The 144,179-nt window shown below is 40.0% G+C and overlaps 1 protein-coding gene across 2 annotated transcripts; it reads left to right on the top strand.

The window, feature by feature from the left end:
* The first annotated feature begins 35,200 nt into the window (after positions 1 to 35,200).
* On the top strand, positions 35,201 to 133,744 carry PREP (prolyl endopeptidase). 2 transcript variants are annotated; one of them, XM_049818075.1, is made up of 15 exons: positions 35,201 to 35,446; positions 36,803 to 36,877; positions 44,734 to 44,867; positions 47,873 to 48,003; positions 50,794 to 51,003; positions 52,226 to 52,347; positions 64,663 to 64,768; positions 81,586 to 81,777; positions 91,746 to 91,943; positions 95,581 to 95,684; positions 116,443 to 116,579; positions 122,465 to 122,559; positions 125,449 to 125,580; positions 130,339 to 130,495; positions 132,835 to 133,743. In XM_049818075.1, exons 1-15 carry the CDS (start codon positions 35,210 to 35,212, stop codon positions 133,127 to 133,129), a joined length of 2,325 nt encoding a protein of 774 aa, XP_049674032.1. In that variant the 5' UTR covers positions 35,201 to 35,209; the 3' UTR covers positions 133,130 to 133,743. The 2 variants fall into 2 exon arrangements, with proteins under 2 accessions (XP_049674032.1, XP_049674033.1); XM_049818076.1 differs by lacking the exon at positions 35,201 to 35,446 and adding an exon at positions 35,697 to 35,976 and having other exon boundaries at positions 132,835 to 133,744.
* The last annotated feature ends 10,435 nt before the right edge of the window (positions 133,745 to 144,179 follow it).

Here is a 144,179-nt window from a genome sequence, read left to right as displayed (position 1 = left end):
CTCGTGGAGGATGCAGGAGGCAGGAAGGGGGAACCGCTTCCTAAGAATGTTTGGTGGGACCTGGGGGAAAAGAAGGAGTGCAAAGGTCCCGTGCTGTCTGGCAAGGAGTGACGGTGTCAGGCCAGGCTGCTCTGGCATGTGTTTGTGACGAATGGTTGACCCCCAGGAGCCAGAGAGTCAGGCTGGAGCGCGCGTGTGTGGCCACACATTGTCTCATGCCCCTCCATACATTCTTGCTGCCGCTCTGGGGGTGAGCTGGAGGGAAGGCAACCAGCAAGTCAGGACACCACATGTCCTGAAATCCATGCCTCATGGGGAATATTTTGCATCCAAAGAAAGACCACACCTATTCATGCTTTTTGTTTGCTGCCTGCCTGCTGGCGCACGGTGGCTGTACACAGTGTTTTTGCCCATTCAGAACACCAGGCTGATGGGACCAGCTTCTGCTGGCATGGGAGCAGGGGATGGAGGAGGGTGCCTGAGCAGCCCGTGCTGGTGGAGCCGCACCAACGCACGGGCACCCTGCGAGGAGTCACCCTCATGTCCATCCTCATGTGGCCGGTCGCTCGTCAAACACGGGGAGCCTGGCACCAGTGCAAAAGGGCAGCAGGGTGTCTTTGCAACCACGGTCCAGAAGGGAGGTGGGCTCTGTAGCTGTGCAGGTCCCACTGAATGGCAGTGGGGGTGAGGAGAGCCCTGCCCCTGAACACAGATTGCCTTTGGGATGTGACTCGGGATGCAAGAAGTAACGGGGGCTGTCAGGGCGACAGTGGTTTCTGGGGTGCTGACAGGGATCCTGTAACAGGACAACATGGACAAGGTCTGTACGGATGAAAATAGCCAATGGCAGGCATGAGCTCAATAGCGTCTTGGCCTTGAATTCACAACAAATAAATCTCCTTTCACTCAAGGGAGAAGCTCTTTTGTTTTCAGCCAGAGGCTGAAAATCTATCTATAGCTAAAGCCAAGTAAATATGCATTGACTTTCTGCTTTTTAAAAAGATATTTCAAAAAATTGTGTTTGAAAGTACCCAAGAATTTGTGCCAAGAAATTTCCATGGGGAAAAAAATTACTTCACTTATTCTTTTAAATTCTAGTAAGAAATGTGCCATAAATTTAATTTATGAATACAACCGATGAATGTAAACATCAAACGATGTGAACTTTGGCATATATCTGTTGGAGAGCTGGAATTTAGTTCCTTGTGCTAGGGATGAGTGGATGGGTAAAACATTTAGGAATATCCCTTCTTCTTACTTCACACCATTACAGAACTTCTGCCTGGATTACCAGTTAATAGAATACTGTAATTGCTCTGATGACTAGCATTTGAGTAAGGATTTGCCCGTTGGGGAAGAGAGCGGAGGCTGACAACTGACTCATCTCACGAGGTCCCTTTTCTAGGCAAGTATTTATCTCGTTCTCCAGTGACTAATTGCCCACTAAGATCGGATTCTGGAAATAGTAGATCCAAGCGTGACAGCGCTGTTTCATTTTCATGTGGATATACTGAGGCCAGGAGAAAGCAGGGCTGAAGTCATGAAATAATTGCCCGATAACGCTTCTTGTTGACCTTACCCTGACTGGAGTCCTTATGAGGCCTTCTGAACAGGTGCCCAAGCGTTTTGGTGGCAGCAGGGCCTTCCCGTGAGAGCCCTGAGCGAACCGCGCTGGGAGGCCGCGGCGGCTGCGTGCCCCCCGTGCAGCCACTGCAGGCGCAGCACCAGCGAGGCCAAGCAGGCCGCGTGCGCGTTTCCACCGCCGGTCCCGGAGTGCCTTACGGCACTACCGAACAGCCCTGCTTGGGCAAGCCAGCCGGTGCACGCTCCTTGCTGAAAAGGCCCACGTCGTAGGCAGCCAGATCCTCCGGGGAGGGCAGGGCAGCAGGATGCTGAGCTGCCCTGAGAACGACGTGGGTGCGTGACACCCACACCTCGGCATCCCAGGGCCAGACGTACAGCCTTTAATCATCCCCTGACCTGCGTCTCACCTTACCCAAAGAAACTTCGGTTTGATCTGCTAGGCCATACTGTACCTGGCTAAACAAGGGGCGTCAGAATAAATGCAACCTCTTCTGAAGGATGTGGGGAAATCAGGGGTGAAATTTGTTGCCAACCTGTCAAACAAAGAGTAAACACTAGCTTATTTGTATGTAGCTGGGTCAACGATTCATTAGTTTAGCCCCTGGGGCTATGTTGCTAACTGTTCTTTCAATGCAGGGCGAACGAATGTCTGAAGGCTAGAAATTGCCCATATGGATCCAAACCGGGAGGTTATGGGCAGTCTGAAGAACAACAGTATGGAGAGTTACACCATCTTAAATGGCATGAAACTGTACCCTTTGACTTACATATCCATATTTTTTGTGATCCTTGGGACGTTTACTTGCTACACGGATGAAAAGTTGTTCAAAACCAGCAAGACTTAAAAGCTCTGATACGAAAAAGTTGCGTACATCCAGAGACATACATAAAGCGGCCTTATGGGGGAGAATCAATGAAGGGAAAAAACATCTCCTATACAGAAGAGGAAATAGTTTCTGAGAAGTAGCCTTTGGTGAAGATGTAGATGTTGCATCTAGTCCTTAAGAGTCCTTCTTGCTATGCATTGCCAGTCTGAAAAGCCTGGGGTGTTTAATAATGTTATCCCTCTTCAGCAGGACAATAATCTGTCATTTCCATTGAAAGGCTGAACTTGTGAGAGTTTTGAAAAGTCCTTCTGCAGATGAATGAAATGAATCACAGATGGAGGCAGGCTGCTAATTTGGGTTCAATTACTTTTATGTGCATGTACCCTGGCGGTGGTAATCCAGGAAGCCAAAGAAGACAGGAGAGACTGTAGAATAATACACCTCATTCAAACGTATTTGAGTAACCTTCTTTGACTATATTGTCTATATATTTGTAATGAGAGAGATTTGTTAAGCAGACTTTAACACTGACAGAGAAAAAAACCCCAACTTTGAAATATGCTGGGTATTAGGATTATCTGGTCACCAGCGAGCATGAAGGATTCAACACAAAAGCTCTGCTTTCCATGTAAAGGGAGATAGGAGGTGCCTTTACAACATGAAGATTTATCTAAAAATGAAATACACACCAAAAGCTGTATGGCTGCTGCTGGCACCTTCTAAACCTACCTGTTTGTTCATTTCTATGCAACTGAGATCTGCTAAAGGTATTTCTTCAAAATAGAATACACCCCTCTTTCAGCAGATTTAGTCCTTAAAGATGCACCGGGTTAACTTGTCTGAACCATTGACCAAAACTGCTGCAGATCAAATGCATTTACTTAACAGGGTGTTTCACAGACGAGTTGTGCTAAGTACCAGATCAGACATGTGGAACTATGCTGTGTGAACAGGTTCTTTAAATGTTTTTCTTTCAAACTCAGTGAGAAGTGTCTGATGCACCACAGTCAGTTTATTCATTTGGAAGATTTAAGTCTCATGCTGGATGGCTGCTGAAAGCCTGCAACAGTTTTCTAATCTAAGGCTGGACTGGCTATTTTCATGCAAATTATCTGGTTAAGTAAGACATATTGGACACTGACATTTCATTGGAGCTCCAAGCAGGGAGAAGACCTCAGTGTCTAGGACCTCTTCATCACTAGGAAGATATTTTGCTTTTGCTATTTAGGAGGTATTGAACACTGTTGGCCTGTTCAATACCATGTCACTGCATGCTGGTTTAGTCTGTCCCCTTTTAGCATATAAACATAAGGCAAACAGGTGTAAATCAAGCTTATGCCAGTGAATTTGGGGAACTGTTCTTCTGGCCCCTGAAGGTCTCTGGAGCTATATTTGCAGCCCCAGGGTGACGATTGCTGAGCTGGTGATACATGAAGCCTCTCCAGGAGCAGAGACCTGTGCTCGGGGCATATCAGCTGGGCTCATCCAGTGCCACTGAGAAGCACAACTGGCACTGTACTGCCCTGCCATCCGCAGAGGTACCGGTTTGCTTGCAGATAGCTTGAGGGTCTGTAGCTCGACACAGGATTGTAGCGTATAGTTTCACCATCTGAAAGGAACCACCAAACCAGCCCCTAACCACTATTAACCTAGTTACTCCTGTACAGACTCAGCTGTCTCCACTCAGCCCAAGGGCAGCAGCACTGAAATAAAGTTAAGGATTTATTTAGCACAAAGGCAGTATAAAAAAGGAAACCCCCAAACTTATCTCAAAATAAGACAACTATCCACAAGCTTACTGGCTGTCTAGTCACCTTCCTCATGAGCATTTTCGTGGATTGTGCCTTCCCACCCAGATCAGTAAATCTTGTCTCGTGGTCCCTTCTCTAAATTGAAAATCCATCTCCCTCTTCAGCTTCACAGACAGTGTCTTTTAAAGGCCACTTAGCCCACTTAATCTCCCTCATTGTTTTTCAAGTTTGTTTGGAGATACTCTTATCTGGGACAGCCATTGCATTACTTTCCTGGTTGCTTTCCCAGCAGCCCTCAATAAATTAGTACAGGAGAGGCATACAGCAAATACTAGACAACATAAATGATTTGATCTGTCTCCAAAACAGGATTTTGCAGTCATGTCCTTGAAAGTACTAGGCTTTACTATCCACAGGCACATATCTCCACTTCATACTGTGGCCATGGCTCCATGTGGCACTCATTTCATTAACACGCTATAGCACCTCACTTTTACTTAAACCAGTGCAGCTTCCGTGTGTTATCAGGCCCAAGCTGCAGCCATTTATGAAGGTGGTTGGAAATCACCCCACCTAAGTTTACACACATGCATATATGTACACCTGCACCTCTGGCCTATTTTAGACACGTACCTCCGAATGAGATGAATTGAACCCCAGATGTGGCCGTTTCTCTTCATTGCTTCTAAAATGAGCTTTGAGAACTATCTCAGACATAGATGCCTACATGGTAGACATCTGATTTTGGACCAGAAGTCCCACCAAGTATAGCAATGCAGCAGATTCCTACATGGCTCTATTCTGAGCTAGCCAGACATACACCCGGTCCACTCTGAAAGTCATGTAGCTGCGCTATCATGGCAGCAAGCCCAGGCTAATAAACCATATTGCTGGAGGAGTATGTGGCAATAATAAAGTGGTTACCTGACTTCTGGAAGGGAGTGAGCTAGGTAGGGTACGGCTTGCTCTAATTATAAACGGGCTGAAAAGGCAGCTGTCTGCACTTGTTTGTATACCTTTTCTGCATTGTTTAGTCTTTATAAAAACTTGCGATTGGCACTGGATCTGTTCTAGATTCAGGATTTTGATTTTAGCATTTGAATCAAGCGCCTTCTCCAGTGTACTCAGTAGATAAATTTTACTGTATCACATTAGTGCAGAGCAAGTCAAGAAGCTTACCCCTTGCCAACTAAAATGTTATCCAGTCTACAACTTAATAACTCTTAAAAGTCTTGCCAGCTTCGCTATGAAGTGTGAAAAATTCACCTGAAGCACATAGTCATGCCAAAAGAACTCTAATGTAGATATAATTATATCAGCAAAAATATCCTTCAGCTAGTGTAGTTTATTTATGTCAATAAAAATTATAGTTGCTTATAGCTATATTTAATATGCATCGTTGTGTACGCAGACACTCTTTTATATATTGTACTTATATCAGCTGTGGTATAAGTAGACATACAGCAGACTATCATTAGTGAATACAATGAGTCTGCTGGAGGAAGATTTCTGAGTATGCTTTTTGTGATGTTTGAAATGTGCATTGTGTCTATGGAAAGATGGCACACTTCTTATTCTTTCTTAACAGGATATAGGTATAGTGTTCCCAGGGTAGGTTTTTAACTTGTTGGGGGCTTTTTATACAAACTAGTTTAGTTAAATTTTCCTAAATGAAGAGATGTAAGCTATTCATAGCTTTTCTAGTAAACTTAGAATGAAAACAAAGTATGGTTTGTGACTCAACATACAACAATTTAAGTATTGAGTTTATTGGTTTGCCAAAGGCTAAATAGAGCCTGATCCAAAGCCCATTTGAAGACAGTGGGAGTCTTTCCACTGGCTTTAGTAGATTTTGGATCAGGCTTGGAGGGCTTCAGAACTTAAAAAAAAAAAAAAAAAAAAAAAAAAGAGAAGAGCATGTTGTCATGTTGTCACAATTCAGCCAAATAAATGAAAGCATCTGTCACTTATCGTGATTTGAAACTAATTGCATGGAAAATCAGATTTATGCCCCTAGAGAGCTGATGGAATCTGGATTCAAGCACTTTCTTTCTCTTGCAGTTTCAAGTATTTCATTTTCACTTTGTTAGCTCATTTTCAAGAAATAATCTCCGCCCCTTCCTGTAAAAAGAATAGCTTCATCCTATACGAGCCAAACCCAAAACTGATATTCATGGTTTTCCAGAAAAGAAATTCAATTCCAGCTTTGTTATTGTGATACTTGCAAGCTTGTTTTTGTGTGTGAAAAGAGAGAGGGCGAGAGCTGAGTAAACAATAAACGCAGATTGGCTTTTGCTGCTTTTGCGTGCAGCGGCAAAGCACTGGCCCTTCTGGCCGCCTGTCCCTGAACCCCGCGTGCCCTCCCTGCTGTGCCCTGGGCAGGGACCCCCCCCGGCCCCGGGACCCACTGCTGCTCCCCAACGCCTGGGAGCCCCCACATCGAGCGTCTCCGCTGCTGCCTACAGCCCCGCCACTCGGGGGGCACAGGGGAAAGTGCCTCCTCCTTATGTCTCAGACCCCAGCGCCCTGGCTCTGCTCTTACTTACGCTGTTTAAATGACTTGCTAAGTAAATAAAATAGATTTTTGACCCTGCTTGGAAGCAATTTTTGATGAAAGTGAAGGGATTGCACGTGCCTGCCTTAGGCAGCCTTAAGAAATGGTTTATAAAAAGCAAGAAAATGAAAACTAGGGACTCCTTTTGGTCTTGTTTTCTTCTCAGGCAAACAAAGCTCTATTCGGTTGTTTGGGACAGGTTTTCAACTTGGGCCAAGCAGATTTGCTGACTAGTCTATTCACTACCCTAAAAAATTACTCCACTTAAGCAATCAACAAGACTCATCCTGCCATTTCCATGTGCTCACTATCAAAGAAGGTGAGCTGGAAAGCCCTATATATGAGACGCATGTGGGGGATCCAGGGTATCCTTCTAATAAACTGTGTTACAACAGGCTTTTTGGTACACGGCCACATTCCAGCATTTCCCTTATGAAAGGGAGACATGCAGCAGCACATCCTCCTGCACACTTAACCCAGGAGCTGCAGCAAGCTGTTTGTCAGGGCCCTAAACAAGGGATGGGTGAAATTGTTTTGTCTAATTTCCAACCCACTTGAATGTCATGGGTTTTAAAGTTCATCAGCCATGAATGGTTATTCGGTTTGCATTCCTCCAAGGTGAGGCTGCAAGGGTGGGGTGAAGCAGAGAGAGGTCCTGGATGAAAAATGGGGCAGAGGAGACAAACAAAAACAGAGAGACAATGAAAACAGGAGCAGAGAGGAGGAAGGAAAACAGTTTAAAAACCAAAGCGTGGCCTATAGGTATCCTCTGTTGGGCATCTTACTGTATGGGGCTGACATGCTTCAAAGCCAAATGCAATTGTATTTATGTTTATAAGGCTCAGGGCCTTAGGGCCATTTAGAGGGTGGGAGAGGGAAAGAAAAGAGAGGAAAGAGTTAGACTTCGTAGAAAAGTGGGATAATGGGCTTTCCCCACCTCAACAGATTTTTTTTAGTGTACGTAAACAAACTAGAGATGGGGTAGGGGAAAATTAAAACATTAAAAGCAGGGAGAGTAGTGATGAATTGAGATGGGAGTTTGGTTCTCGGGATGGGATTTAATTAGGAGATTAGTTACACGGAAAGACAAGGCAGGGAGAGGAATCACAGGAGAGACTCCAATGGCAAAGGAAAGAAGGGGAGGGAAGAAAGAGGAGAGGTAAAAATAGTGAGGGTACTGGCCGGAAGAAGCTGCAGTGAGTTGCCTGCCAGTCATTACAGTGTCCCCATTTCTCCTGCAAACTCTGCTCTCGTGTAAAAGTATCATCAGCTTGGGGGCATCATGAGAACTCTTCCACGGAAGCTTTTTTCCTCTAAATCCCCATCTTCCTCAGGAAGAACAAAAGTTTGCGCTTAACCAGATGAACAAGCAAGGTCCATCTGTGCTCGCAGAAATGTGTTTTGAAATTCTAGAAAAGGAAAGCTCTAACGCAGTCTCTTGAACAAGCTGCAAAAACTAGCTCCCAGCGGCTCTTGTTCCCCCTCCACTGTAACCTGGATTCTCCAGGGAGCACCCCTTGGAGAGCAGCGAAACGGCTTTCTCCTGTTCCCGGGGGACCTCCAGGAGCCCCCACCGGAGGAGGGCAGAGATGAGGAGAGAGCAGAGCCGTCCTTCTGTCGTCTTACCCCTTCGACTTTCCCACTAGGGAAGCCCAGTGTGGTGGGAGAGAAGGGACGTAGGTACAGACCCTGCCGGCTCACCCTCCGCCTGCTCCGGCAGCCCGGGACCTGCAGGAGATTCTCCCTCTCTCCTGCCTGCCTTCCCCGAGCTGCCGCAGGGCCAGTGTAGCTCTGCACCGCTCTCGTTGCCAGCCGGTATTTAGAGAGTACATTGAGTTCCTAGCTATTAAAGAAGGGCCTGGAGGTGTTGTATGTGCTGTGGGACACGTGCATCGTCCTAGATCACTTTTCAATAGGAGTGCCATTAGCAGCCAAACGGGTGGTGTGAGGTAATGAAACACGGAAAGAGCGTACACTTTTTTGGCAGGCTCTGAGCAGAGCTCTTGCATCACCGACAGCATTTGGCTTTGCTGAGAAGGGCGGATAGCGCACCTTGCTGCTCTCTGTATCCTCACCTGCAGCTTGCGCTTTTCCTCGGCGTATGACTGCCCTGACCGACGTCGAGCCGTCAGCGCCTGCCTTCGCACTGCAGGAGTGGCAGGCTGCAACTTCTGTGCCATAGTCACCAGCTAGTCTGTAGCTTTCTGGTAGGATGCTAATGAGAAATGACAGCAAAGTGGGTGCAGTAACAGAACAAATGTTAATGGGATAATATCCTGTTTTCATTATCTCCACCTGCCTTCTATATTCACTTACCTTCAGAGACAATCCCTAGAATTTAATTTAATGAGCTTTTGTGTAGGCTTTCTAGCAGAATGCTTTCAATTGTATTTTTAAAGCAGAAAAGCACGCTTATCGGGCAGGATTTTTCAGTCTCTTCCAGCTGCAATTAAAATGTTTGCAGAAAAAAAAGAACAACAATGTGGTACGTTTCTGATGACATGCTTGTGGTCCGCATTGTTTTCTGGATTCAAAAAACCCACCGCTCTCACCTCACATGATAAAACCTGACAGACAAGAGGATCTACACACAATGCCTTCCACAAATTCTCCAGAGCAGAGGTTTGAAAGCACTTCATTGTTTTTTATTTAGCTTTTTGAATGAAAGCTTTTAATTTACCTTCACTTACTAGAAACTTTTGGGGAGGGCGGAAAAAATGACACTGCAGAGAAACTCTCCCTTTTCTTTGTCCTGCTTGATTAATGGATATTTGCCTAATGTATCTGTTGGGCTCTCAGCACTTCAATTTCTGACATTTCTGTGCCTTCAACAAAGGAAGAACAACTGGGTTTTTTTTAGTCACTAACCTTTAATTAGGAACCAGAGAGCCTGGCTCATGTCTGTCATTGAAAATGAAACAATGATTATTGTACAGGTCTATAGTTTGATAGATAAATTCATTAACTAGCAGTAAGGCAGGTGGACTTAGGAGTGTCTCCTTGTTATTGTTACAGTAGCCTGAAACCTGGCATCGCTGTTGCATGCACTGTACCTACACCCAGCGTGAGACAGGGCCTGCCACAAACCCCGTGCTGCTGAAATGTATCATTCAAAGGACGAGGACAGAGGAGGCAATGCTAGTCACAGGTGGGAAGCTGAGACATCCAAGGATGCAGCGTAAGTCTGTGTCAGCACAAAAACCAGGACAAGTCCTCTGAGTTCCCCGTCAGACAAGTCCTCTGAGTTCCCCGTCAGTGCATTTGGCTTAAGGTTGCGTCTCTTTTTTTCCCCACCAATTAATATCGCTTTAATGATTGGGGGGTATGGCAGCAGGAGTACTACCAAACACTTTGACATGCTAAAAGCAGGCCGGAGAAATCACGAAGGTTATCTGATTATGCTTTCTGCAGCCCATGATACCTCCTGGAGTTGTTTTTTGACTGAAGGCGTTGCCTCAGACAACCCAGGGAGACAAAAGTACTCGCTGCTCAGCTCCTCAAAGGAGCAGACGTCACTTACTGCTGCCCTCTCTGCCCGCTTCCCATTTCTCGCAGCCATCACCGAGGAACACTCCTAACCTATCAGGATGTGTCTGTGGCGTCGTTCCAGGCAAGTAAACAAACTGGACAGTTTGGGAATACCAGACCAGGAAGGGTTTAGAAGCACCATCGTGGGCTGTCTCCTTCATTGTGTTAGCGACTGAACCACCCAGTGCTTGTTTCCTCCAAATAGCAGCCCTGTAATTGTTTCCTCTTGTCTAGTTCATTTTTAGAACTGTTTTAGTTTTGCCTATTGTTGACCCTGTTAGTTTAGTCTATTAAGCTTTACATACACATGGAAAAAAATAACAGCACCTAACTTCCTGCCTTCCGTGAGCCTCAGGAGTAACTCTCAGGGCAACACACATAAGGAACCAGGAAAGATGTATTTTAAGCTGTGATACTACCACTGTGGCAATTTAGAAGGTTAAGCTGGGCAGGATTTAAGTTACGAAAGGGCAGCTCATCCCACATGTTGTTCACTCGTGTCGCGCACTCTGTGGGGCAATGAGTCGGCTCACTAGCTGCAGTCTGAGGTGCTGCCAAAGGACTGGCTTGTTGCAGCAGTATATTACAGATGTATTAGTTTGCTCTGGTTTTATTTCACACTTCCTTTTTCCCTCAGACAAAAAATACAGGCTCTTGGTGAAATCCATGGGAGATGCTGCCTATTTCAAGATATAATACTTAATATTTGGTCTAAGTTCTCTGGTAATTTCCTTTAATATGTGTTCTTATCTCTGTGTTTAGTGTAGTGTCTCCACCCCAAGCCATTTCAAAAGAATTTAATCTGATTTCCCAACAATCTTCATGTTAGTCTGTTATAAAGTTTTAACAGTGTACTGGCTTAATGTTGCTTTCTAATAGCTGGCCTGTGCTGGAAAGAAGAGCTCTTTTTTTTTTTCACAGAGCTAATTGGAGTAGCTCCTTCACGTGGAAAGACAGCTATTTCTGTTTTGACTTCTATAGGCTTTGGGTTGGGTCCTGGTTACTGAAGATCTGAGAGTCTCTTGCTAGAGCTCTGTGGCCTTCTGCATCCATACCTGGACTCATCCATACCCAAATGCCCTCCTAGGTGACCTCCTGGCGACTTTCAGCACTTGATGGCATGCGTTGTCCATGGTAGAACAAGAATGTACTGAAGCAGCTGGCTCATACCAATGCAAAGTGGCTATTACTCAAGCAGAACAGTGTTAAGGCCAAGGTGCCAGAAGGCATTTCAGCCTTGCAATAACCCACACCACAGGCTGGAGCACCTGGCTGCGGAGGGGGACTTCACGATGCTGGGTGAGGTACCTAGGAGGCTGAATGGAGAGAGGTGAGCACCCAAGAATGAATTCCCAGCTGAGTGCTCTACTCAGGATGACAGAACTTCCAAATCAAACTATAGTAAGCACTGAAAAAAGAGCGGTCAGGGATATTTTTCTCTTGTTTGGATTTGCCACCCTTGTGAAACTGGGCTTGAGAGCCTCACATGCTTTTCTGTGCTCAGGGAAGCAATATTATGCCCTGTATTTCCTTAAGCTCGGATGAAGAAGAAAGTACCCGTGCTCACCTTGTGCATGATGCCATAGTCCCCTCATCCAGAAAGCAGGAAATCTGGCTTGTACCCTCAGCCTCAGAGGGCTTGACTCCAGAATTCCCACATCCCAGAAGAGCCCTGTAACCACCAGATCGGTTCTTCTGGGAGAGATAAACCTCCACCCTTCCTGCTGGAGATGAGTCAGGATGAGCTATGACAGGTCAAGCCAAAGGAGAGTAAATAAGAAAACACCTGATGCTGTGCTCTCCTGAGGTGAGGAGGACACGCAGCAGGGAAGATGGGGTACTGCCATCTGCCAAAGAACCTTGGGTACAGGCTCCAATAGCAGAGAGCCCCAGCAGCAGCGGTTCACTGAGAACCTTCTTTCTCTCTTCACACAACTGACTTGAAAGCTGAAGCATTTTTGTTGCAAAGACTGTAGTGGGTTTTGTTTTCTTTTTCCAAGTAAAATCTGTTTTCAGTTAACTTTACATAAGAATCCTGGAAGAAGCTGTAAGTTTTAGGGACTTATTATACTTAAATGAGAAAGCATATAATATATAGACAGAAAGAGTGGGAGATGATATATGATACATTTATATACTCAGCCCTTTTGTTGACAAAGCAATTTTATCATCAAGAAGAACTGTCATGACGCCTAACCTTAATGACTTTCCCTTGTATACAGTAGGGTGACAAGAAATACACACAAATCCCTGTCTTTGGTTTCCTATATATATTTATATTTTTATCTTTTCACAACTTGTTGTTTTCCCAAACCCAGAAAGTCTCCAGTTCTTTTCAACCACACTGTCCTGATTCCAATTTGATTTCTATTTTTGTATTTTTTAAAAAAAAAACAACACAAAAAAGGGCCATGAATGTATAAAAATAATCAAGGTCAAATTGAGGTGCTGTCTGTGAGCAAAGGCACGGGTGGAAAAGAGGGACCCCTGTCTCTTCCATCTGGTGCACCTACTGCTGGAAGTGTGGTTCAGTCGCAGTGAAAGGGAGGCTTAGCACCGTTAGCAGGCAATGGGAACAGAGATGAGATTGTGTCATTGCTTTGATTAGGAAATGCAGCAAGTTTCATGCATGGCTATATCGGCTACCTAGCACTCTTTGGTTTGCTGCAGCTACTAGCTGTACAGTATTTTCAAAACACAGTTCCAAATATATCCCCATAGAAGACAAAAGGACACTTCTTTCATGTGTGCCAGTGGTATTGTTGCCAAGCTCTGATTCAAGAGTAATGCCTGCACATTTCTGAGAACTGGACACTTATTTATTTCTATTTCAGTGTGCTGCATTAATTTATCATAAAGTATGAATCCTATGACACCAACATTTACTTGAAGTACAAGACAAAATCTAATACTTCCCAAATGCATAGAGCTATCTTCTCCTCCTCTTTTTTTCCCGTTTGTCTCACAAATTTCTTCTAAATACTACTGTATGCTTCTTCCAGTATTTATACTTGAATGAAACATATTACTCAATATAGCAATGAATTCTAAGTCTGAACTAGATTTTGCTGCTATCAAACGATATGCTAAGCAACAATAGCAGAGCGTCCCAACAATGAAATAAAAATCTGGAAGCTTTCAAGTATTTTGAAACCAAATTCATGAGGCCTCATATTAAAATAGGGACATATGGTTTCTCTGTTCACCAGGCATGCTTCTACCTTCACTGTAACTACAAAGCTCTTAAGAAAACAAGGCCTCTTGTGTTCTTCATAAAGACAATTGATAATAGGTAGGTATTTCAGCTGTTTGAAAAATTGCAAGCATTATCTGAACTGCAACTCTTTAAGCACTCCTGAAACACCAGTGCTTTATCTATTATCCTGAACAATGTGAGTGATGTGTCGTTTAGAGCAGAGTGACACTGTTTGCTAACATTCCCATTTGTAGAAAGCAAGAGGAAACCTAATCCTAAAAGGATCCTGACAATGGTGGTTGCCAGACTGCTTAATTTTCAAGGAAGGGAGAGCTACTGGGTGTTAAATTGCATATGCCTGCATGTTGCTGCTTAGAGAGTAATGCATGAGAGAAAATCCATTTATCAAGACTCTGGTTGCCTGTTAGTGTGCCCTGAATGTAAATACGTGACAGCTTCTCCCTGGTCTCTGTGCCAGTTGGTATGACTACAATATTGTTTACCCATCTGCACGTGGCTCAGCATGGTATATAGCCTATGCCATTATATCATAGCTAGTGCTGTGTCACTTGAATGCCTTTCAGTGCATTAAATGACACAATGAAGTGAAGCAGAAAGGCTGATGTGACATTTCTCAATAGGAAGTGTTTATCTCTGTTCCATCAGTGTTTAATTGACTTGCAAACCACTCAGGACTCTACAAACATTAAGTGAAGAGATCTTTAGCAGACAGTAACACTTTACACTAAGTGTCTTTAAGTACACTTGTTCATAGTGTAAATGTTCAATAAATAACACATTTTAGCTAGACACACTGTGAATATTAACAATGGCATTTACCTTTGAGTTCCCCTTTCTACATAATTGAAGGAAATTTGTGCTTAGCATGCTAAAATTATTTATGGTGTTACACAGTGGAATCTCTACTTGCCCATATTACTTTGCCTCACTTTATTCCAGTCTGTGCTTAGAATCTTACAGCTCAATCATCAGAAGTTTGCAAGTGATTGTCATTAATGCATTAAGTATCACAGTTAGTATCTATCATATGCTGTTTGTTTTCTCATCCTCTCCCCAAGAGGACAGGCGTGCAGTGAATTGTTTGGTTTTGGTACAGAGTTCTGGACTTTTTTTGCCTTGTATTTGTTTTTTTTAATACACACATTACTATGTGGAAGCTAAGACTATCTCACAGACTGGGATACAGAGAACAGGCCTAAAAGGATGCTGAGCACATGTATTCCACATGTCTCCATCTACCACAAGCCATGTATTTCCCAGCATAGCACAGAAAAAAGATTTGTGAAGATTCTTGTGGGATGTCCTGGTTTTGGCTTGGATAGAGTTAATTTTCTTCCTAGTAGCTGGTAGAGTGTGTTTTGGATTTAGTGTGAGAATAATTGATAACACACTGATGTTTTAGTTGTTGCTAAGTAGCACTTATCCTAAGTTAAGGATTTTCCAGTTTCCCATACTCTGCCAGCAAGCAGGTGCACAAGAAGCTGGGAGGAAGAATGGCCGGGACAGCTGACCTGAACTAGCCAAAGGGATATTCCATACCATAGAACATCATGCTCAGTATATACACGGGGAGAGTTGGCCGAGAGTGGCAGATCGCTGCTGGGGCATTGGTCAGCAGGTGGTGAGCAATTGCATTGTGCATCACTTGCCTTGGGTCTAATTTCTCTCTTATCATTATATTCCTTTTCATTACAATTATTATTGTTGTTATTATTGCTATTGTTACTATTATATTTTAGTTTAGTTTAGTTATTAAACTGTTCTTATCTCAAGCCATGAGCTTTACTTTTTTTTCTGATTCTTCTCCCCAACCCACTGGGAGGGGGGGAGTGAGCGAGCAGCTGTGTGATGCTGAGTTGCCAGCTGGGGTTAAACCACTGCATGGGACTAGGTAGTGCCACAAAAAGGGAGCAAGAGAAATCAAGATCACTGACAATGTCCTGTTTATGTTTGCTGTTTGGCTTGCTCACAGGGTCGCAGGAAATGACTTATTTGCCCCTCTGTAAAGAAGCCCCCACTGCCTCCCAAACACCCATGGGCCTCACCAGTTTGGCATGAGGGAAAAATATATTCCTGATCCCGAATCTGGTGATTACTTTATGCGCCCAAGACAGCAGGTTGGACCCCCTGCGTGATGTCCTTGGTCTTACTGTAGATGATGTTTATTGCTGCAGAAGGAAGCAAGAAGAAAGTATTTTAAAAACAAAACAAATTGGGAGCCAAGTTTAATATCAAAGAAGAGAGAAAAAAATCTTTGGTCTCTGCAGGTGGCCAGGAGAAACATAAAGCCTTATGTTAATGTGACACAGCTCATCTCATGAATAGCAGACATCACATCTACTTTCAGTGCTGATCAGAAGGTCCAAGTATGAAACAGCCAAAGGCTGATGGCTCCAACATTAATCTGTATGCTGGGTTCATCGTATCTTGCCATATAATCCCGCCCATGAATTTATCTTACAAGTAATTTTGGATTCTTTCTCCCACAATTCTGTTAGGAAGAACCCACTGTTTCAATGGTTGAAAAATGTTTTCTAATTTCTAAATGTAAGTGATTACTGTAGGGCAGGCAAGGTCCAAGAAATGGGAGCCCATGTGCCAGGCCCTTGGAAGGGAAGTTGGTGGAATTTATGGTATTCTTCAGACCCCACAGGACTTCATTCACAAGTCTGGCTATTTGTTTTCTGCAAAGATCGTCATCCTTCTCAAACTCAGTTTCGCTACAGCAGAGGAAAGTTTTTGCTGACCATGGTCTTCACCCAAGAGCATGAGGAGCTCTTGGTTTGTGCACATCATGGTTTGCAGAAGCTGGAAAAGAAAAGGTTTTCAATAGCTTCAGATAACCTCTGTGATGTAGTGTCCTGTGACTGTTGAAGTTTCTTCAGCAACGAAAGCCTATGTATGCCCCATTGCTGTACCCCATCAAAAGGATATAAATAAGAAAAGCCAGGTTATCATCTACTGAGATTAGATGGAAACTCTTCACTGGCCAGAGATGACAGAAAAATGGCTGGGTTGTCATTTAAGATGAGCAGGACTTCAACAGTATTTCTAGATCGCAGTCCAAATCAACCTGTTAAAGCCAAGAAAATTGTTCACTATGGCTACAAAGTCATCAAATTACTTTCCACCATCCGCTCACACAATTTCTGTCATGGCTTTATTTCAGATCAATCACTCTTTACTCATAATTTGACCTGTCCAATAAATGAGCTATTCTGGAAGTAATAGTGTAAAAAGAAGGTGTAAGAAATGTAAAGATTAGGACTTCCTCCAGTGAGATATCAATTTAATTCATTGACCTGAAATCCTACCGCTTCTTTCAGCAGAGACAACAATGTCTTGGTCATCATTTTTAAATGCAAAACACAGTCTGGGGGACAGAAATGCATGCATATCCCTATAAGCACACCTATTTACTGGAATTATGGAATAATCCATAATTGTATCAAATTACCATTTGGAAAAGTAGGTTTTTCTGGATCTAAAATATTACTTCCAAGTAGATGAGTTTGTAAACGGCATATAACTCCTCCAGATTTACAAGTGGCGTGTTTATCTAATGGTATTTGACTATGGTATAGTCAGATGTCTATGCGTTTATTAAGGGCAAGGAATACTTGTTCTCTGAGTGAAATATTGGCAATTTCAGTTCAGAGGTCCCCCAGTGAAACTTTCTTTCACAAGTCAGGAAGGACAAACCATGTCTGGAAGTCTTGAGCTGAGATTTGCCGTGGGTGTTAGGAGCTTCAAAAGTAAATTAAAGAACAAGCAGTGCAAATGAACTGCTGATTAATAGGTACCATGCTGTTTGAGAAGGCAGCTTGTATATGTACAGTATTTATTACAAAGGTGCTAATATATGTTCAGAGCACTCCTTAAATGCTCAGTCCTGAAGTAGGCTGCAGGTACTCAGGGTTGAGGAAGACACTTGGATAAGATTTGGTATCTTCAGTAGAGTGGCTATAAGGATGCTCCTAAATTGTAATGCAGCTTCAGCATAGATTTTTGAGAGTTTATTGTGTTTCATCTGTCTGTACAAGCTTACATGTCTTTTTGGATCCATGAACAGCATTGTGACAAATTGCATGGAAGTTTTTAGAAATAATCTGTCAGTCCCAGAAACTTTTTCCAGCTATGTTACTACAAATACCTTCCTTTTAAATAGGCTCTACTGTCTTCTTTATTTAAACGAATCATAACTGAATTTCCTTTGAGACCCTGGTCAAATATTTCAGCAGGCACTAGGGAACAGTTAATGACAAAGTCTGTAAAATTCAGCTCATTGCTTGTCATATTTCTATTACGTTAATAATCTTCATCTGGTTTGCTTGCTTGCTTTTTTTCAAATGTGAAATATTCTTTGGGTAGGCACATGATTTGGATGCTGCCGATTTTCCCCCACGTTTTTGCTGTCTTGCAGCAAAACAATTTAGCAAAGCAAGGGAGAGAAGAGGTTGTTATTACACCTCAACAACGTCAGTGAGGTGGTGTGACAGTGCACATGGCACTCTCGCTGCTACAAGCGCGGTGGAGACAAGGAACTCGGGTTCTTGCCCCAAAGCACGTATACCTCTGTAGACAGCCGTTTAATTTGCACAGGACTGGTGTCTGTGAACAGCAAAGCCTGTCTCCCCCTCACCTGCCAGTTACCAGGCTGGAGTCCCACCTAAGTAGGTGTCTGGGAGGCCCTGCTAGTGGCAAACACTCCCAGCAGCGAAAACCCTATTGCTGGCACAGCTGTGTGAAAAACCGTGGGGAAAAGGAGCTGCGTATGGCCCCGCAGCCCCAGGCAGAGCTTGCAGCCAGGGCAGTTTCCACATTTTGGAAGGGAATTCGAGCAGGACTTTATGTCCTAAAAGCACATAGCAAATTGCTTTTCTACCCTAAGTTCCAGTTTGAGGTTAGTGAAGTTTTGTAGTACAGTACATATTTTTTAGCACCTGATATACCACATAATAGCATGTTATAGCAGCAACGTGAGCTCTCATTCTATCAGCTACGCAGGTCTTTCTGAAATAATTTGCACTGCAAACATAAACAGCTACTTTTTTATTACTTAAAACACCCCTTTCAACTTTCATTGCCACCAAGACAAAATGGCTTCAAACAAAAAAATCCCTCTAAAACAAACAAACAAATGAAGGGTCACAAATCCTCAAAAAATAACAATGCCACAGGTCTATTTTGGTAATTCTCTTGGCAGAGTAATATGGAAGCTTCTCTCAAATGAACTGCTTCCAAGTTTTAAGGGAACAGGTCATAAATAGATTGTTCAGGAAATCCACAAAGTTTGGGTACGATAATGAGAAAGTAGCTGATTAAAGGCAAATTTTGAAATTACCTATTTGACTAAGTTACAGCAGCAGTGGACTTGTCCCCCAGACAGGGCACCAGCATGTTTCTTTTTCTTAACCCTTTATGGTGGGGTTTTTTTTCTAAATTAAATCTCCATCCTTTTCTTAGCGGAGACTTTATCTCCGGAGCCAGAGATAGCCTTTGAGCCAGGCAAGGAGGGGACACAGTACAATAAAGGACATAGAGGTCTTTGTGATGACAACAGGAAAAGCTCAAGGAAGAAAAGAGAGTGGCGCTGAAGGATGTGTGCCAGAGAAGGACTGGGGAGGGAGGGGATGCCGGGGCCAGAGAGGGAAGAAGGTGAAGGAGTCCTGGAAGTCACTGTTATTTCAAGAGATGGCACAGATAGGTAGGGAGCAGACTACAGAGCGCGGCCGCTGACCTTTCATGAGCTTCATGTTACAGCAGCCATCAGCGACAGGGCTGGTCCGTCTTCAGCGGTATTCCGAGACACCCCCTCGCCGCCACTCCTCTCTCACTTATGGACAATACTCGCTTTCCACAGCTTCCTATTTTAAACCCCTGTGAACCTCCCAATTATTCAAGAAGGCTGCGTTCGCTCAGCCTAGAGTTGGCAAAAATTTGACACCACAGGATAGCAGGAGGAAAGGACATTCTGATTTCTTCACCCAAAGACACCAGTTTATCTTTAATCATTGTGAAAGAAATCAAATGGAAGTCTGAAGCATTTCCAACTTTCCTTTTCTTATCAAAGAGAAAATACCATCACCGGGAAATAATTTAAAAGGGGCAGAAATTATGTGGGAAGACTTTCTCTTCCCTTTCAAAACCTTTTTTTCTACTGAAGAAAATAAGTCTACAGATTTTATACTCTTTTTTGTAAAAATATGGAAAAATAGGCATTTATCAGTTATTTTTCTGTTTTAAATTTTATCTGAGTAAGAAAGATTAACTTTCTTCTGGCCATCTCTCCCTATATATGTATATTAAAGTGGAAAAAGACAAAAAATTATTGGCGTTGTAAAGATATTTACATTAGTCACAAAAAGAAAACAGCGTGTTGAAACTTGCCATGTTATTATAGCAAAAATTTTATAGCAACCAGGATGCTTTCTCCCAAAGGATCCTAAAGCATTTTAGAAAAAAAACTCTAAAGGGTAGAGTGAGGTATTATTGACAGTCAGTCATTCTTCTGTTGACACTCAGCACCTTGTTGGCGGCAATACTACCCAGTTATTTAAGACAGGAAGTAAAATGTATTTCATTTAATTGCAGGAATGATGTATGTGGCTAGAGCAATACTTTGATATGGCATTTGGTCACGTCACACATTTAATAGCTGTGTTATTGTGACAAGTGCTATGCAATTCTTCACAGCTCAAGTGGTCAACATCATTTCATCTGAATGATGGCATCTTCAACAGTATAGCACTACCCTAAACATCAGTTGGGACACTGATTCAGTGCTGACTCAGAGGGGACATGCTTACATGCTAAATTACAAACATCATTCTTTACACAATGTGTTACCTGGACATTCTGTCCTCAAAGCAAAATCCTTGTTAAACTTACTAGTTTTGAGAACTGAAGAAGAGCTAGTATGTAGAGTGTGAAAGCCTCCTTCAGAGAACTGGAGTTACTGTTCATTCTTAGCTTGCTCTTCTGATCTAGGTAGGATTCAAAAAAAACAACAACAAAACCCAAAATAGAAAAACAGTGCAAGTTCTATGAGATCTCAGCACACATTTTATTGTAGTCTGGATATATCCTCAAAACAACTTTTACTGTTTTCTAGAAAATTTTTACAGAGCTTGCTTTCTTTAAAAGTGGGATAAATAGCAAGTTAAATCTTGCAGCTAGACCTGTTCAAACTTGTATGCAACTGATCATCTCCAGTCAATACACACACAGGCATCGCAGAAGGTATCGCATCAAGAAAGTGCAGCACAGCTTCTTGTGATCTCAATAAAAAGCCTGTTGTGCTTGTTATATGGAAGCTTTTTGTATATTTTGGCCTCCCCTTGTCCCGGAACTGTTTTCTGAGGTATGTGAAGAAGTATGGCCTCTTAGTTAGCTCTCCCAGCCTGTTTTGTGAGAGTAAGACAAGTTAATTGTGCTTGACAATATGGATGACCCTTTCAAGTCACGTAAAATGATACTTCTCTGCTTATCACAGGTAGATAACCATTAATATTACTTGTACTGTCTATGGGAAGAGAAAGGGTCTTGTTTGTTTTGCATGTTTTCAAAGGTAGGAAACAAAGGGTCCTGTGGGGACACCAGCACACAGCAGACAGTGCAGCCATACAAATAAAAGAGAGGAACCTGCAATGAAAATAGGTGAAAGGCAAAAACCTGGTTGTTTCTTTACAATAAGGCTAAGCCATTTCACTGAGGTGTACAGCAGTACAGAAGTAGAATAATGTCACATTTACCTCAAGCAGAGCTCCTGACTGGAGCTCCCTCTTGGTCAGTCACTATTTTTACTGAATGAATTCCTCAGTTCTTACTCATTTTTAACTGGGTTCATGTGTGTTCATAACATCTCTTAAAATAACGGGCATCTTTCAGAATCTGGGCCAGAAATATTTTGTCCAGATAAGACCCAAAGAAAAGGGGTTCTAGAGCCTGAAACCTTTTCATTACTGTAATGTTAATCATGACAGCTTAGGAGCACAGATCATAGTCCTTTAAACCTAACTATAAAGAACACATCTCAGTACAAGCATCTGTCTTTGCAACCATGGGCACCACTCAGCTTATATTCAATAGAGGGACAAGGCAGGATGAGGAAGAAATTAGTCAGCTGGGTAAGTGATGGGAGGATTTATGAGCTTAATTTTACCTTGGTGAAATATTTAATACCCACAGAACAGAATTTTCAGCTTGATTCAGCCTTCTGAGACCAGTGGACTTTGGAGTTAGCCTTTAAACTGCTTGTTTAAAAAAAAACAAACCACACCACAACTCCCTAAAAAGCCTGAAAGTAAAATGCACCTATTTCTCTGTAACATGCATCATGTATTGCAGTCTGAGGAAACACATTTTTAAGTCAGTGGAAAATGTCTCATTAGCTTGAGCTGGCTTTGGATCAAGCTTCTGAAGATTTTGAAAAGACATTGCCGGTGTCTGAGGGCTTCAGCCAGCCCCATTTTTTGGAAGGGGAATATAATAGTTTCTAGAGCTATTTTAAAATTGTATAATGTGCACTGTGTCATTTGTAGTAAAACAACATGATAACAAATATCAAGTTTATGTTTCATTTGACAGATTTTGCGTTATCTGTAAAACAAGAATGTAAAGTATAGAATTGCTGGGCAGGCAAAGAGCTGATTGAGGAAAGGGATCTCTCAACAGAGCTCAGTGGAAACACCGTGTTTCAGAGATAATGAAGATCCCAGATTCCCAGTGCCTCAGTCGTTTGGAATAATTAGGGGTTCACTTACTAAGGGTCAGATCATCTCGTTGACCTTTAAACTTTCTGATCTTTATGAACCTCCTCAAAACAGGCAAAAATCAAACAAGAAGGTATTATCTGCTTTTTTTTAAGTGACTTTTCAGGAAATCAAAAAGATATGACTTCTCTGAAGTTAATTAAAACATTCTAAAGGTTTCATTTTTGAAGCCTTTCAAAAAGGCAACTGTTGCCTCAGTTGAGTGAAAACGTAACATATTTCTTACATCTTACAGGGAAGAAATGCATTTTAAAAATTACTTTAAAGGAAAATTACTGTTGCTAGTTATAAAATAACACTTTTTTAGGGCAAATATTTTTCCATTTTGACATTTGGCTTTCATTGTGGAAAAGCTGCCAATTTGAAATTTCTTGGAAAAACAAATTTGGGGGGAAGCAATCAGAGTCATGGCATTGATTTATTTTGAAAATACTGCTGAAATGTCACAGTATTAGTTATTAGATAGATTTGAAACAGTAGGCACATATAAATATAAAATGTATAGTTAATAAAATATGCCATGTAATGAAAATTAATTAGGATGGTGAAGTGAGAACAAATGGCTGAGTCAAAAGATTCAGTACAACGTTTGTCTTGCAAATACAATCATTGAAGTGCTTTGAATCCTTTTGATTTCAACAAAAGACCTATCATTCTTTTTTACCAATAATAGAAGATCTCAATATCATGGTGTTTGAAACACTTTCATAACATGTCTGTGAACAAAGACATAAAAAATGAAGTTGAAAATTACTGTTTCATTAGTGCTACAAACGCAGGAATAAAAGCATACACTTGTTAATGAATAGTATGTGTTCATTTGATTTACATAAGGTTGCAAAAAACTATCACAAAGGATTTACAGGGCAATAGAATTCAATATTGATACTGCTGTGTTGCATTTGAGCAATAACTTATTATAATGGCTATGTGATTTTAGTTCACTTGTAACATGAGACACTAAGGATTTCAACTTGAAAGAAAATTATACCATTGTATGCTTGTATTTTTTCTTGTGTTTCAGAACAAATGGATCTTCTGACTTTCATTGGGCACTCCTGATACTGCCATGAAACATCTCTTTAAAATGTTTCATGAAAGATTCCTTCTTTTAAAAAAAACTTAACATTGTAAGAATTGCTATAACAATGTGCTTAACGCCTTCTTCTAATAAAATAGAATATTAAACTAGCAACTTCAGAGAAATTAACAATTTCTGTGCTACTCTGAGAAAGTGTCTCTCAAAAAGGAGAATGATCGTGATCACGAAATCCCCTTGACCTTGCTGCTGCTCTTGATTTTACGTAGAGGGCACTAAGATTTCAAAGATGCTCTTGTACCCTGTCTCTGAAATCATGTTACTTTTTAGGTACTTAAATGCCTTGAAGTATTTAAGCTTTACATTGCAGTGATAGGCTGCAATGTGCAATTCTTAGGCAAATAGCAGTGGTCTTCCAAATTCATTTTGCAATGGTAGTAGGAATACTTGATCACTTTTGTATTTTGAAGTAAAACTCTTTAAAGCAGTTTTCATGTAAGGTTTCATTTATCTTCATGAAAATCCTCAGATATTTTTCAGAATCCTTTAGGAAAAGCTCTATTGACCTACATGGAAAATAATTTGCAAGAAAACACTGTGAGCATAAATTTTAGAGCTCTCATAAAACATTACGCATGGGACAAGTGAGGCCATATTACATAGAAAAACGGACTCTGTCCATAGGGTTATCAGTTAGGTTAGTGGTTAATATATAATCTTCAATCTACAAGCCCTGAAAAATCAACTCTCTGCACTCCATATCACCTCAAAAAATGTGTGGGTATAGTCACTTTCCATGATCTCATAACTTTATCACTGATTTTGTTAACTTCACACTATTAAGCTGAACAAAAATTCTCCTTCCATCTATTTTTCTGCCACACAGAAACTTTTTATGCTAAAAAGCTACCTTAATATTTCTCCTGCTACATACAGTTTTATTATAGCACTTTTATCTAGATAGAGCATTGAAACTATTTTATGTTTTCCTAAATTATATGATCCAAAATTGTAACACAGAATTATATGAACATCTAGAAGATGTATTTTACTTAGCTTATTCAAGGATCTAATACACCATCTTATATAAGATCCTTGCCATTTTAACAAAATTGATCAAGCAAGGTGCCACTAACTTTAAAATTTGGTATTGTTTTTTTGTTAATATCTTTTTTTAAAAGCTAAGCTGTATTATACCAGCCAAGCCTCTGTGGCAAGCCTGATTTAAATGCTGAGATTTTTTTACTGCATACTCTTCTCCTCACAAATCACGGGATAGACACATGTAGTGCAGAGTTATTCAGATACCTTTATAATTACTTTATTTGTTGCTACTGCACACTAGAACTAGAAGTACCACAGAAATATTATTTCTGCCAGGCAAGAATGAATTTGGCTATGCTATTTTCCTTTAGTATCATCCATACCCAGAGGAAACTGTTACTCAAACAGAAATGAGACACATACTCCAAGCTTCAGAGGGACACTGTGTTCCCTAAAAACCCTAAATAAAGATCTTTTCCCTAAATTAGGACCCTATTCCCTAAATAAAGACCCAACAAATCCTGCCTAAGAAACTACGGAAGTGACTGAACTTTTATTGAACCTCAAAGTTTTGGCTTATCTCTTGGGCAATGGCTGGGCTGGTTCTTATTTATATCCCTATTTAAAACAAGCAGATTAATTCCTGGGTTTGCTTTCAAATTTAGTCACACATGGAATGTCTTAATTGTTTGTTAAAGGAACAGCAGGTTGTGGTCAGGGTCAAATGCCCTCGTGCTCAACAGATTTTAACTTTGCATAGTACTAACTCTAGAGACTATGATAAGCAAGCAAAGCAAACCTAGAGGAAGATCTTCATGCTGTATGTGAGGGAAGCGCTGAGTGTGCAGGTATGCAAGGGCAGGGGAAAGGGAGGAGGGGACCTGAGTTCAAGGGACTGGGCATTTTTTACCATACTGGACAGCAGAGTATGTACTGGTAAATGGGCTTTCAGTGCGTGCATGTCAGGTGGTAGGGGATCCTGCAAGATTACTAGTAAAACAATGAAGGATGTCTCCATTGCAGAGTTAACTTGGATGTTGGCAGAAGGGTTTAGGTATATGGGCTGCAAACTCGGTTCTGTGTTCACTCCTGCTAGCTACTCATCACCTGCTTTGTAGGTGCAGGCTGGACCACAGACCTGCTGACGGTCCTCCAGTGATGCCATTCCAGAATTCCCTGTTTTCCTGGACCAGGTGGGGTTCTCCCTGAGTCACCGGAGAAGGATCTTCAAGTAGTTTACTCTAACACAGCATAAGGTGTCATGAGACTTCTGCTCACATATGGTGAAGATGTCCTTCAGATGTGCGTGAGGAAAGGTGAAGGCCTGGTGGAGTGACAGAACCTTGAGGTACCTCAGGAGACCTGCCTGACTAGTGCAGTCTGAGAGCCATGGGCTGGTTGGGTGGTTTCTAAGACAGACTCCCAGGGAGCTGGGGGATAAAGGCTCTCCTCATCATTTCCTCACTGTCCTTCCAAACCTGATCTTGCCCATTCAGGGACAGATTATAAGGAGGATTGGAGTGGTTGGATGGCAATGGGGAAGACATGGATAACTCTCTTTTTATGTGACCTGTGTCAGGCTCAGGTGTAGTGCTCCCTGTGATCACTGAGTCCCTCTCCCCGCTGGGGAGCAAATCCTTCTGAAAAGGAGAAGTTAGCAGGAGTAAATAATGGGTGCTCAACCTCCCCCAGCTGTGGTGGGCTGGAGGAAGTGGATGGCTCAGCAGGCAAAACACCTGTTCCAGCCTGGTGGTGGGCACGGTGTCTTCCTTGCATATCAGGCACCCTCCAGGGAAGAAAAAAGGGTTATTTTAACTCCGTCAACCACGGTTTCAGCTCTGTGCTCTTCTGCAAGGAGAAGAGGGAGGGCTCTCCTCTGTTTGGGACCAAGGGACTAGTTCTGTTTGGTTTCCATTGGAGAAGACTGATTGCCAACTTTTCCACTGGAACGAGAGGGGCTGGCTTCATTTATTTTCAGCACCCTCCAGGAAATGAGGCTGTTAGATTTATTATCCTGAAGCTAGAAGGCCAGTTGAGTTTTTTTAGTAGGTGTAGGAGCACGGTTACTAAATTTACTGTGCTTTTTCCAAAGGGTTGAGCCTTGGAGCAAGTCTGTTATTCCCACTAATTACCTGATGCCCTGATGTGTCTTTGGCTGAAACCTACCAGCTTCAAATCGTGGCCTGCCAGCATGAGCAAAGACCTTATGTAGGCAGCAAACTTCAGTTAGCTCTGGTAAAAGAGAAATCCTAAGAGCTGTGTAGAAATGTGTCTATTTCCATGTGCCTGCAGTTGTGTCTGTACGATAGCGAGCGCAGTGCTGGTATCAGTTAAGGGCAGTGGGTCCACAAGTGATTAAGAAGGCTGGTTTACAGCAACATGCCAGTCTCCTACAAGACAAAAAGAAAATCCAGGTAGCGTTACACAAGAGAAAGGTACATTTCTTTCTCTGATCTCTTTAGTGCTTACAAGATTTAGATAACATGCTTATCATGAAGCAAATGGAGATATTTTGCAAGTTTTACTTGGTGTGGTAACAACTATTACCCTTTATACCTTTGTAAATACCCTGAAGTTCGCAAGAGTAAGGGCATAAATAAAGTGAACAAACACAGCCTAACTCCAAATACCTCTTGGCTTTTCACATACATCTCTAATTAAATGATGAGGATGAATTTTTGTGAGGTTGTAATAAAATACAATTATTTAAATAAATATCTGAACAAAATAGTCATACAGCCAGAATAAATTACCATCGTATTTTTAATTACTGAAGTAAGTTTTGGTAGAAGGGAATGAATAATATTAAAAGATTTAATTAGTGAATTCAGAGAGGGGTTATTTACAGCACTAACATCAACAACGTAACATCTAACATAATTAGGGATCCAAAAAAGCCTACTACAACACTAACATCTAACATAATTAGAGATCAAAGAAAGTCTACCAGGCAAGCAAGACCCTTCTTGCAGAAGAAGATGTGGTCTCCCAGTCTTTAATTCCTGCTTTTCTCTCCTTCTTTTATTTCCTCTAGAATAGTTAACCATAGATAATTAAATAATACATACATATGAGAGGAACGGGGCAAGGGGAAGCAAGACATGTTGCTGTTATTTAGCACAAAAGCTGATTTAATTTTTTTTCCCAAGATGTATAAAGGGTCCTTCTGACCTGGGTAATTTTAGCAGTGCTTTGGAATAGTAGGTCTATAAAGTTACAGGGCAGACAGCTTGTTCTACCTTGGCCTTGTCCTGTGCCTTTTGATGACTCTCAGGCATGCACAGGACTTAGAATAGGACTCCTGCCAAGAGGCAAAAATTAATTAGATTAATTAGATTCAATGAATTAGAGGAAAGTTCATGAGGATATTTTTGTGGAGTTTTCTTCCACCCAAATGTGTCATACTTGTTTCTGCAATTTCTCTGAATTGCTCCGTGTTTCCTGGCCATGATCAGGAACCTGTTCCAGTCAGTGAAAAGGATGCCTCCTCCACCTAGACTGAAGGCAAAGGCAGAACATCTAATACAACTGTTCAGAAGAGGAATTTATATTCATGAATTCTGTCTCAATTTCTCCTTCCCCTCATTTTCTGTCAGCATTCAAAACCCTATGGATAGAATTATTTAAAAAAAAAATAAATTCCAAAAATTTCATTAAAATTTCCAAGTGAAGAAAAATGTTAAACTTGTTCTAATATGTATTGGATCTTTGAAATTTCTGTTCCTTTGAAATTCCTGTACACTCCTTCGGGAGAAGGAAATAACAAAATACATAAAAGGCATTCATTTTCAGTAAAATCTTTGTAACTTGAAAAACTTAAAATTCATCTCCAAAAGTGACTATTTACTCAGTAAGCCACATAGGACTTCTGTACCAGCTCCACGCCACACTGGAATCCGTGTCTAAAAGTTTTGGTAGTAGGATTTAAAAGTAGCTATTAAAAGCTTTTATTAACAACAAATCCCATGCTGGAACAGGAGAATAACATGCCCTCATTTTTCTCTAGCTTTCTGTGGGCTCCAAAGGGCTCTGCCCTTGGTCGCCTTCCCTCCTCCCTCCGGAGCGGGCACCTCCTCTCCGGAGAAGCTCATCTGTAAACGCAAGCCCAACTGCTTGCGCTGGTGACTCAAATCCACCCGTATGCTCCCTCTGGTCCAAGCCCAAAGCTCAGCTGCTTCTCTCTGAATGTCTCGCCATCGGCTCAAGCTCAGTGTGTCTCACCAGAGCTCTTAATCTGTCTTCTAAGCTCTCTTTGCTGCTGCTTTTTCCAGTCACTGTGGCTATCATCACTGGCCCGTCTGCTGCTTGGGCCCTGAAATTGTCAGCACCTTCAGACTGGGACTTTCTCTGCCTCAGCTTCTCATATCAGGGCTCTGTGTAAACCTTGATACATAAAACTTCAGAGCTCTGACCTTCCTCATACTTCCATACTAAAATTACCGGTCCGGCTTTCATCCTTTCGCCACAAGACGCTTCCCCTGGTTTTGGCAGAGCGCAGTTCCTGCTCTTCCCTCTGTGCCCACAGCTGTAAGTGGGTTTTCTCTCTCCTCCCACCCTCCCACCAGCTCCCCCGTCATCCATCACAACATCATCCTCCTTCGTGCATATTGGAGCCCCGCTGGCATCTCTGACTACCCGTGGCACCAGCTCTCAATGCACGTTTGTAAACCTTTCACACCAGTAACGTCCTCTTCTTACGCTGCCCCGCCAGCCTGGGAGGAGCTCTCTGTAAAAATATACAGCACCCTGCCATTATGCACCTTCAAAATTTCCCCAGGAGCTTTCCTTTTTCACACTGTATACAAAAAACAGGTTGCTGGCACACTGCAAGTGTTATATGCACAATTACCGGTAATGTTGTATTGTTTTCCTCCACATCCACCAAATGTAGCGACCAGTTGTTTTGCATTTTTTACTTTGATCGTAAACATTAGGTCATAAATGCATCGAGCATCTCTACCACTTGGGCGTGTGTGGAAAAGGGCACAGCGAAGCCCAGGTCCACATCTGAATTTGCACAGATGCTGCAGTACTAGAAATATAGAGATTTCACATTCAGCTACACAAATGTTGGGAATGCGTTATTCAGCTACAGGACTAGGTTTAACTCATACTCCTTTAGAGGAGAGGCTAAAGTTAGCCCTGAAGGTTAAAAAGAAAATTGGATTATTTACAAATATAATTATTTAGTGTCTACCAAAATTCGTCACCTTTCTTAAAGGCATTTCTGGAATTCAAATTTTTTCTTTCTTCTTATTTTTTGTCTCCATTGTGGAATTGTAGTGACAATATTTTAAATGAATTGTTATATAGGGTAGCTAGAGCACTGCTGTGTGTGAAAACCTGGCATGTTGTCCAATGTAGTTTGAATTTCAGATTCGGTGGTCACTGAATTGCATATAGTTTTCTTTCTTTCTTTTTCCCATGTATAAAGAGGTTTTCCTAAAAGGCATGTGCAAGTCTTGCTTGGAATCACATTTCTGGTGCTCTGACTCTAAAGTTTATTTTTTCTGCAGGGATCTATAGTTTCTGTAGTGTTATAACCCAAACCAAATGTTTTCTGAGGCACAACAGAAAGCTCTATTTCTAAGCCACTGGAACACATGTATTCGCAATGTATTAAACATGGGTAGATGATGACTACAGAAGAAGATATTTCTAGATGTGGAGTCTTTTAAAAGGAGTTAAAACTGGTTTCCTTTCCAAGAAAAATATATCAGTTTCCCTACATTCAGTGTATTTCAAATTCTGTCAACAAGTCATAAGCTGTTAACAGGAAGCTGCCTTCTGTTTTGCTCGCTGCCAAGATTAGGGGTGACATTCCTACCCTCTTGAAATCAGTGACAAAACTTCCTTTGACTTCAATAGGGAGAAGATTTCATCCAAAGCAAGAAAATGATTATCCTTACATTTTCAGAGCTGAAAAGAATAAAAAGCCTCCCTCCAGTTCATACTTATCTCCATTTTCAGATACTGCCATGTAAGAATTATTTACACTGTCATCCTTTTCAATATAAAGGTTATCTTAGTTGGTTTTGGTGCCTGAAGAGAGGAATTAGATTATAAAGTATTTTTGCAGTGTACAACAACAACAAAAAGAATAGTTCAGAAAGGCAAAAGCAAACACATAAAAATTAGCACCTCTCTTTCCATTTTATTAATAGAGATTTGCTATCTTTCCACACAAAAGAATGAATATCATTTCATTAGACAGAAAATGATGCGTATAAAGATAGTTCTTTTTCCAGAATGATGTTTGGTGGGAGGAGATGGAGGAAGGGTTGATTCAAAGATCAGTGAAATAGGAGGGGAAAAAAGTAGATAGAAAAACTTCCAATGACTGTGTTGGGCTTTATGTCACACCCTTCTCCCGTGTTAAATACCGTGTAGCAAAGAAAGTTCAAACCCTTTTAACTTTTCTGCAAGAGACTTCTTAAGAAGAACAGCAAAATACACAAGCCATGGAGTCCCAGCTGAACTGTATGAGATTAAGATACATTTTCAGAAATGCTGAAGGAAGTGTAATCTAGGTCAGGAATACACAGTGATCTGGTGCATAAGTAGACAGTACCTAACCTTGCAAACACTGGAGGTCTCCCTGATAACTTATTAAAAGACCAAAACATACCAAATTCAGTGAAAGGTGAGTATTGACTATCTACCCAGGCACACAAGGGCCCAGATTTTCTTATGTGATCTCTGGTATTTGGCAAATCCTTCTTTTAATGGCCAATTGCTATCAGTTAAAAATTGAAGAATAAAAACAAAGTGTAAATTAAACAAATTTGGTCATCAGCCTCTTCTAGGATTAGAATTTTGTTCATTCTTCACAAAGGAGGTCAGTGCAGAAGGAAAAGGTGAGCCTAAACCACCTTAACTTTCATCTGTCTGAAAAAAATCCTTCAAATAAAAGTTATTTTTAATTGAGTGTAGTTACACTATGATCTGCATGTTGATACTCATGTGTCAGTTTAGATACATTGATCATACCATAATCATGGTTTAGATTGCCTACCTGATGAAATAGTTTGAAATACTACTTTGTAATTGCTGTTCCATACTAACTCCCCATGTGGACATTCTTACATCGCTTAATTGACTTCACAGTACCAGGAGTGTAAGCACACCAATGCACAACCCCAGGGCAAGCTAGAGTATGATTCTGCAGCATGCCACTGACTTCAACACACCCATCCTGTCCCACAGTGCACAGAGCAGTTTATCACGATGAAACATTGCTTTCCTTGATTGTACTTTCAAATATCGACCAGACCTACATCATGTAGAAGTTTCTGTAACTAATAAAACCATATTTTGTTATGTAAGATACTTCATCATCCAGCTCAAAAACCAAGCAACCTTCAATTATCCATAAACAATACACAATTTTCATAATTAATATGTACAGTAGATGAATATAATGTAGGAATCAAACATTCACTGAAAATCAACAGGACTTAGGCTCTTGAGTCACTGCTTCCAAAATAGAGATCCAGCAGGGCAGACACTTTCAGTCACATACCTCTGAAACTCAAAGGTATTTGTACACCTCAGCAATGCTCATGATAGTGAAAGACTGAGGTTCTGCTGACACCTGTCGATAAATATCTGAACAGCAGAACTGCTGTCATAATTAGGTAAGTGAAATAAAAAATATATGTAAGAAAACAGGAGTAAAGGTACAGATCTACCTTCTTTCTATAGCAGAAAAGTTTCCAAATCATTGCTAAGTTCTAATGGTGGAGTGAGGTTGGGGAAAGAACAAAAAGGAAAGGTAAAAACAAAACTTGCTGCTACATTTTTTGTCAGATCTTCTCTGACAAGGATGATGAGGTCACTTCCTACTGAGTAAATACACTACTTGCAGTGAGTCATTGTGGAGATGCTGACTAAGCTGAAAGAAATTTGCTAATGACTGGATGATCAGCAGAAGGATAATTAATATCAGCAGAGACCAGTATCTGTCTTTCAAATGATCAGATTCATGCTAACATGGGAGTGCAGTAAGATGACAAAGACTGCTGAGAGATTTTTCAAACTTTTTTTTTCAAATATAGGAAGATAATTTTTTGCTTACTCAGCAGCTTATCCTCAAAACTCTGCAAATACCATACCTGAACTCTGCTGGGGTTGGTTAGGCCCAAGAAAAGGTAAAATTCTAAGAGAAATTTAATTGTTGTTGCAACACTGAACAATTAAGATAAGCTTCAAATTTTCAGTTACGGTACAGTCCTAACACTAATCACTTTTAACTTTGTGTTAAGCAAACATACTGAAAAAGGGAGAAGAATGCTACACCTTTTGTAAGTATTTATGTTAACAGACTGCACACTGCACTCTCTTTCATCTCTACAGGGGGTGCATGGTCCCTGGTAAGAAAAACATGTTTTGGGCAGTATTTTAGACACCATGTAACCTGTATTAACTGCTTCTCAGACAAGAAAAGATCAGACAGTGTAGATTTATTTGCTCCTTTTGCTGTTGTTCAGCTGTAAACTTCTCCCTCCCCCCCCCCCCCCCCCAAAAAAAAAAAAAAAAAGGGAGAAATTTGCAGTAAGGAGAAAATTCACTTTCTGTCCCTGGTGCTCACCTTTGAAAGAAAATTACTGCTTGTACAATACAGGCCGAAAGATCTTATCTTGGACAACCATGTACTTGGGTTTCCTTGTATATTCCCGCCTTCTCTGTATCCAGGATGAATTGGAAGGTATTGTAACGGATAATTACTGTGATTACTGGATGCTCGCCAGCCCATTCAGGAATTACCGTGCCCTGGATTGAAAGGGTTGCTGAAGCCTGAAAAAATACGGGCGGGCGCTGCTCTCTGTCAGCTGCACGGTGGTGTGCAGTCAGGCTGCCCTCTCCCGGCACATCAGATCTTCTCACGTGCATAAAGCACATCTGTCCAAAACTTCCAGTACACCTCAGCTTGGCTACTTTTACAGCACGAAGCTGATCTGCGGAGACGTTGTGGAAATGCCCAGGATATTTGCATGTACGGCCGCTCAAGTCAGAGCTACTCACAAGTCTGACCGAGCTGCTAAACATCCAGAAATTCTGGACAAATGTAAAATAGATTCATCCCAGACAACACCTTCAGGCTGAAAAAGAAGATGTTTTCTTCAGGCAAACGGCAGCTCTGAATCAGATGCTAGGCCTTTGCTGTGTATGAAGTGAATTTGCAGTCAAGACTGCTCAAAACACTCAGACGCACCGTGCACGTACAGCTTGTTGGTGTAGCACACAGGCAAGCTGAATGCTTTACAGAGGTATTCAGCTAATAATTCTCCCTATGATGCAAATTTGTGTGCATATATATATAATTCTGTCCAGGAAGCTCTAGACAGAAACGTGGCAGCCTTTGCCTGCCAGTATTTACCCGAGCAAGTTGCTCAGACAATTAGCAAGCTTTTATCAGCATTGGGCATGTCAAGGCATTTCCATTAACCACCTTGCTGGTTGCATGTTCTCGAGCTCCAGAACAAAAGGTGCAGTCAGCAGCTGTGCTCCTGCCTTGCAAGGGGAGAAGATTAACAGAGAAACAGGGTAGGAAGGAAAAGTGACCAAAAGAGAAGGGACGAGAGACAAGAAGCTATGTAGGTGTTGTTTAGGATGTAAATGAGGCTGATGAACACAGTTATGTCACGTAGTAATAGCGATCATTACGGGGCCGGCTTATTTCCTCATATGCACACAACCTTCAACCTCCCCACAGGATGCCCAATTAGAGATGATAACTCTTTTCATTAAGAGTAAGCAATCAAGACACAGTTCTGAGCTGGCAACCATAAACGTTTGATGCCATTTCTGAAATGTTTTAGATCATTGTCATTCCAGGCAGTTACTTTATTCACAACTGTGAACGCTCTTTGGGCTGATCGAACCTTTAAACACCGCCGCGTGCAAACCTCCTTGTCTGCAGCTGGTGCCACGCACCACACGTACACAGGGGTTTACCCCGCATAAGCTGCGGTGAAGGCCTCCCCAGGCTGACACGACGACTTGGTGCTGGCGGCAACTCTGAAACAACAACCATTTGGAAGAAAAGCAGGTCAGCCGTGTTGCTATCCAAACGACAACCTGTGCTCTGCATATTTCCAGCGTACAGGGGATACACTGGGTCACTATCCGGAAGGAAAAATGTTTGCAAGTTTTCTAACTCAGGAAACCTTATCGTAAAATAAACGCCTGGTGGTGAGCCCACCCAAAACACCCTTAATGGGTGCACTTTCATCCAGACCAGCTGTACAGGCCAGAGCCCGCTCTGGTGCCGCCCTGTTGCCCCTGACCCCGGGGGTGAGCGGGACAACCACCGGCCAGCGCGCTGGGGTGGCCGGCCTCACTGAGACTCAGTGGCCCACTTGGGCTTTGCTTTTAGGGTGAAGGGGAGTCTCTGGCAGCCTGCGGAGAGGCGTGTTTGATGGAAACGCGCTCAAGGTTTGGGTGGATCCGGCCTGGAGCCACCCGAGCCCCCACCCGTGAAATGGCTGCTGTTTTCCAGGCGGCAGCACAGAGGGGGGCTCTGCGGGTCGGGCCTGAGCCTCCCCCCACAACCTGTGTGGAGGTTGGGGAGCTGACAGGAAGGAAAAAAGAATAAAAACCCACGAATCTTTTTGTGGTTAACGTTTACTACAAGGAGGATGAAACCCGTTGGGCGGGAGGTGAGGGGAAAACAAGCCCTCCGACGGGGCAGGCTTCGCCCTCACGGCCGAGGAGGGACCCAGGCCGGCCCCGCCGGACGCCCGCCCTCGCCCCGCCCCGCCCTCTGCGGCCAGCCGGCGCCTGTGCGGCGGTTCCCTGCAGGGGGCGCTGTGCCAGCCGGCCCGCCGCCGGCGGCCTCTCTTGGCGGGGGCGGGCGGTGTCTCGTTGCCGGAAGCGTGGGGCGGGTCGTATGGCGGCGCCGCTCCGCCTGGGCCGCGCTGCACGCCTGCTGCCGGCTGCCGCTGCGGCCCGAGTCCCGGCTCCGCGCCTCCCTTCATCTTCATCCTCCTCCTCCTCCTCCTCCTCCTCCTCCTCCTCCTTCTCCTCCTCCTCCTCCTCCTCCTCCTCTTCCTCTTCTTTCCGCTTCTCTCCGCCGCCCGCCATGCAGGCCTTCCAGTACCCTGAGGTGTACCGCGACGAGACCGCCGTGAGTACGGCGCTCGCCGGGGCAGCCCCGCCGGCGTGTGGCGGCCGCCGGGCCCGGCCGCGGGGGCAGCCTCTCTCGCCTCGGCGCTGCGGGGGGCCGCCTCGGCGGGGAGGAGGGTTGGGGCCGGGGGGGGGGAGTGTTAGTGCTTTCTCGGCTTTCGGGGCTTTGTTCGGCTGCGTGCTCCGTTTCAAGGGCCCCGGGTTTTTAACGTCTGTGGGCCGTGGCGGCTGCTGGCTGAAAGCAGGGTTTGTGGCCGGTGTGCCCGCGGGCACGGCCGGCGGGTGTGGGGCCTGCGCCGCCGCCCGAGGCGGGCTGCCGAGCCGGGGGGCGGCCGGGGGGAGCTGGTGTCCCGGCCCTGGCGAGCCGGGAGAGGAGATCCCGGAGCTGTGTGTTTCAGGGAGAGCCAGGCCTGCAGCTGGGCTGGAGTAGCGTGCAGAGGAGCAAGCGGTCTGTTTCTGTAGGGCGGCACATCTGTGAAATTGTCCGTTTCCTTGCGTTCCGGCCCTAACATGATACGCAAGGATTGCGGTGTAAGTTCGGCTAAACCGGGTTCAGTTTCCTTCTTCCTCCACAAAGGACTGTGCTTTAGGCGCCAGCCCAGGAATTATTTACAGAACTAATATCACTTTTAAACCAAAACGTTTGCCCACATGGGCCAGCGCTGGAAAAACTTAGTAGTTGCTTTCATAGTTGAGCGAAAGGCTGAACTCCTAACAGCATGTATCTAGTCTTATTTTGTGGACCGGAGGAAGGAAGCAGATAAATTCAACCACGTGGGTTAGTCTTTTGTGTTGGATTTTGGGGGTTTGTTTTTTGGGGTTTTGTTTTGTTTTCACTTTTATATGTACTTCACTCACGTGTTTGTCATCATCAATAGTAGGGACGGCTAAACCAGAGACAGTTTGTGTAACCGGAAACTACATTTTGGGTGCATCCAGTCATTGGGTTTTGTGATTTGACTTGAACATCTGGATTTGGAGGAGGTTTTGGTGGTTTGGTTTTTTTAGGGGGGGTGGGTTTTTGTTCGGGTTTTTTTTTGTTTGTTTGTTTGGGGTTTTTTAGTATTATTATTACTTTACTGATCTGTTTTGTGGAAAAAATTTGTCTTCATGTTCTGCATTTCTCTGGTGCTCTGTGTTTTTTCTGAGGACAACTCTGCTGCCTTGGTGCCATCACCAAAGAATGGTAGTATTAGCAACTCACCTGGGAGCAAGGTGTTGCTTTTCCTTTGCTTCTTAGCACTGTATGCTTTTGTGAAATTCTAAATAGCCTTCGTCTTGATGACTGTCATTTCTTGATTAATAGAGTTTGCTTGTGTGCATGTCTTTAAAAAAGTATTGTCTTTTATAAATTTAGGTGTTGGATTACCATGGGTGTAAAATAAGTGACCCATACTGCTGGCTTGAAGATCCTGATAGCGAACAGACGAAGGTAACCTTTCTTTGCATGGGAATGGCTGTTTTGACTTGGTTCTCTTTTATGAACTAGGTGTGTGGGTACTCTGTTTTTGCAGGGCCTGCCAATACTTTTTGAAAACTTACATAATGAATGCAGGTGTGGTTCATGTGGTATTGTATGGTGCCAACAGCAATGCCATTATTTTGTACCTTTGTGTTAATGGGTGAAGGACTGGAACACTTGGTATAAGCTTGATCACAGAATTTGGAAAACTAAGGCCTTGTTTATCTTGCACCCATTTTTCTTAGACAATTCAAATGCTCAAGGTGGTGGTGTCACACTGAAGAGAAACACTGGTTTTAGAGCGCTTTATCCACTGTCCTAAGTACAGTAGAAAGAAAACTTTTTGGCTTGTTTTCTTTGTACAGTGACTGACAAAGTGGGTGAATGCTTTTTTTTTTTGGACCCTTTTTAAAAAAAAAAAAAACAACAAAAAAACAACCAAACATTTTCTTCCCGAAGTTAGGCTTTGTTAGTGGCTTTTACTACAAACTGTAGGTGTTGTAGTGTTTTCAGCCTGCAGTCCGGTATAGCGAGACTGTGCTGCTGGAACTGGTCTTTTGCTGAGAGAGAATCCTGAAAAATAAGTATGACTATGAGCCGATTCCTCTGATATTCATGGCATAGACACTTGCAGGGGTGATGGCCAGAAAGTGGTAGGTGGCGGTGTGGATGGGGTTTCCTCTGTAATGGCTAATAACTTTGTGATAACTGTAGGTGCCAGTGTTTTACATCTGGAACTATCTAGTATGCACGATTGTGTCAGAAAGATAATGGAGGGCGGGATCTCCATTTAAAAATATCCTGCAGCGTGGCTTTCCATTAGTGAGATTCTTTCTAGGTTCTCTCATGTGTGTGCTTATATAATACATCTTGATGAGCTAGAGGTTGAATAGAACTTACTGTAACTGTCAAGAGCAATATAAAATGTATGCAGTTAGGATCCCATTTCCTACTTATAAATCTATCAGCATATATAAAGACTCATGTGGATTAAAAAGGTTCATCTGGGATCAGGTTTTAGGGAAGAACTCTGCCATGAACATTGACACTGAAAATTAGATATTTAGTAAGGCCTTACAAATACCTATTAAAGTGGTTTTTCTGGATCCTGTGGAAGAGTTGGGATTGAGAAAATGCCAAGACCTGACTCTTTGTGTCCCTGTGTTCAATACTCTTGCCACATACTGTAAACAGGTTGGGTGAGAACAGTTGGAGGAGGGTGAACCTCATTCTCCAGAGGCTGTAGTTTATATAGGAGGCCAAATAAGGAATGGGGGATTATAACATCCTCATAAAAATGCAGCAACCCAGATGCAAGATGTCACATTGGTGGAATGAAAATACTGTTAAATCTTACTTGCCTACACTCTAAAAAACATGTGCCTTGGCAGAATTCTGGAGCGCAGTAGTACTATGATACAAAGAGTGCAGAGAGTTCCTGTGTGTATGGGTATGAGAATACGTCATCTTTTTCCAAAGTTCCAGGAGTTACTGCACAAAGGGAATTGAAGTATTTTGCTGTTCTACCTCTTTCACAGAAGAGGTCAGAAAAAAATAAACTTGAAGTGCTAAACTCCTTTCATCTGCTTTATCACGCACTTCTTTTTGCTCTGCAGGTTGCTGATGGTCACTCTTTCTTGCTAGCTTTTCTTAATAGCTTTATCTCCAAGTTCTTGAGGTAGTTTGCAGGACTCCTGCAGAGTAGCCATTCTGCACCTACCAGATCAAAGAATAACCAGACACTGGTATAGAGGCGATTGAATGACTGCAAGCTTCAGAGAGAATTTGGAGCATGCTTTGCAGACTTTTCAAGCCTTGAAGTCACTGGCCTTGAGACCTGTGTCCTTCCCATTCTTCCTCCAAGTTGCTTGCTCTCTTTATGCACTCCCAAACCTCTGTTTGTTTTAGGGAAAATAAAAATATCCTGTGTACACCTCCACCAAAAGGATACCTTTTATTTTCTACAAATTAAGTATAGAACTAGAAAAATTATTCCTTGGGCATTGTCATGGTTTAACCCCAGCCAGCAACTGAGCACCATGCAGCCACTTGCTCGCTTCCCCCCCACCCAGTGGGATGGGGGAGAGAATCGGGAGTGCCAGGGGGAAGTAAAACTTGTGGGTTGAGATAAGACAGTTTAATAGGACAGAGAGGTAGAAAATAATAGTGATAATAATAAAAAAAAGTTAATAATAAAAGAATTGGAATATACAAAACAAGTGAGGCATAATGCAATTGCTCACTACTCGCCCACCGAAGCCCAGGTAGTTCCCAAGTAGCGATTGCCCCAGGCCAACTCCCCCCAGTTTATATACTAGGCATGATGCCACACGGTATGAAATATTCCTTTGGCCGCTTTGGGTCAGGTGCGCTGGCTGTGTCCCCTCCCAACTTCTTGTGCCCCTCTAGCCTTCTTGCTGGCTGAGCATGAGAAGCTGAAAAGTCCTTGACTTGGTCTAAACACTACTCAACAACAACTAAAACCATCAGTGTGTTACCAAAATTCTTCTCATACTATATCCAAAACACAACACTGTGTCAACTATTAGAAAGAAAATTAGTTCTATCCCAGCTGAAACCACGACAGGTATCCGTGCTCGTCTGTAGTAAAGAGCCCCTATTCGGTTCCTGTTCACAACACGCTTGCTTCGTTTGAGCATGTGTAACAGTGAAAACTCTGGTTTATGCCAAGAGTGAAGACTGAATGTCATTCAGTTATTAAGTTAGGAATCTTTTCTCACACACAAACAGTCAAAATTACTTGGGAGTGTGCTGTTGAATAGATATACAAATACGTTGGAATTCTACTTTTCTAGACTTGGCAGAAATAGTCATGTCAAACATTGGTGTGGTCACAGAAAATAAATGGGTAGGCCTCACTTTATATCTGTGTTGATGTGAGTCAGTGGAACATCAAGTTTACTATTTCTTGAAGCATAGAGAAAGAAGCACAGGCAAGTGGTTTTAACTCTGAGATTTTCATGGTAGTTTCACCTGATACCCACTGTAGGGTTAACAGGACTGGGACTGAAAGAAATTACCCACAACAGCTATGAGTATAAAGAATCATACTAATTTTTTCTGTGGCTAGTTCGAATAATCTTGTGGGCTCTGATAGCTAGCAGCTTACAAATAAGTGAACACAGAAGGGTGGGACTTTTTTGTTTGTAATTGGCTTAATCAGGTATCCACTGTAGTTCACAGGTTTCCATTAAGTCAAGTGGTTCTGTGGTTTCTCTCTGCCCTCCCTCCCCTTCTTGCACTGACCTGAATGCTTCTGTCTCTCCCTTGCATGGGTACAGCCATCACAAGGTGATCTTCTGGGAGGGAAGCCATTGGTGGATTAGTCTTCTACTGGCACACGTGCTTGATCTAGGTCACCCCAAGGCCACATGATGGTTGGACCTAAGATGGTTCGAGAATGGTATCTTTCCTTTCCTAGCAGCCCACACCCTGCTTTTAATTAGGTGAAAGTCAAATAGGTCTATAAGTTTTTCAGCTGGGTCACCAAGATGATCTTATTCCATATGCAGTGTATATATCAGCTGTAAAAAGGAGTTTATTGAAATTTACAGGTGGTTAAGCAGGACTGTTTCTTGTCAGATGCACAGTCTTGGAGCGGATTAAGCCAATCATTGAGCCACACCCTCAATCTCTTGTGGAAAAGCTGTTGTTCAAGAAGTATGCGCTTCCATGTTCATGATATAAGTGCTTTTACTACATCACTTTTTTCCCTGTGTGTGCTTGGTTGGAGTAGTCATGCACAGCTATAAGAAAACAAAACTCCCTTCTCCAGGTACGTAAATAAAAACAGCCCCTGGTCAGATGGGGAAGTTCCTACCTCACTTTGGAGAGAGGCAGTGCAGAATGTGGGTTCATGCTCTGCTACTGTTTGGCTGTTGACCTTTAAGACAGGCTGAGGAAGCATCCCTGGCATAGTTGAAATGTTGTGCTACACTGGGAAAACACTTCTGGTGATGACATAGGCCACGACTGCAAAAGCACACTTTTACTGTTGTCTTGGTTTGGCTTGGTTGGACTTTCAACTTCTTGGTTTGTTTTTATGCTTTGCAGGAAATAAGCTCTTTTTTAGACTACAGCAAAGTCTTGCTACTCCAAGTATGTCAGTTATATACAGTACATTAACTCACTGACAGTGTAGACAGTAATGCGTAGCCTGTTTCAGACATGAGGGATGGACAAAGGATGAAAGAGCAGGGATCATGTAGCATACACAGTTGAGTTGTGGTATTATGAACAGGTGTATGTTTGGACTAAGATTAGAATTGAAACTCTCAAAACTACAATTACGTGCATTTGTAGTTATAATAGACCAGTGTTTCGTTTCACTTGTTTGGATAAATTTCCAATTGCACTTTGAATTTTTCTTTGCTAAATACTAAAGTAAGTGCGAAGAGGCAAGCCACCAGAAGTCTGCTTACTTTTATTTTCTAATACTTAAAAAAAAGGTATGTGCCCTCTTGTAGGAGTTGCACTGAGCTACCTTTTACTGAGAAGATATATAGGAAGATTTTGGGGGTAACTATTAAACAAACTGTAAATACTTTACAGATTAATAACAGACTGGTAATGTTGAAACAATTTATATCCTAAGACTTTTCCTTGGAAAGTATACTGTGAGTAGAAATAATTATCTTGAGAGAATAGCTTAGTGGCATGTAGAAAGCTGATAGGTTGTAACAAACCATGGTTAAAAAAATTGTGGCATGTGTTTTTAGATGAAATTTAGATATACTTTTTTAAAAATAACAATTGGCCTGCTCAAGTAATGGCCAAACACTTCAGCCTTGAGTAGAACATCTCTAGTCTTAGTATAACACTAGAAATTCTTTTGCTTTTCAAATTACCTTTCCTTGGACCCTTATTCTGTCCTTTCTTCTGCTAGCAAATTCTGTCCTGGTTCAAAGCTTATGATAGATTTTCAGATGCAGATTTCTACAGATAAAGTAAGAATCTTTCTCTATAGGCTCATGAAGGTGTACAGAGTTACTGTTAGCCCTGTAGCCTAGGTGGCATCTGTTTAGCTCAGCATGGTGGATAGAATTGTTTACTGAGAGAGTTTGTGCTGGCATCTGTTCCTGTACTTCACCTAGAGCAATATTTCAATTATGTATTGCTTTTTGAACATGAGTGCAACCTGGTGCTCAAAAGTGTAAGGAGAGAGAGTTTCCAAACTGGACAGGATTCTCCTCGGTGGAACTCTTTAAAAACCCTGTAATTCCTACCTCCTTTTTTAGATAACAGTGCTATTCCCTTTTACATATAGTCTTTGGACTCTTTGGTGCATACTAACTGGAAAGAGGGAAAAACATGTTAAGTCCTGTAAAAGCAAAATTACTAGTGAGTCAGTTGTGAGTGCAGTAGTTAGTATGTAAGCATGCTCTTGTGCAATGAATGCTTGTAAGGAAAACTTTGTGTCTCCTCTTTGAATACCAGTAATGAAAGCAGATGTGGTAAGGTGTGACGGTGCAGGTAAAATTAAGTACCGCACAGTTCCAGTATACCCTTGCAGCAATGTTACCAGTTTGGTAGTGTTATTGATAGATGAAACAAAGATGTGTGCCAGTTTCTGTCCACTAAATGCAACTGAAAAGTGCTTTTGCCCATCCAGTAAAACAGATGGTTTTATACATGTTTTTATAAGACATCCTTTCTCTGAAAATGTCACAGCACTTTGAGTAGTTAGTTTTTGTGTAGCATGCACTGTCTAGATTTTTGTGTGTGTGGTCTTTGAAATTCATGTGTTTCCATTTAGAGAAAACAAATTCAGATACACATAATTCTTGGGTAGATTTGATTTTCCTTCAATATCTGATGCAGAGAGGGGAACAGTTATAGAGGTGCAATGTGGAGGCTGCATGCAGTTTTGACTTACCACTGGAATGTGCTGTGCTGCCATGCTGGTTAAAGCTATCTAGGCCAGTGTGATTCTCGAAGGGAAAACAGAAGCAAAAATTGGCCTTCCCTTGGCAATGCATTCATCTCTTTCCTTTTTCTTGGGGGATCATTTCCTGACTCGATCCTCACTGATACATAGAGTGTAAATTTAAGTAAAGATCCAGAAGTCATCATCGTTAGCCTTCCGTATCTGTTCCTTTTCAGTGCTGTAGTGCTTGCTTTCTTGTGTCATCCCTGAGTGATGACTTGTGTGTAACCAGCCCACGTGTTCTTAAACTAATACGTTTCAGCACTTAGCAAAGTGCTCTTAGGGCATTACTTATTCTGCACTCACATGTTTAAAGCTTATCAGTTTCTCTATGCATGAACAAATACCTCTCAAGTGGAGACTGACCATAATTAATACACTTTTTCCTTTACCTTTTGGCCTGACAAGTCTCTGAAAACACAGCTTCACATGTAATGTAGCTCTTGGCTATGCACTGCTGTGGCAGGGAGGCAAATGGGAGGGAGATTGTCTTTCTACTTGTTCCATGTGCTCACTACTCACCACGTGAAATGTCTGTAAAATGCTACTGAAAGAGTTTTATGTTCTGTTCTCTTCCATTTTTCACCTGAAGAATTAATAAATGAGTAAACACTGATAGCAATTGGTAAATGTGTGCCAGGTACTCTGTACAGCAGCTAGCTTTTCTGAAGAACTTTGAAACACAAGTTGTAGAATGTGGATTGCAGCCCTGCTGTTCTTGTGGGTCATGCCCTGTGGTGAAGCGTAGCTCAGATGTTATCATGCATTGATCTGCTTGCTGTGTGACAGATTCAGGACAGGTAGAAACAATGTCCTCTTTCAAAGCAACTGGGAAAGAGACCCATGTACGCAAGAGATGAGTGGACAGGGTTTCAGGCTGGGGTCTGAGAGCGATAGATACTGCAGCCGTCACTGTGATGTCTGGCTGTGAATTACAGCTACACACATTGTGTCCTGTCCTTCCTGCTCCATGTTAGAGACAGAAAAGCCTGCGTCTCTGCTTCTTAGCCACTGTGGTTCGCCTTAAGATGCTTAGGTATTAATTTTATGTTAATGTACTGTGCTATAAGTAGGGATTGTGAAACACCAACAGAGCACCAGTTTTTCCATGCATGCCATGGGAGTGGCAGCCTCTGACAAACAGCTGGAGCGGTAATGGTTTTGGCCACTGTCACTAAGTGTTTGTGACTGGGAGGTGGAGTGTTTTAAAGAAACTAGACTCCTCAAAGTTCTTTTCTCAGAGATAGATATTCTTGCCTTTTGTAACTAAGAGCTGATCTGCGGACAGTACTTCGGCCTTTGCAGGAAATACTGGCTGGGACTAATCCTGTGTGTTATGTTAATAGGATGAACAATGATACATGTGAGATTTTGTATCATCTTCCAGCCCTTTACGGTTTCTGAAATGATAGTGCTGTCTGTGGGCAAAAGGGACTCTGCTCTTTATCTGTTTCCTAATGTATTTATCATAGAGTATTGGAGTATCATATGTTTGTGGTGAAGTAAGGGAAGATAGTATTTCCTAGGTATATACTATAAGTTAGCTTTTCTATGCCATTTAGGCAAATATAAGGAGAATTTTTAAAAGCATGAGATTGGTTTGCTTGTTTTTAAAGGGGAATGGTAGGAATCTGGCTTGTCTTTGGCCAAACCAGTGGTTACCCCCCCTGGAGAGTGTTCAGGATATAAGATCAGTCTTATTACAGTATTATGGCATAATGCAAATAAGTATGTAAGACTCTTCAGGTGTGACACTACACAAACTGTATGTGGGGAAAGATGTCTGTGATGTATTGCTTCAGAAAATAGTGTTTCCTGTAGGAAATACGCATTTCTACTTGAGTTCATGTCTTTTTTGGGGGGATTTGTTTTCTTTCAGGCATTTGTGGAGGCTCAGAACAAGCTTACAGTACCCTTTCTCGAGCAATGTCCTGTCAGAGGACTGTTCAAAGAACGAATGACTGAACTCTACGATTATCCTAAGTACAGTTGCCACTTCAAGAAAGGAAAAAGGTATGTGAAGAATGTCTTTTTAGGTGGTGATGAATATGAAGCAAGCCAATAGTAACTACTAGTTAGGAAAAAAAAATTATAAATTATATTTGTATTTATTCCTTTATAGTTGGGAAGCAGAAAAAGTAAGCCAATGTTAATATATATGGTTGCATGATGCAGAGCACAAAATGTGTGACCATCTTCAGTTCCCGGTTGTATTATCATCATCTTTTGTTGTCTTTTCTCTTTAGAGCAAGAATTGTGAGTTTATCAAAACTCAGACAACTTTCCGAAAGTAAAACTTTGAGGAGTTCCTTTCAGGGTTGGTCACTGTCAGTATAGTTAAAGGCACCTCATCCTGAAGACAGCACAAGTCTGTGATGTGCATGTTGTTCTAAATATTTACTAAAATACTGCTCTTACGTTGGTCATACTTTGAGCAGCTGGTAGGATTTTTTAGTTGGTAGGATATTTGTTTAGTCATAGCTAGTGAAAAGCAGTGGGAGTTTCCTTGTGAAAAATGGCTCCTGTATCTGCAGGGGATAGGGGAAAAATAATGTGGAGGACTTAAGGCAACTGATGCAAAAAGATCTGTCTTCTAAGAAATAAAGAAATCCTGCTATATTCCAATACCTAGCCTTCTTGTATCCCTGTTTTAATTCTGTGGCTAGTTAAAGAGATGGTGTTCTGTGGCTTACCTAAGGTCTGGAGACTGCAGCTGCTGCTCAATTTTATGTGACCTCTTTCAGAAACTCTAGCAATCTCCTAGAGAAAGGGAGTAAAGGGATGAAACTGCTGGTTAACTTAGTAACATCTGTAGATTGTTTTAGCAGTTGAAAAAGAGGTAGTACAACCAACCAGCCATTTTTAATCATGGGAAACACAAATAGTCTTTTCAGTATTTTCAATTTGTTTGATCCTTCTTGAGTGGGCACCCAGATGTGCCAGGTATGTTTTCACTGTCATCCACAGGAAAGAGCAGAAGGCATCTCATTGCCTTAAGATTTCTGCACAGATATTGAGGGAGATCTGCTACTCTTTATCTGCCCTATGCTGTGAGGAGGGTATGGATGCTTGTTGCTAAGGGAGGGAAAGTCTGTACTATGTGGGGTTTTGTAAAAGTATATTGTGGGGAGTGAACCCACTGACGTTGATTTAAGTTGTCACTGATGTGGCACAGCATGTCAATGTATAGAGGTGTGAGGTTTAGGCCCAGAAGCAGTGCAGCTGTGTAGGACAGTGCTGCATCTGGGGAAGTAAGCCTTGTTGATTGAGTCAGGCAAAGCTTATTAGTTTGTATGTGATGCTTATGCAGATGTAGCTATACTGAATCTGATTCTGGAGCAGGCTGGGTCAGTGACTGCTCTGGATTCTCTGACCCATTCTCCCTGTGCAGTGCAAACATGCCTAGATGTGGTTATCTTCCATGCTGGTGAGGTTTGATGTTGCAGAAGTGCTCATGGCAGGGATGAATGTAGCGTCCACTGGAGATAAAAAGTCTTAATTTGATGCAGCTGACTGTCCTCCAGGAAGAACATTTATGCCAGGAGCTTAACGTGCTTTAATGTATGACACTTCACTTTGATTTTAATAGATGTCTTTTTAGTTTTTCTGAGTCTTACTCTGTTTCTTGGCACATGCTGAACTTAAATCACAGTGGTTTAAAAATCATACCAAAACCCTATATATTATGGTGTTTGAGGAGATCAAGAAGGCTCTACCAAGTTAAGTAACGTAGTAAGGGGCAGGGAGAGCAACTATTCTATTTGAAGAACTATCTAACCTTCTCGTGACATTTAGAAATTCTTAAATTTGATTACTCCGGTTTTCTGCTGAAGAATAGCTGCTAAAGGACAGTATCTGAAAGGCTGTTCTGTAGAATCTGCAGAAAGGAAGTGCCCAGGGAGGTGCTGTGTCTGTCATATTGTTTGACATTTGCTTCCCAGCTTATTGCCCAGCATTGCAGAGGTGAAATTGGCTAGAAAATGCATGGTCAAATGAAAAATTATGTATCTTTTTCTTGTATTCCTTTCAATCTTTTGATTTTGTCACTCACTGAACATTAGTGTTACTGTTTGAACATATTACTAGTTCAGATTGTTAGCCAGGCCTTTTAGTATAGTTCCACCTTCTGGGTTTACTGGGTTCCCATGCTTGTATCCAAGTACTGAACAGTCTTGGGGAATATGTGAACTTATGTTTAAGTTTGAACATTACCCCATAAATTCCCCTATTTGCCCTGATGAAGCTGCAATTTGATTTGTTAAGTCACGTGTTTGTGTAGTAAAACTCAAAGTCCTATGAAGGAAGAAAAATGTAGTACCTATGGATTGCATAGAATACAGTTATTAATTTCTTTGAGCTCTGCAGTGTCTTATGATGTGAAGAGTATCCTTCACTAAAGAGAATTCTGTAATTCTCTGTTCCTACAACTTTCTCAAAACACATTTTTAGGGACATTGGGAAATACAGATGAAACAATTTCAGTTCTATTCCATTTGAACATCTGTCTGCCACCTGATACAGATGGAAAGCAGCTATATGAATGATGAAGCTTAGAACATAGGGGATGGGAAGCTGTGCCTGTATTAGTAACAAATGCTAAGGCTGCCAGAGCTGTTTAACATAGGCAGTTATGTAGAGTTTATAGTATACTTTGTTTAAAATGCACTGTGGCAAATGCAGCTTTTATTTTTCAAAAAATGGTTTTGATGCATCCTACAGTCTCTTCTGTACAATCTATATCACACTGGGATGAGATTACTCTCATTTTTAGAGGCTTAGAATTTGGTGTCTGGGCTTCCTCTGTATTAGGGAGGAGAGAAAGGCACCTACAGAGGGTGATTAAATCCCTGATGGCCATAGAGGTGGCTGTGATTTCTACTCTGCTGTGAAGCTTGTGTTTCCCTTATATTTATCTGTCTTTTATTCACTTCATGACAATCTCGTGCAAGTTTTTCTTGTTTGCCTAACTGAAAATCTTGAGTTCTTCCTACATATTTTTCCCTCTTGTATTCTTTCAGGTATTTTCACTTCTACAATACAGGACTGCAGAACCAGCGAGTCTTATATGTACAAGATTCCTTGGATGCTGATGCCAAAGTTTTTCTTGATCCAAATAAGCTTTCTGATGATGGCACTGTGGCTTTACGAGGTTAGTGAGACAGCAGTTTCTGCTGAATAAGTCTGGGTCTTCAGCAGAAGTTGGAAATGGTTTCCAACTCTTCACCTATAAAAGTATGGCTACAGTGGCTTGTTTTAATCAAAGTAGTCACAATAGCCATATGTGGATTTGTGTAGTGTTTCAGAAGAACACTTCTAAATCTACATTGTATTCACAATTAACTTGTTTCAGTTCCTTGGTTTCTTTTTTCACAACTCTGTAACAGGTTTCCACTGAAATGTGAACAGATCTTGAGACTGTCCATAATAAGGGAAAAAAGTTTATGTGCTTATGTTGACTAATTATCTTGAAATCGTATTTTGCATCTTTAACACAAGCCAGCAAGTTAAAGTAAGAGACTGGAGGAACGTAGCGTTAACTTTTATAAGAATCACAAAATTACTTGTGTTCACTAGGGCTTTAACTTGTGTTAGCTAACCATTTTCCCACTCCCTATTGGCTTATTGTAGAAGCAAGACTCTTGGACCCAGAAGTCCTTCTAATGTGTTCAAGGCCAGTTAATAAAAACAGAAGACAGAATTAGTAGATGCTTCTTTAAGTGTGACCTAGTTGAAAAGAATCAATATGGCTTTTTTTAGTTAGAAGACCTGCCTTAAACTGTGGATATAAAGAATCGGGTTCATATAATCTTTCTGTATTTCTAAAAAGTTTAAGACAATGTCTCTTTCCAGATGCACTTAGAGAAACAACTGTGGAACAAGAGGGGAAACTCCTGCTGTTGATAAATAATTGATTTAAAGGCAGCAACACGAATAACTGATGGACTGTCAAAGTGAGAATCATCAATAGAGTTCTATTAGGGACTATGCTAGAACATGGACTATTCAGTGTGTTCATATATATTAGAAGAAGGAGTGAGCAGTGAGATAGCAGAGTTTGGTGATGGTACAAAGTTATTCCAGGTGAAGGCTGAAGAATGACTGAAGAGCTGCAGGAAGACCTATAGCGATACTGAGTGGGCAATAAATTAACCGGTAAAAGTCTCTGTGCAGATATATTAAGTGGTGCACAGGGGGACAAACAATCCTAACCTCATTTGTAGAGGTATCGCTGGAATGTGAACTCTGAGCTGACCATGACCACTTGGGAACAGTTCTTAGGCTGTAATAGATAGTTCCGTGAAAATGTCAGCCTGGTTCTTGGTAGCAGCCAAACAAGCACATCAAATATCAGAAATTATTAAGAGGGAAATAGAGAACAAAACAGAAAACACCATTACATTAGCAACCCAGGAGCTTATACAGTAGCATCGAATAGTAAAAATAGTTCCAGTCCCCTCAGCTCAAAAGGGACTCTGAAATACAGTTCAGAGGAGGGCGGTAAGAACAATAAAGGGTATGGAGCAAAGGTTGGAAACAACTGAGGGTGCCCAGATCAATCAGCTTGGAAAAGGGACAATTTAGCAGAGGTATAATAGAGGTCTACAGAATCATTTGTGGCATGCAGTAGAATGGAAAGTGTGAGTAGGGGTTGGTTAGTCGTCATTTTTTCTATTGCAAGAGTGAGGGGATATCAAATGAAAGCAGTGGGAGTCAAGTCCAAAGCAAACAAAAGAAGGTGATAGTTCATGCTTCAAGAAGTAGATTTGTAGAACCCCTTGCCAATGGATGTTGGTGGTGCAAAAAACTTGCTGTGGGCTTAAAGGCAAGCTGGACAAGGTCAAGGAGGAGAGAAGCACTGAGAATCATTAACCAACTACTTCATAGAAGTCTTTTAAGCTAGAAATGGTGAGAGGTTGTAAGATTGAAGGAAATACTACATGTGCTTGCATTGTTCTTACTCTGGTAGGCATCTTATTGTGGTTACTCCTGAGGACAGCTAGGCGGAATTTTGTTCTGAATCAGAATGGCCACTGTTATGTTCTTATGGGGGAGAATATGTTAGGGTGGCAGAGTGGTGCTTCTCAAACCTACAGTTTCTATGAAATGCAACTTTTTTGTGTGTTTTTTTCAGTAGTTACTTTCAGGTATGTACAGGCCTATGATAATTTAATCTTTTCACTTGAGTTGATTTGCAAGAGTGAATTTGATCCTTATCAACTATGATGGAAGCTCTTCTGAATTTTTTTCAGAATCATGTTTACCTCACAACTTGCATAGAACGACATGTCTGTCAGAGGTCTTAGCTGAGAATACTGGTGATTAATCCATTTGCGTGCTAGTGGCAAATGTTTCCAGGTACTTCAGTTTTCATGACTTCGCAGGGTCTAGGTTTCAGTGACTCCAGTACTGAAGTGGTATTTGCTTTATTTCAGGATGCATTGCTTGTATCTCAATTTCTGTTGACTTCTTTGGTACTGTTTCTCTCTCAAAATCTCACTTTAAGTTCTCTACCTGTGTGCATTTTCAGTCTCCACCTCTTCCCCTCAAACTCAGGGAATTAGTTAAGAATTATTACTCAAATCATAATTCAGATGTTAGGCATAAGTGATGTTACTGAACACACTTGCTGAGTATGCATGCCTAAACTCAGATCTGTGAACTACTTGAGAAGTCCACAGAGACCAGAAAAATGCTGTGAGTCCCAAATGATAGCAGATGTAGTTGCTTGCCCTGTCTTTTAGAAAATAAACCCTCTTCTCTCAGTGTTTAGTTAACACAGTTCTTTTAACTGATTTCCCAATTTCACCTCTCTCTTGTTGGGATTTGGCTAGTGTGTAATAAATAATAAAAAGCTGTGTGGCAGAATAAACACTTTTTTGAAAACACTTGATTCCTTGTGCTGGTTCTTACTTTATCTTGTTTGGTTCCAATTTCCTAGGTTATGCATTCAGTGAAGATGGTGAATACTTTGCATATGGCCTGAGTTCTAGTGGCTCTGATTGGGTTACTATCAAGTTTATGAAAGTAGAAGGTCCTGAGGATCTTCCAGATACACTGGAGAGAGTTAAATTCAGTTGCATGGCATGGACCCATGATGGAAAAGGCATGTTCTATAACTGCTATCCACAACAAGACGGGAAAAGTGATGGTAAGTATGGCAGTACTAATTGCATGCTATGGGGAAGCAAAATGACCTTTACAGTAAATTGGTGCAACAAACAATTAGCTGTACTACTTTATATTGAAATAATTAGCTATACTAGTTTATACAGTTAGGTATCAGATTGTCTTGTATGACCAAAGCCTATACTCAGTGTGAATATCCTCTTATCTGCCTGTCCCTGTCTTTCTCTTTAAAGTTTGCTGCTCCTTTTCTTTTTCAATGATTTACTTAGCTTTCATACAGGGAGTTATTGGCTGGGATTTGATGTCTGGTGACAGCTTACTTAGATCTCTTCCCTTATGCCTTTGTGTGGCCATAGGTGAACTGGCTTGGGAGGTTGATGTGATGAATAGCAGTCCGGGACATAAGGTTTTTTTACTCAACCAGATTAATTCATCTGTGGTTCTCAGCACAGCAACGCAAAATGTTTATGCTAGCAAAACTCAAGGAGCAGCACACAAAGTGGAGTAAATTGCTGAGGAGCATCAGTAGGGAGGGAATTTATCAGCTCTTATTATAAGGCGGTGCTACTGAAAAGTTTCTTCTGTCGCTGTGCTCTTTCTTAAGCATTGGAGAGAGCCTGAATTTTGCCTCTGTATTTGCTTGTGCAACCTGTCATTTTGCCAGACTTGCAAGTTAGTTACCCACCTTGTGTTTTTTTCTTTTAAACATGTTTGCACTTCAGAAGCTGAAGTTTTGGAAAACGTTGCAAGAACAAAATTAAAAAAAAAAATAATCATGTAGCACCTCATGCAGTGCCTTAAAATACTTTTTAAAATTATTTTCAGCAAATGGAAGTATGAAGGTTTCTAGGAACGTTAATTAGCAATAACTCCCCTTAGTTGGCCCGGATGAAATGGGAGCAAAAACATTAGAGGGTGGCAGGGATTGTTGGTTTGTTGGGGTTTTTTTTGCTTGCTTAGCATTTCTAGAAAGCAAAGCTTGAAATGATAAATTTTCACATTTGAAGAATGTATTATCAGCAATAAAACGAAAGGGTAAGTGAACAGGTTTGCAGTGTGGTTTGAATTTTATTTTGTCTTGGAGGGGTGTGTTTGGAGGGGAATGGTTGTAGACATTCCTAATTGTCTCTGCTGAATTACTCTTCTCTTTTATATGCAGAGGGATACAGAAATTTTTAAGGGTTTTATTTGATTGTTGTTGGATTTCTGAGAACTAATTGGTTTAAATATCTGCATTTCACCAGGCACTGAGACCTCCACTAATCTGCACCAAAAGCTGCATTATCATGTATTAGGAACTAACCAGTCAGAAGATATCCTATGTGCTGAATTTCCTGATGAACCAAAATGGATGGGTGGAGCTGAGGTATAGTAAACACCCTGAAGCTTGTCATCATTATGTTCAGTTTTTCAGATTCTAACAACTGATAGTAGGTATAAAGTGGAAAACATTTTGTTAAAAGAACGCTTTTTATTAGTGTTGCAGAGTTGACTATTGAAGAATCATTGATTAAAGAATTGCTGAAAATAAGACTGTCTAGTTGGCTTTAAATCAGTCCTCAAGCCTGTAATGACGCAATCACATACCCTTTTTCTTCATTGAGGACATTCTGTCAGTACACATTCCAGGAGAGAGAAGGATTATTTGATGGACAATGTGTCACTGGTCTTGTTTCATCTTAGTGTTGAGCCTCAGCCTTCACTTCCTGCACAAAAAGCTTATTCCAATAATCAGCATGTCTGAATATTCCCTGCCATGTGTCTATTTTGTTTATATTTATTTTTGTGATGTCTTTCCTGAAAATGAACTATGTCCATTCTACTTACTTGAAGAATGGAGACATACAGGTTAAAATCTGTTAACACTGTGTGCATAGTTGGAGACTTTTAAGTTTCCCTACAACATGTTTTATCAGCACTAATATGGTGTGGACTGTGTTATTGGAGATGGAACAAGCGACTGCTGGAATTGATTTCTTAAGCTTATTTTTGTTGAACTACTACTATGTTGTGCAAAGTCCCAGCACACCAAAATGATAGGTGACCATCCTTTGTTCTCCTTACATGAATGATTAAAAAGACCCTAAGTTGTGTAATTAACGTGTGTTTTGTTCTTCATATTAGATTTAACAGTGCTTGATTGAGTGCACTGTTCTAAGTGTTGTCGGAATGTAGTGGTGGTCATTCTGTTTATCAGGGAACTGGCGTTTTTCCAGTGGTTAAACACCTGTTGTAATTCTTTGTACTCTCCTAGCTACTATGTTTAATCGGTACATTTTGTTTCTTTTGGGTCTCTTTTGGTCTGACACTTTCGATAAACATGAAATGTTTTTACCCTGATTTGGGCTATTCAGTTCCTAGAACTATTTTTCCCTGAGAGTACCTCTTTTTTAAAAATTTGATCATCAGTTTGTGTCACTTTTCAATACATCAATCCATGGAAATGTTGGGGGTTTCTTTTCTGTGGGTTGCCGGAAAAGAAAAGTTCTTTCAAAGAATTTGAACAGTGGGATTCAAAATGAGACGGTGAGTGAGAATGCGAAGGGCTCCCCAGCAATGTGACCACACTGAGCTTTCTCTATACAAATCAGACTTATCTGTAGGTTCTGTGAACAAATAGAACCTTTTTTACATAATCTCATCTATTCATGAAACATATCTTTAACAACTGACCTGAATATCTGTGTAAACTTGCAAATGGGGCTTTGGAATTTTTTTTATTGTTCAAAAACTAGTCAGTTCTGTTGAGTTTAACTGGCAATAAAATGGAATTTGGAAATCATTATCCTTATTTTTGCCTAGTTCCGGAAACAAATGGGCTTTCTGTGGGTGACAGATGTCTTGTAGTGATGTATCCACTGATTCACATGAGTGATGCATATTATTATTATTGCTTTGCAGTGTTGTGAGCTAAAGTACACATGTTGTTGTGAAGGCAAATTCATTTGCTGTGGGGGAAGGCTGTTGTAGTCTGATTCATTAGAGTATACAGCTTTTTAGGGTAGTGAAAGTTTGCAGTCTCGGTATTAAATCTTGTGGAAGTGCTATCTTCTGTATTAGGTGTAGAGGTATACTTGTCTTATAGGTAGCAAAACCTTCTTTGAGGTAGTAACGCACTAACAGAACCTTTTCTTATCTAAGTTGAAGAGGCAGGGCTGGAGCATTTCAAGATCAGAATACAAAACTGAATGTGAGGAGGACCATGGAAGAGAATTCGTAGTACAGTGCTTGTAGTGAGTAGCAAAGAGTTTGCCTGGCCAGGGTGTGGAGAAACAGTTATCCAAAGAAAAGCTTGAGGCAACCTTAAATGTACAAGAAGTATCTTTTTTTTTTTCCTGATACCAAATGTTTCAGGTAATTTTTGTGATTAATGAGAATATATAACCCTTATATTATATGATCATAAGTTCTTTGGGGTGGGAAGAGGGGACTGGTAGTAGTAACTCTTGCTGTAGCACACGAAAATAATAGAATCTAGTGCAGCTACCAGTTCTGAAACCCCTGGAACTGAAACAGTCCCATAAGTATTGGGAAAGTGGGGAGGGTGGTGAAAAGAGAAACACCTCACTACTGTGGGTTCTTGTTTTATAAATTAATATGGCTGCTTATGACTGTTTTCTTGACCTCTAGGAGGCATGAACTTCCAGAGGTGTTGGTATTTAAGAAGAAATGCTATTTTAAGGAGGAGTGGTAAAGCAGAAATCCACCTTGGTAAATAATCTTGAACTTATCTAAGTAAAAGTACTTTAAAACAGCTGATATTCTGGGGTTGTGCTATAAGTTCCAGCTGTAGAATGTGGCTCTGTCATCCTGATATTAATGAAAAATGTTTTTTAATGGTCAGGAAAAAAACGTATTATGCAATTAAAAAAACAAAACCCAAAACAAAACAAAAAATGCAGTTGCAAAATGTGCTTTCATCCTTGTGCAGTAGGTCAAAAATCTTCTTCTCAGGCCATTCAAACAAGTTTTCTGGTCAAATTTTTTGAAGTGTGTGTTTGAAAAAGTGGAAGACCGCAAAGTAATGGGGAAAAATTAAAATATCTTTAGTAAAAATCAAATTATATGGCTTATTGGCACTGTCCTGAATATTCTTACTTGGTGCTAATATGCTGCCACAGATTTTAAAATACAGCTTTGCACAGCTCAACGTTTTGTGTTTTGGTGGGTTTGGGGGATTTTTTGGTCTGCTTTCATGCATTCCCATCAGATTAATTAACAAATGTTTTTATTGTACAGGGCCTTGCTGGGCCAAATAGGTAGAGACATTTGGGTTCTCTTACATTTTACACAAGCTCCAGTGAAGACAGTTGGATTGTGGTGTGGGTGGTCTAGTCTCAATTACCAAACCTTTCTCTAGAGTAGGGGCAGAGCTTGAACTTCCAGACTCAGGTTTAGAGCAGAATTTGCATGTCTTGTAACCATTGGGTTGAAGGAGGGAAATACCTTGCTTGCAAGTGAAAAGCACCTGGCAAGGAGATCCTGCAGAGACTGTGAAATAATAACATTCCCATGATACTTCAAAAAAATCAGTAATCTCAGGTGCACTGCAAGAAGTCAGTGTGGTTTGTATTTTTAATGGAGAGAAGAAACTAGGTCACTGATGAGGATAAAAGAGGGTTGTGTAAAATTTTGTCAGCTTAATACATTTATAAGACAACATGCAAGAAAATAACTTCATTTTTTTCCTCATTACACATTCAACACCAGCCCCAAGTATGCTTGATTTAAACAAAATCTGTGGTGCTGAAAATTATGTTGGCATAGAAATAGATGCATTTCCAGCTCCTCACTTGAATGGATTGCTTGTGAGGAAGAAAAAGATCTGTTTATTGTTAGGCAGATATATAAGTTTTGAAAAAGAGACTATCAAATCTTTTCATTAGTCTAGAAAAAGCACATGTATTTCTAGTTAGGATAGTGGGGGAGGTGGGAAGAGCAGGGATGGAGTTTATTTGAATAACATCCCAGTAGAGGGCAGCCTGGTATGCAGATTTTTAAAACCTTGGCAATGTCATAGCTACTCTCTGAAAAGAGGCGCTTCCCATTCTTCTGTATAAATGGCATGTTCTTGCTTCCTCTCCAGACTCGCAGAGCATATCTCTCTTTCACAGCCAGACTATTATTCTCAAAGTTAAACAATAAGTTATATAAGAGCCTTTCACAGTTCGTAGTGTTAGAAGTTCCTTTGGTACTGGCAGGAAAATAAACAGGAGAGAAAGGAGGGGGTGAGGGGAACCCTCCCATCCCAATTCTGCCAGTAGTAAAACAAATATAGTTTTTCATGTTGTTGTCTAGCAAACACTGTGCACAGTCCCTGAATTGACAATTTTTAATTACTTTTTATTTTCTGTTTAGAGCTGTCAGTTAACATCAGTGGTTCTCAACCAGGGAGGTGATCTTGCAATGAAATTCAGAGCACAGAGGAGTAAGCTGTGCCAGATGTGCGCTGGCTGTGGTGTGTTTTCACTGAAGGAACGTGGAAATGCAGCATCCACAGGGGAAGAGTGAGCAGCACAAAGGGGAAGGGCTCAAAACATTGTCAGTTTGCTCAAGTGAGACTTGCTGCTGGATAAGACAGGACTGTGGAAATTTTTCTAAATCCTTACACTATCTTTGTCAAGGCTGAATCTGGAATAGAAGCGTACTGTGAATATCTTCCTACAGTCCTGGCAATAGGTCTGGAGAATTTTACCATTAAGAAACATGCAGGCAGTCTTTCTGGCTGCACGTGGGGCTATGGTAGATGGTAATCTCTTACATAGCCAGGTTGCTGATGCTTTGGTGCTTTCATTGCACTCAAAAGCAAGCTGAAAGCCACAGGAAAAATCGTGTGATGTTTGTCTGTCACCTCAGAAGGCTACTGATTTTACTCTGTGCTAGATTTAAGAAAGAGAATGCATGTAAATATGCATGTACATATTGCTGCATTCCTCTTCTGAACAAGTCTGTCTGACATCCTGTTGCAATTGAAACAGTCATAAGCATGATGATCCAGGGTCAGAATCCCAGTTCTCTGGCTTTGCTAGGTATCCTTCAACCCAAAGCTTAGCAGAGGCTCAGAAGGATATGATCAGAATAGAAATGCTTTTTATACCAGCACATTGTATCTGAAATCCAAGAATAAAAACCCGCCTGGAATAATGAAACTGAATTAATGCCCAAAGCATTTTTTCTAACCTGGGGAATGGATGGATAGAACACATCAGCGTGTTGTTTACATATAACCAGTCCATGTCCTGCACAGGGTATGTCAGGTCTGCTCCTCAGAATGTAGTAAGTGGTTTCTGCTGGACCTGATCCTGAAATTGTGCATTCCTGTGATCACCTATCATTAGGGCTTCTGCAATCTAGTTGATTAAACCAGTATGATGCAAATAGCAAAGAAAACAAAGCTTTTGCAGCCTTAAAGAGTACCAGCTTTAGGGGCCTTGGATTGGGCAGACAGTCCCAAGAGGTCACTTAGTGAAAGGGAGTTCTTGCCCCAATCCTCATCTTCTCAAAAGATGGCTAGAACATAAAATGTGATAGGAGCTATATGCAAGCTTCAGTGACTTTCTGGTAGCACTGCAAAGATAATGTCAGAACATAGCTTTATGTTCCTTTCATTACAAACCCCCCCCCAACCCCCGTAAAAAAACAGCACTTCACGATCATTATATCTAATGAAAAAATCTATTTCCTATTCTAGGAAAGGAAATAGCTTTGCTTTTTCTAATAATGAGTTAATAAAAGTGGAATTTGAGAGGCTGGCAGATTACAGTGGGGGTTCTTTGTTGTGGTGCAAGTAGAACTTTGTGGCACGGGAGCATGTGCCCATCTATGATGTTAGAACACTCAAGGCTGCCTCAACAGTGTAATTGCTCTCATCTTTTACTGACTAAATGTTTCGGCAAATTTTACAAGAATTTTTACTTTTTTCACTGTAGAAGGCATGTCCTTTGTGTTTTTTGTGTTCAGTATTTTACTTTACTCATCTGATAGGAAGCTCTAAAATATTGGCAGGTAATTTCTTCATGAATCTGAAATGTCTCTTGCATGTAGATTCTTCTTAGTCAAGTCATATTCACGTTCAGTGGTGTTACGCAAAAATCTTTCTTCATGTTTAGGAAGTAACCACTGTCATCAGTCTGTTTTATTGTGGTGACTAGGTACATTCCTAAATGAATTAAAAAATAAAATCTATTCAGCCACTCTGGGTGGTTTTAATCTGTTGCATACATAGCATATAGTTAAATGCTATGAGTTTTTAATTCCTACTTATTCATGCCATGCATTGCATGACTGCATCTTTATTGCCACCTATCTTGCCTTCTCTGGATGGTCTGATTTTCCCATGACTGGGTACACAGAGTCCAGTTACTAATTTGACCATTTGGCTCTGTTTGAAAGCTTTGATTCTGTGATTTTTCTAAGCTTTGATTTTTGTGTGTGTGTGTGATTAATTTGCTCTGTTTCATTGGAAATGTATTAGATAGCAATGACAGTTGCCTTGTTCCGTATGCAAAGGACACTAGTGCATGAAGAGCAGTAGCTCTGTAAAATAACTGCAGATGCAGATCAGGTTGTAGATTATAATAGCGTTAATGTCTGTAATTAAAGGAGAAGTTGGTTTATCTTTTCCTCAACATAGACATATTATCTATAACTGAATTTTACTTAATTTTTTAATATCTTGTTATGCAGAAACAAATTATACAGTGATTAGGTTTTTCCATCTTGATGATAAAAAGGGTAAAGGTGGTAAAACTTTTAATTGGTTAGCTTAAAAAGGAATGATGTGTATATATAGTTGCCTTAATATAATACTATGCACTCAAAGGGCCCCTATTTGTGAACTAAAAATAGAGACCTCTTCTTTATCCTGAATCTTGCTGTGGTGACTACCTAGGTAGTATTCAAAGAACTGGCATTAATATTCACTGAGGTTGCTGTCATGCACTTTACTTGGAAACAAAGCACTTTAATGTCTCTCCTATTGATGTTTTAGTTGAAGAGTAATACATAAATCCAGGAAGTCTGAAAACCTGACAGCCTTCTCCTGTTATTCTTTTTCTTTTTTTAATTATGTATGATTTTTTTGGTCTGAAATGTGCTGCTAGTAGACAAAATATTTAACTTTGCTTTTGCTGTGGGTACTCATAAATGGTTACTGCTATTATAAATGCAGAACATCTAACTTTTTGGGGTTCCTTATATGGCTTGTATGGTGAATTAACTATATTTGGTAATGAAAGAAAAACTTGAAGTAGTTGGAAAGCTCCTTTTACTAATTAGGATTTAAATATTTTTTTTGTCTTTTGATATCCATCGATTTATTGAAGTTACAGGTAAACCACTCCATCTCTTAATATTTTTCTAATCAGTGGTTACTTTTCATCAAAATGGAGAGAACGGGTAACACTGAAACAAAATTGCTAGTAAAAACCAAAAAATACTCCACTATAAAGCACAACTTCTCTATAAAGATTTTACTTTGAAGAGTTTGATTCTTGAAAGACTAAATAGAATAGCACTTGGGAGCACAGCTGTCATAATGATGCTTCTGTATGTTTGTACAGAGTAAAGATGGTCACAGCAAGTATTTCAGAAATAATAGATCTAATAAATTCAAAATTGCCAAGTGACCGAATGACAGCAGTGAAACTACGAACTGTATACCAACATCAGCTCTTTGAAATAATCCTTCCTTTACTAGTGCTGAGTTAGGAATTAGTGCTGTGTTATACCAATAAAATCATCGTTAATGCCGAAGGTTTTTAAAAGCTCCAGTTGAAAGGCTACAGGATTTCTTCTGTCCTATTTTGACAGGACCTAAATGTCACTTTAGGATGTTCAGTTGCTTTATAAACTCCTTACCTTTTACAGTGTGTTGTTTGAAATTATAGAAATTATTTTAATGAGAGAAATGTGCATTGACTAGCTTTCCAGATCTCTCTCAGAAATTCTTGAGAAGTGTTTCCTTTTCAGCTTTGATGTGGGAAACCAGGAGAATTTACTTCTGATCCAAGCTGTCAGTTCTGACAGTACAGCTGTCTCCCTTATGCTGAACCATGAATGCATTCTAAGATTTGAGTGAAATACTGATACGAAAAATCAGTTCATAAGTTTGTGGGCCAAGAGTGAGGATTGCAGTTCAGCTCATAAAGATGATGTAGCAGTGTAAGAATAACCCAAATGATAGCTGGGAAATCCTATTTCCTTTTGCCATTCTGAAACCCAAGCTCTTGTCTGTTTACGGTATAGAAGAGTCAGCAGCATTCAGGCCGTGATTATACATTCATCAGTACTGCCATCTGAGCTGCCTTAAGCAATCTGCCGGTTATTCATGTTTCCAGCTGCTTGGTGCAGTGTGTTAGCCATTTGTGCAACTGCACAGTGAACTGAGATACTAATCTGGCAGAGGGACTACTTCTGTTATTATTTTTCCTTTTTTATTGTGTGTTTTTTCTCCCCCCCCCCCCCCCCCGCCCCGGATTCTTCTTTGTTTTGTTTTTTTATCTGGATTATCATTCTTTTTTCTTTTCCTTTTTTTCCCTTTTTCTTTGTTGGTTTTTTTTGTTTAACATGCTATTTTTTCAGCTGGATCAGCTCTCTAGTCTGGTTTACTTCACAAATGGTAAATGCTTGTACTGACATGACTAGGGGAAGGAACTTGCATGGATACAAGCAACCATAGCAGCAGGAAGAGCTAGAGGTGAAAACCGCGTAAGCTAGTACTGCTGCCAATGTTTGCTCATCAGACTGTAACTTGCAATGTGGATGTCTAAATCTGTGGTATAATGCTAAACATTTTAGCATGCTGCAGTCAACAATGTCTTGTCCTGTTTCTATCAAATTCCTTTGGGTTATAGAACTCACTGATGTAAGAATAGCTTCAGTGATAGAGACAGACCTAATTGGCATCCCACCAGCAATATGCTTTGGGAATTTCTGGTTCAAATTAAATGTAAACTGCTATCAACTCTTCACTAGTCCAGCTGGGAATGTGGAAGGAAAAACTCATTAGATGTACTCAGATTTGCTGTCATCAGAGGTTCTGAATTGCGCTTGTAACAACAACATCAGAAATTTGCAAATAAGTTTTCTTCCTTAGTAAAGTGAGCACTCTTTTGTTAACTGTTAACTGGCAGCATCAAAGAACAAATTTATGTGGGTTCTGACTATGACTGAAAGAATTTTGTGTGTCATACTGTTGAATTTAACTGAAATTTATACTTGTGTATGCCACTTGCAATTATTTAACATGTTTTATGGGTTGGTGAAGCAGAGAAGAAAACTTGGTGCTTTTATGAGTATGAACAGTTACTTAGGCAGCATATTGCAGTCAGTAGTTTGTTTAAAACTGACACCTGCGGTTAATATTTGTCTAAAACCACCAAAGATGCCTCTTTCAAAAAAGATCACCTAATCTTGGTTTCTGTTTCTGGATATATTCCCATCTTGGAAGGAGGAGGCAAAATATCTCAATTTTGCAGGCTGCCCTGTTAAAGCTATCTTAGCTGTTTCCTATAATGGGTTTTTTTGGTCCAGTAGGAATCTTACGTGTTCTTTTCTATTTTGCCATGTGCATTTTCAGCTGTATGGACTTTTTTTAGTGGTACAATTAGTTGTTGACAAAATGCCTGTAAAAAGTACAACTTGGAAACACTCATTTTGTGGTTTTTTTGGTTGGGGAAGGGTGTTTTGTTTTCAAGGGTCTTTGGTTTTGGGGTTTTTTTTGTTAGCTGTCACGTACTGAGATTTGGCTCTGTATTCTAAGTTCCCTTCTTGTGTCTTCAAAACTGTGGATCTGTTTGAATAGCAGTATAGTTAGGATCTAATTCTTCTGAAATTTGTTTTGTTTAACTAATTCTACGGATATTTTGCACAACTAATGTTATGAATATTAACTCAGGTAAATCTAAGAAGTAATTACAATATATGAATAAGAATTATTTTGTAGATGTGTTTAGGGCCGAATGGAAAGTTTCCAGAACTCAGACTCACGTTTTGTGACTAGCGCTTTAAATTCCCATTAGATATTGTCATATAAGAATGTGGACAGGAAACAGCATTCTGTATCGGCTGTTAAGAAAACATCTAAATCTGGTAATTTTGGAAGATGCTTGAAACAGCTCAGTCAGGAGAGGGAAACTTTAAGTTGATGACTTCCTGCCTTTCCTTGATGGACTTGCACTTTCAAAAGCTTTGCCAGGAAACAGAGTATGTTTGCGAAGCCTAAATAGAAAGAAGGATTCATTGATGACTTTACCAGGAGACACCATTTTGGAAACTTTGTGTGTGTACATGCATGTGCAAAAGCAAACCAAGAAGCTTCACTGGAAAATTTATAATGTGGTGGTAGTTTATAACATTCATTTAACAGCAGCATTACATTTTTGTGTATGTAAACCTAATGAAAATGGCAAAAATGAAAACTCTAAGTGTTACTTAGTTTGCCACAATAAGCAAAAGTACACTTAAAATTACCAGCTTGGATGGTTTCTAAGAAATTTCATACTGCTTTGTGGCAGGAAACACACCTTATTAATTCCATCACTTGAAAACTTGAGGGAAAATTGCTGTGAATTAAGTGACTGTCATTCAGATGGACTAAGCTGCCAGCCTTTTTCTACCTCTGAGATGGACTGCTGGCAGATACCTTAAGGCAGCCAGAAATCCAAAGCTAGCCTCTACCACTTGGGTAGTTTTTTTCTGTTGTATGTCGTACTGTAAATAACAGTATGAAGTAGATGAGTATTCAGCTTTTGCTTTTAAAAAATAGATTGACAGAGCAGCTATGCAGAGCAAGCATGTTTGCCATATGCCAAGTGCCAACTTGATGGTTTTCATTATCCTGCCATTGTGAGCAACTAAATTTTGGTTTTCCCATTCAAACAACAGGTATTGTTCTGATTAAACTCTACTGCTCTGTACATAGTACTGTGATGGCATGTGTAGAGGTGTGCATGCATCAGCAAAATGATTTTAATGGGGCTTAATTCACCAAGAGTGTAAATCTAGAGTTGTTTCATGAACCTAGATTTTGCCATATCTAGGATATTCACAGGCTCAAACACTGACCGTGTTGGAGTTGCTAGAGAGAGGAAGCATGGTGAGGAGACCTCCTCGTGTAGAGGAGGCTGCAGTCAGTTTATGTAGACCTGTAAGATGTACTGAGGGCCTGTTCTGAAAAGTTAGTGGCAAACTCTTTTCTATAGGTTCAGTTTAGCTGACAGGTTACACAGTAAAAAAGGAGTGCTTACACAGGGGTCAAAATAAAGACTTGTCTGAGATAAATGCCTCTCTCACTTAAGTATTAGCAGTTTCAGCAGCACATATTTTCCTTTGATAAGCAAGTGCAGTCCGGGTACATCTCTGCATCTCTTAAAATACCTGAATTAATGTTTATATCCCAAATTACAGATTTTCAATGAGATACATGTCACTGGTCCTTCTCATGTCACTGTTGGGCTCCATTTATTTCCATAGGATTTGGGGGAGGGGAGCTAAATTCCCTTTGCATGGAATTGATACCTTGGTAAAGGAGTTTGGAAGTTCAGAAGTTTTGACGTCATCTTCACAAGAAATTCTTTAAGGGTTTTTTTGGGCAAAAGCCACTGGTCTCTCCATTGTGTCTTTACAAAGATGGCTAAGTCAGCAAATACTCTTGCACAATTTAACATTTGAGTGCTGACATTATAGTGACGAGAGAGAGAAACTGGACACCTACATCACCAGATGTGGCTACCTCGTAGTTTGTTGAGAAGTTTCTGTTGAACTACATAAAGCTGTTTTAATTGATGTAGAAGGGTTCTTTTTGAGTACTGTAGTTCAGTAGAAGCCCGGCAATTGGGTTGATCACAGGACCAAAGACTGCTTTATATTCAACATAGTGGATTCAGTTAAACTTCTCCACATTGAAGGCATTGACTGAGATATTGAGTCCATTCTTAGTTACTGAAATGTCAGGTTAGTGCTGTACATTATTAGTTGTCGTATTGGTTCTATGTGGCAAGGTTTTCATACTGGAGGGAGCTGCAGGGGTGGCTTCTGTGAGAAGAGGCCAAGGCTACCACGAGTCGGACAGAGCCAATGCCAGCCGGCTCCAGGACGGACCCGCTGCTGGCCAGGGCTGAGCCCATCAGCGATGGTGGTAGCACCTCTGTGATAACATATTTAAGAAAGGGCAAAAAACACTGCACAACAGCTGTGAGAGAGGAGTGAGAACATGTGAGAGCACCAGCCCTGCAGCCCCCCAGGTCAGTGCAGAAGGAGGGCAGGAGATGCTCCAGGCGCCGGAGCAGAGATTCCCCTGCAGCCCGTGGTGATGAAGACCCTGGTGAGGCAGGCTGTGTCCCTGCAGCCCAGGGAGCTCCACAGTGGAGCAGACATCCACCCTGACTCATTTAGACACCTTTCTAGCTGGAATACTTTTAATAATCATAAACTTTTTTTTAATTCATGGTGGAAATAAACACATTATGCTGTTCAATTTTGACTATACTTCTGTTACTTGTTGATGTAAGCGATGAGTGTGGATTCTTGGTGAGTTCTCGTATTCCATACACATCTGTTCACTCAACTAACTGTAGCATCAATTTATTTTTTGCTAGGGGTTTAGGAACTTAACTTTTCAAGTCAGATTTTTTTTTTCCAGAGGATGAATTGTGTTTGATTTTTCTGTAACTTCTTACAGGTATCAGATGATGGTCGATATGTCTTGCTGTCTATCCGAGAAGGGTGTGATCCAGTGAACAGACTGTGGTACTGTGATCTACAGATGGAGTCTCAGGGTATATCAGGTATGTCTTTTCTTGCTTTATAAGTTTTGCTTCACTTTAAGACAATGTAAGACTTTAAATACTTGATTTTTGTTTTAATATGTGTATTGCTTAACCTCCTCTCTTTTTTCTAATGCAGAGACTATGAGAAAATACTCTGCACTGCTTCTGGTAGCATTCTATTTTCTGTTATGCATCAGTAGATGGAAAACTCCATTCTTAGTTCTGTAGTTTGTTTAAAAGGTCACAAGGAAAAATTGAGATAATATAAGCAGCATTACCAGTCTATGTTCCATTTCTTTCTATACCACTAGTACTTTTCCGTGTTTAATTTTTTTTTACATTTTTAAAATCCCTGTGTCATCCTTCAAGTGCTGATCTCCCTTTTTTGAAAAGAGTACCTGCTTTATAGATAATATTTTTTTTCTCCATCTAGTACTAGGAAACAAACAAAAATCATCTAATATTTTGGTAAAATAACTTTGCTTTGTAGCATCATTATTATTACAGTAGAAGTATCTACTCGTATTTCACATACATGTTCATGAAATGCTCCTTCCTTGCCTTCTAGCTGGGTTAGCCTTTGGTTTTTGTGTATTTGGCTTTTTAGCCTCAGTGGTATGGTCTGAAAGTATGGTACTTTGTTCCATATGGCTATTGTTGATGGTTGGCATAGTGAGTTGTTTTACTGATCAGTAGTTTTGTATTTGCAGAGTATTGGATTATTTGAAATCTCTTCCTCGATACGTGCTTTGCATAGAACACAACTTCGCTTTTTTTGATTCTTTGCGGCTTCTGTCTTTGAAAGCTTCACAAACAATAAATATTGCAGTAGCTCCTTGTTAAATACTGGATCTCAAGAAACTTGTTCTCTTGCCCATAAACAGAATATTCGAGGCTTATGAGTGTGATTAGAACTGATAGCAGCTCTGCAATATGGAGTGTATAGTTCTGTTTCTCTCTGCCTTTATTACAGTGTGTGGTTGTGTGATCTTCCCTTAGTTCATCAACAAGTCTTAGTACAGTATTTTGAATTTTGGTGAGTTAAGTGTTAGTGATAATAGTTAAGTTTTATACTCCTTTTTGGGGAATTATTAATTTTGATTTGTGGACATGTCACTCCTTTTTATAAAGGATATTTCTTAATTACTTCTAAACTTGTCTTGGACAACTGAGTAGTCAATGTCCTCTTGAATGTAGAAAATGGTAGGTCTAATCAAAATTATTACAGAGGTTTTCCATGTAACTATTATGAACATAAAACTGTAGATAAAAATGTCATTTTATACAGTGAAGCATTTTCATAAATGATAAATTGCACTGTCATTCAAGTTGACACTTTCCAGCTAGAGATAGAATACACAAAAAACGTAGCTCTCCTTCCATATTCACCCTCCTATTTATAGATACACTGGACAACCTTGAAGAGAATACTAGCACTGAGCCTTGAAAGACTGTGGCTGAGATAATGAAACATCTGTTTTGTACTACCTGGTATAAGGTAAACCTAGAGTTTAACCTTTTCCAGGCTTGGAGATGTTGTTTTAAAGAAGTTTTTTCTCTGAACCAGTCTTTGACTTGCCTTTCTATTTGTTTGTTGTTGGGTGGGAGTTGTTCCATCCCTCCAAATTCTCCTTTTTTCCCTATAAAAGGAAAGATCTAGCTGTAACCATTTGCTTGCACAAATTCTCTATTTTACAAACTTCGGAACTCTCTGTATCTGTCTCATGAAGTTGCCACATGCATTTTCATTACAAAGACTCTTAGCTTTACCCATGTCTTTCTACCTCCATGTTAGTAACCACTGACCCAACAGTAAACATCTGGGATGTTTCCTAGAGTTGATCTTCTATGCAAATGTAAACACCCTGAACCACTGGTCCTTCAGCCTTTGGTAGCCAGAGGCAGTAAGTTGAACAAGCAGTAATGTATGTAAGCTTAATTCTTGGCTCTATCAATCTAGACCACAAGAGGTGTAATTTCAGTTCAACTTGTAGTTTTCTGGGACAGCAAGAGGTTGCTTGTAGAAGTTACAAGAAACAAATGCCAAATTTCATTATTTAAGCTGGTTTAGACAAGTAAATAAGCAGCTCTAGAATAATGGAATTTAGTGGCAAGTCTTTCTTGACTTAAGACTTGTATTTAGCTGCCAGTTTGTACAGACTGCTCAGTAATATCTCAAGGTATGTTCACATGGGTTAAGATTAAGTGATGCTTAGAGAATTATGTATAACAAGCACATTCTGAAAAAAAACTGAGCTACAAAAATACTGGCTCTTTTTATGCCATCCATAGAATGCAGTGTTCAGTACGAAAGTCTAGGTAAATATCAAACCATACCACTTGTAATGAAGTGTTAAGAGCATCAAGTGTCTTGGAAAAGTATCTGTACTTTTAAAACGTACCACATTATTCTTCTGTCTTTTACAACAGACTTTATTTATGAGTAGAACTCATACCTTTGGTGACATCTAAGATACTTCTTGCCGTTTTCCTCCTTCAGAACTATTCAATGTTTAATCTGAGCCTTTTTATTTGACCTGTTTACAATGATCTGTTTGTTCAAAAATCCATTCTAGTGTTCAGAATATCTCAGTTTTGAAAAAAAGATGAAGGAAAGAAAAGTAGGGTAGCTAGTGTTTTTCCAGTGCCATAGATGGCACTTGATATAGATAAATAATTAGACTTTCAGGCACATTTTTTTTCTTCCTTACTTGCTCTTTTAATCCAGGTTGTCCAAGAACATGCTAGTTAAGGTGATATTGACTAAACTAGTAACTGGATTGAAGTTGATTGACCAAAGAAAACTTCTGTCAAATATGCCAGAGACAGGACTATGGTTTTTGTAATGAGGAGAGAAAAAATAACAGAGCTGGTGATTAAGGGAAAGGACCTAATATATGGAATGTACCTTGGAATTGAAGGGGCATGACTGGTTTTCTGGTATTATAAATGGTCTTGTAGTCATTCCGTACTTAGGTTGTCTCCACCCTGCCCCTTTTTTTTTTTTTCCCCCCTTCTGTAATAAACCCCTGACACCCCTGTTCCCTATGACACTTGTTCGGACCTGACCTTTAAAATCTAACAGAGGCTGGTTATAGGACTGTCCTTTATCCTGTTAAATTTCTTTGAGATACATCAGAATTTAAATACTGTTTGAGCAGTGGGTAAAAACAAGCACATGTGCATATACTTAAGGACTAAAGCCACACTACCACTGTAGAAGCTCACATGCTCAACATCCTGAGTATGTTCTCTATAGCAGCATCCTGGCTGTAGCAGGAGGGCTGAAAGATGAATAGGCAGATCTGACTTCTCTTGTCTAGATGGGGCAAAACAAAAGGTAGGGCTTCCCTTAGCTACAAAGGGATCAAGGTGCTAAACTACTCCTATCCCAGACATTTTATAGGCATGTTACATGTGGCTGGCTCTTCTCATACTGAATAGTAATGTTCTGGTTTCTAGGTTGAGGCCCTTGTATTAAGTGAAAGACATTTGTGTTGCTGTGAAATGATTCATAGTTTGATGGTGTACTGTACAGCTTATTTAGAAATAGTAATTGCTTTTATCATTTGTCCCATTTTAAGAAGGCCTTAAGAAAAAAATTCGGAAAATTCCATGCAATGTGGCAATATTACACTGGATATAATTAGAGGTTGGGAGGTGGCAGATTTCATATGAGCATATACAACTTCTCTGTCATGTATAGAGATTATGATACAGTTTTTCATTACTATATTCATCTTTGGGGGGTTGTTTTAGCTGAACTAGTCTAATTCAGCACACAGATGGGCATATAGGAGGGGATTGTACTCTTGTGGAATATTTCAAGTCTGGTATCAACTAATTTCCCATAGTTTTGAATTTATATTGTAAAGTCATAGTTTAGAAAGTTACATTGCAGTTTCTCATTGCAGTAGAGTAAATATGCTGTCCTTAGGGAGGGTTGTTAAAATTAAGGTTGGCTAGCTCATTTGTGGATTTGTTTCTAACTTAGTGTATACTAGAAACATGGTACAATTTATTTGAAAATTTTTTTTTTTACCTGTATGTTGAGACCTGCTTGCTCAGAGTAAAGTTTTGGTTTGTTGGTCTGAAAGACAAAAAAAAAAATAATCATTTCCCCTCAAACAACACAGTATCTGGTTGAATTATTTTGCTTAAATTTGCAGGATAGAGTGGAGGAGTGGGGCAGGGTGGATCCATCTTGGGAAAAGAAAAAGGAACAGAAGTGCAAAATGAAACAGTATGTTTCATATGTGGAAATGAAAAACGCTCATCAAATATCTGCCTGACAGAACTCAGACGAAGACTGAGAATTCAGGGATGAGTCAGCTACTGTGGGAATTATTGAGCAACACAATATAGCCCATAACAGGCTTACAGGAGTTCAGATATGCCTTTCCCCAGCAGATGGAAGGAATGTGTAGTCTTCCCTTTTTACTTTTATTTACATGTAGCATGTTTTTATAGCAAGACAAAGATTTCCTTTTTAATTTCAAATTAAATTCATTAGCCTCTGTCTTTTTTGAAAAGATTAATGCAACAGGATAAGCATATCCAATTGAAAAAACAAAGCTGTAAAACCTTTTTTGCCTCCTTAAATCATGACCTTTTTTCATATTTATGCTCAATTACATGTCTATTCTGTTTTTATTGCATATCTAGACAATACAAATAAATAAGTAAATCTGCACCTTTTCCATCTTAGACACTGAAAGGGAAGATCCAGATTGTCCCACAAGAATCAGCAAGAACTGGAACAGAATGAAATAAAGATTTCACCCCTTTTTGCTAACAATCTATAAGCAGTAGGAACAATGCCTTGCTTTCCAAAGCAGCAGAGTAATATTGTAACTGTTCCTCTGTCTCTCATCCCAGATGGTGGTAGGGATTTTTGTGCCTCCTTTAAGCTTTTCTTTACTCCACTGGTCTTGTTTTCTGGCTAAGAATCTGGTAGGCAGTGATGCTAAATCACAATGCCTGTTGCTTCGAGGTGCCTGACTTAACTAAAGGTAAATGACCTAAAACCTATCTTGGTTGTTTTAAATAATACCCATTTTTTTCCACAGAATGAGATGCTTCCATTAGCCAGAATGGAAGTCATCTTGCTAGTATAGAAGGATTACTGTACTGGGGCTTACAAATAAGGAACATAATATATATTTCCATGTTTTGTCCCATATCTGATAGATCTGTAACATGATCTGGACATTACAACACTGAAATATTTCAATATTTATCTTTCAGATTCTTTGCTACCCCATGGAACCTGCAGTCCTGAGCTACATTTCCATTCTATAAAATTCAGAGACAGGGGCCACAGAAAAGAATGCATGATAACCTCCCTACTGAGCTACTGAAATTAGGAAAGAGGCAGTGTTGAGGTTAGCGAGACAAGGTTGAAACTACATGGGACATAGGCATTCCATGTTCATAAGCTACCTCTCTGAGATATCACGAAATGTGCAAGGAGGTGGTGTTCTTCCTGTAACGGCATAGTGTGGAAAACACATACTGTCTTTGCTTTGACTGTGGATGTTGTCTCTTGGGATGAGACTCCATTTTCACTCCATACTTTGCCTTCAGCTGAGCTTCTTGGCTTAGATATTATATGTATTTTAACCAAATTGGAATCTAAAAAGTGACATTTTAAGTACTTGGGGGAAAACGTCCCTTGTGGAAATCATCTGCTGGGACTTCAGTCACTTCTGTGCATTTTAGTACAGTATTCTAGGTGTCAACCAAACCAAATTGCTTTGATGTAGAGGGAACCTCTGGCTTAACTTTCTCACAAGTTATCTTTTTGTGAAACCTGATTTGCCCAATATTTGCCACTTCATTATTGCTTTAGTAATCTTGAGTTAATGCATTTCATTAACTTCCTGCACAGCATGAGTTGTGGCTTCTCTTTGTCTGTACTCCCTTTAAATTATAAGTGAGGAGATAATGGTATCATTAAAGACTCTGTGCAAGCATGACATTTTATTAGTTCTGCTGTACTGAGGGCAGTTGTATCTTGTGCATTCATTGATTCTTGATATGTTTCAGTGGCTGTGGACCAGTGGAAGTTAGCTTGCCCTGTGTTGAGCAGAAAATGATCTTGACTCTGAGTTGAAATCACATCTAATAAAAGGCAGTAGACTGTTTCTAAATGTTTAAGGAATTTAAAGGATTTGACTTGCTTATTTCTACACTTAAAAAAGTTTTAAGTGTGTCAGCCCTTCCCTCTTTTCTGTATGTGATTACTCATGATATTTTGTCAACAGCCATAGGTTAATTGAATTTGCAGTGCAATCTTCTGTCATAAACATTGTCAGTTTGTTTTCCCTGGAAGATAATCTACACAGCAGTGTTTTTGTTTCTTTCTACAAACATTACAGAGAGCATCTGAGTATCTTTTCTGCTTCCCAGGTTAGCTAAAATGTTCTTCATGCTTCCCTTCCCCCCTTCATAATCTTTATACTGTATACAGACTGAGTCATTTTCCTCTTCAAGTATTCAGGTTGTTTGCTAGGTTTTTAAGTGGGCCATTGTGAGCTATTTGTGCCAAGAATGCTCCTTTTTAGAATAGAAAATCACTGTGATAAGTAACTTATGACAAATATATAGTTATTTTTTATGAGAATTTTAAATTGGTCTGTAAAGATAAGAGGCTTGGGGGATATTGTTTCCCCTGCTCGCCTACTACCACGTGCATCTTGTGAATCGCACCAGGTTAACCCAGTTTGTGGCTTAATTTTTACCACAAAATTCTTCATGTTAGAAATGACCAGATTTACCAATTGGAATTTTATGTTTACAGCTAACTTAACCAAATATACTTTTTTAAAAAAGCTCTTATTATCTCATATCAAAGTGTTTTGCAAATACTCCATTCCTCAAGACTTGATACCCGTGGTCATAATTCACAATATTGTGGCAAGACAATACTGGGAGAAGACACCACTGGGAGAAGACAGCTGGGCTGTTCTTCAAGGTTTTGGGGGAACTCCCTTGCTATACTCTGCTTCAAGTTGCTGTGGATATGGGGGCTTTTCCCTTCGTGCTTGCCTCTTTAGTTGCTTATGTTGTAGGGTTTAGAAAGATTAGGGAAAATTAAAAGGATGTGTTACTTGTCAGGATTTCACCACTCTTTGTCAGCCGTTGAACCGACTAATACAGTTTAATTTTGCTTTATAGACGTGTAACAGCTGCACATAGTGTCAAGAAGGACATTACTGTGGGTTCATGTCGAGAAGGTTATCCCTGTTTCAAGACTCCAGATTTCCCTACTTAACTTGCCAAACTGCAAGTAGGATTTTCAAGCCTTGACTCTTATGACAAACATTTAAAAGTGATCTAATGCAAAGTATTTCTTTAAAATCAAACACACACATTTTCCCAGTAGCTGAGCATTGTAAGGCACAATTTTTAGCAGTTATTTTATCAAACTTGCCTTTCAGAATACAGACAGCACTCAAGCTTGCTTGTATGTTGAACCAGTCAAACAAGTAAACTTCTGTCATTAATCATTTTGCTTAACACTTATTCTTGGTATACATGAAAATGGCTCATATTAGCCAAACAGCTAGATACACAGTAATCAACTAATCATATATTAGCAAACCTTGTTGTATACTTAAAAAAAAACCACACAAAAAACCCAAAACCAAACAAAAACACAGCAGTGCTTTTTCTGTAGCATGTCTCTTACTGCTTCTGTGCCTGGTAATAATTTTAGTTTTCACCTTTCTTGAGAAATGAGATTGTTTCTATTTTATTAGATTGTCAGTCTTGACTATTTATTCTTTTGAATGTATGTTGGTGCAGAGAAGAGGGGATTTAGCACAAATCTGTGGCCTGCAACAAGAAATAAATGAAAGCTCTTTAATCAGCCTCAGCTATGAACTTAAACCAACATGGCATGGCTGATTGGTTTTGTTGAAGTTGTTCTTAATAACGACTTTTTTCTTTATTCTGTATTATGTTAGCAGCTAGGAAGCCTAGTAAAAAAAATCATGATCCTCTTGTTGTGAGCACCATAGAGCTGATTTATGAGTCACTGACTCAGAGCTCTGGGTAGAGCCCCACTCTCCTCTTACTGGGGGAGCTGAAGCATGAGAACAGAGGGCAAAAGGAGGGATATAAGGCAGCATGGGGAGCAGAAGAGGTAGCTCTTGTTATAACCTCTGGGCACATAGAAACTGTGAAGGGCTGCTGTGACTTCTGGAATGCAAAAAGTTGAGAGTGATGGCTAGTTGGAAAGCACGGCCTGCGTTGTTGGATTGGAAGGGATTGCACTGGCTAAAAGCTAAACGCAGGTTTGTGTAAGCTGGAGACATAAGAAGTTTGGGGAGAAAGGACAGTGGTAGGGGCTCTTATACTTGGCTATTGAACTGCTTGGAGATTGGCAGTTTGTGTCTGTTGGAAACAGTGAGACGTGGTGGGATGACACGGGAAGATGAGCTAGTGTAAATTATTTGGGAACTACTGGCTTGGAAAGATGCAGTAAAAATTGAGCAAAAACTGAAGTTCACAGCTTGCTGGTTGCTTAGTCATTGTCAGCTGGAACTGCTTCGTACTAGACTGGCAGAGATGAGTTGCAAGAAGGCATTTCTGCAAGAAGGAGCAGGGTTAGCAGCCATAAGAATTTTTATTTTGTTCCTTTGTTTAGAAGGTAGTTCTCTTTTTTCCCTATGCTGAAGAAAGCATGTATGTGGCTTGAAGGCAGGTAGAAAAACAAAGGTGATGTTTGTCCACTTCCTGTTGACAATAGGATTATCTGGCCTTTTGTATTTTAGTTTAGTCTTGCAATTTAGAAAGCTGTCTTTAAAAATAAATAAATAAATAAAAAGCAATGAACAGTGCTATATACAGTAACATCAAAAGGATGAGTCAGTATGTGCTGTGTAGCCTGAAAAAGTGGATCAAAACCTTTGTATGAAAATGAACAAGAGAAAAAGGATAGTGAGGAGACAGTAGACATCAGCTATAGAGTGGAATGTGATGGGAAGGAGAGTACTCTTCTTTTTTTTTTTTTTTTTTGAAAGACTTTTCTGTGATTGAAGTATCTTTAAAAAAACAAACAAACTTTCAAAAATCAATATTGAAACAAAGCCATTATATCCTAGTTCCCTAACAAATACAGAGAAAAAAAATAAAAATCTGTTGAGTCTTGGAAAGTATGTGGAAGCCTCAACAATAGAGGGTTTACTTTAAGAAAACGGTTTTGTGTCCCTTAAAAGGCAATTCCAAAGAGTTTTGCTTTCAGTGTCATTTTTTTTAATTGGAAGCAAATCATTAGCAATAAAATAAAATAGCTTGCTATCAATTTGAGCAAAGAGATCTTCATGCTGCTACTGTTTGACTGGACTTTACATTTATAAATAGTATTCACAATGAAGTTATTTTTCAGATTATGTATTTGTGCTTTGTGTATGTTAGAGAAAGTGTGGCATGAGAGAGGGATCACCTTTTGTTCCTGTTTTTCTGTCCATGTGTTCTGCTGCATGATGGCATAAGCCATAACTCTCAGAAAAACCTATATGTATTCTCTTCACCTGTCTTTTGAGTGACCATCCAAATAAAAGTAAAATAGAAGCCTTGAAACTGATTGAGAAGTCTCTGCTCATAAAAGTGCTTGATTTCTTTCTTCTGGGCTAATCTTTGATATAACTTGACATGTCTGAACTTTTTAACTCAAAGGAATAAATATTGCCTCCTTCCATTTATCTTTTAAATTGCAAATACATTAACTTCAGTTCTGTTTCATATCTTTATCAATGACCTGGATGAGGGGATCGAGTGCACCCTCAGTAAGTTTGCAGGTGACACCAGGTTGAGCAGAGGTGTTGACCTGCTGGAGGGTAGAAAGGCTCTACAGAGGGATCTGGACAGGCTGGATCGATGGGCCAAGGCCAACTGAATGAGGTTCAACAAGGCCAAGTGCCGGGTCCTGCACTTGGGTCACAACAACCCCATGCAGCGCTACAGGTTTGGGGAAGAGTGGCTGGAAAGATGCCCAGCAGAAAAGGACCTGGGGGTGTTGGTCAACAGCCGGCTGAATATGAGCCAGCAGTGTGCCCAGGTGGCCAAGAAGGCCAACGGCATCCTGGCCTGTATCAGAAATAGTGTGGCCAGCAGGAGCAGGGAGGTGATTGTCCCCCTGTACTCGGTACTGGTGAGGCTGCACCTCGAATGCTGTGTTCAGTTTTGGACCCCTCGCTACAAGAAAGAAATGGAGGTGCTGGAGCGTGTCCAGAGAAGGGCAACCAAGTTGGTGAAGGGTCTAGAGCACAAGTCCTATGAGGAGCGGCTGAGGGAACTGGGGTTGTTCAGCCTGGAGAAGAGGAGGCTGAGGGGAGACCTGGTCGCTCTCTACAACTACCTGCAAGGAGGTTGTAGTGACGTGGGGGTCGGTCTCTTCTCCCAAGTTACTAGTGATAGGACAAGAGGAAATGGCCTCAAGTTGCACCAGGGGAGGTTTAGGTTGGATCCTAGGAAAAATTTCTTCACTGAAAGGGTTGTCAGGCATTGGAACAGGCTGCCCAGGGAAGTGGTTGAGTCCCCACCCCTGGAGGTATTTAAAAGACGTGCAGATGTGGCACTTAGGGACAGGGTTTAGTGGTGGACTTTGCAGTGTTAGGTTAATGGTTGGACTCGATGATCTTAAGGGTCTTTTCTAACCTAAATGATTCTATGATTGTTTCCTTCCAGAAATAAAGATGAGAAGAAATCCAGAGTTCAAAGAGTAGATACAGAGACTTTGTAAAATTTACCTTAGCAATAAGTGATGTAAGAAGGAAATAGTATGACAACTTAATTAAAATCAAGATTTTTATCTTCACAGGATTTAACACCTAACATAGAGACACATTCATTTCTATTTATAAAAAATTCAGTAAAATGTGTACTTCTCTTAAAGGAATTGGGAAAACATAGAAAATTAAAGAAAGTAAATAAGTTCAAAGTGCTTAATAATGCATATACCTATGGGACTTATGCTTTTATAAGGCTTTTTTGCAATGTCCAGCTCTTGGAACTGAAAGTGTTAAGGCTGTCCTCTTGCATCCTCCTAGCATGTGCTGTTGTATAGATGTGTATGTCGATTAATTTGTTAGTAGCAAGTACTGAACTGAAACAGCTTGTTTCTCTTCTGTCTCCCATGCTGGTAGTACTGAATGCATTGATCATTCACAAGTTTAGGAGGTGAATGTGTTCTAATTCTAGTGTAAAGCATACATAAAAACCATATGCTCCAAAGTTAGTTTTACATGTAGATACTCATGGTGGATGTTACTATACATATATGGAATCGCAAAACCAAAATTACACTGGTTTTAAGGCTTTTCTGTGAACAGATTAGATTTAAATGCATTTTTGTTTTGATTTCTATTTTCATTCAGTTTTAAAAAAATCTTCCTTATTGAAATGATCGAGCAAATTTTCATCTTTATGATGAAAGGCAAAGTGAATTCCAAATAACTGATGAACAGCTATCACAATTCAATTTAGAAGGTTCAGTTGTTAAGGCTGAAGATGACTGGCTGGGTTTGTTCTTTGAGATCTTGTTAACATTCCAGTTACGATTCGGAGACAAACACATTATATGCTTATCTTCCAGTACTTCCCTGAAAAATCATTTCAGAATAAAATCTAGGAGCTGAAAAATCAAGATCTTTCCTTGAGTAGAAGTTTACCCGCTTAATGCATGTACCATAATGAAATTTGGTATGGCTCTTTTGAGTATAAAGCCTGTCCCTTTGTTATGAGCCAAACATCTTGGTTCACTTCTGGAGCATTCTCAGCACTGCTCTGTTTGCAGAAAAACTGTCTTACAAAAAAATAAAACTGACAAGTTAGAATGGAATATAAATTTATGGAGATTAACATTTATATCTTCACCTGATAATTTTGACTGCTAGAGTACATGAAAAAAGCCAAATGAGGGTGTTTGCCTTGTGAAAACTTTTTTTCACAACATCAGGTAAAAAACCTACCCTTAGTTGATCACTAAGTCCTGTCTCTCCAGCCGGCACAGTCGAGAGGTTATTTGCCACGAATGGATTGTTCGCCCTTTCCATGAAACAGGAAATATGGAAGTATTGAGGACTTTTTGTGAACTGATGAACATTGACTCTGAGCCACTCTATCCTTTCTGTCTGAAAGAGGGTTGATAATAGGCTTTCTGTGATCGTTCTTGCTGTTATCAGTTTGTTCAGATTAGCTCTTCCTTCTCCTGTAGTAGTCATCATTCAGCTACAAATCTGCTTCATCACACAGAGAGCTCTCAGCAGACCAATGAATGTTTTGCTATGTTCAGAGGCCAGTACAAGATTGAGGGCTTAATCTGTGATGCTTATTGATATAATATCCACTTTGATCTTCTATGGATCCAAAAATTTTGTTTAAAAACTCTGTCTATATACTCTGTCGCTTTTGTCCTAAACATTGCAGAAGGGCCAGTTCCATAGGATTATGATTTTCTGTTGTGTGGCATGGCTTTATTGTTCATTGAATAAAGGTTATAAATCCTCTAGCTGCAGGTCCTATTGTAATGCAGTTATTTGATGATGGATAACTGGCTGGTATAAAGTATATAGGCAAAAGCATCTATAGCTCTTCAGCAACGCTTTTTAGTGGAAGGACGGGTAGAGGAAAGGGTTAGGTTATAGCAGTAGTATACAGTAAACTGTTGACATCTTCATGCTTTTCCTGTGTATAAGAAATCTGTCTCGTATGTTTATGTGGATTAACTGAAGTCTTCAGTGGCTCTGGTGTTAAGGATAAGGGAGCCTGGACTACAAATGCCACTTCTCAATGGCTCTTCTCAAAGACAGATGCTCTCAGAGGGATGCTGGTTAAACCTGCAAATCTCTATCAAGATCCAGTTCTTCATGCCCCCTTCCGTCCTTTCTTGTAAAAAAAGAATGACCTACGTGCCCATACTTTGCCTTGTTTTTGGCGGACTTTTTAAAGTCATAACTTATAGATGTACTGTTCTTTTTGTTACTGAGAGGCTGTTTGTTCTGGGTTTGAGACTGAAGCAAGAATCCGCCTGCCTCTACATCATGGTAACCAACCTCCCGTTCATGGGTCTTGGTGCCTTTTTCACTAGAGTGCTTCGCAGGTGAGGAGGAACTGTTTTGCATGAACTGTTTGAGGTCAACAGACCATTCCTTGTTTTTGAGACTCTTTAGTCCCTCTCATTTTGATAAGTGGATAGGTAGGTGCATGCCATGTGACACCGTGCACACGTTCACTTTTGGCCAGGTATGTAACCAGCAAGTGAGTATCCATCCAGTCACATGATGGGATGTGCGCATGTACCTCTGGCCATTTGGTAAGAATAGATGTGCTGATCACATGTATTTTTCAGTCATGCGATGGTGAACTAGCTGTGGTCTGTGACCTGTCTAGGACCAGCATCTTTGCTCTGACAGAAGGTCTGGACAGCACAGCTCCTAATCATTCATTGTTTTATATACTTTATCATGCTCTTGTGTATTCCTCTTTTCTCTAATGTAAGGCATAAGGTATTTTCATCGATCATTTTATAGGAAACTGTGTTTTAGGCCTTTTATTGTTACTTTTGGTCTATTTTGAACCTCTGTTTCCCCCATCTTATCTAGCTTCTGGGAAGACTGTCATCTGTCCTAAATTCAGGCTAAGTGAAAGCTGCATGCAGATACCTAACCGTAGTACTCAGTAGTCACACATGTAAACAAAAGATGGACATGAAGAAACAGAAGAGTTATGCTTAATCTACTTGCACAGAGTTAGAATTGGAAATGCGTGTCTGTGTCTCTAGACAGACTTGTAGATGTACTGCTGATGCTTCCAGGAAGACAGAATCTTTGACGAAGTATGCTTTACGCTTCAAATCGTGTTCATTCAAGCAAACTCTCCTCTTGGTGTAATGTGCTGTCTTTAATAAAAAATCTGCCTTGTCCCCTTGTACCCTGGGCGTTTTGGGTACTGGAGGGAACAGTTTGATGAGACAAGTAGGGTCAGACTAAGCAGTTGCTGCCATGGAAAGGAGAGATGTTCCATCTATCTTCTCATGCTCCCATATTACCTAACACTGTCCCCTCCTGTTGAGTCAGTCAGCATCTTCACTCGTCAGACCCTGTGGTTAGGTGATTCCACTCACTAATCTGTCAGAGGGGAAAACAACCTGTAAAATAGAGACAAGTTTTCTTCTAGGTTAGCTAATTTAATCAGCTTTACTAGTCACTGGGGCATATGCCAAACCAAGCATGAAGGTCGAAATACACTGATGGAGGAGGAGGAGGAGGGAAAAACAGGAGGGTGCAGTTTTGCTGCAATCAAGCTTATCTTATAGGCTCATTGCTACTGAAAAATACTGCTCCTCTTCAGCCTCTCTGCTGCTGCCTTGCACATACTGGCTGCCTTGTACCTAGCAGCGCTCCTCTGCCCGAGCAGCGAGCTGGTTCAGGCAGCAAAAGAGAAAACTTTATTTTGCAGCACAATTTTTATTTATTATTTAACTTTAACTTAGACTGGATATTGGCATATGTAACCACTTTGGTGAGAAAATGGTTTAGACATAATTCATCTGCAATATTTGTCTTCTAAGGACTAATAACGTCCACTTTAACAAGATGATGCTCTGGATTTTGTAATAACAACTTAGTGTATCCCTGTAAAATATCAACCCACTCACTTTTCTACTAGCTGTTCATTTGGGAGTGGATGAGTGAGTTGCAAGCAGCAATGTCAATCCCTAATGTCACATTATTGTCCTTTTTCTTCACGGAATCCAACTTCTGTTGGGAGTCATGGAGACTACAGTTATTGTGCACATTTACCATTAAAAAAGGGGGGGGGGTTTCAACAGTCTGGGGATTTATTCCTTTTTATGAAGTCTTGTTCTTCTTTAGTAGGATGGTTTCATTCTGTCAAATACTAAAATACAAATGTTCCAATATTGTTATGGTGTTACACTGCAGTTAAGTTTTTATTTACTAAAATGCTTGTGCATGTGATGAGATCTTAAAACAGTTTCACTGGTGTATATCAGAGTTCACTGTAGGCTGGATTTTCTTTGTTTTACTGGCCATCAAAACAGGTTTTCTCTATAGAACTCTGAGCAACTGGAGGGACTTAGCAGGATTTTTCTTTGACATGAAATCTCTTGAGGAGGACAAAACTTTGGACCTCAGTGAACATCAAGATTTAACATGCAATTGGTTCACTCAGAGACAGGATACTAAGTTGACTGGATTGTCAGGAAAGTTTGTATTATAGCAGTATGAAAAGTAGAATTTAATTGGCTAATCTATCACTTTGCATGAAGAGTCAGGGAAGTTTTCCTTAAACCAAAACGGCAATTAAGAGATATGAGCTTTATGAATGTACTAGGCCTGGCTCTACGCTCTTATTACATTTAATGGGCTTAAAATGACCTTGGCCATCTCACTGCTTCCTCAATTATTCTTTTCTTTTTTTTAAACTTACAGTAATTACAGCTCAGCTATGATCTACATCCATTATTCTGCTCAGCTTTTAATATTATAAAATAAGCCAATGTGCTGTTTTATTGATGCAAACATATTATAGAGTTTCATGAACAGATTTATGCACAGTTTATTTCTTTATATTGCAAAGATCCGATGTTTAGTTTTAGGAAAAAGGCACAGAGTGTACCAAATGTTATTTTAAGATATAAAGGCTTTAATTTCAGGTATCGGTAAGGATTCTGATTTTTCAGCATAGCTAATGTATGATGCTTATACTAGTAATTTTGGTTGAAAGGTTGGGTTGTAGATATGACAAGCACATTACATATCTGATCTAGCCTTGCTGCTTTTTCTTTCTACTAGCCTCTAAACCTATTGCAGAACAGTAAAATGTGAATAAAAACTAGTGGAGTCTTTCGGTCCCAGCTCCAGGTTGAGTCAATACTAAGATTGTGGTACAGAGTGAGTAAACTGAAGCAATTCATGTTTGAAAGAAGTGCATTTCTATTAGTGAGTGTGATATTCTAGAAGGCTGATAGGGAAAATGCAATTTCATTTGTCGCAAACCCAGAAGTTAGCATTTTAGCTAACTGTCTGCAGTTGTCCTTTGGTGGTGACAAGCTTCTGCAGAACAACACTTCAGGAACGTTGTTTCTGAGTTGACAGGGAAATTCTTGATCTTGAAGTTTATTGTACTTATTCAAATAGCATCAGTTCTATTCTGTGGGACATTCTGGGCTTTTAAGGAGGATGGAAAACTTTCTACTTTTAGAAAAAAGTAACTTTTTTTTCCAGAAAGGAGGAAAAAAAAAAAAAAGAGGAATTTAGTTTATAATTAAATAGTAATTTTTTAAAAAGCTATTAAAAATAAAATTGAGCTTGAAAGCTTAGTGTGGAGTCTTTTGACTCAGCTGCAACTCCTCATTCCAAGAAGTCTGTATAATTGGGGGCTTGTGAGCTCCATTGGCAAGAACCTGATGTGCTTGGCAGTGTTGGCTCCACAGTAGTCAGTGTGGTAGAAGCATCTCTGCAGCAAACATCTGAGCTTTCCAGCAGCCCCTTAGGAAAGCTGGTGAAATGCTAACCATTGTTCTATCAGTATTCTGCATGTATTTTGCTAGAAATTCCTCAAAACCAGTATGTAACATGTCTGTGAACTGGCATTTTCCCACTGCAGCCTATTAATCTGGAGAATTCTATATAAGTTCTTAATACTTAGTACATATTCGGCCCTTTCCATAGCTGTACCTCTTCTGGTCACTGCTGTTGTTCAAGAAAGAGCCTACAGCAATTGTCAGGAAGACCTGGCTCTCAGGTGTTAAAAAGTTTTGTTTCAGGAGATGAAGAATTTACATTATATGTTTGATCTTGCAGGAATTCTTCAATGGGTGAAGCTGATAGATAACTTTGAGGCTGAGTATGAGTATGTCACCAATGAAGGAACAGTGTTCACTTTCAAGACAAACCGGCATTCTCCAAATTACCGGTTAATCAATATTGACTTCAATGATCCAGAGGAATCCAAGTGGAAAGTTCTCATCCCTGAACATGAAAGAGATGTTCTAGGTAAGAGTAAGTGTAAAGTCTTTTACTTGATAGTAAGTCTATTCTGCTTTTTTGAAATTAATTCCATTATTAATCTATTGAGTGGTCTTGTACAGACCTTCTTACTTTTATCCTGTGTTTAAATGTTGTTTAGGATTTACGATTAAAAGACTTGCTGAGACTCAAGAGATCCGGAATCTCCCCCCCACCCCGTGGCCATAGTGAAGTTGTTTCTTCTGTCCTTGTTTTAATTCTGTGTTTGTAGGAAATGAGGGGAAGGTATTTTCCTGCTTCATGTCAACATAGTTGTCATGGTTTAACCCCAGCCAGCAACTAAGCACCACGCAGCCGCTCATCCACTCACCCCCTACCTAGTGCGATGGGGGAGAAAATTGGGGAAAGAAGTAAAACTTGTGGGTTGAGATAAGAACAGTTTAATAGAACAGAAAAGAAGAAACTAATAATGATAACACTAATAAAATGACAGCAGTAATAATAAAAGGATTGGAATATACAAATGATGCACAATGCAATTGCTCACCACCCACCAATCAACACCCAGTTAGTACCCGAGCAGTGATTCCCCCCCCCGTCCCCGTCCCACTTTTGGCCAGTTTGGGTCAGCTGCCCTGGCTGTGTCCCCCCCAACTTCTTGTGCCCCTCCAGCCTTCTTGTTGGCTGGGCATGAGAAGCTGAAAAATCCTTGACTTAGTCTAAACACTACTTAGCAACAACTGAAAACATCAGTGTGTTATCAACATTCTTCTCATACTGAACCCAAAACATAGCACTGCACCAGCTACTAGGAAGACAATCAACTCTATCCCAGCCAAAACCAGGACAGTAGTAAATGTTTACTAGACAGTCAGGGATTAGAGCAAGAGGGACTTCGTAAGCAAAAAGGGGAAGAGCAAATGTGGCAGTAGTGCAGCACACTATGAACAGAGTTGGTCAGAGTTTGAGACAAGTTTTTCTGTTGTTCCTGGGATAAGAGGAGTAGACAACACTTAGTGGAAAAAAAAGCCTCAGGAAAGTTGAAGGGCATGGAATTGTCCAAGTATAAAAATGAGTTCAAGACATAAATCTTTGATTTTGATATAATTAAAATAAAGGTATATTTTTTTAATCCCATCATTTTGGGGAAAATTCTATTAAAACTTAGAATTAGTTTCAGGTAATACAGAAAAACCTCCTAAGATGTGTTTTTGACAGATGCTTCATGTACATTTATGTGGTCTGTTCTCCATATAGTACAAGATACAATTATGATTTATCTGAATACCATAATTATAGCTATTCAAAAGGACTCTGCTTTTTTGGTTTTTTATTAATTTATCTTTATACAAATTCATTCAAGTTTTCTACTTTTCCCGTGAAGAGCTGCTTTGTAGAATGAGTAGAATTCTCTGTGTGTGATTTGATATGCATACATATAGTATCTTATGTCTTTCCTCACTAACACAAACCTATTTGCCTACTACTTCAAATTCCTCTTAAGATCTTGCTTTTCAAGACACCTAAAAAAAAAAAAACCCAATCTTAATTTTTATCTGCATTTCACAATGTGTCCTGCATGATTCCTGCCACAGCCTAGACAAGGTGTGTCCCCAGTGTGACATAAATGGTGACTCCGACCATGCCTGGAATTATAGTGACTTTGCACATGACTGGGGTTTACAATATTGCGAGAATTATGGTAAACACAAAAGTAGCAAATTAGAGCTTGGTAAGACAAATCTTTTTCTTAAGATTGTGAACTCTTTGAATCAGGAACCACCTGCATCTTAAATGAAGTACCTTTCAAGTCCTAAGCAGACAGTAATAGGTGTAAGTGAAAAATTGCTTCCAAGTCTAATTTCTGATTGCATGTGAATTTGCTGGCAGTCTGTGAAGCCATGCTTAAGTTATGAGGAACAGCATTTTATAAAGTGGGACCAAGTTGAAGGATTGACTGAAAGGTGGTGAGTGTCCAAACAGAATCAGACAGAAACATGTGAATGACATGAAACATGGTTACCATGTGTGGATTTACCCGAGATGTGGTCTAGGCAGCCAAAAGGAGCTTTGCCCAGTGGCTATATAGGCACTGGCTCTATATTCCTTCCCAGTAAGATAAAGGCCACATCTGCTTTTCACTTCTCCATTTTGATTTTATTCTGAATCCAAAGTCGTGCTGAGTTCATGTTTATGTGCATGCAAAAAAAAATTTAATCCATGCAACACTCCTTTAATGGCTTATACATGACAGCCTTGACTGTACAAAAGTAACAAGATCTGCGTTTAGAAAACTGAAGGTTTGGATAAATGGATGGGCTGAGGGCACTGGCCTTCAGACTGTAAACACAACAGGGATTCAGCTCTTAAAACATTTGAAGGCAAACATAATCTGTTGTATAAAACCATCGGAGTGACTTTCAGGAATCTGTTGTGTGTCATTAAGCTTCTATGTATTTGCATGTGAAGCCAGAGGAGGCAATCACATGTCCACTTCTCTCTCTAGCTTTTTGGAGTGGTATGTAAAGGAATTGGATTAAATTAACAGATGAAAGTGTCTCCGTAAGAAGATGAGTTATAAGTAGATCTTAGCACTACAGTAAATTAAGTGTGAATTGTTCAGTTGCTTCTTTGTGGCAGACACTTGCAAATTAGCCTTGTATCCTCAGCACCAAGATAAGGGAGTTTTATCATGTTCAGGAGGTTGTAGCCCTCAATAAGTAAAAAACCCATTGTTTCACTTGATGAAGACAGAAGCAAGCCAGTCTCTATGTCATGTTGTTTTAATCATTCCAAGATTTGATTTAGAAAGACATAATTATAGCGGAAGGCAGTTAATAATTCATTGTCTTGAAAACCTTGAAGTCAAGTGAATTTGATTTTGTGTGATCCAGAGATGGCAATGTAATGAAACGCCTTCTGTAAAAGCTGGGACAGCAGTGATTCAAAGGGTAAATGAGTATTGCTGCTTGTTCAATTTTACATATGTGTGGGAGTGATTCTTTATGCAGATGTAATTAGCTGTATTAGAATTTCTTTATAAACATTGTAGTTAGTGGTGCTCTAGGTCACAAGTGTGTTTTACTGGGATATATAGTTACTTGGTTCAAAAGCTGCCTACTCCGGTGTGATCTGCCTGGTAGCCGTAGCCACCCTCATTTCTGCGTGTTAACTTAGATTCAGTTTCATAAAAGCTACACCATGCACATATAGAAATAGATTTATTTATGAATAATAAATTTGGGATTAAGAATTATGAAGCTCTGCCAGTGTCCATCAATGGCAAAAAGAGAAATTCCACAAAGTATAATGCATTCTTAGAAAAGATGCTGTAGCTGATATTATCTAACCAAGAAATAAACACACATGCCTACAAGGTGGTGTGAATGTCATTTGGTTTCTCAACATATTCTTCAAGACAGACTTTTTTTATTGGCTTTCACCTTTTTTTTTCAGAACTGTTTATAAATGAGCTAATTTGGGAAATACAGGGAAAAAACCAAACACATTCCTGCAATGAGGTTGTACACAAACCTTACTTTACAAGTCTCAGCAGGGATTTCACACAGAGTTGAGGTAAATTTAGATCTCTACTCTGTGAGCTGAGGGGAAGAAATAAATGACACCTATTTTAAAAATTAAATTTAAGGGGGGCCTCAGAACATATTGGAGTGTGAGACTCATTTCCTCCCCTTTGGAGTTTGTTTATAAAGTGTTACTTTTAATTTTCAGGGAGTCTAAAATAGAACCATAGGAGAGATTCACATCTAACATTGAACTAGTGCTTTAGATGACCACATAGCTGCAAGTAGGTGTGCTGAATTAGTTAAAAGGCAGCTGTGAAACCATAAATGCAGACTGATCATTACAGACACTGCAACCCTAATTCTAAGGCATAGGACAAACCTGTCATCTTTAGAAGGTTATATAATCAATTTTGAGAACAGTGACACCCCACCCCCCCCCCCCCCCCCCCCCCCCAAAAAAAAAGCCCAATACTGATAGAGCAGGTCAACTTGAGAGTAGCAGTTATATCTAGCCCTGTACTGGTGACAATTAAAAGAAAAACAGACTAGATCTTGTGAGTCAAGAGGGCTGAGAAATAAGACGTATTCCTGAACATGTCATAGACAAGGTGAGTGATCTTGAACAGTTGCTTGAATCTCAGTTGGCCATTTAACAAGCCGCAGCAAAGCTGCTGTACCTTGTACACATCTGCACACCTGAACTCAGTGCATGTAAAATGCTTCCCTTCCCTCAGCTAGAATGTGCATATCAAGTGAAAAATAATGTTATTCTTCTTACCTTTAACCTGCTAGCTAATTCATAAATGCTTAAGAGTTTGGGGAGGGGAGTTACCGCAACTGAAATGTACCTTCTGGTACTGTAGTGAAACCAGAAGGGAAAGTCTGGAATGAGTACCACAAAATTGTTGATCCTGAATGACAAGGATGTGCATGGGTGTGAGTAATCCCTCCTGTTCATCTCAGCTGTCAGGAAGCTTGTTCACTCCCTTACCCTGTGGTGTTTTTCAGAGTACCCATAGCTCTACGCACTTGGGAGTTTTGCTTGCAAAGTGGGAGCACGAAGGGTTGTGTGACTGTTCTGAGGAGCAGTTGTGTGACCTTCTGTGTATCGCCCAGAGGAAGCATCCTGTGGAGATGGCTAGTGCAAAAGTGTGGCAGAGAGGAGGAAATCGGCTGCAATGCAAAAGACCAGACTGATAAGCTTCTACTGTGAAATGTGGAGGAAAAAAAAACCAACAACCAAAACTGAAAACAAACTGGGATGTGGCTTAGCTCCAGTGCTTCCCAGCAACAAAAAGCATCCCCTAAGATCTGGGCCAAGCCAGATACAGTCCTTCAGTCACTGGGGACATGGGGAGAGGATGTGGTCCTGATGCATGTCCGTGACTGAAAGTTTTATTCTGCTCCCCTGGTAGGGCTTTTGTGGCTCTGTTTAATTCTGTTTGCCATGGAAAACCTGCATCAGTCACAGATGACTAAAACTGTAGGTTACTTAAGGAAGCATTACTCCTGATGTTTGCAGCTTCAGAGCTTTGCCCCCCAACTCTGTCTCTCGTTTGTATGTCTCATACTGAGAGGATGTGGGGTATAAAATCTTTGTCTTGTTGAAATTTGTTGGAGCTTTTCCATTAACTTAAACATGGCAGGCTGTCACTGAGGATGGTGTCTCAGAGAGAAGATACATGCTTTATGTTGTGAGAGCATATCAACATTTACTTACATTTCCGAATGATTCATAGTTTATTCTGTAAATTGCTCCTGCTTTGCTTGCAAGTCTACCCATAAGTAGCCTTGAGTGGTTGTTATGGGTCTTTTTAATTCAGATCTGCATGGATACCTGTTAATCTGCAGAGACACAGAAGTTTATCGTCGCTGTCTGTGTTGACCAAAGAAACCAAGATGACCTTCCGGCTTTATTTTCCAGCTAAAGCTTTGACAGTCCATTGAAATATATTCGTTATTTGAGTGGACACATAAGCACATTGTACAGCAAGTAACTCAGTAGTTTCTGCTGAAGACTTACGGCTGCCTAGCTCTTCTAGCTTGGTGTGTTCTTCTCCAACATTTCAGCCTGTGTCTGTCAAAGCATGTTTGTACAGTTGGACACTTCATGTGCTGTAGCTACTGCTGCAGAAATGAAAGGTCAGAACTGTCATAAGTAATTAGGGTTAGTGGCACAGATGTTTGTGACTATTCAGCCTTTTTTTTCCTGAAACTGTTTCAAATGTTGTTCATAGCGATGTTGCAGTTGCCAAGTTAGTGGCATGCCTTTGCTCCTAATGAAAGCTGTCAAAATAAAGAGGTTTTGGAAAGTAGCAGTATATTCATTTCTAGAAGGTTGAACTCAAACTTCTAGAGATGATTGAGCTCAGTTTTCTATGCCTTGTTAAGAAGTATAATTCCTCTAGCCCAAGTTTAGCTACTGAAGAATTGTAAACTATTGTAGTCATCAAGGTCTTCACTGTCATCTTCAGAAAGAAATGCACTGTACCAAGGATAATTCTTCATACCTGCTTTCAGTACTTACTAGTGCCTCCAAGTGTGTCCGTCTCTTTGATGCCTGAGACAAGAGGCTCAGGTTGGAAAAACGCAACCTCTACATGTTTATTGTTTAGTAAAATAAATCCTTTGCCTGATGGATATTGTAAGTAGGTGTATTGTAAGTATGCTGGAGAACAATTGGTAAATTTAGGTGTAACTCTGAGAACAACTGCTCTGTTCATTGGTATTAACTGAAAATAAACTGACCCTATACATTGGAGAGGCCTCGGATGGTTAGCTTTTTTAAAAAAAAAAACACTTCTGTGAGTCAAACTGCTCAGCAAGCAATTCACAGTATCCCAGAACAGGGTATCCAAAATAATTGGGTGAACTGCATTCTAAATGTGCTTATTTCTGCCAATTGTCTATAAAGGGAGCCTAGAGCAATGCTGTCAGGCTTAGCTTTTAGACACGTGAAGTTTGCAAGCACACGATCTTAAAAGGAGGTACAGAGGCATGCAGGATGCGTTCTGCAAAGCATGAGCAAAACCAAGGAGGCTGACGGCTGATGTAACAAACTAGACAGTATCTGCAGCTCTCAGTGCCGAGCATGGGAGTAACAGAGACTCAGCTTGTAGCTTGCAGTCAAAAAATAGCTCTTGTTAATAATTCAGCATTGTTTGAGCTTGCTATGTATATAAGTGTTCGTTCTTAGTGTCTTTTTTTTCTTCTGCTCTTTCAAGTCTGCTTCAACCTTCTGCTCTGCTTTGATCTTTTGCATTTCTTTGTAGCTTCTATTACTGTAAGTTTTGGAGGCAGTTAGCAATGCACTAAAACCAGTTATAACACAGGTTATTATACACAGAAGCTGTGTTCCTAAATCTCATGGAATGTTTTAAAAATTTTTTGTGCTGTCTTTTCATCTGTTATCTTCACCTTGCTAAGAGCATCTGATTTGTAAACCGAAGAGGTGATGGAGAGTTAATATTGCTGCTTCCTAGGCAAGTTCTTCAATGGCAGATATCGCCGCATAAGCCAGCAGCCTTATCCCTGGGCAACTGAATCCTTTTAATAAAAGAGTAGTATTTCTTTGTAATACGTAAGTCAAAGTAATAATGTACTTTGACTTTTAGTGAAAACATCCATTAAACTGCAATACTTCATCAAATGATTAGTGAGGAATTAAGGGTCATCACAATTTAATTTTAAAATAAAGATTGCTCGAGTAGTATTTTTCCTGAAGCAAAACTACATATTATATACTTTTGAGGTTGAGCTGAGAATGTCTATAATCCATTTTGCGAAACTTTAAGTGTCAAGAAATTTTGAGAGTACAACTGGACATTTTAGTTATATTTTACTGAGAATACCAATGGAATTCATGGGATCTCATACTTATTGCAGAGCAGTTAATTCTGCAGGCAAAAATGGTGTGTTACTGTAGGGATGCTATTTTTTTAATTCATATTTTGTGTTAATAAACCAGTTATACATGTGAATGTTGGCAGATTTGTGCAGTGACAGTGTAATAAATATTTTGAATTATTGCATTTTCTCCTTGTTCATACAGCCAAGAATGATTCTATATTTCAAAATATCTAATTGGATATAACAATTAAACTTACAAAGTTTATTCTGTTCTCCAGCCTCACTTAAGAAATTTAAGTCACTCCAGAGCTAAAATTCTACATCAATTACTAATTTATAGACATTGTTATGTTGTACTCTATCCTATTATTTCAGGTCATGGCTTCATGGTTGAAATTTCAGTTAGTGTTGTACTCTGGGGCTTTGGTTAGAAAATTCCCAGATTTAGGCTAGAAGCTCATGAGGGAGTTAAAGTCTGGGGATAAAAAAAAAATATCATTTGAGGTCTTTAGGAAGCAGAGAGTAGTAAAGCTTTATTTTGGTGTTTATGTAACTTAAATTCAATTGGCTAGAAAGTCAGAGTAGTGTTAAATTTCAGTGGTCCCTCAGGAACAAGCTAAAAGGAAGGTAGACTCTATTGAGCTATTAGGATTTGAAGGCCTTTGAGCTGTAGGGGGTCTTGATGGACCTGAACTGTATATGAAAGCAGGGACTGTTAAAGAGGCTAATTGTAACAGAATAATGAGTTTTGACCTTCAGTTCAGAAAGAGCTTGTTACCCTTAATGGAAGGGGCACATGATACAACTTCGAACTTTTGTTCTGGAACCTGAATGTGCAAAGATGCATTTATAAAGCTGTCTTCAGTACAGCTCTGTGAATTCAAATTATTTGGTTTTATAGGACTTTGGGGAAACTGGAAAGAACTGTTAAAATATGAATAACATAAGAGTGTAAAACTAAAATTCAGTCAAATTTGCCTTGCTTCTGGTTTGTTTTCAGTGTTTTTTCTTTCAATGTTGGTATTTTAAACTCCCCATCTCACAGTGCTACTTGACATTACAGCGTGCCTCAGTCAGTCCTACCTGATTTTTCTTTCTCATTTGATTCTATCTTTTCATTTTTTGCTTCCAGCAGATAAGAGAAGGCATTGTCCACTGCTGGTACCTTGCCCACGATTTAGGTTTCCAGTCTGACTTGTCAGGGGAGAAGTTGCACATGCATAGTTGGAAGAGGACAAGAGTCACCACCTCACCTAGTCCTACAAACAAAAACAAATTTCCCTCATTCCTTCCTTCCAGATATTTTTTCTTGACTTTTAACCTTGTTTGTATTTTCTCTTGTTTGTATTTGATTTGTGAATTAATGAGAAGTTGAAATACTTTTGTTGCAAAGTAGAGTAACTTGTTTCTTAAATGACAGAAATACTGAGACAGATGAAGACGTTTCAGTCTTTTTCCTGTCTGCATAAATAAATAAATACATTTGTCACTAAAGATCGAAAGCCAATGACACAGGAGACAGGAGAGAATATGTTACGTGATATATTCTGGGTGAACTGGAGCCCTGAATAGTTTCTACATTTCATAGGACATAAAGATGGGGATCAAAGTGAGATGGTCAGTAGAACTGCAGGGATTTTTGTAGAAATTGGCAGCCCAGACCTTTTTTTCAATCAGTTTGGATTTTCCAAAGTTCAATTAAAAAATTAGCATTCCATTAAAAAGTTCCTATATCTCTAGTAATTCCCCTGAGGAACAAACTCAGAATGTGAAAGGTTCTGTGAACCAGAAGCTCTTGTTTCTGCACAGCTGAGGTGGGCAGCTCTGCAGCAGCCTAGGATTGCCAGGAGAGGCATAAAGGAAATGAACATCTGCAGAGCACTTTGTTCCTGGCTCCTTTTGCCAGATCGAGTTCACTGTGCTGCGTCCCGTTTCTACTACCTTACGGTTTCAAGAATGCTGTTTAACAACATTAGCTTCCTGAATAAATGTGGGGGTTTTTAAATGGTGTGTTGAGGATATCACCTCAGAATAGCCCTTTTCTTACACCTGGTAGAGCTTGCTTACGAGAATAGCCTCCTGAATACTTAGGCAATAAAAACAAGATGAATAGTAACTTCTAGGTTCTATACTTTAATGTGCAATACAGGATCACATGTCTTTTTGTTCTTATTAGTTTAGCTTGAGTCTAAATCATAATGATTGTTTTGATTTTCATGCATTTCCATAAGTGTTGCTGGCAAAGATCAATGTTTTGCTTGGGTTTTGCATTGAAATATGTGATATTTAAGAGCAGTATTGATCTATAAGCACCCCAAATGCATAAGCATCTTGGTTAAGCAATTCTTTATTCCTGTGTCTGCATGAATTAGTTTCAAGTGGCACGGTTAGTGCATTTCGAAAGGATGTCAGCCTTTACTTTTGGGTTTGCTTTTTTCTCTCAGAAGGCAAGTGAATTCTAAAGATTTAAGAGTTAAATTCAATGCATGTCAGAAACTTTGGTGCATGTATTTAGGTATGCTAAAGAATTTTAGAATCGTATTTTGTCTGATTGTTTTCTTTCTTACAATTTTTTTACTGTATTACTATGGCTTTGTTTTTCTTTTGCACACTCTACAGAATGGGTTGCTTGTGTGAGGTCCAACTTCCTGGTTTTGTGCTATCTGCACGACGTGAAGAATATCCTGCAACTTCATGACCTAGCTACTGGTGCACATCTCAAGACTTTCCCCTTAGAGGTTGGCAGTATTGTGGGATATAGTGGCCAAAAGAAGGACAGTGAAATATTCTATCAGTTTACTTCCTTTTTATCTCCAGGTAAGACTGGTTTTTTCCCTTTAGTTGTTCCTTCTCCTGGGAACAACATCCTTCTCATTTTCTGTTGTTCAGTAGTTATTAGGTATGTCTAAGATGCAGGTAAAACTGCTTCCCTTCCATGTGGTAAGTAGTGGTTGTGCACTTCAAAAAGTACTAGTCCTTGGTCCATGAAGACTAAATAACATGCCTACTAACCTTTGGGAGACCTGCACTGAGAAATTACTCAGGACTGGCTTGTACTAGAGATGAAATTGTAGCATTCTCACAGCTCTTGCTTCATACAGCAAGATAAAAGTTTGCAAATTCTGTTGAAGACAATTGTTAATGTATTTAATGTTATTTTCATCACAATTTTGAAGGACATTAATAAAAGTCACAAAAATTCTTTCTGACAGCTTTGTGATTCATTTATGCATAGTCTCATTAGATTATCTTTACTGTCTATGTCTTCACAACACTTGGTGTTATTTGATTGCTGTAGGAATCCTCTTTGTACAATCCTGCAAAGCCAGGGCTGTCCAAAGCGTTATGTAATACGTGTGTGGCACACCCATGAGTATTCCAGGTTTTTGAAAAGGAAGGGAGTTTCTATGCAATTGTCAAGCTAATATATAGCAAGAAAATATATTTGCTGTTTGCTCTTTTTCTTTCTTTTATTCTTTCTTTATGGGCCAAATAATCAAGAGCTAATACAGAACAGGATTCAAATATGGAGAGGGGACATAAGCTCCAGAATCTTTATCTTCCAGGGTTGTGAGTGATCTTGAATCATAAGATGATAAAAAATGTTCTTATAGCATCTAATGTATATTTTTGCTCTGTTTCATTTAGAGCACAGCCACATTGCAAAATGGCTGTATAATAGTTTTGATAGGTTTGCTGGTTTTGCTACAAATGATTGTGTCAAATTATCAAAATTATGTTTCAAGGTTAGCAGATGTGTGATGAATTTCCTATTATTATTTTACTGTTTACATAACTAGAAATAAGATATGTTTCCAGTTCCTCCTTTTAAACAAACTTTTAAACAACATTCAGATCATTGCAGCCATTGCAACCGGAGAGGAGCTTGAGGACACTCTGGCATTTACCTCTAACTTCTTCCCAACTTGATGGTTCAGATAGTTCACTTCCTCACATCTCACCTCGTGGGCCAGAAGTTGCCAGTCTTACAAGCCAGCACAGTTCATCTCAGCTGAGCCAGTAGAGTCTCTGCAGCTGCTAAACATGTGGAGGTCCAGAGCCATGGAGACCTGGTTTAGCCCGTGGCTTGGCAGCCGGCAATGGCTGCTCTCACTGTCTGCGGGTTGCTTAGGCGTATTTTTTTTTTCCTTTTCATCTATGTGCTTAGCATCTACAGAGAATTCGCCATGGTGTAGCTCTGTTGAGTTGGGCAGAGTGACCTGGAATCTAGAAGAAAGAGGAAGGGAAGAAATGGAGGTAGACTGTATGGGAATAAGGAAAGGGTGAGGAAAGCAGAGCAGAGAGGTAATTTTTAGGTAGGTGTGTGGATATTTTTTAATTTGCATGCAACCTCCATTCACCCTATCAGTGGAATAACCAGACAAAAGGCATGGGGCTGGTCCATGATTAACCTAGATCTTCCTACTTTATTATTAGAAATCAATATAATTTGCACTTGTATTAAATTGCATTATTACTTTTTTCTAATAAGAAACAAATTAACACATTGGTGTTTAATATCTACAACAAAAGTAATAGTAAACATATATATGAAATAATGAATAAAGCAGTTCTAAAACCATAGGTGCTGACACCATTAAAATAATTTTTGCTGTTCCCTGAAAAATATGGCTATCCCTGCTGTCCACTCCAGTGTGAGACACTTAGGTGAGCACTCTAGTGTTTTGCATATGTTTAGCATACAGCAAAAGAGTGCAGGCCCCAACGTTATTGTGGTGTTTGATATTAACTGCCATGCCACTAAAAATATAACAGAACAAGAGATGCAGTACCAGGGGTTCAATTGCATGTTACTGTAATATTGGGTTGATTGACTCCTGAAGAGCAGTCTATGACTGTGCTTATACTTGATCATGTGGTTTCCTAATATGCAGCTATTCTGCCTGCTCTGTGTGTAATGTTTGCCAATACATTATCCAGCTTGGGCAGCTGTGTATCTGTCAAATGACTGCTCTGCCTGTTACTGCCTGGTGTGCTTTCCTTTGCGCTTTTGCATCACTTTCTGGATCCTAATCGTTAAGGGAAATGCTGCTTTAATGCTTGTTTGTATCTGTTGCCCTGCATTAGGCTTGCTAGTCACTTTGTGACAAATGAAGAAGAAAAATTCCCAGCAGATTGGAGTAGTCCTACTTTTATTCCCCTATTAATTCACCATTACGGAAGGAGGCTTTATTAGTTATTAGAAATGTTGGTTTTCATCTGTGTTCCTTTGCCAATCTGTATCTTTTTGATTTTCCACAGTCTATGAAAGTGATTTAATGAGGCAATTTCCTTGTATCAGATATGTTTCCTCATTTTTTCATGTTTCAATATAACTTTTTATAGCTATAACCTCTGTAATAATTACTTCTGGTTTCCTGAAAGTATCTAAAATATACACAATACAGCAGTATTTCAATCAAGTCCTGTCCACCTTGGTTAATTTTATTACATTGAGGATCCCTGTAGAGGGGTTGTTGCCTTAACTTTTGGTGTTCTTTTCCCTAATATACATTTAAAATTTTACAGAAGGCAGCTTGTTGTAAAGTAGAAAAACAAAAGAATAATTAATGCTGAGGTTAGTTTTATGTATCATGTGCATCTGTAGTATATCCATGAATATTAGGATTTTATAATATGTTAACCAGTGTGCAAACACAACAATAGTCACACTGTGTGACAGGAAATATGATTTATAGTCTAAATGCAAAATTCTTCTTGGCTAATTACACATCTGTGTAGTGTCTAGATTGCTACAGTCTGTGATTCTACCTCTGCTGCAACCTGGAAGTTATACTGCTTATAGACATAAATTTTCTCATGTGCACAATCCTTTGGAAATCATAGGTGCAACTCAAGCAAGTGAAGTTGCCTTCCAACCTGCAGGATCCGGATGTAAAATAAATTATATAAGACCAAATGGTGTTCAGTTACATAAGTAACCTGTGCTAGTCTGCCACAATTTCAAGTGGATGCTCAGCTCTTTCCATTGTCTAGGTATCCATTTGAATTGTAATTTCAAAATATTTTATCATAAAGAGAAAAATGTTGACTTGGGTGAAATTCTTGATATATTTATTGTCAGTCTGGTGGTTCTAGAGGAGATGTGTTAAAATTGACTTGATACTTCTTTCTTCCAACATTATCATTAAGTGCTGTGTTACTTTATGAAAACAAATCTTTTTTCCATTTTGCTTAACCCCCCTTTGGATACCTGGCTGTATATGGGCGGTGAGAACTATTCTTTCTGTACAGAAAGCCTTTGCACCCTGCCTAGATAAAGTGCATATACGTATGTGTTAAATTATATATTAACTGAAAGAATGTGTCTGGAGCTACTGTTTTCACCCTGCTGAGTTACCTTTGCCATTCATTACTCCATTACAGTGCCTAAACTGGCATCGTTTTAATGATGGACGTACCCTAAACTGACAAAACTTGCACTCTATTTTAGGTATTATATATCACTGTGATCTGACCAAAGAGGAACTGGAGCCAAGAGTTTTCCGTGAGGTGACAGTGAAAGGATTTGATCCTTCGGTTTACCAGACAATTCAGGTAGTAAACATGAATCCTACTGTCTTGCTGTAATGACTTATGCATGAGTTTAACAAAATTGCACTTGGCTAAGGGTGAGAGTACTTTGATTAGCTCCTGGGTTGCAGATCTCTGTGCACTCTGAAGGAATTCCACCAAGTCTTGTTAGAGAGATTGGAAGATGCCGCTGCAAGTAACTGGGGCAGACTCAGTCCTCAGTCATCTTACATTATGAGGCAATCTGTTCTCTAATTTTTTGCCATGTTACAGTATTCTGTGATATTTGTGTTAACATCACAGCTGCTTTTCCATGTTTTTGTATTTCTTCCACCCAGGCAATCTGACATGGCTCCCATAGGCAAGTGTGTGCTAGGGCAAGGCTTAAGAGGCGGTGGAGAAACAGGAGAAACTGGAATAGCCAGTCATCTTCCCAGCACTTCCCACGGTGGACCCCGGAATACTGTGGAATTGGCAACAATAGATAAAACACATCTGACCCCACCACTCTTGTATTAGAATAGTGATGATTTTTGCCACAAGTTCGTACTGTGGATCTCTAGTAAGACCTTGGGAAGAAATTGGGAGGAAGGAAAGAAACGCGTTGATTCATTTGTAGCTGGCATCAAATACAAAATCTGCTATAGAACTATGAAAGGTCTTAACCATGACTATTTGGAAGGAAAGCAGGAAAATATCTAGTGATGTGAACAGGAAAATCATGTTCATTCATGCTGTGTAAGAATTTCCCATTCTGTCCACCTTTCCAAGAAGTGCCATAGTATGTTGTGTACATTAATGCATCGGTACAGTTACACTTGGAACAACTCACTTTGATTTTCCTAAGAGCAGGATTAGACCCTTTGCTTGCAGTGCTGGAACAACTAGAACAAGGAGCAAAAGTTAAAAGCAATTTAAAATACATACATATATGTAATTAACATTTCTAATGTAAAACCCCATGAAGCAATTATTGTACAGGTCTAACAGCCTTTAGTATTAGATTTTTAAATGATTTGGGATAGAGACCCCTGCATTCTATATGTATACTACTACCTAGTACCGTAGATGATGGACATGGATGATCTACAAACTGGCTCTGTGAGACATGAACATGGAGAGAAATGAGTGAGGTCTTTCCTACCAAGGTCTAATGCCATTCAGTAAATTCCACAGGAATCAAGAGAATAAAATCTTTGCTGATAAAGTATTTGGAGTCAAGAAAGACTTGCAGATAACAAAGTAAGAAGGACAGCAGGCTGCTGATTTATAAGGATGTGAACTGCTTGTTAAATGGTCCTATTATGACAATCTACATTTCAGTATAGCCAAGCGAGGGTAGGACATCTGGGAACCAGGGAGAGATTTATACCACTTCAGAATCTGAAATCAGGTAGGTTGTGTCAGCTGGTCTCCCAGAGCTCCCTTTGCATCCCTGGAAGGTCATAAGCTGCATCTACAGTAACAAGCAGTGTGGCATAATAATCGCAGGAGTGAAATGGCTTGTGCTGAGGATCCAATGTCCATTTTGAGAGTTTTACTTTGGACTATCTGTAGTCCTGTCCTGTGAACTGAATTTCCATTATTGGTTGAAATACTTTTGGTGCACTCCTGGAGTCTATCTGCTGCTTGAGTTTCATCCAGAAGGAATCCAGTTTGCGTACACTGAAACCTGTCTGCTGTGGGAAGTGAGAGCGGTGAGGAGACTTGCTTTAGAACCACACTTTTGTTTTGAACTGCAATGCTGTTATAGGTGCACTAGACACGTATCTCCGTTTAGCAGCATGGAGACTCCTTTGGAGGTGCCTGTTCCTCACACATAAGTGAAGGCATATAAGAATTAGCTAAGTTTAAGGCTTAGAGTTAATTACTCCTATGGAAAACAGTGTAAGATACAGTTGATATGGAACAGGTTCAGGAAATACAGGCCTCTTCGTAGACAAATGCTTTGACCTCATAACAAGTATTGTGACTAAAAGGATTATGCAAAATATGTATTTTTAGTAAGTGATATTCACACTAAACACAGCTTTGGTAAGCCCCTGATAAAACACTATGCCCTGGTCAGGACTTTAAGAAAGATAGGGAACGTCTAGAGAGAGTTCATAGAAATTTGTTGAAATCATAGAATCATTTAGGTTGGAAAAGACCTTTAAGATCATTGAGTCCAACCGTAAACCTAACACTGCCAAGTCTGCCACTAAACCATGTCCCGAAGTGCCACATCTGCACATCTTTTAAATACCTCCAGGGATGGTGACTGAACCAAAATAATTGGGGGTCTAGAAAAACAGTCATTATATCGTTATCCTTAGCGTATTTAATACCTGCAATTTATAGAAGAAATTTATATTAAGAAATATTGGAGGGTAGATCAGTTGTCTTATACGTAGGATTTTGCATCTGTAGAGCAAGAGTGGAACAGAGGATTTTTCTTTCTGTAGACAAAAGTATAAGAATATAGACAAAAGTATAAGAATATAGACAAAAGTATAAGAAGATCCAGTGCCTGAAGTGGAATTTAAATAAGCTTAGCCTGGAAAAAGGTGAAATTACCTAGGAGATAAAGTTAAGCAATAGTGTTGACAGCATGGCTTGGAGTCTTTAAAAGGAGATTAGATAGTCGTCTTAATCTCTGATTTTTGATTTTTGCCTCTGGCACATACACGGGGCAGATTCTCTAAGAGCATAAAGACAGTAGTGTGTGTGCATGAGGTGGTTGTAAACAGCCGCATCTGTTTGTCTCTGCATCTCCAGACAGGAGCAAGAGTGTTGTAGAGGAGAGTTTGCTGGAAATATTCTCACAGGGAATAACAGCATTCTTTTTAGGAAAGAACTTGGTACAATTGTAATACTGCCATCGAACTCAGAAGGATAATAATGGAACACAAATACCCATGTAATTAAAAAGGATTTAGAAGGGGTTGCCATAAGTTAGAAATAATGCATTTTTCTAGTAAATCAAATTTTATGACATAAACGTCTGGAAAAACAAAATCTCATTTTACATTTAAATCAATTACATGCTAAATTAAGGTAAAGTATAACGGTAATACAAATAATTTCAAGGAGGAAGCGTGCTGCTGCAATGTCCTTGGAAACCTTCACTTTGTAAATCACTGGCAGAGCTTCACCACCAGGCTGTAATGGGGTGGAAGTCAGTATCACTGTTTCTGGTTTTCTCCTTACCCACTCCTGTGCAGTACCAGCTCTAGGGAAATACGACCTGTGTAGTTACACCGGGATCAGTGCTTATAAAGAGCACTCATGGCTCACCACTCATCCAGTTTTGCCTTTTATCAACAAATGATCTCAGTGTGGCAACATCTTGGAAGTTAGTTTCCCATGTCATTCGGATCCATGGAGAAATGTCAGCTGAGCTGTGAAAGAGGCCGTTTGTCAGGGCCAGGGCTGGGCCTGCCTGGTCACCTTTGTAGCAGCTCAGCCTGCCAGTGCTACACACTTCTGTCAGACTCCAGTCCTCGTTTCCATTTGTGGGGTTCCACTTGGACCCTTGATGATGCTTCTGCTTGGAGGAGGGAAAGGGAGATAGCAGCTTATCAAAGCAGTTTATAAATGGCTGTCAACCTAGATGAAAGTCTTGCATAGCCATTGCAAAACTCAGGCAACATTGCAGGGAATTGTGAAAGAAACTCAAAATGAAGAATGCAAGAAATATACTGATACTAGGCAAAGATTGCTGATTATGGGAGAAGGAACAACATTACGGATTTTTTTTCATAATTTTAATTTCCATCAGAATTACTAAGTAGGAAAGAAGAATGTTGCTGGCTCTGTCCTGATCCATGTCCTTAATGAAAGGCAGGTCTCCTGCCAAGGTTCTTCCTTTATTCTCATATAGCTGAAGAAATACCTGCTAAGACTAGCAATCTTCCTAGCTTTGTCTGTGTAGCATATATGAAACTTTAATGAGTTGTTGTTCTTTAGCAGTCTTTGAACATAACTGAGTTAAGAAGATTTGAACTGAAGTGTAAGGTATCACGTGTATGAAACCTGAATTAATGGCAATTGGAAAATGCCACAGTGCCTGTTTTTTGTTCTCTTGGATCCACTTTACAGTGTTTTATAGATGCTGTGCAGTGCAAGTGTCAACCAGTGATAAAAGTTTACTACATGAAGTAAATTTATGGTAGAGCAGCTGCTTTGTAGTATCTGTGGTGAAGTTACTACCCTTTGGCAGCCCAAAGTAAAAACAAATTAGCCAGCTTACCTTGCACTGAAGGGAGAGCTGTTTCCATGTACCTGACATTTACACCAGGGTAAGAGCATGCCTGTAGCTTGTTGGCTCTATGTGACACCCTGCAGTACATAGTCTAACTTACTGTGCAGTAGCTGTGCATTTGCCCTTAACTTGAAAAACTCTGTGACCTTCATGAAAAAGTCAGACTGTTTAAAATGCTTGCCACACATCAAAAATTTATCCTGGCTACTTTTGTTAAATGATATACTAGGTTGTGTTTATAACTTTTCCTCGGCCAAATGCTTCTTGAAATTTGTCTTTGCTTCCCTGCACGCTTGCATTCGTCACAATGACAGACTTTTTCAGGAAATAACCTTGGGTGGGTTTTACAGGAGGAAAAAACACTTTTGCAGAAACTTACAAATGGCACTTGCCATAAGCTGTTTACTGGATAAATAACTTAACTGCTGCTTTAAATACAAAGCCTTTATTTTATCTTTACAAAATTGCCAACTAAGTTCTTATACATCTCTCCTTATTAACACCTCACAGTGACACTTAATCATGGATAAACAGTCTTCTGGCCTGGCTCACAACTCACCTACTTTTAGGCTGATATGCAGGCTTATAAGTGTTGAAATTGCAACAGTAAAAATGTTGTTTGGCTCCTTTTGCCATTCTTTTAATACCTTCCAGTACTGTCCTTAAAATAGTTTGAGATGAACCAAAAATAGATGTTGCTATTGACAGATGCACTTTGGATTAGCTCTCGCAGAAGAATGGTGAAATTCATAACAAAACTTAGTTTTACAACTTAGTTTGATTTAAAAGCAGCTGCTGTTTAGATACTGTTGCAGAGATGAAAGGACAAATCTTAAAAAAGGATATTTCTTTTCTTGGGGCTGGAATGAATTTCTTCCCTTTCTTTTGCAGATATTATTTTCATAGGTAAAACAATTTTCATGAGAAGTTCATTGTTTTATTGTTTGGTCTTTTGCCCCCATCTTCAAGCCCTGATTTCAAGTTATGAGTCACTGATAGGGAAAATTTGTCCACAGTCTTTCTAATTCCTAGTGGAACTTTACGCTGTACAGTTTGGCACAGCAGTTAATCTCTGTTTCAGGAAAACACAGCACTGAGAGAAGATGAGTCAGACTTGAGGTTGATTGGCAGAGTTGTGGGAGAAACTTGTGCACAGCACCTGCCCACGCTATTCCTGGATCTAGCCGTTGCTGGTGGTGTCATTCCATGAGCGTTAGATTCCCTCATAAAAATAAAAAGTAACAGAGGGCAGCAGAGGAAAGCATTGTCCTGTGAAAGCTGTAGTAAGCTTAACCTGCTTAGCAATGCAAGAGCTGATATTGTCATTGTTTATTCAGTGTAGTTACGGACATGGTCTTAATGTTTCTTTCCCTTATTTACGTATATATGCATAGATCACTGGAGTTTGGAGAGAAATTCAGTAGCTTTGAACCTATCTCTGTTAAGAAAAAGCACTCTCATGCCAGAGAAGGCATGTACTTTTTACATTGATTCTAAGCAGAGACAAAGAATTTTCTCCTTTTCTTCAGGGGAGTAAGTTGTTTTGGCATCATTTTCTTCCCCCTTCTGAGAATCCAGCACAGCCAAAAGGGGATTGATTTTTGGGGAGTTGGACTTTCTTGCTTCTAACAGTATTTGAGGTTTGAATCCTGCCTTGATCTCATGGGATGGGAGAGTAGAATTAATACTTGGGGGAAACAAGTTGCTTATTGTTGTTTGTTTCTATTTTATTCCTTTTATTTCCTTGTGGTTCCATATTGCAGTAAGGAAGAAAATGAAGAAATATTGCGGGGAGGAGGGAACGTGAACAAATGCACCAGTTTTAGTGCTTGCTGCAGTGTGGCAGACACCTGCCCTCTTGCAGGGGGAAAATGAGCTTTGAGCTGCTTGCATCAGAGCTCCCAGGAAGAAGACTGAAGTCTTCAGCTCTGATCTCTGCCAGTGTTTTGGCAATGGCTGTGGTTTTGGCACCAAGACAACAGTCTCGCTCTGGAGGACATCAACAAAAATCACAGTGACAACTGTGGCAGTATTAGCTGTTTGCCTGTGTGAATTTAGCATCTTACACCCTTGGCATGTGGTTGTTACAACTTTAATCTGCCATTACCTCTTTGAATTGCAGGTCAGTGAAAAAACATTAACTGAAAATGTGGTCCTCTAGTTTTAAGGCCCTGTATTTCTTGAAAGGCAAGAGATTGTATATTAAATATGTTACATATTTGCAGCCACAGTACACTCCATTTTAAGGGGGGAAATTGTCAGTATGAAGGACTTTATGTCTAGAAAAGTATTAAGTGAAGGATTTTCTGTAATGACCTTACATGCTCTCGAACTTGGAAATCCTTATGCCTGAGCAGAGTAGCAGCAGTTGGCTCTACACCCATTATATTTAAGCAGCCCCATCCAATGCACTTCAGATAATTCACACCAGTAATTCTCACAGACCATGATATTCCTTAAGTGTCTGGAGTAGGAACCAGATCTCTCTATTCCAAGTAAGAGGATGAAGTGATAGGACTTTGCATTGCTTTCTTCACCAATCCAGTTTAAATCCTGTTTTAAGGCCTAAATGTCTGGGGTTGTTTTATCCCCTTTTTATGTACCACAGGGGATTGCTGCACAGTTTAGGATGTTGGGAGCTTTTGTTCAGCAGAACAATGGAAATATGGTTTGGGATGGAGGAGTACAGAACTGCTCTTAGGAAGAATTAGCACAATACCAGACCACACAGCGTGGGGGATAATACTAAAATACGAGTCTCTGTGGTTATTTGGATTGTCATATAGGCTTTGTGATTCACTAGTTCCAAGGTTTAATATTAGATTGTTTATTTTTCTACTAAGTGTGGAGGGAATTGGAGACCTTCTTAAAATGTTTGAGTCTGTAGAACCTTCATGCTCAAGATGTTATAAAAACATTTAAACATTCATTTGTTTTAAGCCTATGAGAGAAGCAATTGCTTAGTAGTTTAACTAAAACTCATTGTGAAATATTATTCTTATGCCTTACTCAGTAGAACTTTTGTTTGAACTTGCAGTGGTTTGTTTTCCACTTTTCTAGTGAATGGAGATGTTAGTCGGCGTACTTGATCCCAAGTTGCATTCCTTGCTCCATTTCTTACTCAGAATTCCTTAAAACACAAGATGAAATAACAGAGCTGTAACCATTGAACATAGTGTAGAGAATCCCTTTTTACATACAGGAGTTTTAAACAAGAGCTTAAGCAATCGTAATGGAGCTTAAAGGATTGTTTTACAGTCTCCTATGTCTTAAATGATTGCATTGTTAATGGTGAATAAAAAATAGTTTTGATTTTTACATTAAAAGGTGAAATACATTTTGCGATCAGGAAGAAGATTTAAAAAGTCATTCGCTCAGACACCTTAAATGAACATGTGTGTTAAAGCCTTCAGGAATCTCAGTGGGTAGATTCTTTGCTGATACAGAGAGATTAAAATGAGAATGTTGTTGTAGTGAAAACGCTTGTTTCTTGTCCTCTTTCTAAACAAAGCACTGAAGATTTCTTCCCTTCTCTTTTTTCTTCAGCTTTCATATTTATTTCTGTGATTGATCTCACCTCCAGTAATTAACCAGGAACATATCACTGTTTTAATTAACTCCCTTACTCACAAGATAAGTAAGAATTCTATTTAATAATTCTCAGTGGGAATCTTCTTTCAACTTTTCTTCTCCCTTTTATATAAGCATATCAGTGTTATTTCTCAAAGGTGGTGAGTATTATTAGCTTCATTCTACAGGAGCAGAAACACTCAGAATGAAATTTGTTTGTGCTTGCATGTTGATGAGGTGTTGCACTGGGGCTATGTTTTGATGGTTTGCTGTTCTAATGGCAGTGGTTTGCTACTCTGCTTTTTGCTGATCCTCAGAGTTGAGTCTTCAGATGTGTTTTGAAAACTTAATCAAGCCAGTTATTAAAGTCTTACCCAAGTAGCAGCAGTTCATAGAACTTCAGCATCAACAAAAAGCCCCCACTCTTGATATCTCTAATAGTATTAAGTGCTGACAAAACACTGTCTTTCGATCAGTATGGTGTTTGTGTGGCTGTATAGTATTGATTGATCGGCCAGCTCCATCAGTGGTGGAGGATCAAACGCACAGGATGCTTCCACAAAAAAACTGCTCCAGAGCTTCTTTGTGGCTGTTTAATTCCTGCTTAGACCAAGCAGTCATAAAAATGGAAAATTTCAGCACACTAAGGACTACATGTATAGTCCTCTACTGAAAGAAAGAAGTGGTAGCTACCACTTTTCTTCTCTCTGTCCCTTTTTGAGGCTAAAATGTCAAACCTTGGTGTGCCAGCATTGTTCGGATTGAGAGCGCTCCTCTGCAAGTGTGGGAATTTTTCTATCCATCTGCCCACCCATTACTTTGCCTCATGGAGCCTACCCAGGAGGTTGTTAAATTGTGATGATAATGCTGCATTGAGGATAGATCTCTCTGGGACCACAGTCATTGGTTTTATTCACACAGCTGCCAGCAAAAGATCATCAGATGATTGCAGTTGTCAGTCATCACTGGTGTGGGCCAGCATTTGAGCCATTGATCTAGCAGGGCAACACACTGAATTCCTTTACCAGGCCACCAGATAACGAGACTTTTCTGGCTGTCTTTTTCAGTACTGTGTTAGCAGTGTCGTGTTAAGTCTGTTGAATAGTCATTAGGTTTCCAAGGAAGGGGATTTACATTCAGTAAGAGTTATATATGCAGGTATGTATCTCTCTCTGCCACAGGACGGTTTTTAAATTCAAGCAAATTTGCAGAACAATAGTGATTATAGTTGTTTACTTGTCGGCAAAGCCCATACTACTTGAGAATAAAATATTGTGCTCTCTGTTTATAGGTGTGTTACACATCTGTAATATGTATATGGGCAAGTTTTAAAAGATTTTCTTCTTGTTTTTAATTTTAACATTTGAATTTTTAATATTTAAATATTTAAACCATTTTCTGAAATTTAACTTATACAAATTCTCAATGCAAGTGGTGAATTTTTGAAGGTATCTCTGTTCTAACCAGCTGTTCCTGTAGATTTTATTATATGTGTAAACTCTCTGGATGGCCTTCACATCTCTCAAACAATCATGGTTTTGTGAAAGGTAAAAGGCAGCAAGAAGCAAGGCACTAGTTCTTTCAGAGTTTTGTCTTCTCCGCTTCTGTTTTTGAAGCCTCTCTTCTTGAAACCGTGTAAAATATAGATAAAAACAATCTCAAAAGATCATCTAATCTATTGCAGTCCAAGAGGCAGGATACTGGCTTTTCCTGCAAGAAGAGAAGAACCAGCTGTTACTGCACAGCAGGTTGCAGCTGTGAACAGAAAAACCTGCAGCAGAGCTGCTGTAATAACCAAGGGATGGAAGAACTGGGAAAGAGAAGAAACTACAGTGCCTGAATGTGGTTGGCGGTGGTGACGACATGGGCATGTACCCATGTCCCAAAGCTGGCCATCGTGGCTACCAACGCCAGAGCATGCTGATCTGTCCTGGGCTCTGTGGCAGGTTGCTTCTGCCGGTACCATTCCTGACTGGCTTTTGTCGCCCTTGTGCTTAAAAGCCTTCAGTCTCCCTAGGCAATCTGTCCCTGTGTCTCACTGTATTTACTGTTAAAAAGCTTTTGCAGGGAGCAGGGTGTCTGCCACAAGATCTCACCTAAATTCCCTTGCCACAGTTTAAATGCATTGCTTTGTGTCCCTGACAGACATGGAAGACAGGTAATGCTCTTCTAGTTACAGCAAACTTCTGCATCTTTAGAGACTGTCACCATGTGTCCCTGCAATTTTTTTTCCCTTTAGACTAAGAATAAACAAAACGAAAACCTGCATTCTGTTCAGTTTTTCTAGTGGTTTGTATTTTCTGGGCCTCCTATCGCTCTTCTTTCCCTGGAATCTCTTTTAGATGTTCAGCATATGGTGTGCCATGGTTTAAACTGAACACAGCACTCTAGCTGAGGCTTTGCAAATACTGAATACAGCAGAAAGGGTTACTTTTCTAAATTATTTCTTAGTTAGTTGTTCCCTATCCTGTATGTGATTGCACCTGTCAGAGTACAGTGTGTTGCATTTCTGGCTTTATTGCATTGCATTTTACTTTTCCAGGTAGTTTTGCCTTCTGTTTGTTACTCTTTCCAAAAAGCACTCCCTTGTCCCCTCTTTTCTGCAGCATCTCAGTGTTTCCTGTTAGCAGTTAAGCTTCCCTGCAGCTCCAAATACCATTTAAATACTTTACAGTGGATGCATCTCTCATTCTGAATTGTGTCCCTGTAGGCTACCAGGGAACTGGGGTGTTTTCAGAATAGAAACAGCTCTGACAGAGCTGGGAGGTTTGTGTTTCAGAGCTGCAGGCCTCCAAGCACACACAAGTTGGTAACTAGTTTATGCAGTCATTTAGTAGGTTTGGCATGTAACTGATGCAAAGAGGTTTAAGGTAGTAGAGCAGCCTGCAGAGAACAAAATAGAAGGTTGTTGCTCCTTTACTTACTTGCGTTATCACAGCACTTCGGAGTCTTAGTCACAGACCCCAGTCACCAGTGTGCTCGATAGCATAGAAATGCAGGCCATCGCAGGGCCCTTACCAACCACAGCTTGAAAACAGGACAGGGAAATAAATTGTGTTTGGAAGATTAGTAATGATAACTATGCATAAACTACATATAGGAGACAAAAACAAATTAGAATTGGTGATACTTGGAACTAATGAAAAATGTAGATAAACTTTGGAGATTGATAGATACATCTATGCCACTGCAGCCCAATAAAATTATACTTGGTGTCTTCACCCAGGGCCGGAACTGCTTGGTGGATTAGGATTTTGTTGTTGTTGTTAATTAACATTCATCAGCCTGGTGGAAAACAGATAATAGAGTTGAGAGTGGAAAACAGCATTTTCAAATGTTAGTGAGATCTTACATAGACTTGATTCAGACTTAGTGTAACTAAGTTGTTCATAACCCAGGAGCCTCTGCAAAGTAAATGAAGCGATGTGGCCACTCCTTGGAGCAGACTCTGCCATTTAAAGGGAAAAAGGGAAACAAATGATAGCATATGTTGTAAACTAAAGCTATGACTCTTGCTTTCACTGTGAACATGATTACCTTAGAAAAGGATGCATGTTAACCAAGACGATCATATAGTAGTTATGAGAAGCTCAGCTTGTACTGAGAAAATAATTTTTACTAAATAGAAATGAGGAGGTTTTGGAGAACCTCTCTTATCAGTGTTCTGTGGTACAATCACACCTCCTAATAATATGTTGGTGTTGTGGGACATTTTCAATGGCATAGTCTCCATTTATACAAAACACAGGAAAAAAAAATGGACTAATAACAGGTAAGGCAGAGCTAAAAAGGCTTCTTAGCCAATAGCTTTTTATCTAGACAGATTTGGTGGGTTGTTTTTTCTTAAATTGTCATTCACTGGTGAAGAAAGAGGACAAACTAAACACAAAGTGCTTCAATAAGTATGCAGAGATGCAGTTGTGAACTTGTGTAAGTGGAACACATGTGAGTGGGATCATTCAGGAGACTACTCTCTTGTCAGCCCTCAGTATAAGATCAGAAACAGTAAAAATTTTAAAATTACAAAATCTTGGGGCATTCTGAAAGAATGTTTTTTCCCAAGGAAGAGGAAGGAAGATAGCAGTTCACTTTCTACCCAGAAAGAGTTCAGTCACTAATTATGTGAGTTTTTTTCCATGGGCTTTTGTCTGTTTATGATCCAGTACAAATTCATCAGTGCGCAATTTTATTAAGGGTAATCTAGTTTGCATCTTCATTTAGCAGATGATTTGATTTTATCAACACTGCCCAGAGGTACTGATAGAATATCATCTTTCCTTAGATTAATTATTTCTGCTCTGTCCTTGAGACATCTCCCAGGAAATTTATGGGACAAGGGAAGCCTCTTAGAAATACCATTATTATTCATAGTAACTAGTTTTTCAACTGTGTAGATGAATGATATAAAGAAACAGATGATTTCCTTAGTTCTGGCTTGCTATTCTCACAGACAGGGAAAAATTGATAGATAAATTATCTCTGACAGCTCCCTGAACTGCTTGCTTTTCAGCCAATTTGTCAATTATTTTTGAAAGTAATAGTGCACAGTGATCGCTGCTAACAGCTAAAAATAGAGAAAATGCAGAAAAGCTTTAAAGCATAATGGTAGAATGCCTAAAATCAGGGAATCTTTTACCAATAGGAACATCCCTGACTTTTTCCTTCTACTTACTAGGGGTTTTTGAACTGTTAGCACTGATTGAAGTTGCCTTGACATCACTAGACATTTGATCTGCTGATCTATTAGTAGTTGAATTCCTTATGGCTGATACAAGTTTGTTAAATTTTGCTGTCTTGATCACATTTTGCCCAAGAAAGAAGAGCGCTGCAAGCTGTCCGTAGTCTTATGGCTTTAAAAAACAAAGGCATTCCTCTTCTGTTGTTCATTTTTCTCCTCCTTGTTTCAACAGCATTACAGGCATGCATCAGCACACTTCTTGGTGTTCCTGTTATGAAGTACCTTAAAGTCTTGGTTATGACGTCTGTCTGGAAATCACACTGTAATGTGAATTTTTTGCTGGGTTGCTTTATACCAGTTTTGGTTTAATTTTTTCCCTAAGTATTGTTACAACAGTGTCACAAAAACTCATTCGCATAATTCTCTTCAATGTCTTGCTACTCACTGGGTAATTTTTCTTCATTGTACAATGAGTACTGCAAATCCGAAAACAATAGATGAGCCTGAAGTACTGTCTCCACAGCAAGGAGGTGGTCACCAAGACACAACTGTTGAAATCAATAGCATCTGGTTCTTAGAATTATTTTCTTCTATGCTAGCACCCCAAATATTTTCTAGGACCTTAGTTTATCCTTGACTATTCTCAACGTATTTTTTAGTTTCTCTTCTGCTGCCGTTTCCTTTCTTTAATCGTGTAGGGGCACAATGTGTAACTTTGAATCCAAGCTTAAATCTCAGAAATTAAATTGTTTGTAGCTATAATTTGAGTGAGAAAGCACACATGGAAAAGCTTCACAATACTTTTAAGTGACCTTTTTATTCCAGTAAGTTCTTCAGAATAAATAGTCACAGCATAAGTGATCTGGGACTGATTTTGAAACATGCATTGTCCAGTATACGTGATCTCTTGTTTCCTTTCAAACCAGAAAATAGTAATGAAGAGTATCAGCTGTTTTTTCAATATTGTACTAGGCACATGCAGAATTTTTGTAGGTGTTTAGTGATATAGAGCGCCTCTGGTTTTGGGTAGCCAACTTGACACCTATAAACGTGGTATGATTCTCCCAAGGAAGAGAGAGCAGAATGCTCTGAAATTGTCCAGCTATTGAAAGTCATAAATAAAGCTTCTTGGCAGTGTAAATGGAATATGTGGGTGGTCTTTGGTCTTTGACACACGCTGGGCGCTTGACATCACCACTGTCAAGACTGAATTTGTTCATTTGTTCTGTGCAAGACATTTTGGGTACAGGTTTACAGGTGAGATTTGAGCATCCTGAACTGTGTAGATGCCCCTGTATTGGGGAGAAAAAACAACAGTGGTTTGTCATCTTTTTGAAGCTTGTAAAAGCTCAACAACAGGGCTGTGTTGAGATTAACCAAGCAAATTTGGAACAAGATGGATTCAGAAACAGAAAAGCTGAATTAGCCAGTTACTGAGTGATTATATCTCCTTCTCAGCATGTTGAATTAGATGTGTGCACCTACCACAGTATAAAACCATAAGGAAGAATAGTTATTGTGGAGTAGCTTGCGTAAAGTAAGTTCTCCCCCTTGCTTACCCCATGGTAAGTTACCTATATGTTTTTATTCTTAGTGTTTCTCATTACAATTTGAACTGATTTTCATCATGGTAGAGATGAGTAGTATTTACTTTCTAATGCCTACACACTATTACAGTGAGTTGTCTCCTGTCAGAGCAGTTTTTTCAATGAAGTAAAGCTTGATTTAATGAAACGAATTGCACTAGCCAGCAGACGTTACTTATGTTTTTATTTATAATTGTGTGCTACTTTCATGGAGACAGCCCTTTGTTTATCTCATGCTATCCTACTTCATAGTAAATACATTTCTTGAATGCATAAGCACAGAGGTAATTCAAGAAAGAGACTGTAACTTACAAAGGCCCCGGGACATTTTTTTGTTTAACATGACTGCAATGTATATTTAACTCAAAAGGTAAATGTTATCTATCTGATACCTGTCTGTCTCTACACTGTACACTAAGTTTTCTTTAATGCAAATTAATGAAAGAAAAGGAATAACCCTAAGTAGCAGATGCTAATTAATCTGCTGCAGGAAGTTCTGAGATCATACTGCAAGGGGCAGAGGATAAACATTTAGGCAAGAGGCAAGAAGTCTTCCAGGTTGCAGAAGTGGAGTAGAGGGGATGTCTCATTGGATCCCATTTACCACTAAGGCTTTATGTAAAGGGAATGCTGCCTTTTAACTAGTCTAGAAAAGTGTGATTTAAAAGCAATTTCTGCCATGCTGGTCTTGCAGGTTTTCTGAACTTTCGGCTGTATTTTTCTCTTGCCTTCCCCTCCTTCCTCCCACCACCCTGTGAGATACCTCCCTGTAGTCATTTGCAGCTAGGCAGCTGAACTTAGTAAGGAGGAATTTCTTCTAAAAGATCATCTCCTGGCACTTTGCCTCTGTCAGCATGAGACTGCTTTTTGTCCCAGTGGGTGGGTGGTGAAACAATTTCTTCTAAGAGGTTTCTTGATGATTTTCATAGTGCTTTTGCAAATGTCTGTAGTGGGTGGTGTTCTTTCTGAGTTTCACCTGCATGAATTTTTACTGTACTGAGTTACTTTGGCCAATGTCCAGTTCTGTATTAAGCAAGCTTTGCAACCCACATAGAATTTCTTTGAAGCTAATTTAAGAGGCTTAAAGAAGATTGATGAGGATTCCCCTCTGAAGAAAGGAAACCTCGGATCCTGTGGATTTGCTGTGTAATGGTAATAGTTCCCTATTACCTCTCCTGACTTCTGGTTCATCCTGTATATAGGAATACAAAAACTGGTGGTTAGTAAGAGCTGCTCTTACAGGTGGCCATTGGCTGGCTGCCAGAGCTGCCCATGGGGCTACTGGTGGTCTTATACTTGGGTCCATGCCACTGCTGCAATAAATAAGGTGTTTTGCTTGTGATGTGCTATATAGTCTTTAGCCCCAGACTAGTATCAGGGTTTTTGTAAGGTCAGAGGCAATAAGGGATTGAATGGGCTTTGGGGAGGTGGCGTGGAAGGCAGCGCGTGATTCTGTTTGAATCAATGAGATTTCTGCCCTGGCATCTCAAGGAGAGGATTTCTCCCTGGCTGCCACTGCTGAGGTGTTCAGACTTGCTGGTGTGTACGCAGGGTCTTTGTGACTTGCTTCCTGAAGCACTGAGTAGCAGCTATTTGGACTTGTCAGCGGGAGGTGTTGCGATGTAGCATTGTTTGGCTTCAGGTGCCATTACCTCTGTACCTAAATACAGTCTGAACACCCTGATGCCACCTTCTGTGTAGGAAAACTTTCTTCAGGGACTACTCCCTTAAGTTAACTCTTCCCATCATCTTTCAAAGATAGTTGTGTGGGATTTTTAAAATGGTGAGCCTTTAACAAAGTATTTGTGATGTTTGGGAGAACGTGTGCGACGCTGCGTAATCTACTACAAATTCTATGTGCTTTTCCACCCCAAATCTCACAACACAAATGTTGGTTTAAGTGTGATGAGAAATCTTCATCTCACACTTAATGAAGGAAATACTTCATGTGAAATTGGATGCTTGAAACACAGTTCCAGGAAACAAAAACTGAAGCAGTCATTGCCTTTGATCGGCTGCTCAACACAGCCATGCCTGCTTCACTCGTGCCTGCGGGTGCTGGGGCTGGACGGGGTGTTGTGCTTCTCTAGCACTGCCTGTAACTTTGTGGTGGACCCGAGTGGAATCACAGCAGCCGTGTGTGAGGGCAGCTGCTCTCCTCTAGAGGTAGAAAACAATTGCTAAATTTCACAAGACCGCTATGTCCTGTATTTGTTTCAGATGAAAAGGAATTATCTCAGTAAAACTATATAGAAGACATGGGAACAAAACTCGTTTTAAAGGCATTGTCCGTGTTATTAAACCTAAATTATTGAACATGGATTTTTAATAAGAAGTATTCCAGCATGATTTATATGCCTTTGGCATTTCGCACAATGGATGTCAATCTAATGACAAGTGAAACTCTTACCTGGCTTTGATCAAGCACACAAAGACATGGAAAGAATTGATATCTCTGGTATGTAGTACCTAATCTTGAAAGAGAGGTTGAGAGAAACAGTTTTAGAATCACTACTGGCTTTCTAAGAATAATTAGCCTGCTGTGACTTAGGGGGTGTTTTCAAGTCCCAGAAGTCAGCGTTTCTTTTCCTATGTAAAATTCATGTATTATCTGCAGGAAATAATTGTTTCTGAAAAGCCACACTAATCACTTTTTAATTGGATTTTAATTCTCCTTGCCATTAATGAGTGAGTCAGAAAAATTATAAAAGGTTTCTAGACATTTAAATATTGTTCACAGCTTAAAAATATATGCATTAGACCTGTTTGGATAAAATTATTTTTTGTCTTGTACAGCAGTATTTAAAACCCTGTGTTGAATCTTACCTTTATAAGGTTAATTTTAAATCTGTACAAATTTGGGGTTGGGTTTTGCTTAGAAGGATTTTTGATTTTGTAAAAGGAAGGTGATCTCAGGTGTACATGCAGTTTTTCCCAGAACAACTGTAATCACCTAGATCTTTTAATCTCTGTATTACATAAACAGAGAAAACATTTCTGAAAGGGAGAAAAAGTGAAACTGAGTACTCACAAATTGCTGAGTTTTTTCATTTTTAAAAATGGAAGTTTCTATTCAATTTCAGTAGTTATAGGTATTTTTAATTATGGGCACAATGTGACTATTCAGGCAGATTAGTTTTATTTCTTTTTTTGTTGTGATGATTGTATCACTTCCTTTAATATTCAAAGATACTAAGTAAATCTACAAATCCTATCAGCCAGCCATTAACTGTATTTACTTGTAAAACTTGCTCTGTAAACTGTCTTGGAAGTAAACTTCAATTGTCTTTTTTAGGTGAAGATGGAATGTAAATTGCTTTCAAATGCTACGTTTAAAAAAAACCAAACCCAAACCACAAAACATCACTCTCTAAATATATATGTATGCACTAAAGCTGAATGACTAAGATTGTTGTTTGCGTACCTTATATAGCTTAATCTTCATGTAGTTTATAGTAATTGTGCAAACAGTGTTGCTTTCTCCTTGGGTCATAATAATAAGAATAGGGGCTATAAATTTATGCCTCAGGTTCAGGCATCAGAATTGAAAGTGATTCTTTCTGGCACTGAGACCCCTTTGCCATGTGACAGATAGGGACATTAGTGTGAGACGAAGTGAGCTACAACTATTTCAGCACTGCTATACTGCTCCAGTGGTATGCTCCTAGAATAGAACAGAGCGTTGCATGCAGCAGGAGTGCCCTGTCAACCATACAACATTGCTGTTGCATTCCTAGAGGCTGAAAATATTTATTTTTAGCATGTCCCTCCCTGAATGGTGGGTTTCAGCATTCATAATAATATGTCTGAAGCATTGTTCTCCATCCTTTTCCCTCCAAAATCCCTTTGCTAATTTGTCCTCTTCTTATATGTGCTAATGGCTGTAGTGACATGAGTCTTTATTTGAAAATATATGAGCAATGAGTAATGTAACGCGACCAGTACAAGAGGATCACTCCTATCTGTGATAAAGCAGAAAACGGTAGTACCCTTTTATGAGCATTTACTGCTGTAAAAGCTGACAGCTTCTAAAATTAGGCATGAAATACCATCTTGGGAAATTCTTCTTTTTAGGGCTTGCCCTTTCCAGTTTACCTTAATCTTTGAGATAGAAGTGTGTCCCTTTATTGGTTACATGAATAAACCATTGGACTTGCTTCAGAGATAACACCTAATTTAAAGGTGAGATTGAATCAGTTGTTGAAAATAGTCTATTTGGAGAAGCTTAAATAGCTTCACATATCTCGGTGTTTCACTGAATTGATTTCCAGCCTGCTCCCGTTTGTTCATCTTAGAGGGAGAGGTAATCATTATTTTAGCAAAGATAGGAGTGAAAACTCTTAAATTGCAAATGTCACCTTGACATGCATATTTTTTTTCCGTTGAGTTCTCATTTAATGATATGTTATTTAATCTTAACTGATGATGATAAAAGCCCTATTGAAGTCAGGTTTTGGAGAGTTGTTTTAAAAAAAATATAAAGCCCCTTGTTCAGAAAGAAGCAGTAAAATTAGTGGCATCCTTTCATCATCAGGAAAGGACTGGCCAACAACAGTATGTTGCTGGAAATGTAGGAGGGCCAGGTGCTCACTTCATGTGGATTGCCAGCAACAACTGGAGTTGATGGGTGGCATTTTAGAGAGGAGTCTCTCTAGAACTCCTCATCACCAGCCTTAGCAGTTCTCCTGCCCATCAGATATTTTTTTTGTTTCTAGTGTTCCGCTAAATACTTAAAATGAAAATCCCTTGTATTCTACTGCAGTGAGTTCTGATGAGTGCTTTTCAGTAAAGATATAGTTACGGCAGCAGTTGGAAACAGTGATTTCCTCTGTGTAAAAAAGCCTTTAGGCTTTTCTTCTGAATTTTTGTATCTGCTGGGAACTGTGAAATACTGAATTTTATCTGGAATACATCTACAGGTTTTGGTGAAGCCTTCAGAGGTAGATGCAGTTTCATTTGAAATTTCTTACATTTCCTTAGCAATGACTAAACTAAAATGAAATGTGATTATTTTGTTTTCAACATGCCATGTGTATTTACATGTTTCACATTACAGGCAATGCTCAGAATAAATGTGTTGCACAGGTTCATATTACTGTTGAGGTTCATGTGTTATAAAAATAGATTCTGTTGATCGTGTGCTTTATAAAGTGTGATAGGTCTACTTCCTTCAAAAGCAGAGGTTGTAAACATGCAACAAATGATAAGAATGTCATTCTTCATTTACTACTTCTTTGTTCTAATTAGTCTAGAAGCTGCAAATAATGATGCTAAAACCAAAGCAATGAAAAGTAGTCAACCAGAACTTTACGACAAGCAGCAAACTGCATTCACACCCATGTGTTTTGCTTGACTGGCAAAATAAGACACGCTGGATACTAAATTAGAGCATGCAGGCAGATACATGCATCAAAACAAGATATGGGAACTGTGTTAAGCAATTGTAGTCTGTGTTTGTGTACATGGAATTTGGCTTTGAAGTTCACACAGTGCTGTGGCAGTAATAGAAAGACATATGAAAGCACGTGCTGTGTGGATACTTGGTGTTTTGGGACCTGATTTCCTGAAAGCCAGCAGGTAGTTCAGTCGTCTTGCTGGATGGGTTTGGGGGTTCGGCAATATTTAGGGCTCCTGGTTCTAGCTGCTAGGTAATGCCTGAAAATGCTCCGAGTGCTGCTAAAGTTTCTGTCATGGCTTATGTTACCACCCTGATGAGGTGAAGTGGTTGTTGAGACAGCCTGGAAAGACTGGCCAATGCTTAGTCCACTTTTGCTGGATACAAACTTGCTTTGGTGAATTCATGCTGCATGTACAAGTGTGGAGTGGTTAGCTTTTTGCTGTTTTGCACAAGGCTTAGTAAGAAACAGTGTCTTAGCTATGCAAAGTTTACTCTTTTGACTCGAATGCAGTGCGTGGAGTTGACTCCACTGAGAAATGTTGTTAATGCCAATGTATTAATAGTAAAACCAAAATACTGTGACTTATAGTATCTTTGGCTGTCTGGTTTTGATTAAATTTATGTTTTTACAACCAAAGACTGCTGCATCAACTGATATAAAGGAATTCTCTGTGATTTCAGAGGTACAAGACCGGATCTTCAGAGAGTTTTACATATTTAGTTGTTAGTAACATAGCTCTCTGTTATTCAAAACAATGTAATGTTTAGTGGGGTCTCGCTAAGTCACCGCTCTACCATGAGTTTGTTTCTCCTCTGTCCACTGTTCTTTAGTGTCTGAAATTTTGAATTTTTTAAAAGGAAATATTTCTAGAAATTATAATTTTAGATTGGAAATGTGGTTTTAGTTCTGTTCATTCTCCTTGCTAGCTCAGTCTTTGCTGCTTTCATATATGATCGACTGTGCAGTTCTTGTGTTTTTACAATGCCAGTCTTCCCTTGCAGAGAATTGTATTGGTTTTGTAGCATTTTCTTAAACCCCCTTTTATGTAGAATTCATGGATAAGATATGTAAAAATGGTACTGTCATACCCTTTGTATTGTCTCATTTTGATACATTTTCCAGAGCTAGTAAGCAACCAAGCGGGTGATGACCGTTACTGAACCTCACCTGGGCAGTTGGTGCAGATTGCTCAGAAAGTTTTACCCATTGGACACCACGGAAGTGATCACCTCAGATTCTTGTTAACAGCAGTTGTGGAGAGTTATGACAACAGCAGCATTTCAGATTTCTTTTTCTCTTGTCTTAGGTTTTCTACCCTAGCAAAGATGGTACTAAGATCCCAATGTTTATTATTCACAAGAAAGGGATCAAGTTGGATGGTTCTCATCCTGCGTTTTTGTATGGATATGGAGGCTTCAACATATCAATTACACCAAGCTACAGGTAAGCAGGGCAATTTATACCTTCTTCTGAAGTATCTGGTATTAAGAATTGTCACAGACTGAGGGCAAGGTGGACTGTGGATCTAACAGAGTAATACATTTCAGGTCTCTGAGAAGCAAGATGGGGCCCATAAGGACTGCACATCAGTGTCCAGGCATGCTCTGAATTCAAGGGGTTTGCCCAGGGTCACAGAAGAAATCTATGTCAGAGCAGAGAAGGGCTGTGCTCTTCTGAGCTTTACAGCAGGCACCCTGCCCTTTGGATTACACCTGAACCTCTTCCTGGTCTGTCACTGAGCTCAAGAGAAAAGCATATGGACATATATTAAGCAATCATTTGAGCCCTTTGCTGAACTGACAACATAGGAAATTTTCTTTTTTCCAAGTTGAACAATTACCTATGTCAAAATATTATAGAAAATCAAATATTTGTTTATATGAATGTAAATAATTAAAATTTGGCTGTATTTCCGTATTATACTTTTGAGGAGTTTACATCAGAAGCAAAATTCTACTGCGTTCCCATAAGATGAGGAAAGACAAAGATGATTCTGTCCTGAGATGCACAGGATATGGGCTCTGCATATGCAAAGCAATGCATTGTAAACCAAAAATGCTGTGTGCAAAACAGGATTTGTAGCCCTCAAAAGCCATAAGCTTTATTGAATAGGTGATCTCCTTAAAGAAAAGGCTTATTTCTTCATCAAGGGAATTTGAATAGACTCGCCAAGAGACAGTGATTTTCTGTAATACATAAGAAATGCTCCTAAGCAAGGCAGGGGAAAACAGAAATGCAAAGGACTGAATGGAGAGCAGTTTTTCAGCTGGTAGAAGAGCAGCTCACCAATACAAAAATAATCTATTGTGAAACCATCCTCTTAAGTTTGGGTGCTACCAGTCTTGCTTTAGAGTCAGCACATTTCAAGAAATCCTTTGTAGTGCTTGCTTTTCCAGGCCACTGTGATTGTATTTCTAGATAGCATTTACAGTTTCTCATCCTTTCTAGCAAATACCTTGTATAACAATGGACCTCCCATCTTTGTGTTCTATGATTATTTGAAAGCTTTTTATCTGCCTTGTAAAGTTACATTTTTAATTTCCTGTGTTTTTTGAGACACACAATTACATAACCAGAATAGTTTTTAAATTCCTTTTTAGATTAGACTCAAGCACTGATTTGTTACAGTTTATTGTAGATGCTGAAAACTGTGATAAAACTTACCATGTTTTCTTTTTTAAAGTAAATATTACATATCTATTGATTTAAGATAAGATTTCATGTACTGCAGAGCTGACATGAGGTGGTTGTTGGCAAAAGGAAAAGGTATCTCACAGTGCCACCTTCCACCTCCCATCCATTGGCCCTGGTGCTTTCTGGAAGCTTTGCTATGCTGATTTACCATGCAAGAATGGCAGAAAACTATTCCAACAAAACAGAGTGGGTGGGTTTTTGCCATTTTGGCAAGTTAAAAATTGACTCTTATAGGAGTCCAGGGTGCAGCTGACAGTCAGAAGAGAGAAAGATAGGAGGTGAGAGTAGTGACAGGTCTTCTGAACCCTATGAAACCTTTGTTATACAGTTCATAAAATAAGAATATGAATCTGTAACAGTTCCTTAACAGTAAATGCACAGAGAACTATCAGTCACCTCCAGAACAAAATAGGTCATCCCACTGACAAAGTAAATAAAACACAATTGGCCACACCTCTCTCCTCATTCTCTCCCTGTAATATCAACATATCCCTTCTCAGCCTTTCTCTTTCTAAAAAAAAAAAAAAAAAAAAAAAAAAAAAAAGAAAAGCCAAAACCTTCAAATTCATCTTTATGTTTAATAACCTTAGAATTGAGTACTTGGTGAGGAAGTGTGTTCCAGGAGCAGGCAGGCAAGATCAGGGAAGGAAATTGTAATAGAGGATTTATGTTGGAAAGACAGGATACCCAGTTCCCTCTTTACCTGGCATATCTGAGTTAGTTTGATTATATCCCCGTTACTATATACAGCAATATTCCCCAAGGAGTTCCCAGGTCCAAGTGCTGTTCCAGCCGCAGCCCAACACCACAATTCGGTCATTTTTTTTCTTGTAGATGCACGAGTGCTAGAAAGCAGCCACAGGATGGTCAAGGCTGAGGCTTGCCACATCGTTCATCTGATCCTGAGCCAAGACATAGCTATGGAAACGCAACCGAGTAGTAGCCTGCTTACTTTCAAAACAAACAAGTTCCTGGATAAATATTCCTCACTTTTTCTTTGAACTTAAGGCTTTTAGAACTTTTCACAAAACACTCCATCTTCTCTTTTCCAGTGGTTCATGTCTGTCCTGTATTTCTTCAAGCCAGTACAATGTTTTCTCACTGGTATTTTGCAACCATTAATGGGAACCAGCTCTCTGGCTTGGGGAGCTTATTTCTGCTTAATTCACAAACCGATGTTGCTTTTCATCTTTTCTTCAACACAAAAAATTAAAATAAAATCTTTTTCACTGAAAGCAGTAGAAACAAACCAACAGGTTAGAGGATCCAGAAATAACTATGAGAATGATAGGTCAAAGTCATTAAGTCAGTTACAGTAGTGGCTTATTTTTGAATACAAGCATGCATCTTTTATATGCTCCTTTGGACTGAAGAGCTGCATTTGGTAGCATTTCGAGTATGGTGCCTGCTAGAGCACTGCCATTAATTATACAGCCTGCATAGTGAGTGCAAGCGAAAGTTGATGGAACCGACACCAGTGGCTTGGCAGAGCTGCTGGGGAAATGCCATCACAAACCCACCTCTAATGCCTCAGATTTGGCTAATTACCCTGCAGGAACCAGCGTGTTTCCCTTCACTGTTCTGTATGTGCCTGTGTGGGTACAGGAGAAACAATTTCTAATGCATCCTGGAATATAGCTGATTGTGAACTAGACTGTGAAATGGCATTTCACTGGTACAGGGCCAGCTTGTACCAAGACTTTAAGCAAAGAGGTGGTGCAGGGAGAGACTAAGCCAGAGAAAGGTCAGGCAACACAGCAACCTGGGGTGCAAAGCGCAAGATTACTCTTTTCAGTTACTTTTTTACCACTCCCTTCTGCTCCACAAAAGCCAAGAAAGCAGCCAAGTCCAGTGACTCGAGTTTTTTTTCCCTGTCACCAGTGCACTAGCCTGCATTTCCCTGTCAGCTGTAATACCTGATGGCAGATCCGTAATTCTGGGAAAGCATTCTTGCTCCTTGAATCACAGCTCCTCACATTGTTCTATACTGTAAAAAACAATACCTGTTTTCTTATTTTTGTCTTGCTCCTTAAGAGAGAGGGGTCTGGAAGGAGTTCTCCAGGAAATGAACTATCTTCTGCTCCTTCCACTGGCTTCTTCCTGACACTGTTGCCCTTTCCTTTACTCTTTTTCTTTAGCCTGCTCCCAGGAGAGAAGGAAAAACAGGGGTAATGAGCAAAAGGCTAGCAAGACTGTTGGGAAGAGCAGGGAGCCAGACTTTCCTCTGCAGAACGAGACATTTCGTAGGCATCCAGGGCAACTGGCCAGTTTGCTGTGACTTAGACACCAAGATGACTTGGTGAAATCAAATGTGGAAGCAAGGACCCACCTGGAAGAACACAGGAGTCAGTAGCAGGGTTGTGTATGAAACTTAAATCTTGTGCTGTCTGATCACTTGGAATTTTCACTTTTTAAAAAAGTTAATGGGTCCTGATTATATACTTATAAAACCTGGTTCCCTGAACTTAAAAGTCACTTTGAAAAAGCTTGTTACAAGTCTAGGCACATCTACCTCAAAGTATTGGTCAAGTTAGGGCTCTGACTCACTTTACTACTGACCGTACCGGACTGGGTGTTAATTAATAGTCATTGGTAGTGACATTACTAGATGTATATGCTGGGATATATGGGGTAATGTTTTCTGAAGTGCCTAAATCCCAGTAGTATTGCTGAGAGTGAGCACAGATACACTAAACCTTACTTATAATTTGGACAGTACAATGATTGTTACCAAACTCTGGACTTTATCCCATTGAGGTTCTCTGTGACAGAAAAATTCTTTGCTTGTGGAAATGTGGACTAGCTTCCTATAGTAAGAGTACTGCATATCCTATGAGATCCTAAGACACTTAGACCCATCCAAAAATTATCATTGAAGTACCATCTCTGTTAGAGGAGTCCACAGACAAGATAGGATGCACTCAATACTTTGTTTTTGTGTCATTCACATATTCTTTGCTGGTTAAATATGCTGATCCTTCAAACAGGCATAGTTTCTTTCAGCAGATGGAAGAGGGTGGACTTTGTTCTGGAATTTTTTATTTTTTAAATATTCTCAGGCTATATATTTGGGTAGCAAGCTCTTACCTCACCTGCAATTCCTATACTTGCTACGTTTCATCAAGTAAGTTTGGACTAAAAAGTTTCTATTGATTTTGTTTGCAACCAAGACAGGGAAAAGAAGTGCAGAATATTTTGGGAGGTTTTGTGGTTCTAACATGCCAAAAACTAAGCAGCCACAATCTCATGAGGCAACCTACTGTCAGGCTACTCCACGTTAGCTGTGTAGCAACCTGTCGAAATCAGGCATCCTGGATTTTGACAGAATAATGCTCTCTGACCTTTGCACAGTGTGCTTATAGAATATCAATCTTGCATCTGATCAGCATGTCACAGCAATCTAAGGAAAATGCAATTCACAGTGATGGACTTCAGAATTGATTTTACAGAAGCAGAGATAATTCATGCCTCCTGAGCCATCTGATGTCCAGAGATAACCAAGCTAGGTGGAAAGTTTTTCCTTTGATGGATTATGAAAATACAAAAATCTCTTATCAGTTATCCTTCTGCTTTTCTTTTTGTTTCCTTAATCCTTAGTATATATTCTCAAGAACAAGTGCCAGTACATAGATAATTGCTTTGGGAGGTACGAAAAATTTACCTGTTTTGATACTACATCCACATGAGACACACTGTAGGACTACCATCTTTCAAGGCATTTCTGATAAGCAATAGAGGGACTTAAAGGTAAAAAGGCCCAATCCTTGCTCTTGTGGTTGAATAGGATTCATTTCTGCAGGCAGTGGTTTCTTGCATGAGCAAAGATTCTAAGTAAATAAGAAATTTCAACTTGCTAAAGGAAAAAAAAGACTTGTTGGGATTAAATTTTAATATTTTACTTGTCTCTTTGGCATATGTGTGGTTTGCCATCTGCAGCTTCTGCTATGTTAAGCTACTGCCTCAACATATAAGAAATGCATTTCTCTTCTTAATTGTTAAATATGACTTAAATTACTTCAGTCCCTTTAAAAAAGATAGCAATAGCTTTGATACTTTTGCCGTTTAAAAAAATTTATGCTACATTTAGCATTTTAGTCCAGAGAAAAGTCCATTAAGCAGAAGTTGAAAATACCTGCTCAAAAACAAAGATCAAGTACTGATCTTTAAGTCTTACTTCTTTGCTTTCTTCATTTGGGCTAAGCCTTCCTTTCCTTTGAAAAAGTGGAGGACCCATGGAAGAGGAACAGTTCAGAAAGCTAGCAGGGTTCAGTGGTACTGCACAGCTCTAATGCCCATGCTGAAGGCTTTGAAGATAATAGAAAAAATGGTGACGTGTCCTGAGGGAGTCTTCTGTTAGGCAGAACCACTGGCCACTCTCCTCTGAAGTGCAGAACAAAAGGAGGAAGAATGAGCCAGCACTGGTTCCTTCCTCTTCTGAGGCTGCAGAGGGTTTCTTTTCCATGGATAACCATTGAAAAAAGCCTGGCTACCTGGGTTTGCCATCAAGGGGGACTTCATTCACAATTTCATCGTTGATTTTGGGAGAGATATTTCTCTCAAAGTATTTTTGTGAAAGTGGTAGGGATATAAAAATTGGAAATTAAAAATAATCCTCTATCTGTTTGCTTTTTCAGTGTGTCAAGACTTATTTTTGTGCAACACCTAGGGGGTGTTCTAGCAGTGGCGAACATCAGAGGCGGTGGTGAATATGGAGAGACGTGGCATAAAGGTAAATCAGTTCCAGTAGAGGAACAAAACTGCAGGCTTAATGAAAATTACAACATTTTCTCTTCATTCCCTCTTCCATACTCACATCTCCTTTTATCTTTTGCTTATTCTGTAGAAAAGTAAACTTTTTCCTTACTCATACGTTAGAGCTGTATGTTGTCTAGGGTTATCTGATGGCTTTTGTTAGATTGTTTTAAATTTTGCAACCTCCTTAAAAATAGCTTCGTACAAACACAATATTTTCCAAGAAAATGACTGCATTTTTTTAAGCAAGATCAAGTTCCCTAGACTTAAGGATTTGAAAATGCAGCTGTTGATCTTGAACTGATTTTCAAAAAAATGTCTGTCCATGTTGCAGGAGAGCTGGCTTGCTTTCACATACCTCTTTCATTATTTGCAGGTGCACAATACCCCGCAATTCTAGATGCCCAAGACAACAGCAGTGACTATTTAGATTCTATTGGTATCACACAAAAAAAACCCAAACCGTTTGCAGAACCTTACGGAAGGTGTGAACTTTTGAATTCCGAATTTAACTCTTCTAGATTGTTTTTGCACAATTAACGAATAGACCCTTCTTTACATTTCATGAATGTGATTGAAGTTCATATGAAAGCAATCAGCTCCAGAAGTGCAGTGATGTCTTCCCCTCCACGTTCTTTTAGGGGGTCCTACTTCTTGGAGGCAGGCGTTTGACCTTTTGGGGTTTTTTAAGCTGACTTTTATGCTGCAGGGAAACCAAGTCACTCACTACAAAACCCTGTCAATTTCTTTTCCCCTTTTCTTATTATGTATTTCTCTCCACGTTTTTCCCATCCAATCCTCATCTTAATCCTTTGATTGTCCAGTTACCTTATTGTTGACAATTCTGTGCATCCCTTCACCAGAGAAAAAAGCTGGAAAAAGTCCTACTCATCTCTGTAACTTACCCGTCATTATTTAATGGTGACGCCTTATTCATAACCCAAGAATCTGGTGGTTAAGTTGCTGGAGATGTTGTGAGCAAGGCAAATGCATCAAAACAGTGGTGTTTATGATGCAGCAATTTGCCATGGGAGTAATCCATAATAACTTTTTATCAAACAAAATGGTATTCCCAGATCATTACATCTTGGTTTTACTATTTCATCTGCGGTAACTTTTTGTCTGGGTCATTTCCTCACAATTGAGTTAAATATGTAATAGTTTCATAAATAGAAGCGATATATGCTTGCAGATACAGGATATTATTGCTAAAGATGAAGTATCCTTCATTAATTTTAGTTTGCCAATTGGTTTGTAATAAGTTTTAATAAAATTTATCTTAATATGGTAATGCTTCTTTGGTCCACCTATTTCCTGCTTAATTTTTACCCAGGTCTTTTATTGCAGATGCATAATAAGATACGTATCTGTTCTTTGTTAATTCCAGAAACAATTACAGAAGTCTGTTTACTTAGGTTTAATTGTATAGATAAGATTCTGACCTTACACCAGACCAGAGCTTTGAGCAAAGAGCAAGATTTATTTCTCCTTTATTGCCACACGTTTGTCCCAGTATGTCTCTTCAGTTGTCTTGTTAATATGAGAATGATGTGTATCTGTTAAAAAAACTAAAAATTAAAAAAGGTACTGGTCCCAGTTCTACAAGATCTGTGTGGCTAAATGTCAGAGTTATCTTACCAAACTTCTGCAACATAGAAATGAAGCATCCAGTGTAAACTGGATGGACAATGGAGATAGACACCCCTCTGGGTTATAGCTCCTCTCAACTTATTTAAGGGTAGAATTCATTGGCCTGGAGGTTCCTGGACCATAGTGGGAAGCTTAGGCAATTAGCTTAAAATAAACATCCAGCTTTTAAACAAAGTAGAAGGAACTGGAGTTCCACTTCTGCATCCACTGAGCCTCTCTTACCTGGCTGGATCACAGCCTTTGCTACATGAATATAAGAATTTTCTTCCTAGTTCCCATTTCTTACTAGCATTTAATTGCCTGAGAAAGAACATACCAGGTCTTAAGGTAGAATAATCTTCAAGGAGAAGCCAGTTTTAGTCTCTTGCCAAACAAGCATCTAAAGCAGGAAGATTATGAGATTTGGTCAACTGTGAGTTCTCTAGGCTGATATTCTTCTGCTCAAATAGTTGAAAGATTGTAGGGCAAAACCATCCTTTTTCTTCCCTATCCCGCCCTGCAAAATTTTTTGTTTTGAGAACTGGAAGTCTTACCAATGATGGCATCTGGACCTATATTTTCAGTCATGATTTGTTCCTCATACATCTGACCATATTTGGAATTTTGTTCAACAGGATGGCAGCATCTTAAGCATTTCCATATTGATAGTTAATTAATAAAATTTCAAACCAAGATGCAGCTCTGAAGTCCTTTTTTGACTGTAGATATATATCATCTGATTTGAAAACAACTAATAGAAAAAAATTACCAGCCACATATTCTAAGTCCAGGAAATTAGAAGTGCTTATTTTATATAGCTTGTTTTGTAAGCTGAAGCTTTATTGCCTTAAGAAACTGTCACTGAGTTTAATGCTGTTAAAGTCCCATTAGATCTAACCTCAAGTGGATTGTATGTGGTCATTTTATACATATTTTGCAATGCAAAGCTTTTAGCTTTAATTTTACTGGTTAGGAACATTACCTGGCACTCACTCTACAGTATAGGTATGTATTATTCAGAGTTTCTGAAAGCATTCGAATTATCGACAGAACCATCTTATACCCTCTCTGTGTTGAAAGAATCTTTCATTTTTGCTGTCTTTCTGAGCTGCATCAATTATTAAAATGTTCATGAAACTGGAATTATTCCCAGGTATTTTTGCACACATGTTTTTCTGAAGAGATAGTATCAAATGGATTTTATGGCATCAACTGATTTGTTTTATTTGTGTGCTAGGTGGTATCTTGGCCAACAAACAAAATTGCTTTGATGACTTTCAGTGTGCTGCCAAATACCTCATCAAGGAAGGCTACACATCTCCAAAGAAGTTGACTATTAATGGAGGCTCAAATGGGGGCCTCTTAGTTGGTAAGAACTGCTCATATTATTTCCTGGGTTTTGTGCTGGGTTTATCAAAGTAACCAAATAAAAATTTGAGATCCTTTTTTTCAGAAGTTGCCAGAATGTCAATGCATTATTATATACCAGGTGTTAAATATATACAATTGTTCTTCATTTGCTGTTTGCATAGGACACTGGGATTCTGCAGTCTCTGGCAAAGGCTGACTGTTAAAAGCCAAACTTAAAATTACTGTCTTGTGTGGTAGAGCTAACCCTGTGGTAGAATCACACTGTAAGTAAGAATGCTTTAAAAAAACATTCGTGGTTTGATTTTTCTTTCTTAAGGCTAACCATTACAAATAATCACTGAATAACCAGAAATCTGTTATGTAGCATTGGGAAACTGTGTGTGGTCTGTAGTGTAAGCCAGAATCCCATGTCCTGCAATCCTTCTATCAGAGTTTCTTGATCACTCTTTCTGTAGTCATGCATTCTTGTTCTTAGAGGACAAATGAAAACATGACAGTTCTGCGTTTAAAGTGTTTGTACAGGGACATGTAACGCTTTGACTCTACTTTCACTGTGTAGTTAAAGCATGACCACAAATAAAATCATTCATTTCTCTGGTGAGAAACGTAAAATACAAGTACAGATACTTGAAAAAGTTATGAGCTTTTGAGGGACTGTGAAAATGTAGTACTTTTTTAGAAAAGCATCTTGTTCACATATAATTCACTGCTGTGTTCTTAAATTCAAGGAAATTAATAGCCTCCTTTCAAACAGAAAAGCTTGTCACAAAAATGTCTCGTAGTCTAAGCAGTATTTAAAGAGCTACAAAATTTATTCCTGATTAAATCCCTGTATCTGACAGCAGTAGAAGAAAAATGAAGGTGATTTTGTTCAATTTTGAAAGGAGAAGGAAATGCAAATGAATAATATTGGGGTTGGTTTGGTGGTTTTTTTTAAACAGCACGAAAGGCATGTGACAGTATGACAGAGTTGAGCTACTCATTTGAGAAGGAAAAAAAAGGCATTTCCAGTTCATAAACCACTGATCTGTAGAAAATAAGCAGGTTTACTAGGCCAACTCTTTGCTTGCTCTTTTTTTTATACTCTTCCCTATTTATCTGCTGCTGAATACTGGCTCTATTGATTTTTTTATTTTTCAGTGAACTAGCATCCAGCATAAGAAGCAGGATTTGGACTTATACAGATCTTTGGCCTAAGCCATCTTGGCTATTCCTGCATTCTTATATTTAAAAAGTAATTGTTTTAAAGATAAATAACAAGTACACGTAAAGTTGCATTTTTGCTTTCTGCTTATATGCTTCTCGGTTACAGGTGGCAGGAGGTATTTGTGCATTGTAAATAAGAGCAGCAGTAGAAATGGATAAATATGGTAAAGAATTAAAGGGTTTGCACACCACTGGGAGTGCAAGCATTGCGCAGGTCAATTTTATGTGAGCATAAATCTGTATTTGGAAATGCAGTTAAACTTTCAACATGTTACATAGCTTCTGAAAATACTGTTTTATGGTTACATGGACTTCAGTTTCAGTCAGGATGAGATTCATACTACCCAGCTTTAGTCATAAAAACCCTGTGTTTCTGGGCTCCTTGTTTAGGTAAGGGGAAGTGAGTGACATCTGCAGAGTGTACATTATTCCTGTAGGAGGCAGGTGTTAGGAATCTAGACCCCCCTGCTCTGAAAAATCTGTTGTTAGAAACCTTCCCTTGCGCTTGCAGATGGATTACAATCCAGCTGGATTTCCATGCTCTTGATGAGCCAGATAGGGATTTTCCTTGACTGGATAGAATTAGGTGAATTTAGGAAATTCTTGTAAGTGCTCTTCCATCAAAGCAGAACTAAATTTTGCAGTAGTTGTTCCTGCAACACTAGAGAGCATAACTCATACTTTAGGTGCAAGGACCCACTGCCAGATTTCCTCAGTTCTCATTTATTGAAGAAAAAACTGACAAGGAAGAGTATTGTCACCCTTCCAAAACACTATTTCCTTTTAGTCTGACTAACAGGAGGAGTCTCTGAGGAGTGCCTCATTCAACTGAAAAACAAGACTTCCTTGTCCTGCAGTGTGAACCCAAAGCTAAGTAGAACAGCACAGCTGTGAGCTGAAAACCTCCTTCATGCAAATACAGTGTTGGACCTCTCATGTTTGCTTAGGCAAACAGTTCTGAGGTTTTGAAATCTTGCTTTTGTACTGAATTTTAAACTCAAAGTATGTGTAAAGGACTAGAATTCACAAATAAATTGTTGTTCCAGGTTACAGTTTATTAATGCATATAATTAAGTATTATGGCTAATTAAAGGGGTGCAGTGGGAATGGATGAGTCTCCGTAAGTGGCTTCTTACTGAAGTAACTATTTGGGGAACTAAGAGCAGCAATTTTTTATAAAATCCTGAGCAACAAACAGTGCTTCAAGAGACACTCTGCAATAAAGAGTATTAAAATTAATGTGAATGATAGTTGCTTTGGCTTTCTTTCCTACCAGAATATAATTTATGTTCATAAAAGGAAATTGCATGAAGGGGAGGGATCTGATCAAAAGCTTCAGTTAAAAGGATAAAGAGCCTGTATGTGGCAGCTATTTAAGGCACTGTATATACCTAATGAAAATGGCTCAGAAAGGACCCAGGAAAAGTTAGCATAGCCACATATCAGAGATAACCAGAAGTAAAATCGCATGCTTCAGAAAGTAGAAATCATGTTCAAATGAAGAAGATAGGGTAGAGCGTAAACTCTGACAGGAACTGACGGACCACAGGAGACTGATGAGCAAACTGCTTCCAATATAAAGATTAGCAGTGAAAGCTTTCTACGCACATCAGAAGCAGGAAGCTGGCCAGAGGATCTGTGGGACTTACAGGTTAGTGAGGTGTAAAAGCATCACTAAAGAAAGATAATGGCAAAACAGAACAACTAAATGGTCTATTTGTATTGATGTTCCCTCCTGAGGAGCTTGGGGAGTTCCCTTGCACCAGAGTCTCTCTCCATGGGGAATACTCTGAGGAGCTGACTCAAGCTGAAGCATCAGCAGAAGAGGTTTGGAATAAATCAATCAAATGAAAAGTAGTGTGTTGCCAGGACCAGATGGTGCACATGCAAGATCTTAAGTGAGCTCCAGTATGAAATTGCAGGCTACTAAGCCTGAATATCTGAGGAACAGAAGGGGGCAAGTGCAATGCCAATTTTTAAATGGTTCATGGTGATCCACAAGCTGCGGATGAGTAAATCTCACTTCTCTAATGGGCAAACCTATTGAAACCAATAAATAATAGCTGACATATAAGGAAGAGTTTTGCAGGCTGAAGTTACATCTTGCACAGCTATTTGAAGGAGTCAGGCAGCATATGGTGCTTGTGACAGTGATCTGGGTGAGGAGTTATTCTTGGATTTTCAAAAGCTTTTGACAAGGTCCATTGCATAAGGCTATGCAAGAAAGTTCTTGCTGAGCTGGCAGCAAGGTTGTGTCATAGCAATATCCTGGTTAGCAGGAGGCAAAGAATGGGAATAAATGATCCATTTTTGCAATGGACAAAAATGAGGAGATACAAGAATTTGGGAAAGAGTATACCTACGTCTGGATGCACAGTGATTAGTTCTGAATTAAGAAAGGGATTCTGGGATCCATTGTAGTACTTATGGGAAAATCTCAGTGCTCTTATTTCTTAAAATTTAAAAAAAAAGCAGGGGAATTTGTAAAATCATCAGACGACAGATTTAAATCAAGCAACAGAAATTGGAATTGGAGAACTTACTGCTACAGGGTATGATGAACACTAGATGAATAAACATTAAGAAAGGAAATAGATATATTTACGGAGAATATGTGTTTTGATGGCTGTTCAACAGAATGGCTGGAGATAACTCCAGCTTAGGGAAAACCTAAACAACTAGTTCAAAAGCTGATAAAGTACAGCAAATATCTCCCAGTTTTTGCTTAACGCCTTTTCCCAGAGCATTTGTCAATTGCCACTCTTATAAATTGAACATTGAGCTAGATGGGCCTACTGTGGTTGTTTTTAAAATATGAGGCAAGCATTATTCTTAAAGGAATTGTCCCTTCCAGTAGTAGGGTGATGGAAATCATAAAAAAAGAAAATACAACAGTAATTTGCTTTATTAAGATGAGGTATTCCTCTAATTTTGTAGTAGTCTGCTTTTATCAAAACTATTTTCATAGGGGTTTACATAGTAATTATGGAAGAAAACTTTCATCAATAAATGGAGGGCTTTTGCTCCTCAATGCCTTTTTCTTTGTTGATACTAATATTAAAAGTTTAGACAGTGAATGGTTTAGGAAATTCAATTCAGTATTCCAAAAGCTCATGTATTTTAAAAGTGCATTTCTCCTCTAAACCCAATTTGCTAGTTTGGAAGGCAGTTTTCAAAGAACAGCATGTTTCCCTGAAGAACAGGGAAATAGCTCTTAAGTTCTTTTGAACATACCATCTTCGGGTGTTATAATTTTTATCCATTTGTTTATTTGCTTTCAGTTTTGCTTAAAAGCCTATTTGACTTCGTATTCACTGGCAGTCTTCTCCCAGTGCAATTAGGTTTATATCAGATATTTTATACTAAAGTTTTTTGGTATTGTATGGTAATCTGTATTTCTTCTCACATTGTTTTAACTTAACAGTTTTACCTTGTTTATAAAACACAGCTTTTTGGAAGTTGGTCTTTCATGAACTGGGCAGTGGACCTTTCACTGCTGAGCTGAATTCTTTGAAGTATGAATACTAATAGAATTGTTTTCCTGTTGAAGCTGCCTGTGCAAACCAGCGCCCTGACCTATTTGGTTGTGCTATTGCCCAAGTGGGAGTGATGGACATGCTCAAGTTCCACAAGTACACTATTGGCCATGCGTGGACCACTGACTATGGTTGCTCTGACTGTAAAGAGCAGTTTGAATGGCTGTGCAAGTAAGTGCCTTTAAATACTTCTGTGGTTGTTAAAATGCATAGTCTGCTCGATGGTTCCAGGTTGTCATGATCAATAGCTATTCTAAGAATTATTTCATCCTTTCCCACACTGGATTTGGGGAGTTCAGCATTTTCTTACAAGTCAGTTTTGCATGAAAGACTTAGCTTCAAAGCCCTGTTGAGTCAACTGGTCATATTTTCTAAGACCTTGTTCTACTAGCAGCTTTAACAACTCCTAAGGTTTTCTTTCTGAATAATGACTCCTTTAGACTGTCACAACAGAATATTCTCAAGTGAACCACTACATAAATTGTATTTTCTATGATGGGGGAGAGACAATCAGCATTGTGAATTATATTATACAATGTGGATGGGATTTATCTGTAGGAATTGAATGGCAGTAGACCATAACAGGATATTAATTCATTTCTTAACTCCTTGCTGAAATGTCTGGAAAGATTATTTAAAAACAAAAAAAAAGAGAGGGAGAGACAGCAGTGCGAGAACAGAAATGATCTGCACATTGGATATGGCTAATAATGAGTGTGTTAGAATAAGTGCCATCATTTAAAAACATTTTTCTGGAACCTCATCTTCTGTTATTGCATTTGTATTCCTTTAATAATGAAGATTGACATTCTAGGAGAATGCTTCAGACACACTAAACAATTTGGCTGGTCTGAAATTTAATAACAAGTACACTGAGATCTAACTTGATCTAAAGCTTTATTAAAAAAAAAAAACAAACCACAAAAAACCCAATGTCAAGTCCGAATACTAGATGATCAGTTGGGCCCATTGTAATTAGATTGTTTCAAAACCTCCAGTTGTCCAATTTATGCTTTCAGTGGCAAACACATTTTTGTAAACATAGTGCACAAAACAATTAACAAATTTCATAATTCATCTTTTATCAATAGATAACTTAGATAAAAGATTAACTGTTATAAAAATGATCCAAATAATCTCCATGATTTTGGACACTGAAACTTGCCTGCACATCTGTGAATTGAGGTATTCTGAAGAGGTAAATTAGAAGCAAAGTTTTAAATTAATTCTGTGATTAGGAGAAATGCATCTGTGGGAAGGAGTCACTCCATACTTACTTACACACATGCTTACTCACAAAATCTCAATGCATAATTTTAGAAACATCTTATATGGCAATACCTGAAGTATTTCTGTGCCTCCTTTTCAACAGCTGGCAATTGCTTATCCAGTGTAGTAAGATATATACGTAATGTTGCTTACATGTTGCCTTTAGAGATACCCAAAAAATGCGTAAGGCAAATGGTAGTGTGTAGTGACTATCATTTAACTTATTTTCAAAACGAGTCATAGTCTGCAAATTCACTTACATTGTTCCTTAGATGAAAATGAGAAAGCCAGGAATCTGTTAGGCTAGACTTTCAAATATTGTCATGTGTTCTTAAAAATAATTTTGGACTTGCTTAATGGGTACCTCTCCAAGTGGGGAAATTCATTCAAAAATAAAGCAAAATTTCCTTCTGTATTTTCTGTCATGAAATAGGGGGGGGGAATAGTATCCTACTCTTGATTTAAGGAATGTAACGTTCTTCCTAGGTGTAGCTTTTCTAAATGAAGTATGAAATGGTTAGATGGAATTCTGCGTGACTTACTATTATGGTTAATTTCTAATGCTAGAGAGTATTTTGTGTTGAGATATGTAGAAACACCTTTTATGTTACAGCAGCTAAAAGATGTAAATTCTCCTGCAAAGAAAGCAAATTTTGAAAGTTAGATTATTCATTGCTCAAAAAATAGGAATCAAGGAATCTATTGAAAGCAGGAAAACTTACAGTTTCCTGCATGTTATTCCCTCAGAGTTACATTTGTGTTCAAAGGTGGCCTAAATATTGGAGGGAGCAAATTTAATAACTGTACAGCACTTTAGGCTTACCATCAGAGACTGTTTCCAAACTAGCATGGAGAAGCCATCCACGTGCAGACCTGGACTATATACATACACTGGGAAAAAGTCTCAATTTCACTGTTTCCCAGCAGGTTGGATCCTGCTGTGGATTTGACAGCTTTTGCTGCAGTTTCCCTGTTACCTGTTCCTGGTATTTTTTGCATTTCTGTGAGATGTATGCATATGCTTCTCTGAAATTAAAGAAATGTACTTGCTTCACATTTGAGAGCCAGAGATCTGTTGCCACTACCACGTATCAGTTGCCAGTAGTGCAATTCTGATTTATGTAACTGAGAACTGAGTATTCTGAGTGCTATCAAATGCCACTGTGACGATTTCTCTATGAGAGAACCTTCTTGTTGAGTCTTGAGGAAAAAATACGTAAACACTTGCGTGCTCTTCTCAGGTACTCTCCGCTTCACAATATCAAACTACCAGAAGAAGATGGCATCCAGTACCCCTCTACGCTGCTTCTCACAGCAGACCATGATGATCGTGTGGTCCCTCTACATTCACTGAAGTTTATCGCTACTCTGCAGTATGTTGTGGGCCGAAGCCGTAAACAAACCAATCCGCTTCTCATCCATGTTGACACCAAGGCTGGGCACGGAGCAGGAAAGCCAACTGCTAAAGTTATAGAAGAAGTGTCAGATATGTTTGCTTTTATAGCACGATGCCTAAATCTTGATTGGATTGAATAGGCAAAATGCTTATTTCTGTCTCCTTTAGAAAACAAGGGCTTTAACACCATTTAAGACCAATCAGACTACTACTTGGTGTAGTACTTACATTTAAGAACTGCAGTTTAATATTTTATTGATCCAGCCTGCTATGGAGTTTTGATCTTCTGTGCTTCCCTCTTTTTGGCATTTCTTTGAATTTCATTTCTACTGCGTTCCAAAGTACATTTTGAAAAGCATGTTCAAATAAATAGCTGAGCTCCTGTTGGTGCTGTTGTGAACATTTAGATTCCAGAGTTAGTGCTAGTTAAGCTTATTTCCTGTAAACAATTTGAATGTATTTTGCACCTATAAACATATCCAGATCATCTGTAATTAAATGTAAGTACTGTGCACATACAAGAACTCTGAGCATACTTTATTTACACAGTAACTTATTTAAGAATGTAAATTGAAGGTGTTCAGTGATAACCGTGAAATACTGAAGAGACAGTAATCTGGGTAATTAAGTCAAATATTATTAAAAAGCTTATATTACATGCTGTTCGTAAGTGTTACCGTCTATAATAATAATGTTGCTAAATTGTTCTTTCTTTCCAAAGAGACTTCAAAATGTCACCAGTTTTCTCTTCTGTCATTTATTTCCACACAGAAGAGAAAATTGGAGGCCGAAAAACTTGAAAAATTCTTAGATTCTCACTGTAATCTCAGTCAGGCTACACAGATACTCTTCAACAGCCCGTCTGCTGTTAGCTCTGTAACTATTTATGAAGAGTAGACCAGATACTGGTTTTAAAGAAAAGAAAAAAACCCACCCCAACCCAAACCCACAGCTTTGTCCGGATTGTTCCAAGTTCAGTTTTTCCTGATGCCTTTGACAGAACATTCTCTAACAAGCCAAAATCTAAACATATATATTTAACCTAGTTCTGGCTGCAGAACAACAAGAGCTCATAGTCAGGCTCCCTAATGATTTGACGTAGACATGTTGTTTGAACTGCCATTTCGTATCTTTTCCATGTAGGCTGTAGAGCTATAAAGTAGATGTGAGTATTTGCCTACTAGCTATCTAAACTCTGATGCACTGCAGAAATTAGGGTTTGATTTTGCAGCGCAAAGAAGTATTCCACCAGTTATTATTAGTCTTGTTGCCCCTCCAGAAAACACTGCTGCTTCTCAGTTTTGGATAAAAGGATATATTCTTCCAGAGTCATGCTCGTCATTTCTTTCATACTTAGACCCTAAGGCCTGTATTTTCACTCTGGGCTCAAGAGTTCATCTCTAAGCAAATAGTGTCTCAGCCCAGGAAGAGGAGGGAGTGGTAGAAAAGGAAGGAGTACAGCAGCAAAATTAAAAATAAATTTGCACCATATTCACTCACTGTTTCTCTCATGCTCTAGGGCTTCTGCTGATTCCCTCTGCAATCCAGGAAGGATCATGCATCCCAGGCCCTTATTATGTATAATTTGATTTTAGGAGGGAGGAAAAAAAAAAGATTTCTGCTTTCCTATGAAATATCACACCTAAAACCTGTATGTGATCTGGGGTTTATTTGTGATCCACGGGTATTACAGTTTTACCAGATACTTTATAGACTGATGCATTCTGATCACAGCATTGAATTTAACAATCAGAATAGGGAGTTGAGGAACGATTGGGGTTTTTTTCCCTCCACACTGTGAAAACGGGGTTCAGGTTCAGCACCCCCCTTTTCCCAGAGGTATGTGAACTGCTTTCCATGATCATCTGGGAATTTTCAACAGCTTCCCTGTGTGGCAGAAACAAAGCACACAAAGCAGTGTCATCTCCACTTGTAACACCTTAGAGTTGCGGCATCTGGCCTTTTACTGAATGTTACAGGTATCATCAAGAGGACAGAGCTTCACCTCTGAGACGAGAGCTTTGCAGGACAGCGTGTGTGGAAAACATGGCCCTCAGGCATTTGTGAAATAGAGCTGAATGAACTGTGTCAGCGCAGTGAATTGCAAAGGCTTGGGCACAGCCACCTTGGTGATCTCTTCAGGTCTTTGTTCCTAAAAATGCTTTTCCTTGTTCTCCAGCTGCTCAAACACAAAACTTCTGGCACTTATTTTCCTCCTGAAGCTTTCTGCTGAAGCTGAGTTCTCTGGCTCAGTATCAGGGCAGATGACCTGTAATGTGGGGAGTTTGGAAACAAACATTTCCCTTTGAGTGGCAATCAAAATAGTATTGAAGGTGAAGGTGGCTTGCTGGAGACACCACTCACAAAATAAGAAGTGTTTGAGAGTAGAACTGTAGAATGCTGCTACCTCTGTTGGGAAGGCATTGTGTTTCTGTAATAGGGTCCTAATGTCAACATTTTAATCCTGGCCAAGTCCAGGATTCAGGTGCCAAAAAAGTGATGATGCAGAGCTATCCTATGAGCTGAGTTGCTCCTTTTGGTGCAGAAAAGGTAATGCTCCAACTGGAATCTGTAATTAACTCTGAGCAAGTAATGCTCTTGTAATATAGTGGGATTTAAACCTTCAGGGTTTGGATTAAATAGAGCCAAACCATTCCTGCTGTATAAAACCTAATGAAATCTCTGTTAGTCTGGTTTCAAGGTTAACTTTTTTTTTCTACAGTGGAAATGATGTTTTATGAAGAAGCTCTGTATACTGTGCCTTTATTTCCAGTACGTGAAGCAAAATTCACTAGCTGGGCAAGGTAACCTCCTCACAACTACCTGATTTTTCAAAATCATGTTTCTTAGAAAAATAGATACCAATGTTTTGTGCCAAGATCAAAACCAGAAAATTCTTTAAAGTCCTGTAAGAGGCTTGTGCTACATGAACCAAAATCTGTTTTTAAGTGGAAATAAATGAACTTTTTACATATTGCTCCTTCTGAAACTCTTCACAACTAATGTAAAGATATATTAGTTGTCTTTGCTCCCATGAGAATACATTTGCATCAGAGTTGATTTATGTGAAAAAGGTCAGAAGTATTTTTAAAAGCTAAGAGTCTTCATATTCTTCACAGAAAGAGATATTTGAATTCCTTTGCATCAGAGTTAATTTACATTTCAGTAGCTGGAAAAAAAAAAAAAAGATGCTGACTTTAGATAGGTGCTGCACCTTCCCCAGCAATGTAACCACCAAAATATAAGGGTGGAAGAAGGGCAGCTGGCCTGTGGATATGTAAGAATAAAGGATGCTCAAGACAGAGTTTGGAGACACCTGTTCCTGGCACCTAGGACTTCTCCTGTTTCACCAGGATTTTCTTGACATGACTCTACTTTGCCATCTGTCTGTAGGAAGGCAGAAACATGAGCAGCAGTACTTTTGGATTTGATATGGCAAGAAACAGCTTTCAAACATCTATGTTGTCAGGTCATTTATTTATTTTTAGCCTGAGGTAGCCCCTCAGGACTGCCTAAAGATCTGCTTATAGACTCTTCCTGACAGCCTCTCCTATGAAAGGGGTTTTCCAAGCTGAGTAGGATTTAGGGGGGAGGGCCAAGAGAGGGACTTGGAAGCCAAGCTAATAAGCATCCACCCAATTTTCTGCCAAGCTCTTCTACTTCGAAAATCTTTAGTAGACAGCTTTTGTGCAATTGCCTCTCTGTGCTGGCCTCTCAGGATTTGGATAGTCCATGCTGTTTGAACAGCCAGGTTTGGCAACTTTGTTCATTTCTCCATATGTTCTTTTAATTACTTCTGCCTTACTGTACTGTATGCCAGGAAAAGCAAAAGCATTCCTCTGGCTTTTTTTTTTTCCTTGCCCTTGCAGGAGGGGAAGGTGGGGTAGACTTCCAGTTCTCAAGTCTGAAGATAAACAAGGTGTGTCCTCAAGATAACATTATTCTGGAATAGCCATTTCTGAATAAGCTCATGTCTTCAGTTTATTCATGGCAGAGAAATCCCAGTGATGGAGTCCCTCAGTGGAAGCTGGACTAGCCACTGGCATCTGCAGAAACGAACTGAAATTTGGGACTAGGAGAAGGACTGTGATTTGGTTATTTATCCTAATTTACCATAGGAAGATTAAGTGAAAATTCAGTATTTAAAATGAAAGCTGAGCAATAACATGTCTCTGTTCTGTAGACGTCCCTCTGCCTTGCTAGCAGGAGTAAGAGGCAAGGAACAAACTTGGTGCTCATGCCCTTACACATAGCAGGGGTAAGTTTAATGCTGAAAGTCTGACTGGCAAGAGTTGATCTGTGATTTTCAGTAGAGGTTTCTAGCTTCCACAACAGATGCAGCATGAGAGCTGGAGTCAATGGATGGATGACGTCTGCAAGTGTGACGTTACTAGCCTGCCGTGTGCTGTTCAGAAGACGCAATTTGTGCATGTGCACTACTTTCAATGCCTCTCAGGCCTTCTGTCTGCAAAAAAGGAAGGAGACATTATCCTTGAACCCCTTAAAGTGGGGGGGTGCGTGCTGGTTTAACTAACATGCCTATTAGGTAAGTATCTGACAGTGCTAACAGAAACATTAAATTAGATATATATCTATAACCTAAACAGGACAATATTAGGCCCAACATATTATCTACGTTTTTCATCTTAGCATCACTGTCAAAATACTGGGAAAATACTCAGAAGAAAAGAATAGAAAGGGCTTGATTTTATAGTATTCATATTTATTTGACCCTTTCCGTACTTCAGGAGACTGGATGAACATTCACTGAGTGGGTTCCAAAATAAGCATTCCCCAAGACATGGAGGGGGGAGGAATTTCATGGTTTTAGGAAGCAAGGTTGTATTACAAATGTAAGATTGCACACAATGAACCTACAGACCAGCTGTAGGTTGAGCTGCATGAAATACCTTAATTCAGCAGGAGCACCTGGACTCATAGGTGGTAATTCCATTTAGTTCTTAGCACCATCATTTTCATGGTACTTTTCTTCCCCTGCAGAGCTGTAATTAACCTCTGACATCTCCTCAGTAGAGGAACAGGTGAACATTAAGATACATTGCATTTCAGTGATGCCATCAAATATATTCTCTTCTCCTGCGGGACTTTGAAAGTGTCAGAAGACAAGAGCAACAGTGAAAACACTGACATTTGCTTTGCCATCTAGCAGTCATGGAACAAGCGTGAGCATACTAAATAACAGAGAAATTTCTTCATTAGTTATATACCAGTTAATGCAATTTTTTAGAAGTTTGGATGAGAATGCTTAGCTGGTGAAAAACTGCTTTCTGTGCTGCTTTATGCTTTTAGGTCATTTCCTGGTGTGCAACAACAGCATGTCAATTTGACAGCAAATGACAAAGTGCTGTAACGTGGACTGTTGTTTGCTTCCTGGGGAAAAAAAAAATAATAAAAGGTTCAGGCATTTCACTATTCAGAATCCTTTGGAGCTGTAAGAGGAGCAGATAAACAATACTTAGTGTCTTCTGATTATTTCAAATGAAACAGTGTCATTTCTTAACAGAATATGAGGTTTTCTGGTAATGTTATATTACAGAGGAAGCTCTGCTGTAGTAGAAGAAGCTTTGAAACGTAGGTATGTGCATGTATCTTTCAGTAGCTTAGCCAAGCTGTTAAGCACTTCCAATTTCATATATTCAGTGTTAATAAATAACATTCTGCTGCTGAAATTGCATTTCAGTTTTAGTTTAAGGGTTTCCAGTATGAAAAATGTGTTTTCATCATGAATGGCATAAAACTGTAGACCTGAGACCATTTGTAGGGACCCAAGCTTCACCTCTTGTATGGTTTACCTTTCATCTTGCATTTCACTAGGTAGGCACAGGTATTAGGAAAACTGCATTACTGTAAAAAAGTGAAATAAACATTCATGATCTCTGCCCATAAATTGCAAATCTTGGGAAGCCTCTGTTGTTGACTGTACATAAACAAACCTCTAGCTGTATTTTGAAATTAAAGGGATTACTTTTCCTGATTAGAGATGCTCAGACCTCCTTGAGCTTTGAGGAAGTGCAGATCCAAATCTCATCTTTGCAAGAGCAGCCATCACTCAAAATGCCTAAAAGCAAAAGTTCTTGAAATTCCCTGTATTCACAATGTGGTTATCCTCCAGCAAAGCTTCGACTGCCAAGGACAAACTGGAAAACATCCTCCTCTCACAGATGACAGTCACTCGCACAACAACCCAGTCATTAAACAGTTTGCTGCCGTGGGCCAGCTGCCTATTCTTCCTGCTTGGTGGAGCCTTCCAGGGCCTTTGCGCTTGCCAGAGGAAGTCGATTGAGGGGGAGGGCTATCAAAGTTACAAAATCGCTTCCAGCTAATGAATTGGAGAGCTTATTGAGACCATTTCATTAGAGGTTTTGGACAGCTTTCGTTGTTTCCGATGCTTGTTCCCTTTGGTGAGAATTAGGCAGCCTGGCCTGCCAACTGGGGACAGCAATGCTGGGTCGGAGAAAGAATCACCCTGACGGCAGACATCACCTGGAGAGGCATTCCGGAAAACATGCTTTCTCTTCGTTGGGGTTTAACACCAACGTGCAGTGATTTCTGCTTTACCGATGTAATTAATCCCTAATTAGGATAGGGAATATCCATCAGAGCATTAACTGCAGAGGGGTATTGTGGCCTCTTCGGTCCCTCAGAGTGGCTGTGCGGGGCAAGACACCTGTGGTAGCAGGGCCTGTCAGAAACACAGGAGCAATCACCAGCCAAATACAGACACGTCTTGTCTCTCCGTGGATGACAGGATAAGAACTGTGTATCTTTGTTTTCGGATGCGCAGGCCTACGGAGCTCCTGCTTAGGGAGCTGAAGGAAGAGCCGTTCCCGCCAGCTGTCAGAGGCTGGTTTTGAGACGTGTTGGCTGTAGCTCACCCCAAGGTCCTACACCAGCCATCAGGCTGGTGCTTAGCTCTAGTCACCAAACCATGAAAGTTCTCTATTTGGCTGTTATTTTGGGAGCCGAGTGACTTGGAGGGATGCGATAGATTGAATCGTTTAAGCACTCAGCCACTTCACCCTGCTCTGCAGGCCTTGGTGCAGATGGGCTTTACTGGGTTGCCTTACAGGCCAGAGTACCGCAGGGTGGCCTCCCCTGGTGGCTGAGGGCAGCGGAGTTGAAATGGAGGGCAGATTTTGGTCAGGGGAGCGGGTCCTTTCTAGCCAGCTGGAAAGGCATGGCAGCCTCTAGCTGAGCCTCCCTTTTGGCCACCACCAAATGGCTGAGAGAGATCTAAACCCCTGCAATGGGGGAGTCCTTTCAGACTGGGACAGTGCCCAGATGCCACCCCATCTCAGTGTCCCCTGAGGGTCCTCTGTTCAGCGGGTCCCTTGTCCTGCCTGCCAGCTGCAGCCTGTGCCAGGTGCTGTGGTCACCCAGGCCAAATCCCTCTGGACAGCCCGCTTTCCCTGCGTGGCAGCTCGCAGCGGCCTCAGCTGTTCGCTGAGGGAGCTGGGAGCAAGAGGGACGCCAGCACAGACCGTGCCCTCGCCAGTGGGTGCAGTCCCACAGGGTCAGACCATGGTGGGCGAATCTGGGGGCTCGTAATGGGGCCCATCAGCAGCCCCTGACACGGCAAGCAAGGTACCAGGTCCAGGGTCCAGCCGTGGGCTCCAGACAGGAGCAAAAGGAGAGGGGGCCGGAGACAGGGCTGGAGAGAAGCTACAGTGCCCATCCAAGGGGTCCCTGCAGGAGGCAGGCTGACCACAGTGCAGATACAGTAACAGGGGCTACCCAGCACTTGAGATGAACACTTGCTGGGTTAGTTTTAGAAATAAAACTGAGATTTATCTCCTAGCCACTGGATAAGTAGAGGCCCCTGCTTTCCAGGAGCAGACATCAGACCGTCTCCCAGAGAGAGAACATCCCCACAGATGGTGGTCAGTGCCCTGGGTTCTGCAGGACTTCAGACCCCCAGGTGCCTCGCGTGCCCTGTTTGTACCTGCTGTGACTTAATACTTAACCTGACAGCTACTCTGAATCCTGGTTTGAGATCTAGGGTTACTTTCCCCCCGCTTTTGTAGAGGTCTGGCAGACCCTTTGCTGAATTTTGACATCTCTTTTGGAAAGCCTAGCTCCTAAAATTAGGTATTGATACACCCAATTTAACTGGCATTTAAATCCCACACCATAGTTAGCCTGAGGCATCTCCACTTGACTGCATAATCTTCTGGGGGCTTTTAGTAAAGCCTCTGTCTGGGCTCAGTTTACTCAATTCAGATAACTCAGCACCTCACTTGGGGCCAGGTACTAGCTGTTTGCTCTGATTTAGTATTTTGGAGGATGTGATTCAACGGGCATTTTGAGAGCATGTTTAAAGCACAATCTGCCAGGACAAAGCTCCCTGTGAATCACAGCTTTCCCCTCTTTCCCTTTTCAAATACAGCAGCAGCCTCATGGCTAGGACCCTCCCCAGGGAGAGGAGTTTGGGGTTGAGTGACCCCGAAGCCCGCCCTGGCTGGGCAACACCAAGCTGCAATGATAAATGCAAGAGTCGCGCCCCAGGCAGTGCACAACAGCAGCTTACCCTCCATAGGGATGTCCTGGGCTCTGGCACCAGCATCCACAACTGTTGCACTGTTTTATCCCACGAGGTGAATATAAAATGCCAATATGGGCTAAAGCAAATTCCAGGGATCTCCCATTTCCTGGTAAATATACAGAGTTGGGGTCACTTTTTTTTTTTTTAATCCTTCTGTGTCCTGAAATCCTTCACTTTTCTCAGACCAGAGGCAACTGCTTCTTTGAGTAACAGGGAAGAAGGGGGGATCTGCTCAGGCTGCACACACATGTAGGTGAGTGCTCAGCCTGGCAGCTAAAGGTTGTGCCTTGCAGCTCCTGACTTGTGCCTGTCTTTAGGAAATGTGGCCCACTGTGTAAAGTTTTGTACCTCTTTTTTAAATAAATAAATTGCTCTTCCTCAAGACAGCTTCTAGCGTTGCAGACATCTGGGCAGACTTAAACAGCTGGTGATAAATCATTCGGGGGAAAAAAAAAATTTCTTTTCTTCTTCTCCGTTGTCCCCAAGTGTGATATTCTTCCAGCTGACACCAGCCCCAAGGCAGAAGTCTGGTGTTAATCATTTTTGCCTGGCTGCCATGGTAAAATTCAGAGGGTTTCACAGGGCTGGGAGCACACAGCCCCACACAACCATGACGCATGCCCCCCCTGCCACAGGCAAGCCTGGTGACACCACGCCGGCAAACCTCTGAACAGGTGAAAACATCATGTAAGGTGGAAGTGCTAGGAGGCTCGTGCCTGCCTCTGCAACACGGAACATGAGGAAGGCTCCTTGGAGAAGGGCTGCCGGCGCTGTGGCCCCATCTGCCAAGGCTGGAGGGACAGCTGCTGCTGCTGCTGGTGTATTTAATACCTCTGTCGTCATCCAGACTAATGCCCCAGCTCGCAGAAAGACTGTGCTGTCTGTATGTGTGCCAGAGTAATGCCGGCGCTTGACGTGGGTCTTGGCTGCGGAGGAAAATGGGCTTACGTGGGAACTCGGGAAATATGTTTGGAGTACGAGGTCTCTAGGGCCACCTGCCCTGCCTCAGCAGAGAGCCCGAATGCTGTCAAATTACAGGGGCGACCTTTCTCTTCCTTTAAGTATAAACATCTCCTGCACTCAGAGCTTTTTTTTTTTCAAGTTTATTAGCATACTCGTCTCATTTGTGGAATGACAACAGGTGTCTAGGGAAGCTAATAACTCTTACGTTCAACCCCTAGAAGGCTGTGCAAGCCTTTTGGGAGAGCACCTCATCCTTATCTCCAGCACAAATTTTGTTGAAAATGCCAGTTTAGCCTAGAAGCCAGCTTCCCAGGAGTCTTCCTTTTTACAACCAAAACATGGAGTTGATCTCCTTGGCTTGCCAAGCCAAGACCCACACGGACCTATAGATAACTGAAGGGAGATGAAGTGAGCAAGGAGACCACTCGAACCAGCAATGGCAGCCAAGGCTGGGGAGCCCCAACCTCTCCAGGACTTAGCAAAATCCTACCACTGGCTCGTTTGAGCTGTCCTGCTGTACTGTAAAGCATGAGGCAGGAGAAAAGGCACACAGGAGCCTAACCCTGCCATTGAATAGCCAAGGCCTGTCATTAAGCGCAAAGGAGAAGTCCAGCTCAGGTCAGGGCTTGGGTGCAACAGAGCCCTCTAGCTATCAAGGGAGCTTTCTGGCCCGCATGAGAGACATTTCTGGAGGGAAGCAATGAATTGACAGGGTTTTCTGAATCACAGTTTCAGGCTTAAACACCTAGAGCCTGTCTGACATAGATCCTCCTATTGACTCTGAGCCCATATCTTACAGCAGCAGCTTCATCCTTCTCATTGTCCCATCCCATTCTCTCCACACTGTATTACATGTTACAGGAATATCTTATTTTCTTTACCTGCTTTAAGCTCCACAAGGTGCTTTCATCTTTCCTAATCACACTATGCCGGCTCATTTTTCTTTCTTTGACCTTCTTGCTGTTTTAACCTTGTATACTCCTTGAATTACCTAGAGCTTCAGCATGCAGAAATCACTACAAAGCTTATGGCAAAAACAAACAAGCTGCAGGCTCACTCACACACACACATGCAGAGAATGACCTTTCTTTGGGGCTTTGCTTAATTTTCTCTCTGCTTTGTTCCAGATCACTTATTAGAAATTCAGAAATCCCTCGAGCCAGTTTGCAAAGACGAGCTGTTCTCCTTGGGTGACATATGTTCCCACGTACGTGGCCCTCCAAAGGACTGTGCTTCACTCAAATCTTATTTCTGGGATGCAACGGGGACTTGAGACAGTGTGCTTGTTTTCCATGGACGACTGAATCTCACCCACTGAGAATGTTTGGTACCAGCGTTACAATTCCCATTCTGCCCTCTGGTTTTAATCCCTACTTTCACTGCGCTTTCACCATCTGCTGCTAACTCCAGCTGTCGGCTTTGAAAGAAACACTTTTAGAACATTAGTTGTGGCTCTGACAAACCTCTCCAGGTGCTTGTGTGAGAATTGGATGTCTCTGGTTAACAGTCAGCACTACCAAATGCTGGAGACATAATGCTGCTCTGAACTTCTCCCTGGTCTGTTTAATTAGCTCCTCTAGCTGGAACTAGCTGTGGTTTAGCTTCTGTTGTTTTTTCCTTTCCTTTGTGATTTCACCAGGGCAAGCTGTCCCTACAGACTGCTG

Source organism: Accipiter gentilis, chromosome 15 (assembly GCF_929443795.1).
Source record: "Accipiter gentilis chromosome 15, bAccGen1.1, whole genome shotgun sequence".
NCBI classification, from domain to species: Eukaryota; Metazoa; Chordata; class Aves; order Accipitriformes; family Accipitridae; genus Astur; species Astur gentilis.
The sequence above is the reverse complement of the archived record's forward strand: the minus strand, read 5'-3'. Positions and strand labels throughout refer to the sequence as shown.

Excerpts from the sequence above, each read along its gene's own strand:
- PREP (XM_049818075.1), top strand. The coding sequence starts at position 35,210 with ATGGCGGCGCCGCTCCGCCTGGGCCGCGCTGCACGCCTGCTGCCGGCT. Across the intron at positions 51,004-52,225 it reads ACAAGACGGGAAAAGTGATG|GCACTGAGACCTCCACTAAT; the intron begins GTAAGTATGGCA and ends GCATTTCACCAG. Across the intron at positions 95,685-116,442 it reads CGGTTTACCAGACAATTCAG|GTTTTCTACCCTAGCAAAGA; the intron begins GTAGTAAACATG and ends CTCTTGTCTTAG.